The sequence below is a fragment of the Lissotriton helveticus genome, chromosome 1_1 (assembly GCF_964261635.1).
Source record: "Lissotriton helveticus chromosome 1_1, aLisHel1.1, whole genome shotgun sequence".
NCBI lineage: Eukaryota > Metazoa > Chordata > Amphibia > Caudata > Salamandridae > Lissotriton > Lissotriton helveticus.
In genome coordinates, this window is record NC_136057.1 from 1,788,981,626 (window position 1) to 1,789,125,804 (window position 144,179).

The window sequence follows — 144,179 nt, forward strand, 5'->3', positions numbered from 1 at the left end:
ATGTACAATATCGCTTTGCCAAAATGTAACGAACCTCAACTTTCGTTTTTAATTGCTTTCTCCTTTAACTTGTAACTATTCCTGGAGGTGTTGACTGTTTATTGTTTGATCGCAAGGAAAACTGATCTACATTTTTTACTTTGTCTAATATTTTAATGTAAATGAATTTTGTACTTTATATGCTCTTATGGTTATTAATTTTAACCGAATAAAGTACTTTGACTGTAATACATGAAGCTGGAATATGCTGGCATGCGTTGATCTTCACAAACCTCTAGTCTCATTTCAGAAAGAGTGAAATATTAACCAGCATCTTGTAAAAGCATCCAATGAAACACCTTTTATGACTCTAAACATTGTGTCCAGTTTAGGATTACCCCCAGTAGTAGGGTATTATAAATGTTTCAAATGTGTGGCCTGTATCTTACAAAAAACTCCAAAGAATGCATAATTAATGGCTTGACATGAACACAAAATAATTTTTTTATTGAAATACATGCAACGTCATATACTGTGTCACTTGTCCATGTGATAAGAACTACATTGACCAGGCCAGTCAACCGGTAAAGGCCAGGATTTTATAGCATAGATCGAGCAGCACAATGTAAAGATACTTTTGGGGAGGAACCAGAATGATCGGTTCTTATTATGCCAGACTTGCAGCAGAGGATTCAAGAGGCAGTTACCGCTGCATTTAAAGCAAGGGAACCTTAATCCTCCCCTAAAAAAGCTCAAGTGGAGCCCGATGACCAGGATGATCCTGATGTTGCGGAACATGTCAAGAGCAAGTGTATTCAAGGCATAGAAGTGAAAGACTTTTTACATCAGACACAATTTGACAATCTTGGATCCCGCGATGCAGGCTAAGTCTTAGGATTTCTTCTTGAACTGCCACAGGAGGTAGTCTGAATCGCTTCCTCTGCGCAATGCTCTTAAGAAAGTGTTGAACACAGAGTGGAAGGAGGTTGATAAACACAGCTTTCCACGTTTTCTAACTAAGGTAGAAAATGGGTGTTCAGGTGGGTGTTTCAAATGCATGTCCTTCCGTGGTAAAAGTTGACTCGCTGATTGCAGGTCTTTCCACAGAAGGGTCGATTATTCCTAAAGATGCCACACCATCGGATCATATTGCTAAGAGAGTGGATTTGGCATTGAAGAGAGCCTATGCTGACTCAAACTTTGCCATGTGGGCAGCAGCGTATACTAGCTATACAGTGCAATCCCTGATGAAACACTTTCTGATGCTCGCAGAGCTGTTGGGTCATGAAGCAGTGTTGTGTCATGAGAGTTAGCAATGACGGAACCCTTGGGGTTCCTGATGGAGTCCTTAGAACTGTGATGTAAGTGTTAAGAGCATAGCCAAGTGAATGCAGGCTTAGAATGTTGAGTTTTCTGTTGCACGCAGACAAATAAAGACATGTTAATCAAAGCTCTGTGTGTGGTGTAGTCATTAGCGGGTACCCAGGCAATGGAAGGCGCTATACAGAGATCACCCCGATCTTCACGATAATGGAACAGCAATGTAGAGTTATTGTTGTATATTTATACTTACATCAAAATGACTACCTGGTGTCTGTAGTCCTTTCTTAGTGTTCCTACCTTCTCTATCTCCCATGTTACCTATGTGTGTTCTATCTGGTGTGTTGAGGATTCCTGCCCTGGCAGTTGGTCTGGTCAGCTGTGGGGTTTTACTGCTCTGCTGTCTTATCCTGTCTAACTTATTAAATACATCTTAATTACCTGAAGACGTGTCCCGCTGCCTACTAAACTTATGTACAACAGTTATGCCTAACATCTCTTGACTCCCTCAGTGAAGCATCTTCCACTGGGGGCTCAACAATGGCAGCTCGCCATCAATAATGGATGAAATCATGGAAGGTAGATGTCGCTCAAAAAAATCTGCTTATGCAGATTCCTTTTTCGGATCCTTAACTATTTGGTGGTCAGCTTGATAGCATGATAAATATATCAGCTGACGATAAGAAATGATTACCCCCCGTGAAGTACACATCTAGAGGAAAATATTCAGGGTTTCGTTGAGCTTTCAGACAAGCTTTTCAGTCCAGGATGCGAAATAGCTCTTTCGAGTTTGTGGCTGCAACTGGGGGGTGGGGTTAGTCCCTTCCTCTGACTAATATCGGTCCCAGCAACCTAGACCTGCAAGTCAGAATCAGGCTGCCTCCAAATCCTAACTTTTCCAGGAGAAGCTCCTTGCTTCAAGTGGGATAAAGACTGGCATGTTTTCATGAGTTTATGGGAGAACTCAGTCTAAATAGATACTGCAGTTGGTCCATGAAGGGTACGAAATAGACTTCAGTCCTCCTCCACTGAGTATTTATTTTTATGCAAACCTTCTTCCAAGTTACTCAGTGAAGAAAGGCGCATTACAGAAGCTGTTAGACAAAAGGGCAGCTGTGCAAATGTCTTTCCATTAGAGAGGAAGAGAAACATATGTGGTTTTGTTCTTGGTAAAGAACCTTCAGGAGAATACAAACCTGATTTGTACCTGAAGTTGGTGAACTCTTTTGTCCCACACATAATATTCAAGCTACTCTTGCTGCAGTTAATTGTCCTTTTCGCGAACAAAGGAAATGTGTTTGGTATATGTAGATCTCCAGCACTGGTACCTTCAAGTGCCAGTGCATTCAGCATCTCCGAAGTACCTGGGTTTCTGCATGAGCTCAGGATCATTACCCATTCCAGGTACTGCCTTTTGGATTGTCCGTCACGCCTAGGGACCTCACTAGGGTGCTACCTTCTTTAGTGGATGGGATTCATCCATGACAAAGGGATTCAGCTATTTCCATGCCTCAGTGATTGATTTATTTGTTGTTCTTCTCTTTCTAAGGAAAAATAAAATGTAAAGGAGGTGTGCAAAGTAATACAAAAGCATGGTCAGCTCCTGAAACATGAGAACTCACAGTTGGTGCATCAACAGAAACTACAGTTTGTAGGGGGACCATTCAATACCAAGGTGAGGAAGGTGTTTCTTACTCTAGGAAAAGCTCATAGATTCAAAGTGGACTTGACAAGACTGTCATCAAGCCCGTCGGCTCACACCAAATAATGTTTGAAGGTTCAGGAGCTGATGACATCCACAATCCTGATCCTTCCACAAGCTACATTTTAGTTTAATTCTCTTATCAATCACCTTCTGTCTCATTGGGATCCTGGGTCAGAGTATTACAAGCACAAAGTTCCAAGGGATGCCTGAATTTGTTAGTAGAGGCAGTGGTGGTTTCATGAGAAGAATTTGCAGGGAGGGTTCCCCATTCAGGTCTCACCCAACCAGAGTCATTCCTACAGGTGCCAGTTTGGTGTTTTGGGGGCAGTGTTAGAGCAGAATTCAGTTCAGAGACATTGGTCAGCTCAGGAAAGGAGGGCCTCTTCCAACTGGAGGTGGCTGAAGGTGGTTTATTTAGCTGTGCTCAGCGTTGCACCAGGAATAGCACAAAATAACATTTATGTGCATACAATGACACCAAATCACACACACTGACATATCTTTCTGGTCCTTGATAAGAAAATCAAATTCAGTCGTGGATGATGAATTGTTTTATTTAAAATGTACGTGCGGACATACAAAAGAAATGTTATGAGTTACATCAATCATCAGAGGAGTTGCAGGGTTCAGGGTTCGAACCTGATGGCTAAGGAAATTTACTTGTGGGCAGAACAGAATTTGACATCTTTGAGGGCCATTTATCTACCGAGAAGAAAGAATGCAGCGGTGGATTATCTCAGCTCAGTTTTTCCGTTGATGTACACATTGTTGTTGAGGAAGCAGACATTCCAACAGTTGGTGAGTAATTTGGCCTCCCTCAGGTAGGTTTGTTAGTTTAGGAAGAGATGTTCCTTAGTCCACATGATAAGTAAGGCTCCCTGTTTTCCGTTTTTACGGATTTTTACAGATAAATACAGACAGAAAACAGGATGATATTTGTTTAAATAACTGAATGTGTCAACTGAAAAGGGGGGCCCTCGGCCCCCCCGCACGCATGGCGGCGCGGCGACCGTCGCCCCCACCGTCTCCTTTGTCGCCATTCGGCGGTGGGGGCGTGCCCTGGGGGGCGCGGCCCACCGCCGATTGGCTGGCGGCCTCCTTGACCCGGATCCTGGGAAGTGGGTCCGGGTCAGGGGGGGCGGGCTATAGGAGGGGCCACCTGGCCCCTCGGGAATAAAGAGATAAGGAGCGCCCAGGAGACCCCCTTGTCCCTAGACGCTCCCACGCCGAAACGGTGTGCCCCGCGCTCGGGGCTTCTTTGTTTTAGTGATCTTTTGTCTTTTATTCTGCAGGTCGTAGGATCCGGGAAGAAGATGGGATCGCCCGGCGCCCCGAGAAGCAGTGTCGGCGTGTTGTTTTCTCCTGTCCTGCAGGCCGTCCGATATTCAAACGAACCGGCGGGAGCGGAGGTCGTCCTGCGTTGCGCCAGCAGAATAGGCGTTGTCCAGGGGTCAAGTTTGGCGCGTCGAAAGGGTGCGGAGCTCGGGGGAAGGCTGCGCATCGGAGGAGCTGGTCGATATAGCTGAACAAAGGCAGTTGCTGAGACGTGAGGTACAGTGATGTGGATTATGTGCTCCTTCGGTGCGATGTACAATCATCGATATCAAGCCGATTATTTTATAAATACCGAGGGGTAATATACCAAAACAGAGGCAGGTTTGCTGAGATGTGAGGTACATAGATGTGGATTATGTGCTTCTTCAGTGCGATTTACAATCACCGATATGGGTATTTGTGAGCAGGCCGAAATAGCTCAGTTGGGAGAGCGTTAGACTGAAGACCTAAAGGTCCCTGGTTCAATCCCGGGTTTCGGCACAGTTGAGAGGTTCCTTGATTCTCACAAAATAAGTCTTGGAATAAGCTGTAGTACTTTTAAACAGTATAAACTCGAAAAACAAATAATGCAGTGCATACAGCATGTGAACTTTGTTACAGTAAAGAAAATAATTGGAGTCGGAATCACACGCAAAATGCCAATGGGTGAAGTAAGGAACGTTGCCTTACTAGTGCTAGATTCTGTGGAGCTTTTTGAACATGCTTTAAATAAAATAGGAGTCTTAGAGTCGGATTGATAATTTCAGGTCTAGTTGTTGCTCAAAGATCCATTAGCTTGGTGTAACACGTACGTGTTCATGCACGGTAAAGAATTGCTGGAACTAGTGCATGCTGCACGAGTAATTACTACGCAGAGAGTGGTTGTGCATACACCTTGGTTGAAAGTTTGATAGCGATTTAGATTTATTTCGAAAGTGCTGCTTCCTCCTCTCCCATTCCTTAACGCGAGGCATGGCATGCCCTCCAGGCTACTCGCTGGGTGAGTTATGTCGTCTGTGTCCTTTAATCTGCGCTCACGAAAATTGGGGGGAGTGTAGACTTGCAGGGGGTCATGGATTGGGAAGAGTGATGAGCAGGAGCTGGGTGAGCAAAAAAATTTTTAGAAACAGCATCTAGCGTTAGAAAATAGTGTTCCTATCGAAATGTGGGATAACTTAACTAGGTTAATAATTACACTTCTAAGCATCAGATTAATTAATAGGGTACACCTTTATTCATCAAGAAATCGGTATGACGCACCAATGAAGTGTTCACCCAAAAATTTGCACGTTTAACTTTTACTAAGAGCATGAATTTAGGTTTGCGTTCAACTGCTCATTCTGCAGCCTTTTTTCGGTGGATACAGTCTGCCTACATACAGCAAGCGAGGTGTAGCTAAGGATAATTTCAAGCTGATGTTTGTGTGCATATGGTGCAAAATAGGTTAATTGATGACCATGGAGTAACTGGGATTAGAATAGTGCACATGGATGATACCACTGTTTTCTTGTGCGCGGAGACAGGGCAAGTGGGTGCTTTTGAGACTGCATACATGTGTGTGTTTAATTTTGCGCTTAGGATCCAGCGTCATGCCCGATCGGCTTTCCTTCTCCGAGGAATAACAAGCTGGAAACTTTAATGTTTAGGCTGCTTTACAAACTAGCGACCCATGCAAAGGGGCAGCCCGTCGATATGTAACGAGAACTCTTAATTAGAGGCGGCGGAAATGTTGAGGTATTTCCGGCTAAATAACGCACAGTTTATCAAATGTACTTGCCGTTATTTCCTGAAAAAATTGAACATCGGGTCATTTATTGTCTTCGCCAGTCACTGAAATTTCTGCCAGGAAACTGGTCGGAGAAGAGAATACCTCTTTTTTAAACAGCTTTCAAAAAATGTTCTCTCGTACTAGTATGCCGTCCAAGAGGTGATGCAACATGTGCGTGGCATCCATGATATTAGAGTAACATAACATTTTAAATGTCATGAGCCTTAACCCATTAAAAGCATTTCACCCGGCATTAATATTAACATGCACAGATATGGGCTTAGCCAAAAAATGTTCAATTTTGACATAATTGATATGACATTTTCCTTCACTCACGCTATGAGGGTTGAGTCTCACCACCGTGGGAAATCTGCAGTTTATATTAGTGAAGGAGTACGTGAAGGTTGGTAAATAGGTGTGAATATCCACAAGGTTGCATCTATGCACACAGGCACTACGTTATAATGACTTGGGGAAAACTGGGCACAAGGGTTGGACTAGGAGATTTCACATTGTTTACTGGGTGAACATGCCAGAGGATGAGGCACTTTGAGGCGGTTCTTTCAGAAAGACAAGAGGTGACATGGTTACCAGAATTTTAAAAGGGACTAAGGTGGGTTTTCTTTTATTTCTCTATTCAAGAAAGGAATTTAATTAACAGACAAACTACTGGGTTTAAACATTGCATTTTAATTAGGTTCTTACTGCCTGTTCTATAATTCTCAGCTGAGGAGCACTCTCATTGCTTGAAAGTCCAACTGGACTCCTTCTTCTAAATTTTTGAAATGTCCCTGTGTTGGCTGTAAAAATTCTGGTCACCCTAGTTTGCAGGGACGTACAAAACCAAAATGTAGGGAGCTGCAATATCACAGGTGTGAATTCGGTACACACGCTCAAATACTGTGACACATTGGGTGTAAACAGAACATAGATGCACATGGGTAGTGGGCGCACACGGACTGTGACAAGTCCAGAATTGAGAATAGTGCACGGTAATGATTGTAGTTTACCTTTGTGGACTAATGTTCTGTAGGCTGCAGGCACCGGCCAGGAGTCTCAGTGCAAAGCAATGAGCGAGGCCACATAGGGCCCAGCTCGTTTATATCTCACAGGACCCAGCTTTTTCTCTCCACCGCTGTCACGGTGCTTTCAGTGTTTGGCGGCAGTCCTCATAAAGCGCTTCTCGACAAGATAAAAAATGTAAGGTTTCCCCGAAAAGTTTTTTGCTCTGTGCAGAAGTGCACATTATACCGTTTCCTACAACTAAGTGTTGATATTGACAAACATGCTGATCTTGAACTGTTGATACTGATAGTATTACTATGGCATTGCTTTCCCAGGTCTGTGCACAGGTTCCATCTCATTAGTCGGGCCGTAACACTTCAATATGGCAATAAGCAACAGCTAGGTCCTTTGACGGCAAGGCAACATCTATTGCTGCATTTTGTAACTTCTGAACGGTTTGAGCTAGACACAGTTTGTTTTGTAAAATTCCTGGGCTTCTTTATTGATGTCCTCCAGGCACTTGCCTGCTTATTTATCTTACGCAAGGAACAGCCATTGACGTAAGTCAAATTTTGACACTCTAGAGTTACAATGATTGGTGTCTGCTGAGGTGATAGTTAGAACAATCATGGAACCATTCACGAATAGGGTATACCCCCTTCTCTTGGGGTCCTCCTGGGGATTAACGCACAGCTAAGGATAGGGCTTGACGAGACTTTGAAAGCCAGTCTCCCAGGTTCAACATTCCTTTGCAAGCCAAAGCAGAAAGCCAGGCAAGGGACTTATTTCATTATGAGGTAACCAACCTCTGAGGCGCTGTTCACTATTCGAGGGGGAACATTGCACCAGTCTAAACGGTCCTTCATGATAGGTTAAAGTCAACCTTACTAGAAAGCTATCCTAGTGGTAGCTGTATCGCGTGCAGCCTTCAGGCTAAGTCTTGAAGGAATGTAGAGCAGCTGGTTTTTACCAGTCTAGAATTTCATGAATGAGTAAATGGAAAAAGAACAGGTGTATAACAAATGTATGTATTTGTTCTAAACACATCCCTTTAGTTCCTTTACGAGGCTAAAGGCAAGACAATACAGTGAGTAAACTTATTTAACACACAAGTAATTTGGCACAATATACGTTGAGCCTATGATGAGATTAGAGGCGAATAATTACAGTCTGTAAACCTATATAGCACACAGTAATTTAGCACCCGATACATTGAGCTCTAGGGGTGTACCAAAGCCATATATAAGTAAAGAGGTAGGGGAACCACAAATGGCATAGAGGCAGGGCCTAGAGCCTGTAGAAAGATTACTTGGGGGTACTGATAATCCGACACACCCTGCTGTCACACCTAGAAGGTGCCCAAGAACCTAGGGGCGGCATCACATAGTTCTGGTGCTGTGTGGGATCATGTACGGTTGCCGTGGATGATATTGACCTTAAGCCAAAGTGGCGAGCGTAAAAGCCCCTTTGGGTCAGCTTCCAGCCTGGCATAGTTAGGGCTGTGCTAATCCTGTTATCCCTAGATGCTGCACTGGCAAAAAGTCTGGCCTTTTCTAACATAGACCTTATGGCCTAAAGGCGTGGGTGGAAAATAAGGAATAGGAGGTGATGTCCTGGTCTACAGCAGAATTTTTTAGTAGCCATAAATGTGCCATGACATTGCCATTGGGTCACTGTACTGCATAGGGGATATTGTGGCACTGCCACTTGATCACTGTACTGCGCACGGGATATTATTCCTAATAAAGGTCTTTCTACAGGGCACTCTCCGTAACACTAATTCAGTCACACTACATGGGACACAAACTGAGGCTATGCTTAACACTTACAGTCGGAAGTGTCAATGAGTATGCAGCTGGCGCTACTCTTATCTAAAGCTTAGCAAGTGATGGCAATGTAAGACTAGCACGTGTACAGCAGTTATCGCCAGAAACACTAATGGTTTGTGTTTATCCTTTTCATTTATGTATGGCCGGGTCCATGGTGGACATCTCGAGTGCTCCACGGCACAACAGCTGCAACAGGTGGTCAGCTCAAGGGATGCTTACGTCAGTCACGGCTGGGTCCATGGCGGATATCTGAGGAGTGCTCCACACCGCAACATCATCAGCGGGTGGACGTCAAAAGGGAAGCATACGTCGAGAAAGAGGACACCAAGGGCCCAAGTATTGCTGGCAGGTGTAAGTGTTACCCATTCCCTAAGGTGGAAGTGGGAATGGTTACCCGGGTTTTCTTGGTCTTTTCCTGGTTCTTGCAGTTTCTCGAACCTGCCACGCAGGGGAGGAACTCCTCACCAGAAGTTGAGGAGCAAAAAATGTGCCAGCACAAGCAACGGGCTGGACGCAGGACAGGGAAGAGTTGGTTTGAGGGTCTGTGCCATGGTCAGTCCAGGAACTTCTTTCAGGGATTTTTTAGCTCAGCAGCCCTACCCCCTGTCAGTGGTGATACTTCACCCAGGGGGGACTGAATTGGCCAAACTGGGGAGGCGAATACTCATTGATGGGTTCATCTCCACTGTGGGTGGGTCTTCGGGACTTGCCCGGGTGGCACAGTGGTAGGGTCTCAACTGATCCCGTGGTGGCAAGGACCCGGTCAGGGCGTTGAATCACTCGATAAAGAGGATCAACACACAGTGGGACAAATTATTTCATGCCCCCCTCGGTTCCAGATAATCCAACATGGGTGTATTTGTCCTACCTGGTGAGGGGAGTCCATTTGACGGAGGAAGGAAGGGGCCTGTGGTCTGTTGATGTCAGGCCCTGGTTGGAAGGTTTTGCTAGAGTGAGAACTTTCTAGGGTAGGTCTAGGCAGGGGGAGGCCAGATCGTCGGTTAACAATGCTGGCCTGTGGCGGTAAGGTCATTATCGGTGAGCACATATTTGAGGTCTGAGGGGGCGGGCATCATCCTATGGAGGTTCCCGCCCAGGGGGAGGGGCCTGCGGGCCACTCCCAGAACTCCAGGGGCAAGGTAATGGATGCTGCAAAGCAAAGGAGCGCGGGTAGGAGTAGTTCACGCTTTCCTTAGGCTGGTAGCCACCCCGCGCGCGTGGACTCATGACGCCACCGGCGCAGAGTAAGGGCCCTCCTTTAGTGGGTAAATGGAGTTCAGGGCGTAGACCGGGCAATTCCCGGGGTAACACTGCGCATGCGCACATCCAGAGGGGAGGCGCAGCTTGTAGGACCTGACACCGGTAGTGACCCTGCCATATGGCCAGAAATGTACAAAAATTCTAGATGAGGATGTTTAGTCTAAGTTAGGAAACAACATGTATTAGAGTTTTGTTAAAGTCAGACTCTCAAACTTGTTGCTAAGAATTATGTACCTAAATGTCCTGCTGAATTTTTGTATAAATTGTTGATTATGCAATTAAAAACGTTTTTTAATTTCATACTTTAATAAATACGGCCGGGCGACTAGCGCCCGCCTTCCAAAAAGTAAAGACGTCTCGTGTCCACGTTCCTGGGTATTGGGTGCCGGATTGGGGGGGGAGGCGGCAGCTAGTCGCTGACCATGTGAAAAGGGGGGGCCCTCGGCCCCCCCGCACGCATGGCGGCGCGGCGACCGTCGCCCCCACCGTCTCCTTTGTCGCCATTCGGCGGTGGGGGCGTGCCCTGGGGGGCGCGGCCCACCGCCGATTGGCTGGCGGCCTCCTTGACCCGGATCCTGGGAAGTGGGTCCGGGTCAGGGGGGGCGGGCTATAGGAGGGGCCACCTGGCCCCTCGGGAATAAAGAGATAGGGAGCGCCCAGGAGACCCCCTTGTCCCTGGACGCTCCCTCGCCGAAACGGTGTGCCCCGCGCTTGGGGCTTCTTTGTTTTCCCACCCACCATCCCTTGGAACAAAAGTTTTGTAGCAGTTCTTATGTCTGGTTGAATGGTAAGTTTTGAAGGTACGGTCCACGGGTCTCACAGGGTAATAGAGATGGAACTGTTGGTATATTTTGTTGATGCTTTTGTCTAGGAATTTTTTCCCCTTTTAGCAAGTCATGTGTGAAGTGAATTGTATTTGATGCTAAGTGTCTTTAGGCCTTTTTTCCCTTTGTAGCAATACGTTGATACTGTTTTATTAGCCAGCGTAGCTGTCCTTTAGAATTTTTCCCATAGGTCGTCGTATTTATTAGGTATGGGGCATGCGGTAAGGTCATTATCGGTGAGCACATATTTGAGGTCTGAGGGGGCGGGCATCATCCTATGGAGGTTCCCGCCCAGGGGGAGGGGCCTGCGGGCCACTCCCAGAACTCCAGGGGCAAGGTAATGGATGCTGCAAAGCAAAGGAGCGCGGGTAGGAGTAGTTCACGCTTTCCTTAGGCTGGTAGCCACCCCGCGCGCGTGGACTCATGACGCCACCGGCGCAGAGTAAGGGCCCTCCTTTAGTGGGTAAATGGAGTTCAGGGCGTAGACCGGGCAATTCCGGGGGTAACACTGCGCATGCGCACATCCAGAGGGGAGGCGCAGCTTGTAGGACCTGACACCGGTAGTGACCCTGCCATATGGCCAGAAATGTACAAAAATTCTAGATGAGGATGTTTAGTCTAAGTTAGGAAACAACATGTATTAGAGTTTTGTTAAAGTCAGGCTCTCAAACTTGTTGCTAAGAATTATGTACCTAAATGTCCTGCTGAATTTTTGTATAAATTGTTGATTATGCAATTAAAAACGTTTTTTAATTTCATACTTTAATAAATACGGCCGGGCGACTAGCGCCCGCCTTCCAAAAAGTAAAGACGTCTCGTGTCCACGTTCCTGGGTATTGGGTGCCGGATTGGGGGGGAGGCGGCAGCTAGTCGCTGACCAGGTTACATTTGTGGTATAATGCTATTATTTGCCAGTGTATGTACTGGTATGTAATATTTGGCAACTTAAATAGCTAAAGCACGACAGACATCAAAGTATGAGTCTATTATTTAAATAAATATGGAAATGTACAGTTTTACTACTACATTTATAGGCAAAACGCAAAATAGATATGGATTGATACAGATAAATGGCCAAAATATGAATATGTATAAATACAGACGGAAATGTTAAAAAAAAATACTACAAAACCTGGAGCCCTAATTATAGGCCTGCTGGATTGTCTTCTTTTTCAGGTCTGTTCAATTCTTTCGTGCCTGTTTCTCTCTAATGTCTGTCTCATTCACCTTTACTCCGCCCCCTCTCTCTCAGGTTTGGCTCATTCTTCCTCCTATATATCTCCTCCTTTCTCTTAGGCCTGTTCAGTCTCTCCCTCACATCTGTCTCTATCTCCAGTCTGTACTGTGGTGAATGTATGATATTGTTCTGCATTCTGTCCATCAACTGTTGTTTTGCATTTGTCACCCCGAGTGGGACGGGTATGCTCAGACGTGAGTCCCGTGCTCTCCACACCACTGGAGTCAAGCTATCCTGGCTGATGACGGCTGATAGCAAGAAACCGGTCCTAGGATGCTTGGTTCCGGTCCAGGAAAGACATGGCTTGGCAGTTCGGGCTGGACTGTTCCCATGAGGCACAGGGTCAAGGCTGATTTGCATATGGCCATGTCTGTACTGGGGTGGTGTGGAGTGCAAAAAAACGATGGATTTAGGCCCAGATCTCTGTACTGGGGTGAACATATGACATTGTTCTGCATTCTGTCCATCAACTGTTGTTTTTGCATTTTTCTCCAGTCTACCTTAGTCTCGCTCAGGTGTGTCTCATTCTCACTCCAATCAGTGTCCTTTGTTTTGAGTCGTTTCAATCTCTCTAGAATCTGTCTACTCTCTCCTAGGTATGCCTCATTCCGCCTCGGTTCCAATTCCTCTCTCTCTCTCCCAGCTCTGCTTCTTTTTCTCTGAGATGTGTTTTCTCTCTGTCCCATCTCCCTCAGATCTATCTATTCTTTCTCACGGCTGTCTCATTCTGCTTCAGATCTGGCTCCTCTCGCTGAGGTCTGTCTCATGCTGTCTCTAGTCTAACTCATTCTCTCTCTCATCTGTCTCACTTGCGCTTAAGGTCTGTCTCTTTCCACGTTAGCTCATCTGTCTCTCTCTGTAGGATACGTCTCATTATCACTCCGATCAGGGTCCTTCTCTGTTCCATGTACGATCCATTCTCCCTCGGACCTGTCTCTTCTCTCCTGGGTCTGTCTCATGCGCACTCAGATCTATCTGCCTATTTTCAGGTCTGTCTCATTCTGCATCGCATCTGTCTCCTCCCTCTTTGGTCTGTCTCAGGCTGTCTCTGGTCTAGCTCGTTCTCCCACCTCAGATATGTCTCAATTTGCCATCAGCTCTGTCTATTTCCTCCATTGGTTCTGCTTCCTTCTCGCCCTCAAATCTGCCTTCTTCTGCCTGTCGGGCCTGTCTCATTGCCTCTCGGAGGTCTCTCAATCAGGACTGTCTCATTCTCCCCGAGGCTTGCATTTTTTTTTCTTAGAACAGTCCAATGCTTCCTCATTCTTCCTCTCAGTTCGTATTCGGGTTTCCCTTATTCTCTCAATCACTCTGTCCTAAAACCGAACCCTAATCTTCCCCCCTTTTCCCACGTCTCCATTTCCGAGCAGCAGCTCCCCACGTGTGCTTCCTGTTTTCAGTAAAGTGTCATTTTGCAATCCCTGATCACTGAACTCTGGAGCAATCTCAAATTCAAAGAAACATGTCGGGAACTTTTGATTCCAGAGTCACGTGAGTGACCGCCGAGGGGGCATAAAATCACTGCAGACTAGAGGACACCTGCGAGGGGCACTGCAGTGAGAACAGTGACCAAAGAAGTGTAACTGTAGTGAGATCAGCGATCAGGGCAGGCTGTAGTGAGACCAGTGACCAGAACCGTCTGTGGTCCTGAAGAGAGTGCGCCAAGCGACCACTGCAGAGAACAGGCGCCTGTCGACATGACCTCCAATCAGAGCCCCCTCCCTGACAGGTAAGTGACAAAGGAAAGAGTAGTCTGCTCTCTGTCTTCAGTCAAAACCGGCCCTCCTTTTCTCCTACCCCTCCTTTTATCGCTTTCTTTTTCACTTTTTTAGGTCTCGCCTGTCGATGCGCATGCGCATCGAGCAAGCGAGACTATAGGGGCTCATCCAGACTTTATCTAACTTTCAAGGAATCGTGGCGATTCCTTGCAGTGCCCGTGACTTTTAAGCTCAATGCGCATGTGCATTGAGCTTAAAAGCGCGTGCACAGCCGCCCGCATTCCTCCGACACCTTTGAAGTGAAACTTAGCTTCACTTCAAAGGCCCGGCTTGTTCACACCCACATGCCGCTCTGCCCCGCTCCGCCCCCTCCCCTGAGTCATCCTGCCTGCCCCTTCCCGCCGTGTCGCATTTCTCCTCCCCCCTCCCCTCTCCCCTCTCCCCTCTCTTCCCTCCGTCTTGTTTTCTTTGATGCTGGTATTGCTGGCAGCGGCATTGCGCTTGGAGGGACAGCAACAACATAAAACTGACCATGAAGTTAATCACAGGACCCTGCAGCCGAAGGCTTCGTGCACTGAGCCCTCCCGGCATACACATAATTTTATCGCTCTCTTTCTCTCGCGCTCTCCCTACATCTATAGCTCCCCCTCCCTCTCTCCTGTCTTCCTCTGTCTCACTCTAACTGTGTTCCTCCCTCTGTCTCACTCCCCCTCTCTTTTTCCTCCTCTCTCCCTCCCTCTCCGTCTCGCAGCTTAGATTCACGTTTCTGCCTGTTTCACTCTCTCTTCCAACTCTCACCCCCCTCTCCATTTACTTACACAAATCTCGCAGATACCCCAAGCAGCGGTGCACGCAGTACCAATCCTTCTGTTATGCCACATCTCGCAGCTTAGATTCTTTCGCTCTTTCTTTTAACTCTCCACGTTTCTGCCTGTTTCACTCTCTCTTTTAACTCTCACCCCCCTCTCCATTTACTTACACAAATCTCGCAGATACCCCAAGCAGCGGTGCACGCAGTACCAATCCTTCTGTTATGCCACATCTCGCAGCTTAGATTCATTCGCTCTTTCTTTTAACTCTCCACGTTTCTTCCTGTTTCACTCTCTCTTTTAACTCTCACCCCCCTCTCCATTTACTTACACATATCTCGCAGATACCCCAAGCAGCGGTGCACGCAGTACCAATCCTTCTGTTATGCCACATCTCGCAGCTTAGATTCATTCCCTCTTTCTTTTAACTCCCCACGTTTCTGCCTGTTTCACTCTCTCTTCCAACTCTCACCCCCCTCTCCATTTACTTACACAAATCTCGCAGATACCCCAAGCAGCGGTGCACGCAGTACCAATCCTTCTGTTATGCCACATCTCGCAGCTTAGATTCATTTGCTTTTTTTTTTAACTCTCCACGTTTCTGCCTGTTTCACTCTCTCTTTTAACTCTCACCCCCCTCTCCATTTACGTTTCTGCCTGTTTCACTCAGCCACGCAACGCCACTCAGGCACGCAACGCCACTCACGCACGCAACGCCACTCAGCCACGCAACGCCACTCAGCCACGCAACGCCACTCACCCACGCAACGCCACTCAGCCACGCAACGCCACTCACCCACGCAACGCCACTCACCCACGCAATGCCACTCATGCACGCCACTCACACACGCAACGCCACGCACACATGCAACGCCACTCAGCCACTCACTGCCACTCTGCCACGCAACGCCACTCAGCCACGCAACGCCACTCAGCCACGCAACGCCACTCAGCCACGCAACGCCACTCACCCACGCAACGCCACTCAGCCACGCAACGCCACTCACCCACGCAACGCCACTCACCCACGCAATGCCACTCACCCACGCAACGCCACTCACCCACGCAACGCCACTCACCCACGCAACGCCACTCAGCCACGCAACGCCACTCAGCCACGCAACGCCACTCAGCCACGCAACGCCACTCACCCATGCAACGCCACTCACCCACGCAACGCCACTCACCCACGCAACGCCACTCACCCACGCAACGCCACTCACCCACGCAACGCCACTCACCCACGCAACGCCACTCACCCACGCAACGCCACTCTGGCACGCAACGCCACTCTGGCACGCAACGCCACTCTGGCACGCAACGCCACTCTGGCACGCAACGCCACTCACCCACGCAACGCCACTCACCCACGCAACGCCACTCAGCCACGCAACGCCACTCAGCCACGCAACGCCACTCACCCACGCAACGCCACTCACCCACGCAACGCCACTCACCCACGCAACGCCACTCACCCACGCAACGCCACTCACCCACGCAACGCCACTCTGGCACGCAACGCCACTCTGGCACGCAACGCCACTCTGGCACGCAACGCCACTCTGGCACGCAACGCCACTCTGGCACGCAACGCCACTCTGGCACGCAACGCCACTCTGGCACGCAACGCCACTCACCCACGCAACGCCACTCCCCCACGCAACGCCACTCCCCCACGCAACGCCACTCACCCACGCAACGCCACTCAGCCACGCAACGCCACTCAGCCACGCAACGCCACTCAGCCATGCAACGCCACTCAGCCACGCAACGCCACTCACCCACGCAACGCCACTCACCCACTCAACGCCACTCACCCACGCAACGCCACTCTGGCACGCAACGCCACTCTGGCACGCAACGCCACTCTGGCACGCAACGCCACTCACCCACGCAACGCCACTCAGCCACGCAACGCCACTCACCCACGCAACGCCACTCACCCACGCAACGCCACTCACTCACGCAACGCCACTCACCCACGCAACGCCACTCACCCACGCAACGCCACTCAGCCACGCAACGCCACTCACACACGCAACGCCACACACGCAACGCCACACACGCAACGCCACACACGCAACGCCACACACACATGCAACGCCACACACACATGCAACGCCACACACACATGCAACGCTACACACACATGCAACGCCACTCACACATGCAACGCCACTCACACATGCAACGCCACTCACACATGCAACGCCACTCACACATGCAACGCCACTCACACATGCAACGCCACTCACACACGCAACGCCACTCACACACGCAACGCCACTCACCCACGCAACGCCACTCAGCCACGCAACGCCACTCAGCCACGCAACGCCACTCAGCCACGCAACGCCACTCAGCCACGCAACGCCACTCACCCACGCAACGCCACTCAGCCACGCAACGCCACTCAGCCACGCAACGCCACTCAGCCACGCAACGCCACTCACCCACGCAACGCCACTCACACACGCAACGCCACTCACACGCAACGCCACTCACCCACGCAACGCCACTCAGCCACGCAACGCCACTCAGCCACGCAACGCCACTCACCCACGCAACGCCACTCACCCACGCAACGCCACTCACCCACGCAACGCCACTCACCCACGCAACGCCACTCACCCACGCAACGCCACTCACCCACGCAACGCCACTCAGCCACGCAACGCCACTCAGCCACGCAACGCCACTCAGCCACGCAACGCCACTCACCCACGCAACGCCACTCACCCACGCAACGCCACTCACCCACGCAACGCCACTCACCCACGCAATGCCACTCACCCACGCAACGCCACTCAGCCACGCAACGCCACTCACACACGCCACTCACACACGCAACGACGCAGCAACAAACACGGAGGAATAACACACCTTTACCGCACGAACATTCACATCAATTTGGAAAAAGCCCCGTTGACGCATGTCAAATGCAACGCTACGTCACACAACGTAGAGCTGCGATTGGCTAAAAATTACGTAACGCTCATAATTACATCACCATCAATTAAAAAATAGAACGCTAACATCCCTTACGTAACAAACGTAAAGGGAATACATTGCGTAATACCCTTTACTAGAACAGAAAAAAAAAAACTTTTAATTACATACACTAAATAATTTTAGAAACGTATACACAAGCCAAGTGCGACCAAAAAACACGTACGGCAAAACGGAACACAATCCATGGCAACAAATACACCGAAATAGCAGCCATTGATAAAATAAAAATCAAATGCAAGAAGCCAGGCAGAAAGTACATGCGAGCAGAGAGACCTAATAAAATAATTACATTAGCTTTACAATAAGCAAATCAATAAACAAAAGTATAAAAGTCACAAAGACACGCTTCAATATTATGCAAATTAATTTGTCATTACCTGTCCATCGTAGCAGCTCATTCCCTGAAATAAAGAAAATATAAAAAAGAAAACACACAAAGAGAACATACACAGTGCATACATAAAACTTTTCACTACAACAATAAACAAACAAAAAAAAAAACTGTGCACGCACTACCAATCCTTCCGTTATGCCAGATCTCACAATCTTCCATCACACACGGAGCTGCTCCAGCACAGGCAACGGCAATGCAAGCTTCACTCAAACACGGAGCAGGTACAGCACAGGCAACAGCATTCCCTTACACATGGAACAGGTACAGCACCGAGAGCTGCAGTGCAATCTTCCCTCACACATACATCAGGTACAGCACAGCCGGCAGCAGTGCAAGCTTCCCTCACACACAGAGCAGGTACAGCACAGGCAGCAGCAGTGCAAGCTTCCCTCACACATAGATCAGGTACAGCACAGGCGGCAGCAGTGCAAGCTTCTCTTACACATGCAACAGGTACAGCACCGACAGCAGCAGTGCAAGCTTCCATCACACACGGAGCAGGTATAGCACAGGCAACGGCAATGCAAGCTTCACTCAAACACGGAGCAGGTACAGCACAGCCAACAGCAGTGCAAGCTTCCCTTACACATGGAACAGGTACAGCACCGACAGCAGCAGTGCAAGCTTCCCTCACACATACATCAGGTACAGCACAGGCAGCTGCAGTGCAAGCTTCCATCACACACGGAGCAGGTATAGCACAGGCAACGGCAATGCAAGCTTCACTCAAACACGGAGCAGGTACAGCACAGGCAACAGCAGTGCAAGCTTCCCTTACACATGGAACAGGTACAGCACCGACAGCAGCAGTGCAAGCTTCCCTCACACATAGATCAGGTACAGCACAGGCGGCAGCAGTGCAAGCTTCACTCGAAAACAAGGAGCAGGTACAGCACAGGCAACAGCAGTGCAAACTTCCCTTACACATGGAACAGGTACAGCACCGACAGCAGCAGTGCAAGCTTCCCTCACACATAGATCAGGTACAGCACAGGCGGCAGCAGTACAAGCTTCCCTCACACACAGAGCAGGTACAGCACAGGCAGCAGCAGTGCAAGCTTCCCTCACACATAGATCAGGTACAGCACAGGCGGCAGCAGTGCAAGCTTCCCTTACACATGCAACAGGTACAGCACCGACAGCAGCAGTGCAAGCTTCCATCACACACGGAGCAGGTATAGCACAGGCAACGGCAATGCAAGCTTCACTCAAACACGGAGCAGGTACAGCACAGGCAACAGCAGTGCAAGCTTCCCTTACACATGGAACAGGTACAGCACCGACAGCAGCAGTGCAAGCTTCCCTCACACATACATCAGGTACAGCACAGGCAGCTGCAGTGCAAGCTTCCATCACACACGGAGCAGGTATAGCACAGGCAACGGCAATGCAAGCTTCACTCAAACACGGAGCAGGTACAGCACAGGCAACAGCAGTGCAAGCTTCCCTTACACATGGAACAGGTACAGCACCGACAGCAGCAGTGCAAGCTTCCCTCACACATACATCAGGTACAGCACAGGCAGCTGCAGTGCAAGCTTCCATCACACACGGAGCAGGTACTGCACAGGCAACGGCAATGCAAGCTTCACTCAAACACGGAGCAGGTACAGCACAGCCAACAGCAGTGCAAGCTTCCCTTACACATGGAACAGGTACAGCACCGACAGCAGCAGTGCAAGCTTTCATCACACATACATCAGGTACAGCACAGGCGGCAACAGTGCAAGCTTCCCTCACACACGGAGCAGGTACAGCACAGCATACCCTCAGACCCTCACCCTCAACACCTCACCCTCACTAACTTCACCCTTATCACCTCACCCACAATTCCACACCCTCACTCACCCTCACCATCACTCACCCTCACTCACACTCAACACATCACCCTCATCTACACTCAACATCACCATCACTCACCCTCAACATCTCATCCTTAACACCTCACTCTTAACACCTCACTCACCCTCACTCATCCTCAACAAGTCACACTCACTCACCCTTAACACCTCACCCTCACCCTCAATACCATTCAACACCTCACCCTCACCTTCACTCAACATCACCCTCACTCACCCTCAACGACTCACCCTCAGTTACACACACTAACACTCAAAAACGCAACAGCACTCTGCCTCTCCATCATTCACACTCTATCCATCATTCACACACTATCCATCTTTCAGAAACTCTGCATCATTCACCCACTCACCATCATTCACCCAATCTCCATCATTCACCCAATCTACAGCATTCACCCAATCTACAGCATTCACCCAATAGACAGCATTCACCCAATAGACAGCATTCACCCAATAGACAGCATTCACCCAATCTGCAGCATTCACCCAATCTGCAGCATTCACCCAATCTGCAGCATTCACCCAATCTGCAGCATTCACCCAATCTGCAGCATTCACCCAATCTGCAGCATTCACCCAATCTGCAGCATTCACCCACTCTGCAGCATTCACCCACTCTGCAGCATTCACCCACTCTGCAGCATTCACCCACTCTGCAGCATTCACCCACTCTGCAGCATTCACCCACTCTGCAGCATTCACCCACTCTGCAGCATTCACCCACTCTGCAGCATTCACCCACTCTGCAGCATTCACCCACTCTGCAGCATTCACCCACTCTGCAGCATTCACCCACTCTGCAGCATACACCCACTCTGCAGCATTCACCCACTCTGCAGCATTCACCCACTCTGCAGCATTCACCCACTCTGCAGCATTCACCCACTCTGCAATTTGAGGAATGTTAGGCCATTTTCTTACACATAAAGAAATTTCTGGACGGAAAACAAGGGGGTCGACGGAGTATAGCATCAGATACGTTAGACACAAAAAAAACTTAACATCATTGACCTAAAAGGATGCAAGGATGTTAATCAGTCTTCGGGCCAAAAAGTAAATTTAATTCGTACGATATTACAACAATATTACACAAAGGAAACAAATACAAATATGTGGCAGGAAGCGAGGACGAGGAGATACAAAGACACAAGTGAAACAGGCAACTTTTTCGCCGGGCAATAAACAAGCACTATTCATCCGGAGAATGGGACGGTTTAAAGACAGTAGTCAACAGTTACACAAAAAACCGGACGCATACAACAATAGCACTTCTTCTCACGGAATTCCGTCTAATATAAAGCAAATATGACGAAATAAACAAAAATTCAGAAACAATCAAATTTTTCAGAGGGAAATAAACAAGAACGATTCATCCGGAAAATGGGACGCATTGAATACAATAGTCGAGATTTACACAAAAAAAGAAACGCTTAACACAATAGCATTTATCCAGACGGAATTAGTTCAAATACAATAAAACATATTACGAACATAGAAAGAGTCAGTCACAAAAATCTAACGAAAAATACATTAGTTCACTGTACATGTCGTTCATACATTGCTAAAAATACTACAGTCAGCAAAGACACAAAGTTTCATTTCATACTTCAAGTACGTCAATAACAAATTATCCGACTACTTCAGCATCACACAAAAAAATAATAAAAAAACAACTTACATCAATATATTACAACACATTTACCACTTCGAAATGAAACAAACCCCTTTTGTATGTCAAATTACCAAAAAAAGGACATTAATACATTACATTACAGTTTAACAAAACATATGCATTACACATCGCCAATAAAAAACACTACTTTATGTTACATTACAAACATTTACAAATATTACGAGTGAATTAAATAAATTTAGCAAGTATTTAAATTTTACATAGTATATATACTACATTACATTACATTAAAATAAACTTAGGAATACATTCTTACCTGTCAAACGACGCAGCAACACCACCGGGACAAGAACACGCCTTCCGCACACCAACATTCTCGATCAATGGGGAATTCAACGGTTGACGTATGCAAATCGGAACGCTACGTCAAAAACGTCGCGCTCCGATTGGCTAGAAAAATACGTAAACAAAAAACACACACAACTCAAAAATAAACTAGACCGCTAAACATAGCAGACGTCGACGTGACGCTATACGTCGGCCATTTTAAAAAAAAAATAAAAACGAGACTACACAAACATGTTACAAAACATACACATAGTTAGTACAATACATACACATTTAAAATTACATACTAATATACACATAAGACTGAAGTAATACAAAGGGGACACCTTTAGTTACAAACAACACATTACTTAATTATTATTAACATATACACACACTCTTAACATCACCCTCACACAACAAAACTATCACACTCTTTCACACACGCTCAGTAACGCTAAAACAACATCTCCCTCATACACCATCACACACCTTCAGCCTCACACACACTTACTCACCCTCACACTAACACACTCACACACTCTCTTACGCAAATAACTTCACTCATCCTCACCCCCTCACACCCCCTAACACTCTACGCGATTGCAGCCTGGAATCCCTGATAAATTTTCTTGTATCCGTGGCTGGCATTCAGTCATCCCAACGTAAACTGGTGCATTTGTCTTTTCTTTGCTGAAAATAATTTTCAATACTTCTATTGCATGATTGATTGAAATACTTTATCGGACAATCGTTCACATTCTAGATAGGCAACTTGTACATCACACCCCTCGATGCATTTCGGGTTCGCGCCTTGTCCTTCCTCAAATGGTAAATACTTTTAGGGATGAAAAGGCGCCGGGTCATGCTGCGTTGTTTTCATTTATATTTCAGACTCGTGCTGTCAATGTCTCAACTACGCTTAAACACACAGGACAAAAAATGACAGTTTATTAAATGTATAATTCTGTTTTTATCAGCTCTGAAGTAGCCTCCCTACCGAGCGAGTGCTATTTTATAACAATAAATACAACACATAAGCTCACAATTTTTTTTGTAAAATGTACCTATCGCATTTCATTCTTTTTCACATATAAGAAGATAATTGGGCTTTTCACGGGCAATCAGTAAGACGCTACCTCACCCTCACTGACACTCACTCACACTCAATCACTCTCACCCTCACTCACCAGCAACACCTCACCCTCAACGCCTCACCCTCAAATCCTCACTCACCCTCACTCTCACTCATCCTCAATCACCCTCAACATCACACACTCACTCACCCTCACTCACCCTCAACACCTCACCCTCACTCACCCTCAACTCCTCACTCACCCTCATTCTCACTCATCCTCACTCAACCACCCTCAACTTCAATGACCCTCAACGCCTCACCCAACACCTCACCTTCACTCACCATCAACATCTCACCCTCACTCACCCACAAAACATCAGCCTCAACACCTCACCCTCAATCACTCACCCTCAACAATTCACCCACACTCACCCTCCCTCACCCTCAATTCCTCACCCACACCCTCAACACTTCACCCTAAACACGTCACTCATCCTCAACGCCTCCCCCTCCCCCTCACTCACCCTCACCCTCACTCACCCTCAACACCTCACCATCACTAACACTCAACACCTCACCCTCACTAACTCACACTCAATCACCCTCAACACCTCACCCTCAACACCTCACCCTCAACACCTCACCTTCAAAACCTCAACCTCAACAACTCACCCTCAACACCTCACCCTCACTCACTCTCACTCACCCTCACTCACCCTCACTCACACTCACTTACACTCAGTCACCCTCACTCACCCTCACTCACCCTCACTCACCCTCACTCACCCTCAACTCCTCACTCACCCTCACTCATCCTCACTCACCCTCAACACCTCACCCTCACCATCACCCACCCTCAACCCCTCATCCTAACTCGCAATAACCCTCCCTCACCCTCACCCTCACTCACTCTCACTCTCACTCACCCTCAACACCTCACTCACCCTCAACACCTCACTCACACTCAACTCCTCACTCATCCCCACCCTCACTCACCCTCAACACCTCACCCTCACACAGTGCAATAGGTCTCGTAGGATTTTTAGTTACAGCTTTTACAATTGTTTATTGCTTTTTTGATTTGTAATTCTTTAGCATTGGCAAAAAAAAAATAAAAATGCAAAAGATTTACAACAAAAAACCCATAAACAATTCTAAATGCACTAACTCTAATGCTGCGAGACCTATTGCATTTCCAATGCTTGTTTGATGTGTTGATGTCAGTAAAAATCAGAGGCATGTTTTTGTGGAAATTATTTCATCTCCCTGGACCTCGCACTCCATCCTCTAGAAACAAAGGGGATGCTTCGGAACATTTCGAGCACTAGTATAGGCTTGTAGGCGCTACATAAAAGCCCATGATCTGTCCCACTGTTACCAGAAGTGATTGTGTGTTGAGGACAAATGCATTTTATGTATGTGTAAGGTATTATTTATTTTGACTGTATATTACATGATTTTTTTTTGTTTAAGACATTTTTATTACGTTTTCAAATACATAAGAGAAAAAATGGAAACAATAAAATGGGGAAGGGGTAGAAGCCATAATAAAATATACATAACATAATTAAAATAAACAATCAGGCAAATACCATATGATAAAATAGGAACATTATAATTAAAGAGAAGGAGAAAGGAAAGGAAAGAAGGAAAGAGAAAGAGAGAAAGAACAAAAGAGAATATATTACATTATTAAACAACTTTCCAAAGTAGATAAGCAGCGCCTCCCGGTGACAGACTGTCATTAGTGCGGGTGTTGACAAATGCCGGTGCCGAGCACTGGATACCACTGGCTCAAATTAAGCACTGGAACCTGGCGGCCAGACTGGTCCTTGGCTAAATAGTAGGCAGTCAATCACAAACCATCTCAGCCAGCTTCTCAGTCTTCTATTGACAAATGGGAGCTTTTTAATGCGGTATGTGTATGCCATAAAGCACTCCATGACACAAGAAGAGGCAATTATATGTCTTCCCTTTTTGTTCACCACACACCATCAAGAATCTGAAGATCAGCCCCAAAATATTTACTTTGTGTCACAAGATACAACAAAATGGAGGTCTGTAGGAAGATCTCTATCAGTAAATACTGCTAAGGCTTGGAATGCCCTTTTGTATAAAATTACCTCATTATTTTTTGTCATTTTTAGGGTCGAGCCTGCAAGTGCACACATCTAGTTTGCTTACTATATGTTCGCTGCAGTGTCCCTATTTTTTGCCGCCACCTTAATTGGCCAGTGCTGGCCAAACGTAATTTCCTATCCTTTCTGTGGAGCAGGGACCAAGTACAGATTAATCAAACTTAATCAGTACTCGTCAGTGGCGCAACTAGAGCCAAACTTCAGGGGGAAAGAGGGTTTATAAAGATTTCGGGTGGAGGGCTAATTCTTCCAGCAATCGGCAGAGTGGAGATGCAGGGGCTCTAAAGGGGTGCAAAAACAACAAAGCCTAGTTAACAAGTAAATGGTCTTTTGAAGACCTGTGAAGTACTTGGTACGGCTGCAATAAGACGGACGCCAGACCAGCCAGCCTACAGCAGCTCAAAAACTGTCTGTCTGTGTGCCCGGGAGGCTGTCTCAGCCCGGGCTGACACACACAATGGGGGCTGAAGCCCTTTGAACCCTATGGGTGTTGCACGTCTGGTACTCATCCACTGCTCCTGATATATTACTACAATTTCTTTCGATCCTCCACTCGCCCTACCTGCTGCTCCCTTCATAGTGTTTTAAAAAAAAACATAATAAATAATCTGAGCAGTTTAATATCCCCTCTTATAATTATATTTGCTCTCCTCCTCCTCATGATAGACTCTACCCCCACTCTACTCCACTCCACCATACCCCAACCTACCCATCCACTCTACTCTAATCAATCCCATGCCAATCTACCCCACACCAATCTACCCCATGCCAATATTCATACTCCAATCTACCCCACTCTACTTCAATCTACCCGAGCCACTCTACCCCACTTCACTATATCCCGATCTACCCCACTCCTCTATACCCCATTCTACCCCACTCCAATCTACACCACTCAAATCTATCCCACTCCCATCCACTTCAATCTACCCTAATCAACCTCATTCCAATCTGCCCCACCCCAATCTACCCCATTCTTCTTTACGCCAAATCTAAACCACTCCACTCTACCCCAATCTGCACCCCAATCTAGCTCAATCTACGCCACTCTACTCTACCCAGTCTACCCCATTCCATTCTACCCCACTCCACCCAAATCCACCCCACTCTACTTCACCAGAATACACACCACTAAACTCTACCACAATGTACCCCACTCCACTAAAATCAACCCCACAACAACCCACCCCTCTCCAAATTACCCCATTCTAATTTACCCCACCCTACACCATCTACCCCACTCCAATCTACTCCACTCCACTCCACCAAAATCTATCCATACCCACTCTACCACAATCGACCACACCCATGCTACCCCACTACACTCTACCCCAATCTACCCCACTACACTCTACCCCAATATACCACAATCGACCACACTCTATGCTACCCGACTACACTCTACCCCAATCTACCCCACTACACTCTACCCCAATGTACCCCAATCTACTCTCACCCAATTGACCCCACTCCAAATCTACCCCAATCTACCCCACTCCAACTTTACTGCACTCCAATCTACCCCTCTCAACTCTGCCACAATCTACCTCACTCTACTCTAATCTATCTCACTCCACTCCAATATACCGACATCTACCAGGCGCTGTAACAATCAATCCACTCTATCCCATTCAACCCCACTCTACCCCACTACACTCTACCTCAATCCACCCACTCCACAGTACCCGTCCTACCCCCTCCTCTCCAATCTACCCCACCCCAATCTAACCCACTCCACTCCATTACAATTTACCAAAATCGACCCCACTCTACCCACTCCACCATATCCCAATCTACCCCACTCCAATATACCCCAATCCACCCCACTCAAACTACCCCAATCAAATCCACCGCAACCTACCCTAATCTACCCCACATTATCCCTTTCTGCTCTACCCCACTGGACCCCGCACTACTCCACTTCACTCTATTCCAGTCTCCCTATCTCCACTACAGTTTACACCAATCTACCTCACTCTAGCCCACTTCACTCTACCCCATATTACCCACTCCCCTCTACCCCACCCTACTCTACTCCACTGTAATCCAATCCACCCACTCCAATCCAGCCCACTCCAATGTACCCCACTCCAGTACACTCTCTCCTAATCTACGTAACTCTACCCCTCCTCTCCAATCTACCCACCCCAATCTAACCCACTCCACTACACTACAATCTATCAAAATCTACCCCAATCTACCCTACCGCACTATACCCTGCTCCACCTTAACCCACTCCAATCCACCCCAATCCACCCACTCAGTCTACCAAATCCAATCTACCATAATCTACCGTAATCTACCCCACACTATCCCTCTATGCTCGACCCCCTTAACTCTATCCCAATCTCCATCACTCCACTACAATCTACACCAATCTACCCCACTCCACTCTACCCCAAAATACCCCACTCCCCTCTGCCCCACTCCAACATGCCCCAATCTACATAACCCCACCCAAGTCCAACCCACCCCATTAACATTTAGCCATGCTGAACAGCAGCCTCACTGGTGTACATCATGGATAAAACACATTGCCAATGCCAATAGATCTCACATAGGCACGACCTATTGGCTGTATCAATGCTTGTTACACATGTTAGCACTATCTGGACATCGGTTTCACCCCATTAGTACCAGTTTGACACTCAAATACAGCAATAAGCAACCAAAAGTTACCAGTTCAACTTTAAAGAGGCCTTATACTGCGCTTCAACATTTGCAGCTGCATTTTTAGTGACTTTCGAGCCGTTTGAGCTAGAAACCATTTATTTGTTACAATCTGCAGATTATACAGTAGGTGGTGGGTTATGTGACAAATGCGGCAAATCCAATATTTTTCGGAAATTGCAGCGCCCACAACACCGCATAATTCCAGTGGTCCTGATTAGAAAGTATAATTTATACTTGAAAGGAGTTTCTAGAATATGGTTTCTGCGTCATATGCTTGTGTGGAGTGTTTTCTGCAGTCAGTTTCGGTGCAGAGAATAGCAGTCTCAGGTAAAATTGTATTTTGTCACTGGGGAGATCAATGTTTCCTTACAACTATGTGAAACTATGCATTCTGGCGCCCCTGTGTGGACATCGGTGGTGGCGCCTCTAGCAAACTGACAACAGTAATGTTAATGTGACACCAGCCCTGGCTGGGTGGCAATATTAGTAGGTTCTTTGATAAGGTTGATGTTTGAGGACAGAGGTATAGAGTTCCTTTCCTAACTTTAATAGGAAGAGGGCAGTTCTGAAGTTGAGGTTTCACTGTTGTGGGACACAGGTAAAAAACGTCTGCCTTCAACTTTTTATTCCTTTGTAATTTTTGATCTCCAAAGTGATGAGGGGTGCCTCTTGTCTTGGAGAATCTGCTGAGGAAGGTAAGCCCTTCCTCTAAGTATGCTGACAGGCAGCTCCAGTGCAAGGATTTTCAAAGTCTAAGTGAAAATGACATTTTGCCATTTGAGTACTCTTGTTGCATTAGCAAATGACCTTTTAGGGCATTTGTTGTAATCTGACACATTAATTTGTCTGTTTCAGGTGCAACTATGTGACAGCTGCCAGCAATATCTTTATCATAGCACCGCCCTACCTGCTAGGTGTCTTGATCTCACAGAAGCGCGCAAATGTACTTTCCCCCTAGCCATGGTCTCTATAGTCATATGGGACAGTTGGTAGCCTGTTTGTGGTTTACTGCTAATCTGTGACTGAAGAAGAAGTGGCAGTGGCTGATGCCATAGAACCCAAGATACTTCTAATAAAGTTGTCAGCAAAAGGCTAAATCCTTCTCAGTCAATCGCAGACAGCTTAATTCGCTTTTCGGTGGTAGTGTCACATCCTAGGCAGCATCAAGAAATAGGTGCACTATTATTTATCGTAATATTAAATGCAACTTCACGTTGAATGTACATATACCGGGGGAGAGGTGAAGCATTGCTTAATCTGAGCCGGTGTTTGCCGGTGCTCACCACCTACACTTAATTTTTAAAGCTGGCGCTTATGACAATTCACCAGTTGGTGGTGCTGTTTGTGTATTTTTGAGATGAGCCCCTCAACAGAGTATTTCATATTTCACTATACAGTAAAAAGTCATAATACCTGCCGTCCAGGCCATTCTTATAGCTTTGGGTGGCCAGGAATAGTCTTAATTGTCACAACTGTATGGGTGTAATGGTTAGTAGTTATGTTGATACTGGCATTGGCAGCGCTTGTGGGGCAATAAGAGCTACAAGCCGTGGAGGCCTCCTGAGAAGGGCCCTGGTATTTACTTTTTTACAAATTAAAAAGTGGGGCGTAGTTTCACAAGCAGCTTCGCAGTGTACGTGTGCTAGAAGGCAGCGTATTATTACACGCGACTTCACAGTGTACACGCACTAGACAAGAGTTCAATATCACATGTATCATCACAAAACACGTACCAAAGGGCAGTGCAGTATCACACACTGCCTCACTATGCACAAGCACCAAGGGGCAGTGAAATATCACATGTACACTCAAAGTGTATTTACAGGCATCAAAAGAAAGTGTAGTATCACATACTCCCTCATAGTATATGTGCACCAGAGGCACTTTGATATCACCCTCATGCAGCCTCACAGTGCACATGCATTGGGAGAGAGCAACCTCACAGTTTATATGCACAACAGGGTAGAGTAATACCACAAACAGGCTTGCAGTATAGCTTCACCATAGAGCAGTCTAATATCACATGCAGCCTCACAGTGTATATACAGACACCTTAGCGCTATATAGTATCATGTGGCAGCCGCGAATTTCGTTGCGCGCACTGCATCCCATTTGGTGATGCAGTGCACGCAACAAAATTAGTTTTATTTATTTATATGTTTACTTACCTCTTTAACTCCGTAATCCATACATTACTACCCCCCACCCTGCCCCTCCCCCTCCCCACGTCACCGCCCGGCAGATACTCCCACCACCGGCCGCGGCGGTCATGTGCTGCCTCTATATATACATGCACAAGGGCATCAGAGAACAGTCTAATATCACATACACCCTCACAGCATAATCTTTCAACTCTTCTCTCTCCTCAGTGCTGTGGGTGACCTGTCCGAAGCCCTAAAAGAGGCGACGAAGGAGGTGCACCGGCAAGCACAGAACACAGAGTTCATGAGAAACTTCCAGAAAGGGCGGGTTTCGCTCGATGAATTTAAGGTACCTTACCAACTTCCTGCAAACACCCCCTTCCCCACTCCTAAATGAACTGCACCCAAAATGCAATAGTGCTACTTTTATTGATGACCAGTACAATGACTGAATTACACCTTGATACTATATCAATTTATGACTGCTCTTAGAGAAATTTACAATGTGTGTCCTTATTACCCCTCACACGTCCTCCTCGCCTCAGGCATTACTATTTGTGTGCCCCGCCCTCCCAAAAAAGTCCTTTCCCGTGCAAGTCCTTGGCACTTTTTAGGTCAAAGCCTGCCAGAGAACGCAGTTGTCTGGTTGCTAAAGACTTCTTGGGAACATTCTGAAAGCTGACCTAAGCATACATTCCGCCCATTGCTTTTCATTGTCTTTGTGGTCTATATAATTGCTTGTTTTCTATTTTCTGGTTTTATTTGTTTTAAAGGTTCTTCGGCATGTCTTTGTCCCTCCTGTGAAGCCTAGCCAGTTTACTGTATTCTTCCATGTGTACTCACAGTCTGTAAACAGGCCTTTACATTTTGATCTTACTTTGTCACATTTTCTGTGCATTCAAAGACAGAGGTTAAATATCCGGCTATGTCTTCTGAGGGAGCTTGGAGTTTTCTTTTCTTTCTCTGACTTCAAATTGAAAGTATTTACAATCTGGGGATGTGAAAAGAAAGACTTTTTTCTAACAAAATGTAAATGTCTGTAAACGAACTGTGCAAATATTTCAGAAAATATCGGAATTATGAAAGCACAAATAAAGCAAATTAGTTTGTAATTCTGAAGTGTGCTGGAAAGAAATATTTTAATACCAACAATATGCTAGGTGTTTTTATTTTTTTTTAAATATATTTTTATTGCAGATTCGTGGGGAATACAAGCTTACATTTCAATAACACGACATTCGGTGGTGACCATCATCAGAGGACGTAGAGAACATAACACAGCCGTTCAGCCCACAACCCGGAGGTCGGGCGGCGGTAGCCACACAATGTCTAGAAGAAACAAAAATCAGGAGAAAGAAAGCCTGGAAAATCTCCGTCCTCAGGCAGTCACTTGAACCATTATCTGCTTTTCTCCATCCCCACACTCATCCAGCCCAACAATTGTACTGCTACAAAAAAAACCAGTTTCCCACCCTCCACCCCCGTCAGTGTAGCTGCTGGTGTGGGCTTTATTTCAATATATGCATTTATGATCCAAAGAGATCCGGTCATCAGTATATCTAGTTGTGTCTCATGGAACCCTCATGTGGTTACTCATCGTCATTCTCATCCTCTAGCAAATGATCTTTCAGCGCTTGCACCAGCCCTTCCCATGCCCTCGCCATCTCCATGCTCTTCTCATTGGATGTCCTAGTGGCCTGCTGAAACCTGACTGTACTCTCTCCCTGGGCCCATTTCAGTAATTCGTTCGTCCACCTCCTACTGGATGGGCCCTCCCTCGACTTCCAGTGCCAGGTGATTTCCCTCTGTGCCAATATGAGCCCCAAGTCAATAAATTTACTAGTGATCTTTGTTTTAGCCGTGTGGGGAAACCAAAGCAGTAAACAGGTGGCCATATCAAACTCCAGTTGGCGCTCAGTGATTGCCTGAAGCAGCTCCTCCACCTTGGACCAATACGTTCCCAACTGCGGGCAGCTCCACAACATATGATTGAACTCCACAGCAGGCGCCATGCATCTAGGGCATACAGCGTCAAGGACCTGGAAGCGTCTCCTAATCTTCCCCGGGGTAAGGTAGGCTCTATGCACTACAAAAAAGTGTACCAGCTGAAACCGGGCATTTCTGCTCCCCTTCCACGTCCTCCGTAGTATGTGGCCCCACACCGCGTCTGGTATCGGCTTACCAAGGCTGTCCTCCCATTTCAACTTTAAGACCGTAAGTGGTTCCAAGCCCTCGGCAACATCCGGGAGTGGAGACAAGTGATCGCCTTATAAGTGCCCGCTGCCATCACCACATATTGGCAGGCTGTAGTCGTGCCAGGCTCCACTTGTCCCATCTGCCAGTGTTTACGGATCGCCGTCGTCACAGCCGCATGAAGGAGAAAACCACCATCCGGGACACCAAAGAGGTCCTGCACCACCCGGAAAGGCAACAATTCGCCATCGGCATAAAGGTCGCCCACCATGTGGAGACCCAGCTCCTCCCAATCCAGGAGCGGGGACCAGTCCCCACCATGCGGTAGTGCCGTCAACATACCCAACGGGATTTCAGGAGCGTATGGGTGGGCTACCCCCACTCGCCTCTGGCTCCTGTTCCAGCACAAACGTAGGGTACGTTCCTCCAGCGTCAGAGCGCGCAACTCGAGCCTCTGCTGCATCACTATATAAGATAGTACATGTCTTTGCACCCCCTCCCCTCCGGCCTGGGCAGGGCCTCTGAAAACTCTCGCCACGTTCTGAGTGAGGATCTGCAACTGCGCCGCCAAATAGTAGAGCTCAAAATTAGGTACCTCCAGGCCACCCTCTGCTCTTGGCCTCTGGAGCGTGGTCAGAGCCACACAGGAAGTCTATTGTCATGGTGCGTAACTCCCTAAAGAACCTCTGTGGGATCCACAGCGGCAGCGTGCGGAAATAATAAAGCAGCCTGGGCAAGGCCACCATCTTCAGCAGCGCCGCCCTGCCTTGTATCGAAAGGGGAAGGGTCGCCCAGAACGCCATACAGCCTCTCAAGGCCCGTATACAACGCCCCACATTCCCGTCCAGCAGGTTATTGACGCCGTGGTAAATGCGGACCCCCAGATAGGTAAAGCACGAAGGTTCCCAGATAATGTTCCGGGCCAGCTGCGGCCTGGGCGCGTCCTCCCGCAACGGAAAGAGGCAGGTGTTGCTCCAGTTCACCCGAAGGCCGGATAGCCTCCCAAAAAGCGACAACAACTCAGTCGCCCCATCCAGGGCCATAGCCGTGTCCTCTAAGAACACCAGCAAGTCATCCGCATAGAGTGAGATGTACTGTGGAGACCCTCCGCTCAGCACTCCGGCATAGGCCCTCCCTGTTCTAGCCCGGGCCGCCAAGGGTTCCATCGCCAGTGCGAACAACAGCGGGGAAAGAGAACATCCCTGCCTCGTGCCTCTCCCTACCGGATAGTTAGAAGAGATCACCGAGCCCAGCCGCACCCTGGCAGACGCCGAGGAGTAAAGGACTCTCGTCCAGCGCCCAAAGTGTTCACCCAGACCGCATTTCTCCAGCACTTCAAATCAAATCAAATATACTTTATTCGGCTTTTGAAAAACAAAACCATAAAAGTTCATGATAAATACAATTTACAATCTATATAAAAACATTTTAAATGACTAGAGAACAGTAAGGAAGGGTCCCTGACATAAAAAGTTATTTTCCACTACAAGGTTATAGCAGTATCAAAGGAGTTCGTGGTTTAAACACAAGAGTTCATGAATAGCCTTTGTTATATGTCCAGATATTCAGAGGGGAAAGCCTGGGATTATGGGGTAAAAGTCATGTAGGTCCCATATTGATATTGGGCCATCTCTTACTCGAGGCGGGCAAGTTTTCAAATAAGGTACTATGTTTCGGTCCCTAAATCTCACGAGTACCAGGTCCCCCGCAGCGTCTTTGGGAAGAGAGCCCAGCCAACCAACCCTTCTAACACTCCTTATTACTCCATATAGACTAGGAGGCAATGGTCTGTTTTTTGAGAGCCAGAATTTAGTTTTATTGACTAAATCATATTGTCTCTCAATTTTTCCCGGTGGGAGAGAAGGTACACCCGCAAGAATGCACACATATGGGGCCGCTTCCGGAGGTAAATGAATAGAATTAATTTTATTATGACCTACTCTCGGTGTGGTCAGCTGTGGGGGGGAAAGTTTAGTGGGGAATTTAGGTGTTTGTTGTCCTGAGGCAGTAGGGCCAGTGGGTTTTATTTGATGCCTTTTATCTAGCACAGATGGTATTGAGCCTAGATGTGTAGGAGAAGTCTTAGGGCGATTGGGTGTAGCACTGTGTTTGCCAGCCAACGGGTTTAAGGAAATGGCTTTCTCTATCACGGAAAGGCGTTCCCCTAACAAGTTCATTTTTTCTAGTAAGGGTGCTATCATGGAACTAAGCAGTTGTTCGATAATGGGTATAATTTGCAGTTGGGAAGAGGGTGCTATGGCTTCTGAAAACTCCACCAGCGGAGAAATCATTGGGGAGTTTGCAGTGGATGGACACAGTTTTTGAATTTTAGGATTATTACCACCTTTAATGACATCGATATTTTTCCTTATTGTGGATGGGATCTGAGGGGACTCATTGCTTTGTGGATTCGGACTGCAGGATTTATTAACAAATATGGATGAGTCTAGAAGTGTAGCCTTGTGTGAGAGTAAACTCACATTTTTGGGCAAAAGAGGAGTTTCTAATGAGGCGTATGTGGTTTTGCAAATGAGGTTCAGCTCATCTAACAGGGAGCACGTTTGCCCACTGCTGTCTTCGTAGGTAAAATGGTCCACCTTGGTGGTCATGATGGTATAGGAATGTAGGACCTTAATATGTAAAAGAGTCCACTAATAAGAACACAAAATACTTACAGGGGGTCTTTACCTAATTTATAGTATACCAAGAATGTGGCAAACCAAGGGGGGTGGCCCGTCCCGTCCTTTTCCGGCCTTTGAGGGCCGTGGAGGGCCCGCCCTTTGCCCGGGCTTAGCCCCGGGCTATGTCCCGCGCGCGTCCCGCGTCGCGGGATTGGGAGCTAGGTTTAAAACACTCCAGGCAGAGGGGCGGGAACGCCGAGGGAAGAGGCAGCAGCTGGTGAGCACAGAGACTGCTGGTCCTCGCAGTCCCTCGGCGTGTGCAGCAGTCTTTCCCCTGAAGTAGCCCCACTCGGATTTACAAGCGCTAGCAAAGCGCACAGGTCCCACGTCGTCCCTTCAGGCCAGCAACCCTCTGTGAGCGGCACCCGCGGAGCGGGGGCCGCGATAGGTAAATGAATGTCCAGGCAGGGGGGCGGGAACGCCGAGGGAAGAGGCAGCAGCTGGTGAGCACAGAGACTGCTGGTCCTTGCAGTCCCTCGGCGTGTGCAGCAGTCTTTCCCCTGAAGTAGCCCCACTCGGATTTACAAGCGCTAGCAAAGCGCACAGGTCCCACGTCGTCCCTTCAGGCCAGCAACCCTCTGTGAGCGGCACCCGCGGAGCGGGGGCCGCGATAGGTAAATGAATGTCCAGGCAGGGGGGCGGGAACGCCGAGGGAAGAGGCAGCAGCTGGTGAGCACAGAGACTGCTGGTCCTCGCAGTCCCTCGGCGTGTGCAGCAGTCTTTCCCCTGAAGTAGCCCCACTCGGATTTACAAGCGCTAGCAAAGCGCACAGGTCCCACGTCGTCCCTTCAGGCCAGCAACCCTCTGTGAGCGGCTCCCGCGGAGCGGGGGCCGCGATAGGTAAATGAATGTCCAGGCAGGGGGGCGGGAACGCCGAGGGAAGAGGCAGCAGCTGGTGAGCACAGAGACTGCTGGTCCTCGCAGTCCCTCGGCGTGTGCAGCAGTCTTTCCTCTGAAGTAGCCCCACTCGGATTTACAAGCGCTAGCAAAGCGCACAGGTCCCACGTCGTCCCTTCAGGCCAGCAACCCTCTGTGAGCGGCACCCGCGGAGCGGGGGCCGCGATAGGTAAATGAATGTCCAGGCAGGGGGGCGGGAACGCCGAGGGAAGAGGCAGCAGCTGGTGAGCACAGAGACTGCTGGTCCTCGCAGTCCCTCGGCGTGTGCAGCAGTCTTTCCCCTGAAGTAGCCCCACTCGGATTTACAAGCGCTAGCAAAGCGCACAGGTCCCACATCGTCCCTTCAGGCCAGCAACTCTCCAGCACTTTGTCGAGATAGCACCACTCTAAGCTATCAAAAGCTTTCTCGATATCCACAGACAATACTGCTGGCATCTGGTCCGGGTCCCATGAACTATCCAATACGCGCACAAGGCGGCGGATGTTGATCGATGTATTTCTGGTCGGGATAAACCCAGCCTGATCGGGATGGACCAGCGTGGTCATGTGGGGCAAGAGTCTAGTAGCCAGAATGCGGCTCAGAATTTTATAGTCCACCGTTAGCATGGACAATGGCCTATAGGAGGTCACTTCGACGTCCTCCTTACCCGGCTTTAAGAGTGGAATTATCAGAGCCTCTCTCATCGACTGAGGTAAGTATCCCAGTTCGAGCGCCTCGGCATACACCACCAGCAGTCTAGGCGCCAGAACATCAACATAGTGAGCATAAAATTCCACTGGAAGGCCATCCACACCCGGTGTTTTATTCTGGGCCATCTGCTTGATCGCACCCCTTATTTCAGGAAGCGTTATTGCGCTACCTAGATCCTTAGCACTATCCTCATCCAGTGTCGGCAGTTGGATCTCTGCAAGATAATCCTCTATCTCGGGGATCCCCACCTCCAGCTACTATAAAGAGTCGTGTAGTAATTGAGAAAGCGGGAAAGAACCGCCGTTTGGGAGTAGACCATCCCACCCGACTCATCACGTATACTCAGGATCGGGCAGCCCCTGGGAATCGGGTTGGCCAATTTCGCCAGCAGCGTTCCCACCTTATCACCCTCCACATGAGCTTTCGTCAGGTATAACCGGTAGTCATAACTCCTCAGACGTTCAGTCTCCACAGCCATTCGTTCCCTCGCCTCCAACAATTGTGGGTGCTGTTCCGGTCGCCGGCGTTCTAGGTCCCGCAGTGCCCCCTCCGCCTTGTCCACGTCAGCTAGAAGGCTCGTCCGTACACCGGAGTACTTTCCTATGCACAGTCCTCTGACCACCACCTTGAACGCGTCCCATTCTAAAGCCCTGGTGGTGGCGGTCCCATCGTTGACGGCAAAATAACCCTCGATGCCCGCTCAGAGGTCAGAACTAAAAGCCCCGTCTTCTAAAGTTTCGGGCCGCAACCTCCAAGTGGGAATCACGGTTCGAACACGTTGCCATTTGATGTGCACCAACTGGGGGTTGTGATCAGATATGGTCCTGGTCAAGTACTCCGAATGCGACACCAGGGCTGCTATTGTAGTGTTACAGAGGATCGAGTCGATCCGAACATGCAACTCGTGGAGTGCGGAAAAGTGGGAGTAGTCCCTATCAGTAGGGTGTTGACCTCTCCAAACGTCTATGAGGCCCCATTGATTCTGCCACGCCCTCCTCTGTGTAGCTAGCCTATGGACCGGGGAGGAATGTAATGGTGGGTGTGACCTATCCAGCAGTGGATCTGCAATCGAGTTAAAGTCGCCCCCTAATAGGACCTGTCCCGCCAGGAAATGTCAAACTAGGCAAGTGGGACTAGATGCACAGCGTACTTCAGATATGTTAACTTGTTTTTAGGGTGCCGCCAGGAAATGTGCCAGAGAACCGGACAATTTATCAAAGAAGCGGGCTTGTTCCGAGTTAGGGGCATAAACACTGCAAAGCACCACATCCCTACCATATAACCTGTCCTCCACCGCCACAAATCGTCCCTCCGGATCTATGACCTGGTTCGTAGCCTGGAAGGGAACTCCAGCCCGCACCCACACCAAGACCCCCCTAGCAAATGCAGAGTATGCTGTGCCAAACACTTGGCCACGCCATCTTTTCTGCAAGGCATTGCATTCCGACTTGGTGAGATGGGTCTCCTGAAGCAGGGCAATCTGGACGCCACTCGCACCAAGTATGCATGTACCTTATGGCGCCTTGCCATAGTCTGCAAGCCACATACGTTCCATGTTAGACATTTCAAATCCATATGATCATCTTTCAGCACCTCAAGCGTACCAGTCATCCCGCCCACACTCAAACAGCTCTGACCCCCAAACACAACACCCCATACAACTCCCTCAGTCCTCCCCCCCAGAACAGGACCCAATAACACATCAGTCCCCATCCAAACCCCCTTAACAACACACACAATCCTAATCTGTGGTAGTCACCACAGTAAGCCTTAAGGGCAAGAAGAGGCGGGTCTGGGCCAACGGGCGGCATGCGCCGCTTTCACTCCAAGTCCGACATCCCGTATAAAAGTGCATCACCTGAAGTCCAGCACCAATGGATACTCAGGATATCCGCTGCAGCAGGGCCAAGTCCCAGTAAATTCAGCTCCAAAAGGTTCATTCCCCGAGGATCTCGTCCGCCGTCTGAGGCGTGGCCACAGGGCCTCCCGCACTGTCCAAATCAGAAAGTTCCGGACCCGACTTCTCCTCCGCTTCCTCAGAGTCCAACCCCATTGCTGATCCACTTTTCTGGGAGCCTGTGACCACCGCTGTCGCTACCAGAGCTCCTCGCTTGTCGGCGGCCATTAGATCAGTTTGTTGTTTCAGCAGCGCCCTATTTCGCCTGCGGATTCTTTGCGATTTTCGCACCCGGACCGGCTTCGGCCGTTCCCACTCTTCCCTCCCTCTGCGGTCCATACCAGCTCTGTACGTTTCCAGCCACGTCCAGTCCTCCTCCGGAGTGAGGAAAAAATGCGTAGTTCCGTCCATGATAACCCTCAATTTGGCCGGGAAGAGCAGAGAGTACTGAATCCCTTCTTCTCGTAGTTCTTTCTTCACCGATAGGTAGGAGGCCCTTCGCCTCTGAACGTCTTGAGCATAGTCCGGGAATATCGTAACCATACTACTCTCCACCTGGAAGGGTCCCGCCGAGCGAGCTCTCTGAATCAACAGGTCCCTGTCCTTAAAATGCAACACTCTGGCCACCACCGGTCTAGGAGCTCCACCCTGCAGAGGCGGCCTGGCCGGGACCCGGTGGGCTCTTTCCAAGGTGAAGAAGGGAGAAAGGCCTTCCGGAGCGACCACAGTCTTGAACCAGTTCTCCAGGTACTCCACCATGTCCCCACCTTCTGATTTTTCTGGAAGGCCCACCACTTGGACGTTGTTGCGCCGATTGCGACTTTCGGCATCCTCTGCCTTCCGTTCCAGGATCTCCAGGCGGGTCAGCACATCCTTTAGCCTATGTTCCGCCGTGACCACAGCTGGCTTCAGGTCTTGGAGGGACAGCTCAGTGTCCTTAACCCTGTCCACCAGTTTGGCATGGTCCGCTTTCAGGAGCCCCAGTCCCGTCGCCACCTGTGCTATGTCCTGTTGTAACGACTCCTTCGTCGAGGTTATAGCCTCCAGGATATCATCGAGGCACTTATTGAGCCGCTGTTCCTGTGTTGAGCCCGTGGGAGACCCATGGGCCCCTTGGTCATCGTCCCGTCCCATCTTACGGTCGGGCTGCTGCTTCGGCTTCAGCACCCCCGCCACCGCGGCCCTCGAAGCCTTTCGCTCCTCAGTCGCGACGTCACCGTGGCCCCTTCGGGGGACCCGGGCCTCTGGGTGCCGGTACCTGCTCAGGGGTCCCTCCACTAAGGGTGTGTCATCAAATACCACGCTCGTAGCTACTCCACGGAGCAAAGCCCCCCATCGATGGCGAGGCAGACACTGTGCACCTCCAAGTGCGTCACCTCGCCGACCTCCATCTTAGGCCTCCAACACGGAGCGAACTGTCCACAGCAGCGCCGCCATCAGGGGGGTCCCCCACCATCCGCTCGCCGGTGCACACCTCCAGAAAACAAGTGCGCCACGGTCTGGATCCGAATCTCGACCTGGTGCCCCCTCTCAGTCACGGGCCATCGAGTTAGAGTTTCCCTGTGCTGCCGGGGACCGCCGCCATTTTGTCGTCACCACCGGGCTCCCAAGCAGCTCCGTCGAAAGTCGTCGCCTAGCGGACCCCTCCTCCGACTCAGAACTGGTCGCAACAGCTGCCCCAGGTGTTCCAACGTCCGGTGCTGTGTTACAGGCAACGACCAGGAGAATTATCAGGAGAATAACCGGGATCGGGCGCGGAGCTACCAGCTCACGCCGCCATCCCCGTCGGCGTCCAAGCCACGCCCCCCAACAATATGCTAGGTGATGCCATTACCACACCTTATCATTTGTGTGTTGAATAGTTTTATCAGTTAAACTGTATCTGTGAAAGTTTAATGGTCATTTCAAGTGAAAATGTGTTGTCAGTAAGGCAGTGCACTACCACACAATGCATATGCCACTCTATACCCCTCCACTCTACGATACTCTATGCCACTTCACTCCATGATGATCTACTCCACGCCACTCTACGCCACTCTACTCCGCGGCACACTACTCTACTCAACTCTACAACAATCCACTCTATGTCCCTTCACTCTACAGCACTACTCCACTCTATGCTACTTCTGCTGCGCTGTCCAACATTGTCTGAGCCCATTCTCCGTTCTTGAGCTGTGTACTCAGAATACTCGGCATGTCTGATCTTTAGACCTGCTACTTTCTTCTTGGAGAATTGAGGTTTTTTGTTTTGTTTTTCTGAACATGTTGATTGTCTTTGGACTTCACACGTTCTTCTTTGTGGTCTGACCGTCCTCTTCTTTCGGATGTCTGTGACGATATCTGAAAGGTACGAGAGGAACGTGTATCAGTATCTTGATACCTGTCAGGTTTTCTCAAATTATCCCTATTCCTGAGGTTATACCTCCTTTCAGAGGGCTCCTTTTGAGGAGACCTACCTCAGGATTGAGAATCTTTCTCTTTTGAATGTTGTTTGCTATTTTCCCACTTCTTTTTAGAAGATGTAGGATTGTTTTTAGTAAAGGACTTTTCAGGACTTTTAGACAGTTGTGGTGTAACTGTATAATTCTATAAATTTTTGTATGTTATTAAGTAATTCATTGTCCGACATTGCTTCAATGTCAGGATCAGGTGTATAGCCGTCTAAAATCGGCCATATTGCTCCTCGTCTACCTAGTGGACCAGGCCTGGTAATGTGATTTAAATGTTTTAGGGCACCTTTAAACCAGAGCTCATGTTCCTGGTATGTAAGTGGAATTTCAATATCCTCGAAAGGAATATATTCCTCAGGTGGTTCATCTTCTTTGTAGAAGTGACACACTTGTGTTACTGGATTTGATTCATTCTGGGAATACTATCCATGAGTAGAATAACTCTGGTGAGATTCATATGCCTCTGTTACAAAAACTGCTCGACCACCTCTTGGTGTTAGACAATGTCTTATAAGTTTTAGAGTGATGGCCCTCCTTAAATTAAGAGGAATGATTAAAGCATTCTCATCGGTTTCATTAAAACCTGTATAATCAGAATTTACCGCAACTTCGTCGGGTACAGTTTCACCGGTTTCGGTGCTATTGCAGTTATTAGACATTGTTTAATGAAAATTACAGAGCAAGTTTAAAGGGAACAAAGATAAGGTGCACAATATTTTGGAACACGGTATCCTTCAACATTGAACAAACCAAAAAAGCGAATACATAGGACTTTCGTCCTACTCAGCTATGGCGGATATTATCTCTACCCACTCCAGGAGTATTATGAGTAGAGGGTCTCTGAAAAAAGCACAACTGAGTTACTTCAGTATCTAGTGTTAAATTAGTGCCTTACCAAACCGTTGGGTGCCGTGTAGTGTAGTTCCTATATCCCTGATAGGCTCTGCGCATTGGAATAATATACACTATAGTTTTGACATAGGACTGAGGTCAGTATGTCTCTATTGAGTACAATAAACATAATTACTTGTGTGTGCCAGCTAACTCAGAGGTCACTAGAAACTTCTCGAATGAACAAGAAGGGATTCGTTTCTGACAACCGCATAAACATGACAACTTTTTTCCCTTTAGAATCGGAACAGTCTCAGAATCGTGAAAACAATAGCTAACAGTTTCACTCAGTCAATTGTGCATGCTTCGTTTCTACAGAGTTGCACAGAAATAGAGAGACAGGCGTTTCAATAAAAAGGGTTTATTGAACAGTCTTATTTCTCATGCAAGAGTTTTGAACTGCTACAATCGTAAGATAGAATGTGAAGTATAATACGTACAGCGTTAGCAGTAAGATAAAATAATACTGCAATAGCATGGCCTTTAGCTGTGACATATATTCATAAAAATACATACATAAATAACACAGGCTAAAATACTCATCTGGTGCTTCTAAAATAATCCTACCCCAGTGTACCTGATCTAAGTGTAGTACGAGGGAAGAAGTAGGTGCTGTTTAGCTATAGTCTAGTTTAGTCAAGAGTTGCCAAAAGTTTCTCTAGGTTCTAGTCCGCTTCATACCTTAGAATGAGTGCGGTTGGAATCTCTTTCCGGGTCTCGATCTCTAACACCCCACAAGGGTAGTCAGAAACACTGGAGCTGGGTTCTCTGCGAGGAGGATGACAGCGTCTGGTCAGTGCGTCAGGCGGGGACTTGCCTTCCTTCTAACTTGCCGTGGCGAGCCGCGTCGTGCAAGTAGGCAGCCGAACAGTAGTTTGCCATGGCAAGTGAAGGTATATTTATACCTTGAAGGTGTTTAGGTAGGCCAGTATTGACGTACAAGTCGGGCATAAGAATGTCATGAATGAACCCCTAAGGAATAGATGTTCATGCATAATAAATGAGTTTTTGGAGAAATCAATATCCAGGCAAGGGGAAGTCCTAAAGGCTTAAGAGTCTGGTTTTCCAAGAAGTCGTTTTGACGAAGATGAACAGATGTAGTTGACCATGCCTGTATTTGGTTATCATGAGCTATGCCTAAATAAGGGCTGGATTTATATGCCTAGATAAGGGCAATGTGAATTGTACCTATATCAGGGCATAAATCAAGAAATCTATATACGGTATCTAAATCGACACACAACACCTATACGAAAAGTCTTTCGATTTCAATCAAATCAAAAGGAGAAGAAGGGTTTTATGCCCAATAGAGTGGATCAACATCAGATAATTTATCACTATACAGCATTACAAGGGATATTGTTCATAAAGTGTAGAAGGATGAGAACAAAGCAGGTATGCCATGATCCCTTAATAAGAAAACTTGAAATACAAAATTTAGCAAACCCCAAAAGTAAATACATTATCGTTGTCTTCTATGTCCTTGTCATCTTCTGTAGAGTCTGAAGAGTTCACATTTCCACAGGTTGTCAATAGATACATGGAAGAAGCTCTGAAAAGATCATATGCAATATCAGGGCCAGTTCATACGCAGTGTATACTAGCAAGCGCTATTAAAAGATTTTCTAAAGCTTTACATCTGTCTCCAGGATAATGAAAACCCAAGTCCTGTGGAATTATTATCTCAGTTCCTGTCTGATGAAACATTTAATGGTCTGTGGGCGGCTTTCTCTTCTGTAAGTGGTGCTGTAACAGGCTACTGAACCTTATGGATGAAACCCTGGAAATAAGATATTAATCAAAGAGCATTAGTTCAGAAGTTGTCATTTACTGACTCAAAACTGTTTGGGGATAAATTAAACGATAAGCTAAAAAATCAGCAGAGGAGAGCCTTCCAACTGAACTAGACCAGGACATTTTTCCAGCGCTCCGTCCTCTGGTAACTCGATTAATTTGGCAAAACCGTAGTGTCTCAGTCCCCTATAGGCTGCTGCGCTTACAAAAATATTCTGGCGGGCTGGCCCTGCCTGACTTTCCACTATACTACAAGGCAGCACACCTAAGAGTGATATCCGAGTGAGCACAGAGAGAATCAGGCAGGCATTGGCTCCCTGTGGATAGGGTGGTGATCGGATGATACATATGAGATATTTTATGGAAACCGAAGGCAGACCGACCCCTTTATGCATACCTTAGCTCACCTACAAAAACGACCCTTAAAGTATGGGATGATGTGAATCGAATGACTGGGAGGGCTACCTTTCGCTCCCCTAAACTCCTATACACTTTAACCCTGCCTTCCCCCGCACTCACAACAGGCCCCTTTGACCTTTAGAGGGAAGCGGGTGCCACACCATATCTGATCTATTCCATGGCTGGGAAATCCTCACCTATGAAAATTGCCAACAAGACTTTGGACTATCGAACTCAGAAATATACCATTACACTCAACTGAAACATTGGGGTCTCCATCCAGAAGTGAGACTAGCAGCCACTTGAGACCTGTGCCAAATTAAGACATTTGTTAGGCAGCCGGGGTGGGGCTAAAGGTAGCATCTCTTTTCTCCATTCTCTTTTAATTATTGTCTACCCCAACAACCAGATCTTGCCATATAGATTCTTGGACCAATGTACTCGGAGAAACGGTACCTGATGAGCAATGGCGGAAACTTTGGAGAGATATCCCCAGATTTAACCACTCTATGGGGGGAGGGGAGGTCCATTATAAAGTATTTTTTGATTGGCATCGCTTCCTCTACCAAACTCTAAAAAAATTCTCCCAACACATCTGACTTTTGTTGGAGAGGGTACAGGTTACTTGGAGATTTCCGACACATGGTGGGAATGCCGGGTAAATTGGCGTATTTGGACTGAAATCTTAGCCCAGATTAAACCCATATTGGGTTACACACTTCCATCCATCCCAAGCTTTTCTCTCCTGGGGCTGCGGGACGAGACTCTTAAACGTCAAACTTCTAGCGACCGATTCATTATGTGGTTATGTCTTGGGGCAGCTAAAACAGCCTTGGCTACATCTAGGAACAAGACCAAAGGGCCTTCAATGTCTCAATGGCATGCCAGACTGTGGCAAGCCCTGACACTGGAGAGAATGGCTGACATTCTTTTGGATAACTGTAACAACTTTGAATACATTTGGGTTTCCCTAGTCACTTTCCCCTCGGAGGACCTTCAGTCACCGCCTGCCCCACTCGTACAAGAGCGCTTCACCTCTTTCAGAGATGACTGCCCAAGAGAGATGATGATGACCTTGGGAGTGCCCATGGCCATCATCAGGTGGATCCTCAGAGACTGCCTCGCCTCACATCCATCACTCAATATACAGCTTCACCGCACTCACTCATGGTTTGTTGTTTAGGGTTATTTGGTAGGAGGTGGAAATACGTTGGGCAAAAGATACTACTAGATGGTAAAGCTGAGCTAACCAAAGTATATAAATTCCCTTGAAACAGAATTAAACACCGGTTGCTATACCAAACCTTACAATGTCATAATAACATACATCAAAACATATAGATAGTTAAAAATTCATTTATTTTGAATAAACTTAAAAAACACACAGTTATAGGGTTAACTAATCTAAATCCCTAGTCTTAAAATACAATTAAAACAATACAAACAATTGCGGCCTGCACAATTGAAAAAATGACAGAACAGGTACAACATAAAATTATTGAATACAAATTGTATATTCTGGCTCCGTTTTAATTGCACCGGAATTGTATCGCTATCACATCAGCAAGTCAACTTTGGTGTTGGAGACTTGAATTATACCGGTTGTTGCGTCGACGCGTTTCGGTGGATTCTCCTATTAGTAACCACCTTTATCAAGACAAATGATTATCGGTCACAACCAGGGGGTGTGTAAAATTGCCCTGCAATAGATTATGTACAAACAGTTAACTTCAGAAAATATTTCATACTAAAGTGATACACTTTTAACTTGACTTGACAACAGCCACAGCATATGCACAATTGTTTGGAGGCTGGGACATTTATATTTATGACATTCAATTGACGCCCTTAAATCCACTTTTTAACGGTATCACTCTTTTGTTGTCCTAAGACATTGCTCTGTTACATAAATCTTTTTAAATTCCACCTGGCATTATAGGACCAGTACAGTAATTATAGATACAGAACATTATAAATGAATGTTTTTTTTTTATCGTACACTGTTGCTGTTGTAAAGAGAGGTACAAGGGCTGACAGAACGGGCTTAATTGCTGTTTATAATGGAGCACCCAAAAAGTGGCGGTGGTCCCTAAAGTGATGGGGAGCACACAGTGTTGTTTAAATGCCCCTCACACACCAACAGGCCCCTTGGTGTCATGCTTCATCATCGGGTCCTTCGCACCCCTCTACGGGATGCGGCGTGCTACGACTCACGAATACGCAGGAGCACTTGATAGTGAACTATGTGAGGGAGAGTGTTTCTAAGGGAAAGTGTGAGTGAAGTGAGGTGAAAAAAGTGAGTTACTTAAAAAATACCTGGCACGTAGGAGAAAAATTATTTATTATATCCTCGGCTGGTATTGTTAAAAAGGTGCAAAAGTGGGTTGTTTGAATACGAATTAGGGTATTACAACCAAAGTGTAAACATGTTTCGGAGCGCAGGGGCTCCTTCTTCAGGACAAGGATATGCACAATATCCTCACCTTACTCACATGAAATGTAAAAGTGTATAAAAACCTTTTTTTTAAAAAGAAATGTGTAATATACCTAACAATGTTAATTGTAGAGGTGAGTTCAGTTGCGCCCAATTGGCGTTGCAGAGAACCTGTGAAAAGAAGACACAATAAACATGATTGTCTACTGTACAAGAACTCAGGAAAAAATGGTTCCTTAGAGTATAAGGGTAAGTGGTAGAACCCAAATGAGGTTCAAAACACCCTGTAAACATGAAAATGACAAGAGACAAACACACACAAAAACACATACAACTACAATTAAATTGTTCTCCCTTTTAAGGTGAAAAAGAGGGAGAGGAAAAGTGGTTCAAGGCTTACTTATTGTTCTCAGTCTGATCACCTCATGAGCCTATGCGTAGTATTGGGGGGATCCTTCCATACTGCTCAGTAAAGGAACCTAGGGAGTATTCAATAATGGGCTTAAGTTGTAGAAAGTACAACGTGCCAAGAGTACCAACGTAGTCCCAGTTGCCAACCTTACTCACGGTTACTGCATAGCAAATCACCTGCCTTCCCCTCAACGCTGCTCCGAAGAAGTGAGGATGGGTTATGGCGGTTTTCTATTTATACTCCTCTAACAGACTGATTAATGTGGACAATTGAATGATTGAAAACGGAAAAGTATGCCCAAATACGAAGTAAATCCGCCCTTCTATTCCGGTACTGCGCGCCCGACCGGGTGTAGTGCCGGTTGCAGACGCGCATGCGTGTATTCAATTGTAGTACAGGGATTACTGCGCATGCACGACCCGAGATGTAAGCGCGCATGTGCAGAAGGCTCACACTGCTCGCGAGTCCACTACAGAGCGCTGAATGGAATAGGCACTTAATAAAGGAACGGAATAGTGACTAAGAGTGCTTGCATGTAGCAACTCAGATTACTGCGCAGATTTTAAAGGAAAAAACGCAAGTGAAGTGGTTTAGATCGATAATCACAAGCAAACTATTGCGATCTCCGAACACTTATACTAGAACAGTGTTGTGAGCAGGTATATGAGGCTCAATCATTGAGTACAAGGCTTTGGAGAGAAATATATTACTGAAGAGGTTATTTTTAGATTGCAGCAATGGTCGCAGGGTGTGGACACGTGACTTATGTCAGGACCAAAGCTATGCCCAAAATTACATACCGTAAACACTAAATGTTATATGAACTGGTACTCATCGCAAAAGGCTCCAAGGAATGGAGTCATTGAGGCCGATGGTGTCGGTCCCCAAACGGAACACCCACCGTTGCTCTTTTTCCAAGAGTCCAACCTCTGAAGGTAACTGTTCGATCACTGTCCACTGCAGCTCGTTGACACAGTGTTGGTGTTCCAAAAAGTGGGTTGACATTTTGGTTGTAGCCTTCTTACAGCGGATATTACTTTTGTGTTCGTTAATCCTTATTCTTACTGATCTCGTTGTCATTCCCACATATTCCTTACTGCACGGGCATGTGATCAAGTACACAACATTCTTGCTGTTGCAATTAGTAAATGCACGTTGTTCCCAGCTAGTGCATACTAGACCCTCGCCCATCAGAGAGAAACAGACTAGGCTACAAGGAATACAGGGCCATCACCCGTGTGGTAATTGCAACAACTGTCACCTCACCAAAAAAAGCCAAACCTTGACTTTTTCCAATGGCTCTAGCTGGGAACAACGTGCATTTACTAATTGCAACAGCAAAAATGTTGTGTACTTGATGATTGCTTGGAAAAAGATTAGGAGGTGCAAGAAAGATGGAGGGCTGGCCAGCCCAGACTTGGTAGAATACTGTAGAGCCTTTCAATTCAAGAACATCAAAGTATTACTAAAAAGTCACGACAATTACCCAACCTACTTGCAAGTAATTACAAAGTCAGATGATCATGCACTGTTTAAGTTTGGACACCCCAAGTACTTCAAAAAAATAAAGCTTAAGACACTAAGGGACGCAGCAAAGATGTGGGCACAAATGAGAGGCATCCTGAAAATATCTTACTACAGTAAATGGGCCCCCATTTGGGACTCCCCTGGAACCCCAGAATGCTTCAAAGATATTCTTGCATTTTCACTAAAAAGAGCCAATGTAAAGTATTGGGGACAAATACTAAACGGACCGAACCTGAAAACATGGTCAGAGCTTCAAGAGTTGACAAACAATACTACCAAATTCTAAGTTGGTCCAAGACCCTACCCAGTGCAAATGGTAATGATGATCTGGAAAACGATATGGTTAAAATAACACGAATACCAAAAGAAGTAGCGAAATGGTACTGGGCCCTGATAACGGCCAACGATATAAACCTCAACATAGAAACACAAATATGGGGGAAAGACATTCAAACAGCAAATCTAGACCTAATTTGGGAAAAATCTGTGGCAAAATGCTGGTCAACATTGAAATCCGCGGCCTTAAAAAGGAACCATTTGTATACAATTCATCGGGCTTATTGGACACCAAGAAAACTCTCCAAATTTAAAAATGCAGGAATAAAGAAATGCCCTAAATGTGGAGAAGAAAGAGCAGAAGACATCCACATGTTTAAAAGCTGCCCCCGTCTGAAAGAATTCTGGGACCAAGTTGGTAAGACTCTGAGCACTATCCTGTCCAAACAACTAACTGTAAGTATAATTCTTACCCTTTTTGGAATTGTAGATTCAGGAAATGAGGGGGGGCTCACCAAAGGGCAAGAAAATCTCCTCTTTGTACTAATAGTTCTTGCAAGGAGGGAAATTTGTATTAAATGGATAGGATCTTCTAGCCCAACTCATGCAGACTGGCTGAATTCGGCTATAAGAATTAACAAACTTGATAGGATAGGAAATGTAAGTAAGAGATTTAAGTTCTGGGAAAGTTTCGAAAGTTTCTTAAACCCAAATAAGACCTAAATATAAGTCCTATGATTAACGCGATACATCTTCTGGTGGACAAGTATGATACTTGTCGAGTAGTCAAGTTGACTAGCTCCCCTCGTTCCAAATCAGAAGTAATGGTATGTAACGAGTAAAGGAAACTCCTCAAAACCAACAAGAGGAAGAAAAGAACTCCCCAGACAAGAGAGATCGAGGGGCAGTGTCGGAAAAGAAACAGAGGCAGACACCTGAAACTCCGTAATCATACAGATATCGCAAGATGAGGACAAAAAAAAAAAAAAAAAAAAAAAGGGAATGACAACGAGATCAGTAAGAATAAGGATTAACGAACACAAAAGTAATATCCGCTGTAAGAAGGCTACAACCAAAATGTCAACCCACTTTTTGGAACACCAACACTGTGTCAACGAGCTGCAGTGGACAGTGATCGAACAGTTACCTTCAGAGGTTGGACTCGTGGGTGTTCCGTTTGGGGACCGACACCATCGGCCTCAATGACTCCATTCCTTGGAGCCTTTTGCGATGAGTACCAGTTCATATAACATTTAGTGTTTACAGTATGTAATTTTGGGCATAGCTTTGGTCCTGACATAAGTCACGTGTCCACACCCTGCGACCATTGCTGCAATCTAAAAATAACCTCTTCAGTAATATATTTCTCTCCAAAGCCTTGTACTCAATGATTGAGCCTCATATACCTGCTCACAACACTGTTCTAGTATAAGTGTTCGGAGATCGCAATAGTTTGCTTGTGATTATCGATCTAAACCACTTCACTTGCGTTTTTTCCTTTAAAATCTGCGCAGTAATCTGAGTTGCTACATGCAAGCACTCTTAGTCACTATTCCGTTCCTTTATTAAGTGCCTATTCCATTCAGCGCTCTGTAGTGGACTCGCGAGCAGTGTGAGCCTTCTGCACATGCGCGCTTACATCTCGGGTCGTGCATGCGCAGTAATCCCTGTACTACAATTGAATACACGCATGCGCGTCTGCAACCGGCACTACACCCGGTCGGGCGCGCAGTACCGGAATAGAAGGGCGGATTTACTCCGTATTTGGGCATACTTTTCCGTTTTCAATCATTCAATTGTCCACATTAATCAGTCTGTTAGAGGAGTATAAATAGAAAACCGCCATAACCCATCCTCACTTCTTCGGAGCAGCGTTGAGGGGAAGGCAGGCGATTTGCTATGCAGTAACCGTGAGTAAGGTTGGCAACTGGGACTACGTTGGTACTCTTGGCACGTTGTACTTTCTACAACTTAAGCCCATTATTGAATACTCCCTAGGTTCCTTTACTGAGCAGTATGGAAGGATCCCCCCAATACTACGCATAGGCTCATGAGGTGATCAGACTGAGAACAATAAGTAAGCCTTGAACCACTTTTCCTCTCCCTCTTTTTCACCTTAAAAGGGAGAACAATTTAATTGTAGTTGTATGTGTTTTTGTGTGTGTTTGTCTCTTGTCATTTTCATGTTTACAGGGTGTTTTGAACCTCATTTGGATTCTACCACTTACCCTTATACTCTAAGGAACCATTTTTTCCTGAGTTCTTGTACAGTAGACAATCATGTTTATTGTGTCTTCTTTTCACAGGTTCTCTGCAACGCCAATTGGGCGCAACTGAACTCACCTCTACAATTAACATTGTTAGGTATATTACACATTTCTTTTTAAAAAAAAGGTTTTTATACACTTTTACATTTCATGTGAGTAAGGTGAGGATATTGTGCATATCCTTGTCCTGAAGAAGGAGCCCCTGCGCTCCGAAACATGTTGACACTTTGGTTGCAATACCCTAATTCGTATTCAAACAACCCACTTTTGCACCTTTTTAACAATACCAGCCGAGGATATAATAAATAATATTTCTCCTACGTGCCAGGTATTTTTTAAGTAACTCACTTTTTTCACCTCACTTCACTCACACTTTCCCTTAGAAACACTCTCCCTCACATAGTTCACTATCAAGTGCTCCTGCGTATTCGTGAGTCGTAGCACGCCGCATCCCGTAGAGGGGTGCGAAGGCCCTGATGATGAAGCATGACACCAAGGGGCCTGTTGGTGTGTGAGGGGCATTTAAACAACACTGTGTGCTCCCCATCACTTTAGGGACCACCGCCACTTTTTGAGTGGATTCCACTTTGTTTGATCATATTAACTAGGGAGACCGAATCCACTGACTCTCTCTCTCCCCCTTCTGGTTATATACATATAATGGAGCACCCACATTTCATAATGGTTTGCTGGAATAAAAGAAAAAGGGGTGCCTGCTTACCCTAGGTGTCCGTGGGGATCGCTCCTTGTAGTTAAAGTAACTTCATGATCCACAATGTGGGCTTCAACTGGGGACTTGATAATGTCCTATTGCCAGCGATCGATTCTGCAGTACCAGGGTTATTAGATTAATACACTACTTGAGTATACCATGCTATTAATAGACTATCAAAACCAGGGTCTATGCCTACCTGTATTGCTATGTCCGACCTTAGCTGTTCTCCTTCATATGATTATTCCAAGTTTGGATTGGTAAATTTAAAACCTCTTTTTGTTAGTTAATTTCTAGACCCAAGATGACTAGAGAAAAAAGGAACAAAATAGGGTACAGTCAAGGATGTGAATACTTCTTGTTGCAAGTAACAAGCCAACATGTCTAAGAGGATGCAAGAAATATTTAAAAAGTGTACCATAAGTGGCATGCTCACAGTCCCTGCTTAATGCAATAATTTAGGGAGTAAGTTGCTCGTCGTGATTGTCTCTTTCTTGGCCTTTATTAGGAAAAGTGATTACCTTAAAATAGAAGAAAGGGAGATGTCATTGTATTATTGGGCATGTCCTATATATTCGTTGAGGTTAACTAATAGCCTCAGGGCAGTACCGTGTTCCTAGCTCACCTGATTGATAACGGGTGGTTCCTGTTGTCGCTTTAAGCTTCTTAAATTGCCTTCAAGCCGACTACCTTAACATAAATAAGAATAAAAAATAGCGTCATTCTGTCAATTGGAAAAAATCCTATGTACTTGTTAAATTGTCCTAGAGACAGGGTCTTATAGTTGGCTCACCTGAGTAGCAGTACGGAGATGCGCTGTCTGTGGGGGTCCGCGTCATATGAACGGATCTTGCCAGTTCCTAACCTTAAGAGCAGCTCTGTTACTTGTGATTGGTCAATGAAAAATTACATTGCACCAATCACGCACAGGTAATTCGAGGGCTGAATATGCTAATTAGAGTCATAGACTACTGCAAAGCTCATAGGGGCTTGTTGACCAATCAAAGCCCTGTGCTGGGTTAGACTGCGGGACGGCGGTGAGGTTTACTATCTGGTCCGCCTCATTGATATCTTCAATAGTGTTGCCACCGTGAGGCTGCGCACTTCATGTGGATTAAGGTGGAAAAAACGTAGAAAAAACGTTGTTTACAATCCGGTCCACCTCGAACATGCCGTCAATGGTGCAGTACCGAAGGAACTACGACCTTAGTGTGGAGCGATACGAGGGACTGGGCACCTCTGGTTGGTAGCCAAATATCCATGGTTAAGGCGAGCCATTATATTTGTAATTGATTACCAAATACTCCACGAAGAGTACGGGAGTTAAACCCCCGAGCCTACGGATCCACACTATGGTGCTAATCTGGTTAATTACTGGATGGAGCATTAAGACTGCAGTCTCTTATATGCGCCGAGTTATAAAAACACATTTTTTGACTAAAAAGGCTTTTTGTGAGATACATAACGGGAATATAGGGCGATAAACCGTGATTACCTTTTGCCGCGTTATCCTTAATGGCCTCACAGGAGCAGGTCTATATGTGCCTCAGTGTTTCTCTAGTGTACAATGGAAAACTTTATAAGACCCGAGTTACAAACTTACAATGGAAGCTAAAAACATGGTCTGAGTAGATAACACTATTAGAGACTACAGCAAGGCTCATTTAGTAAGATACATTTAAGAATGGATTTACATCGTGATAGAGACGTAAAGAGTAGGGAGAGTGGGATTCTCTCAACTATACAGTATTAAGTATTCTAAAGACATTTTGTCCAATCCTCCCTCGTGTTCAATCCTTGATAGATGGTATTTAGGTGGCAAAAATACCACTGTTCCCTTACTTTTCTTGTTTTGTCAATGTCGCCCCCTCTCCTGTTGATTCTGATTTTTTCTAAAATAAACCATCTTAATTCCACCGCTACATAGATGATATCATTTTCATCTGGAGCGGTGCCAGCAGTGATCTAGATACCTTCCTAACATGGCTGAACTTGGGCGATCCCAACCTAAAATTTACTGGACACTATAGCAACGATAGAGTTGCATTTCTTGACATCAATATAAAAGAAGAGGATGGCACACTCAAGGTGGAACTTTACACTAAACCTACAGACAAAAACTCAATACTTCATTACTCCAGTAACCACCCAAAGGCCCAGAAAGACAATGTGCCTTTCGGCGAGTTCCTTAGGTTGAGGCGTAATTGCTCCAACCTAGAAGACTTTTATAAATACGCCGAAAACACCAAAATAAAATTAAAGGCAAGAGGATACCCAAATAAACTCATAAAGCATGCACTCAAACATGCACGTTTTTACGACAGAGACAGTCTGCTTGATCAGAACAAAACCAACAAGAGACAGGACGCAACCATAGACAGAATAGTCTTCGTGACACAATATTCGCATGTCAGCAATCAAATTAAAAACATCGTCAATAGAAATTGGAAAATCCTTAACTTTAACATGGATAAGCAGCTAAATAAACCTCTCTTTTCCTTTCACAGAAACAAGACCATCAGGAATAGTCTTGTTCATACTTACAAGCCCATTAAAGACACCCAACTAACCTTAACTGGGGCTGTTGCATCCGGCAATTACAAATGTGGGACATGCCCCATATGTCCCCATTGTATCACCGGTAAAAATCTAGAATATATAACGGCAAGAAATTAACTCCTACCACTTTTAATAACTGCAGAAGCCAAAATGTGGTTTACTTGTTCCTTTGCCCCTGTAATTTGGGGTATGTTGGAGAAACAAGTAGAGAGTTACGAACTCGCGTGCTGGAGCATAAATCAGCAATACGAACAAACAAACCCAACGCCCCATTGACTGAACACTTTAAAGCGTTCAACCATACATGCGAGGAATTAAGATGGTTTATTTTAGAAAAAATCAGAATCAACAGGAGAGGGGGCGACATTGACAAAACAAGAAAAGTAAGGAAACAGTGGTATTTTTGCCACATAAATACCATCTATCAAGGATTGAACACGAGGGAGGATTGGAAAAAATGTCTTTAGAATACTTAGTACTGTATAGGTGAGAGAATCCCACTCTCCCTACTCTTTACGTCTCTATCACGATGTAAATCCATTCTTAAATGTATCTTACTAAATGAGCCTTGCTGTAGTCTCTAATAGTGATATCTACTCAGACCATGTTTTTAGCTTCCATTGTAAGTTTGTAACTCGGGTCTTATAAAGTTTTCCATTGTATACTAGAGAAACACTGAGGCACATATAGACCTGCTCCTGTGAGGCCATTAAGGATAACGCGGCAAAAGGTAATCACGGTTTATTGCCCTATATTCCCGTTATGTATCTCACAAAAAGCCTTTTTAGTCAAAAAATGTGTTTTTATAACTCGGTGCATTTAAGAGACTGCAGTCTTAATGCTCCATCCAGTAATTAACCAGATTAGCACCATAGTGTGGATCCGTAGGCTCGCGGGTTTAACTCCCGTACTCTTCGTGGAGTATTTGGTAATCAATTACAAATATAATGGCTCGCCTTAACCATGGATATTCGGCTACCAACCAGAGGTGCCCAGTCCCTCGTATCGCTCCACACTAAGGTCGTAGTTCCTTCGGTACTGCACCATTGACGGCATGTTCGAGGCGGACCGGATTGTAAACAACGTTTTTTCTACGTTTTTTCCACCTTAATCCACATGAAGTGCGCAGCCTCACGGTGGCAACACTATTGAAGATATCAATGAGGCGGACCAGATAGTAAACCTCGCCGCCGTCCCGCAGTCTAACCCAGCACAGGGCTTTGATTGGTCAACAAGCCCCTATGAGCTTTGCAGTAGTCTATGACTCTAATTAGCATATTCAGCCCTCGAATTACCTGCGCGTGATTGGTGCAATGTAATTTTTCATTGACCAATCACAAGCAACAGAGCTGCTCTTAAGGTTAGGAAATGGCAATGTCCGTTCATATGACGCGGACCCCCACAGACAGCGCATCTCCGTACTGCTACTCAGGTGAGCCAACTATAAGACCCTGTCTCTAGGACAATTTAACAAGTACATAGGATTTTTTCCAATTGACAGAATGACGCTATTTTTTATTCTTATTTATGTTAAGGTAGTCGGCTTGAAGGCAATTTAAGAAGCTTAAAGCGACAACAGGAACCACCCGTTATCAATCAGGTGAGCTAGGAACACGGTACTGCCCTGAGGCTATTAGTTAACCTCAACGAATATATAGGACATGTCCAATAATACAATGACATCTCCCTTTCTTCTATTTTAAGGTAATCACTTTTCCTTATATAGGCCAAGAAAGAGACAATCACGACAAGCAACTAACTCCCTAAATTATTGCAATAAGCAGGGACTGTGAGCATGCCACTTATGGTACACTTTTTAATTATTTCTTGCATCCTCGTAGACATGTTGGTTTGTTACTTGCAATAAGAAGTATTCACATCCTTGACTGTACCCTATTTTGTTCCTTTTTTTCTCTAGTCATCTTGGGTCTAGAAATTAACTAACAAAAAGAGGTTTTAAATTTACCAATCCAATCTTGGAATAATCATATGAAGGAGAACAACTAATGTCGGACATAGCAATACAGGTAGGCATAGACCCTGGTTTTGATAGTCTATTAATAGTATGGTATACTCAAGTAGTGTATTAATCTAATAACCCTGGTACTGCAGGATTGATCGCTGGCAATAGGACATTATCAAGTCCCCAGTTGAAGCCCACATTGTGGATCATGAAGTTACTTTAACTATAAGGAGCGATCCCCACGGACACCTAGGGTAAGCAGGCACCCCTTTTTCTTTTATTCCAGCAAACTATTATGAAATTTGGGTGCTCCATTATAAACAGCAATTAAGCCCGATCTGTCAGCCCTTGTACCTCTCTTTACAACGGCAACAGTGTATGATAAAAAAAAAAACATTCATGTACAATGTTCTGTATCTATAATTACTGTACTGGTCCTATAATGCCAGGTGGAATTTAAAAAGATTTATGTAACAGAGCAATGTCTTAGGACAACAAAAGAGTGATACCGTTAAAAAGTGGATTTAAGGGCGTCAATTGAATGTCATAAATATAAATGTCCCAGCCTCCAAACAATTGTGCATATGCTGTGGCTGTTGTCAAGTCAAGTTAAAAGTGTATCACTTTAGTATGAAATATTTTCTGAAGTTAACTGTTTGTACATAATCTATTGCAGGGTAATTTTACACACCCCCTGGTTGTGACAGATAATCATTTGTCTTGATAAAGGTGGTTACTAATAGGAGAATCCACCGAAATGCGTCGACGCAACAACCGGTATAATTCAAGTCTCCAACACCAAAGTTGATTTGCTGATGTGATAGCGATACAATTCCGGTGCAATTAAAACGGAGCCAGAATATACAATTTGTATTCAATAATTTCATGTTGTACTTGTTCTGTCATTTTTTCAATTGTGCAGGCCGCAATTGTTTGTATTGTTTTAATTGTATTTTAAGACTAGGGATTTAGATTAGTTAACCCTATAACTGTGTGTTTTTTAAGTTTATTCAAAATAAATGAATTTTTAACTATCTATATGTTTTGATGTATGTTATTATGACATTGTAAGGTTTGGTATAGCAACCGGTGTTTAATTCTGTTTCAAGGGAATTTATATACTTTGGTTGGTTAACCCCATTTCCCTTGATCCTTCCAAGGGGTACCTCTCGATCTCACACAAAGCTGAGCTAACGACAGCAGTTTACTTGGATTGTCTGATTGCAATGAAGACGTCATTTTCTGTTTGCATCTGTGTGTAACAATAGCATTCTCATACATATTTCCGATGTCTTCTTTATGTTGCACTGTCTCTCTACGGTAATGTGCCCTATAAAAACTCCAAAAAAAAAGTTTGACAAAAAATATCAGCAGAGGAGAAGAAGATTCTAAAGCCTTTTAAGTTATTCTCTGGCAAAAAATTATTTCTCCAGAAATTGGGTTCACAGTTTCATCAGTCTTGTCCAATGTCGGGAAGTAGCGTTTACGAATAAGTCCCGACGACAAACTTCTCACTCCCATGACCAAGGTCAGAAATGACTATAAGGAGGTTGTAGCAAGTTTAATACATTTTTCCCAATGGATCCACTGTATCATGGACCAATTGGTCCTGAATATAGTAAAACATTGATACAAGAAAACCTTACAAGGACTTGTTTCCAGGTCAAGTCTTCAGAACTACACCATGCCAAAAGACAAGGTAAAAAGACAAGCATTTACTCCGAGAGTACAACAACTGCCACAAAAGAAAGCAGTAATACAGGTGATGAATCACCAAAGAGAAAGGAGTTTTTACTCAGTGCTGCTTCTGGTACCAAAGGTGGAAGGAACTTTTTGCCAAATGCTAGATCTAAAAGCTCTAAACAAGTTCCATTTGGTAGAATCATTCAGAATGATCTCACTCCAATCGATCTTTCCCTTGCTGTGCAAGGAATTTTTCCTGTTGACTCTAGATTTACTGGATGCCTACTTTCGCACATCAATACATAGGGAGAGTCCAGAATTCCTGAGGTTTGTACCTTTAGGGAAGTCTGACTAACTACAGTATGAACAGACTCACTGAAACGATGTGATTCTGCTACCACTGCATTTTACGTATAGTTATTGATGTACAACCCTTGCCACATGATCCACTATCTTCAACACAAATACATTTAGTTTTTAGCTCAAAACAAAAAAAGTGTCACACATTTTGCAACATAGTGCCAGATCCTATGTAAATGATAAATGGTCACTTTTTAGTTGCTAAATGCTATATTTAAGTGTTTCACTACTAGTGAAGCTGTGAAACCTTTGACCAAAACAATACAAGACAAAATGCTGTCAATTACACAATTTAGCATGTATATTTCAGATCTAATCATCAGGGATTTTACCGCCTCCTGACTTGCATGGATAGTGCTGGTAGTCAGATACATAGACCTGTTGAACAATCACTTCCTTCCTGGACACTGCTTTCTCTCTAGTCAGACAATTGGCCTTAGCAGTTAAAGCTCACGCCAAGATCTTGCTGGTGGTTTTTATGTCCTTATAACCAGGGATCATTAAATTAATGTTGTCGTGCATGCTATTTATTGGCCCACATCTTGTTAGGGCTCTCACAGGATGCACAATTGGAAGATTATGGTTACCCAGAAAGTTCTACCTTTCTCTCATGAATCCTGGGACAGTGGCTACCGTTTTGGTTGTGGCTAAATGTTGCATTGGGTACTAAACCTATGGAGAGCTGCTGCCATTTTGGTGTGAGGTGAGAATTTGCACATTCACCTCACCGTTCTGAAAGTGAAGAAGAAAGGGGTTTCTTACCTGTAATCTTAGTTCTCTCTCAGGGGACTCTCCATTGAAATCATAAGCACTGAATTTTCCAACCCATGTGTGGGGATCCCAGAGCACTCCTCTAAAATATATCTTCTTTAGTGTAGACCTTAATCTTGCTTCAGGAAGGCCAAGACTAGAATCTGCTTTGTTAGAAACGTTGTGCAGCCCATAATGAAGGCTATTTTGGCCTATTACTTTGATTTATATTTTAAAAAGGTGAAAATATAAAAAAAAATGAGCTGAAAATTGTTTCAGATTTTCTTATAAATATCCTCATAAACATTTATTAAAAGAAATGGAAAAGGAGGACTTGGGCAAGGTAAACATACAGGCTGCAGTCCTACAGATACAAAAAATGACACTACACCTTTAAGAGCTCACAACCCTCCAGTTTCCCATCATGCCTAGCAGGTGGCAGTTGCCTCAGCTCTTTTTTACAGTGCAACTCATGAAAATAGAATGTGTTTTAATTATTTGTGTCTCTTCCACCGGGGAGGAGGGTGGGTTGCTTATGATTTTAATGGAGATTGCTCTAAGCGAGACCTAGGATTACAGGTAAGAAACCATTCCTTCTCTCTCAGGGGATCTCCACTAACAATCATAAGCACCAACTAGAATGGCAAGCCCATCCCTACCAATGGCTGTGGAAAAATAAAAGCTGACCTATCTAAGTAGCTAAGCAAAGAGTTTCCTAAGGGAAGCGTGTACTATTTGAGCATCTGTTCTAGCATCTGAATCTAAGCAGTAGTGCCTGGTAAAAGTGTGAATAGGCCTCCGTGTGGCTGCATTACAGATTTCTACAATAGGAAGATTCCTCATTAAAGCAGATGTTGCTGCTTTCCCTCGAGTAGAATGAGGCTTCCGTATACCAATCAGGGTTTTGTTCGATTTTCAATAGCACAATAGAATGCAAGAGACTATCCACCTGGATATAGATTGTTTAGATGTGGCTAGACCTGCATATAAAGGACCATAATTTAGAAACAGGTGTTTGGATTTATGAATATCTTGTGTTTTGTCTAGATAAAAGTTTAACACCTGTCTCACATCTAAAGTGTGGAGAGATCGTTCTGCTGGAATAAAAGGATTTGAAAAGAAAGTTGGCAGGGTAACGGTTTGATTAATGTGAAATTCCAAAATAACTTTGGGTAAGAATTTCAGATGAGTTGTCATAACTACTTTATTGCCATAAAATAATGTGTATGGTTCATGGGAGCATAAAACCTGAGCCTCACTAATACTACATGCTGATGTGATGGCATCCACACATTTTCAAGGAAATACGCTGTAATGAGGCTTTATGGATAGTCTGAAAGGGGCTGTCATGAGGTGGGAAAGTAGGACATTCAATTCCCAAGGAGGAGGACAGTGTATTGGGGGAAATACTTTCTTGGTTCCTTCTAGAAAGTTCTTAATAACTGAGAATTTGAAAAAAAGAGGGCTGTGAAGGACATTTTCTGTAGGCAGCAATAGCTGCCAAATGGAATTTTATAGAAGAAAATCGTAAGCCAGATGTATCCAAATGAAGAAAGTATGGCAATAAAGCTTCTTCTTGGCACGTGGTTGGATTATTTTTCTTGTCAGAGCACAAGATACAAAATAGTTTCCTTTTGAAAGAATAGGATGTTTGTGTACATGAATGTTTTGCCTCTTTCAGAATAATCATGCATTCTTGAGGTAAACACAAAGGTCTGTATTGTACGAGTTCAGAAGCAATGCTGCCAAATTCAAAGAGGAAAGACTGGAATGAAGTAACTGGCCTCCAAACTTTATGAGAAGGTCTGGTCTGCACAGGAGTCTCATGTGTGGTTGTAATGACATGTGTAGGAGATCTGTGAACCACCACTGTCAGGGCCCCTCCAGAGCTATCAAAATCATTTTGGCCTTCAAGTAGGACAGTTTTATGATTACTGCTAGAATCAGGAGTATTGGTGGAAAAGCATAGAGAAATTTGCCAGACCAATTAATCCATAGGGCATTCCCTAATGTCCCTGGTTTGTAAAACCTTGAGTCGAAGTCTGGCATCTTTGGTTTTCTGTGGTTGCCAATAGATCTACATGAGGAAAACCCCAGGTGTAAAAGACATCTTGAACAACGGAGTTATTTAGTACCCACTTATGAATTTCTTGAAGAATCCTGCTCTGCAAGTCTGCTTGTGCACTCTGGACTCTCAGCAGATGGGTTGCAGTGATCCTTAAGTTCCTGGTCAGCAATCAATGCAATATTGTTTGGGCTTCCAGTGATAAGGTTCTGGACTTCGTCCCTCCCTCTTTGTTCAGATAGTACATCAGTTGTTGTCTTGTCCATCTGAACAACGAGGGATTCCGTCTTGAAGGATGGCCGAAAGGACTTTTGGGCCAAAAGAACAGCTCTTATCTCCAGAAAGTTGACATGGTAAGTCATTTCTTTTGTGGGCCACATTATTGTATTTGAATGTGATCTATGTGGGTTCTCCATCCTGACAAAGAGGCATCAGTCACTATTGTTTGTGATGGAACCTCCTAAAGAAAGGGCATTCCTTGTAGGGAAGTTTTCGACTGGCACCACCATTCAAGAGACTGTCTCGCTTTGAGGGAAAGGGAGATCTTATCTTACTAATTGCCTGAGTATTGACTCTATTGATCTTGCTGAAACTCTTGTAGTGGTCTGATGTGGAGACAGGCATTTGGCTTGAAAAATATGCAGGATGTCATTGAGCCCAGAGTAGATGACACACTGCTGGATAAATGATTGTCATGAGAGATTGACATTTCAGACATATTGATAAAGGCTTCTCCTCCGAAGGATACATTTTGCCTTTATGGAGTCGATAGCTTGTCTTAGGTATGAAGAGACTGAACTGGTGATGTACTGATTTATGGTGACTGAGAGTAGAAACAGCAACTTGAAAATGTTATTGGCTTGTTGATGCATTGATGCCTTTATAAGCCAGTTGTCTAGATATGGATAGACAAAATTCTGAATTTCCTGAGATGTGTGGCGACCATTGCCGTGCACATCAAGAAAGTTCTGAGGGCTGATTTGAGGCAAAACTTATTGGAAATGGCTGTGTCCTACTACAAACCTCAGGAATTTATGGTGCTTTCTGGCTATCAGGATATGAAAATAAGCATCGTGATGATCTATGGAACAGAGCCAGTCTCCTTGATGGATATGAGGATACATTTGATGTAATGAGGATACATTTGATGTAATGCTTTCATTCTGAATTTTTCTCTCTGTATCCATTTGCTTTCAACTTTCAGATCTAATATGGGTCTGAATTCAATTGTTTGACCCTTCTTTGTCACCCAAACAAAATGGGAAAATGTTTTCACTGCATGATTTTGCAGAAGAATGTTCACCTCTGGTTACAGCATCTCTATATGTTGATTGGACGATTTGGGTGGAACATTTAGTGGAGGACTGGAAAGCCTGAGACAGTAATCATTTTGAACAATATTCAGCACCCAGGTGTCTTTTTGTTTAGTAGAATTCCACTCTTTTAGGCATTTGGCAATACTTCTCTCTACTTGAGTGGGTAATGCAGGAGGGGGAAGCAGACGCTCATTGCTTGGAGCTTGCAGGAGGTTTCTCTGTTTGAGCAATTTGGTAACTACCCCTTCCTTTTGGTTGACATCTTTGAAGTTGCTAGAAAGGCCTTTGTTGCTGTTGCTGTTGCTGTCGTTGGTGGTAGTGTTGATGCCACTGGGGGGGTTGAAACTCTGAGGGTAATAACTCGCATCATCAGGCTTGTAAGAATGTTTTCTCTGCTCCCTGCTTTTTTACAGACACCTGCTTTCAAGGTTTCCGTTTCTGTTTTCATGCTAGCCATTTCATCGTCTGTATGACTTCCAAATAAAGTGGTGCCAGAAAAAGGGAAGTTGAGAATTCTCTGTTGAGCTTCTTGCTTCAGAGCTATCAAACAAAGCCAAGTATGTCTCCTGGGAGCTAATCTGTGGGAATTACTATGAGCTGCTAGCATGGAATAATAGATAGCACAGCTGATTATCTGGTTGGCGATCATCATGCCCTCATTCATAATTTCTGTGAAGGCTTCTCTGAAGTCACTTGGGAGATCATCCACAGATTGTTGCAGGGAGTCCCATAAAAACCTTTCATATCTGCCGTGGTGGGCTGAAGGGCTTACAGACTTCATGTGGGTAGCTGCTATTCCACATACTTTGCACCCACCTGAGTCCAGTTTTCTGCTTTCTTTATCTGGTGGGACCATCGATAAAAGGGTTAGTTGAATGGACTTTCCTTGCAGCTCAGACTACGATTGAATCAGGAGAAACAAAATAATTGTGCACTAATCTCTGGTGTGCCGCTTGCTTTTCTTGTCTGGAGTTCTGGAGAAGTTGTTTTGGTAATTATATATTACGGCACCAGCCGCAGGCATCGACACCATTGGATGGTGAACTGCCATAGCAGCAATTGAAGTGTTTATATTATATATCAATTTAAAATTCTCAGATCTATTTGATTAGGGCAATTTGGCGACTATTTGGTCCTCAGGTGCTTACCAGTATGGCCTGTACAATCAAGGTCCGAATAATTCATATATGTCTATTTGTACGGGAGATGGATCCCTCTTCTGCTCCTCTTTTAATATTAGTTACCCAAGTTAGAACAGAAATCGCACTAAAAGTGTGCCCCTCATCATGATACACAAAAGCATTTGTTATAATTCTATATTTCAAAAATTCAAAAAAGTACTAGCTATTTGTTGTACAAGTAAATCCTCTTTGCGCTCCCTGTAGCTCTTTGGTACTCAGGTGGTATTTCTAAAGTTTTACTGCGATTGGATATTGTGTGCAATAATTTAATGCTCTCAGTTGTATTTGTGATGTCGTTAGATGTGGTCTGCTGCTTCTCTTTGTATCCGATGGCTTGTCCTCCACCCTCCGTCTCATGGTCCCACTTAATGCTGCTGCTGTTGTCCATGTATAGCAAATACTGATCTTTGTTGAGTCTGACCATTTAGTGTTTGCCTTTATCTCATGAGTCTGACCATTTGGCGTTTGTCTTTCATCTCATGCTCTCAAATGCAGCTGGTGATATTGTCCTTCTATATCAAGTATTGGTTTTTGTAGCATCTGATGGTTTAGCAACTATTGTTCGTTTCTTAATGTCAATTGCAGCTTGTGATGTCGTCCTTGTATTTTGTCTACAATGCTTTGGAGGAGGAGATTGAGCGTAACAAGAATCACCCGGGTTATGCTCCTGTCTACTTCCCTGTCGAATTGCACCGCAAAGCAGCGCTGGAGCGTGACCTGGAATACTTCTATGGGCCACAGTGGAGGCAAGAGATCCCCTGCCCCAAGGCCACCAGAAAGTATGTGGACCGACTCCATCAAGTAGGCCAGCACGAGCCTGAACTTCTGGTAGCCCATGCCTACACCCGCTACTTGGGGGACTTATCCGGTGGGCAGGTGCTCAAAAAGATTCCACAAAAAGCCCTGCAGCTGCCTACTTCTGGCGAGGGATTGGCCTTCTTCACATTTGATGGAGTGTCAAGCACCACAAAGTTCAAGCAATTGTATCGTGCTCGCATGGATGCCATTGAAATGGACGACTGCACCAAGAGAAGGGTGCTGGATGAAGTGAAGAAGGCGTTCCTGCTTAATGTGGAGGTGAGTGAGGAGTATGGATGAATATTGTGCGATGGTGAATGGTGAACATGGGCAATCTTCCTTGGCTAGCAGAGCGCTGCCATTACTACAACTTAATTGGCCATCATTTACTGACCTCAAGCTGAGATCTCCCAGCATTGTAGGATCCTTGGCTAACAGTTGACTCACACCAAGCTGGCTCTCCTAGCACTAAAGCCTCAATGGCCACTACTCACAGACACCAGCCTGAGTCCTACACCTCATGTGCCCCTATCCATTCACACCAAGCTGAGTACAACAGTCTCAGGGGCACACTCACGCTGACACCGATCTCACCTGTTTCTGTATTACTGACTCATGGGCCCCCTACATTCAAAGACACAAAGGTGAATCAATGCCAGTATTACAGCCCCGCATGGGCGATACTGACTGACTCCTAGATGAGATCTCCCAGTACTACACCTTCACGGACCCAAACTCACTAATACCAAGCTTCGCTCTTCCATTAATACAGCTTCTGGCTCCCCACTCTCACTGACACCTGTCTGAGCTCTCAGTACTACACTCTCAGATGAACTATCACCTACCTGACCTCTCGTGGTGCTGTTCTGAGCCCTCCTCACTGACAGCACATTTCAACTTCATGACCTCACATTCATTGGTAACGTTCAATGCTCTCTAGACTTTCCCTGCCCCAAATCTTGGAATCCTTTCCTGATCATGCATTGACATTTTACTAAGGGATAAGTTTGGTGAAGCGAACTCTCCACCGTCTCTGGCCCCCAGTTTTACTCCTTCGTATCCCTCCTCGCTTCCAGGTCTTCGAAGAACTCCAGGAGATGGTTTCTGACTCGACAAAGAAAAATGGCCGTCTCATCCAGGAAGAGCACGAACTGCACAAGAGAATTCCCTCTGGCATCTCTAATGGTAAGGCCCTTGCAGCAGACCTCTGGCTAATGGGTAGACATTCACACAAACAGAGCAGCCTACTGGGCCTGACTGGGAACCAAAACTGACCCTGGCAAACTGCTCAGCCGGCCCCCCTGGGGGGAGAGTGGGGGTGCGGCCGAGCTATTTGTCAGGGCCGGTGTAGGCCTATTTTGTTACAGGGGGGCGATATTGCCAGCCCCGGCAACAAAAATGGCCCCATAGGTGGCCAAAACCGGCCCGACCCTGGCGGCCCACCGGGGAAACGCCTGGTGCCCACTACGACCAGTCTGGCCCTGGCAGCCTACATAGGTAGATGGATGTGTCAATTACCGCCTTCCATGCAGCTGAAGGGAGGGTGCCCATCAACCAGAAGAAAGCTCCTTGGACATATATAGACTACGTGAACACAACGGAGTAACCAGAAAAATAAAGATACCCCTCACTTTGAGCAACGTGGAACGAAATGTCCTAGCAAAGTGAGCGATCCCGACCCTTTCTATAAAAGAGATAGTGAGCACTGTTGCCCAGACGAAAAAGCTTTAGAATGAGGCATTTTATAGCATGATTTGAAAAGAATGTGGCCGAAACTGCACATTTGCCAACGTCGACTTATTCTTTCCTTTCTTCTCTCCATATTTCTTTCCTACTTTCTATTTATTTATTTCCTATCTTTTCATTCTCCTCTCATTCTGTATTGCCATTTTTCATTTGTTCTGCCCATTCTTCTTTCAGGTGTCTTTTGAGCTCTCTGTCCTTCATTTTATTCATGTTTAATGTTTCTTCCTGTTTTACATCTTTACTTTCCTTAGTACCATTCTAACATTCTTGTTTTATGTGCTGTACTTCCTTTGCCTCTTCTTGAATTCCTTTCATTTGCTAAATCTATATTTTCTTTCCTTCCACCTGTCTCTCATTTCTTTTCTCCAGTATTGTGTTCTATTTTCAGCTTCACTTTCTTTCTCTATTCCAATGTTGTTATTTCTCTGTTTCATCCTGCCACCCCTTTTTCTAAGTTTAATTCTTTTCTTCCCGCTGCCATTCATTTCTCTTCCATTCTGTCACCATTTCTAACTTTTTTTAATTCTTCCGACCTTTCCCCATCCCACAGTTGTACCACTGTGATTTATCAGTCTTTTCTTCTGCTTTGCAATTACCTGCAAGCCAGAGATGAAAGTTAAGAAAGGACATAAAACAATTTAATTTGTTGCAGGCACACCACTTAAGCTGGCAGAGTTTTGGCTTTTCTACGCCCTTGCTGGCATCTGAGCACTCACTAACAAAACTGCTCGGAGGGAGAAATGTTTAAAACGTGTGTGAGTAGGCAGAAACAAATAACGTCGCTGCTCAGAAGAAGTTATTTTTAAATGTGACCTACCAATGGTGTCAAAAAACAAATACAAGCAGACAAGCTTACGTTTCCATATGCAGGTCTGCACACGCACAAGATCTGATGCAGGAGGGATCCAACGTAGGTCTAGGAGCAGTGGCAGCTGGCAGGAGAGATGGGGGAGCAGGGAGACAAAAAAAATCCACTTACCTCTTGCTGCCGGCTGGCCGGCCCTGCCCTTCGGTCCCTTCAGCCGCCGTCTCCTCTGCTTCCGTATCGAAGATACAGGAAGCACACAGGCTCCCTCCCCTAAGCCAATCACACTGCTACTGTAGTGTAGTTCCTATATTCCCAATAGGCTCTGCGCATTGGAATAATATAAACAATAGTTTAGACGTAGGACTGAGGTCATCTAGGTCTCTACTGAATATGTTAGACTTAATTAGGTATGCCAGCTAGCTCAGAGGTCACTAGAAACTTTCTCGAGTAAACAGGAAGGAGTTAACTTTCCTGAATAGACAAGAAGGGATTAGTTTCTGACAACCGCATAAACATGACAACTTTGCTCCCCCCAGAATAAGGAGTATATCTCCAGAGTCGCGGAAAACAATAGACAACTATTTCACTCAGTCAATCGTGCATGCTTAGTTTCACCAGGAGTGCAGAGAAATAGAGAGACTGGCGTTTTCAATAAAAGTTGTTATTTATTGAGCAGTCCTCTTTCTCGTGCAAGAGAAGTGAATTGCCACAATTGCAATACTTGTCATAAAGTAAAGTGCGTACAGTAAAAGGAGTATTATGAAATAATACTGTAAAAGCATTTATATGGTTTCTAAGCCATAAGATACTTAAAACGGATAAAATATATACATACATAAAATCATTGACTAAACGTACTCAACTGGTGCTTCTAAGATACGCCTACCCCGGTGTACCTAACCTAAGCCTAGTAAGTGGGAAGGAGTAAGTGAGCTGCAGTTTAAGTTAAGATAGTTTTTGCCAAGAATCTGAATCAAGAATTCTCTGAGGATCTAATCAGCTCCGTACCTTGGTTATAGAATGAAGGAGGTCTTGTATCTCGTTCTCAGGACTCGATCTCCCAGAAACCCGCAAGGGTGACGGGAAACACTGGAGGTGGATTTCTCGGCAGGAGAAAAGACAGCGTCTCTCTCAGTGTGTCAATGGGAGGGTCTGCTTCCTTCGGCTCTCGTTACAGCTGGGCTCCGGGTAAGTAGATAGCCGATCTGCTCCAAACCACCGTGTGTTTGCTTAAGGCAAACGCTGGTATATTTATACCTGGAAGGTGCCGAGTTTGACGTAAGGTTGGACATAAGACGTCACTAAGAACTTACAGTTCTTTCAGGACTCCAGGAGTTCTTGGACAAATCAAAACAAAAGCAGGGGGGATTTCCCGGGCTGCTGGAGGCTTGGTTTGTTTAAAGAACGTGTTGTACTTTCTAGGAGTCTATGGGAGTAGCCTTGCCGTATTTGAACTGCATTGGCTATGACTAAATATGGATATGATTCTTATGCCTTTATAAGGATATGATTTGTTATAACCACATAAGGGCATGAATCGGGAATATTTAAATAGGGTCCTAGATACGTTCACAACACCCCCTCCACGTATTAATGTCCATCATTACTAAATACTAAGCAATACTAAACATATAACGATGCATGTGTTTTTCAACCCACCCCAAAATACATAACTTGCATTTGAAATGGTATATGGTATATACACGCAAAATGAGTATTTGTACTGTACGTTTTTCAAGCAGTGGTATAATTCAGATAATGCATACATAAATATTGGCTGAATGAATTGCGAAAATTACATTTATGAAATGGCTCTTAATACAGAAGAGAAGGTCGAGACCATTTCATCACATATTTATACAAGACTGTACATGTGCTAGAGGCTGAATCAAAATATTGTCTCTAGAGTTTCAAAATAGAAATCTTGTTCTCTAAGAATAGTTCTACTTTAAGCAGAGTACCATGTGCCAAAAAAAGTAAATATTTTGGAAATGGAAAAATAATTTTGCTTTCAGTGGAAAAACATAGTTCCAATTGTTTTCAGTAGTGTTGTTTATAAAAATTGAAGGCTGAATTCAGAGTTCAGGGAACGCTGTGTGCTCGTTGTTTTAAAAGTTATTCTCGTTGTTAGGAGAGAACATCAAATCAGACAGGCTGGCGAAAAATTGGTCTACAACAGTAGGTGAAAGTTCGACTAAGTTCGAAAAAGCTGAAATAGTGCATATGTGAGAATCATTGCCATCATCGATGTCTGGATCAGCAATGCTCACAGAAGGTTGTACCTGTGTGGTGCTGCTTTCATCTCGTACTTCACCGCCACCTAATCGTAATGGTGAAGTCTCAACGAATGCCGTCATCAGAATAGGTAGCCGCTGGGGACAACACGTTGCATGAGCCGTTACCGAACCAAGCAAAGTATCGAAATCCATAGGTACTGCTGATGGTAGTGTAAGACAGACGCCCAACACGCATTCTTCTCCGCATAGCAGGCATCGAAGCACAGGTAAGATGAAATCTTGCCAGATTGGTCTGAATGAAAGAAACCAGGTAGTATTCAGATCTCTTAGCCGAGCCAATCCGAGGACCTTAGTAATCCGTTCTCGGTATCGTATTGCTAGGATCGTTTCTTCCATTGTTGCCTGGGTTTTGTCTGTGACTTGACTTGCCATATCGCAGTAGAAGGAACAAAAATAAAATTCCTGCTATGAGTCCCAAAAGAAGAGGCAGGCCACCGAACACAGAGTGCATGAAATTCGGGAAGATCTTCAGGACTGCTTCAAAGGGTGCTAATAGTCCCGAAAAAATTTTCTTAAATACATGTGCGATGCCACTGGTATCATACATGTTTAAGATTTGGCCTAACATTTCTACGAAATGCACGGGGCAATTTGTCGATAATAGTGTATGTATCTCTGCCATTGTCCTTGCAACTTGCAGATCATACGTCTGTTTGGACGAGGTTAAAGGCACAGTTGTATGTAAAAGAATAGACTTCATTCTGCTTAAAGTATCAATTCGAATAGAAGAGATATTCAGAGAAGTCCATATTTCTGCCCCCATGTCTGGTTTGCTGTTTGGATACAATACTTGCATACAGCAAATGACCCTGGAAGTAACGCTCACGAGATAGGATATTCCTGGTACAATGCCACAACAGCTGTGGTCACTTATTAGAACGTAGCTGCCGTTGGAAAGCTGTCTGAAAAAAGGCTCTATCTGTGTTGCAGGGGTGCCGTGCAGATGACATGAAAGGTTATTTGATGAACCTTCGCAGGCTCCATGCAAGTTAATACCTTGACACAGAAGTGTACCGCTTAGTGAATTTTTACAGTTGTTACCACTAAGAAATACCTCTTTTTTCCCTTCACTATAACATCTATGTGTGTAAGGTAAGTTCCAGGTTGACTTGATGTATCCTTTACCCAACCTTTCATACAGGCCTGCTGGTATATACTTTTGGCAATATTGAAACTGAAAAGTCGTTATCGGAATTGTGATTGTACCATGTATTATCCATTCAATGACAGGTCATTCTGACATTGTCAATGGTAACTTTTCAAGTTTTTCAATGCTCAGTATCGTATAGTCTGCTCCTTTTTGTGCCAAAGAGGTTTGTTTATCATTAAGGTTAATGATAGAAAATAATGACGTTTTGTTGATTAGACGCCATGGCACGTAGCCTGAACGCAGATTTTGTAACTTCCAGCCTAGGTGTACAATAGAACGTAATTGGGATTGGCCATGTTGTAACATTAGCATATCCTGTTCTATTATATCAATAGCAGATGATACAATGCTGTCCAGTGAATAAATTCTGGAGGACAGAGTCGTTAACCCATTCTCCACTACAGACAGTGATTTTTCCAAATGAATACGATCAATTTCTCGTATTTTTTTAGCAGTTTCAATTTGCATTACTTTCCAAGCTTCGTTGTAAGCAGCGTATATATCGGTGTATATGAAACGTTTTTGACGCTGTTTGCGAGGTCCCAATATGAAATCTCGCAAGTCAGCACCTTCTTTAAGTAAAGTCAAGTGTTGCTTAATTTCAGGCAGTGTGGATTTCTGTAGCCATTCAAGGCATAGTTTCCCTACACTGTATGTTGTAACTGTCCCTGGATGTTGTCTCTGGGAATATCTTGGGTCTGGCCTGGTCTGTTTGAACCCCTGTGTTTTGTTCAGGAATCTATCTTGACAGTTATTAGTGTCTGTGGGCCAGATCAACCATTTCTTCCAATCAGGATTTGTTCTGTTTTGGTGTAAAATATGGGATAGTCTATTTCCACATCTGTAGTGTTATTACTATCAGGTATGGGCTTTGGAATAGTTTGTTTGTTGAAGTCTTTTATCTTGGCTAAGCCAAGACAGGTTGTTTGGTGTCATTCAGGAATATTATCTGTTCTGGGATCATGCAGGCTCTAAATAATGATTCTAGACCTTGTACCTGCCAGTCTTTTGTACCCCAGATGGTTTTTGTCTCAATGTTGTTTTTCCAAAATTCAAAACCAAATGTAGACATTTTTTCATAACATTTTTCAGAATAAATCAATTTAGTATTTGTCAACATGTTTTTCATTCCTGTCTTATTTAGCATTTTGAAATAAAACGTTTCTGGATCAGTGTTGTTAAACCCTGAAAAGTATGGAAATTTCTCATAAAATGTTTTCGAACTGCCTTTTAGCGGTGTGGGACAATGTTCCCATTGGTTATAAGTAAAAACATTTCTTGGATTCGCAGATTTATGCAAATAGTGATGACCATAATGATTATAACAATACATTTCTTCATAATTTGATGAGCCTTCTAAATAATCATGCTCTGTGAATTTTGCTGACATTTCTAAATCTGACATCATATTATTAATATTTTCAAAGTCCCAATCATCAGAGAAAGTACTAGGTGATACAAAATCACTTAATGAAACCTTGAACTGATGTAGATATTTCAAGAGTTCAACCGGGCCATAGATTTCGCAATCAGTTGTGTCCCATGCTACACCACCAGGTATAGGAATGGCTGTGATGTTCACTGATGATAGTTCTCTTTTTTTAATGTGAGAAGATCTGTGAGGCTTTAGGACCAAGTTGATGTTCTGACTTGCTGTGTCCATTGTACTATGTTTTCCATCAATAAATCTACCCAAACTTAAAATCAAGATGAGCCACAGAAGGAGGAAAAGTACACCTAACACAATCCATAATTCAATCCATGGTGAAATCAGATATGTTTCTTTGAGTTGATGAAAGAGTTCAGTCATTTTTTCTTTGAAAGTTTTTGTTCCTGGCGTTTCTTCATGTTAACTTGGATCATCAGAAAAGTCATCGAAATTGATGAAGTAGCCAGATGCAGTTCTGTCAATTGTTGGAATTGCTTCCGGATTTTCATTAATCTTTGGATATGTATGTTCAGAGGCTACATCATTGTAGACTGGTGTTTCTTGACGAACTGTTGCAATTTGGGTTTCAAGAGGCATAAGTTCCATGGCTTTGTTGCATAGTCCTTTTTTATTCACTGCAGGTTTATCAAATGTGATTAGTCTCTCAGTTTGAACCTCTTGGATTGTAGCAAGGTTTGGTCTTCTGCTACTTCTTGGGAGTCCACTGGGCCTACTACTTATTATTTTCCACATGATTGTGGTTTTACCAGGTCGATTGATACAACTCTGTTCTCCTTTTTACCAGCAAGGGGCGGTAGTACTACTGATCTTGTTCCGCTGACAGCTAAGACAGGTACTGCTTTTCTGTAAGAAGGCCCAAATTCCTTCTTCACCGCGATCCTTTCTCTGACCAGATCCCCAATCTTTGGAATCCAGACAGGTCTTGCTGGGACAGGTGGTTTTTCTTCAGTGGCCGTTGGCTTTAGCTTTATGTTACTTAGACTTCTTCTTGTTTCATTCAAGTCCTGTAAAAGAGCCAAACGATCTTTGATATCAAAGGTTTTTTGTTTCACCACTGAAGTCTGACGATCAAGGTCATGAATGATAATTCTGGTACCAAACAAAAGTTCGTATGGAGTGATACCTCCTAGAGAATTTCTTGGCAGATTATTAAGACTACGTTGGACACTTGTTAGATGTTTGACCCATCCGTCACCCGAACCTAATCCCCTCGCTGTTATAGATTGCTTTATGTCACGTTTTTTTCTCTCCACTACCGCATTTCCCTCGGGATGGAATGGACTAGAGAACCGCAATGCAATGCCCATGCTGGTCATGGCCTCCTTGTAAGCTCGAGAGCTAAACGCAGGACCCTGGTCAGAATGTAGCATGCCAATTGCGTATGTGCCGATAAAGACTCGCAAATCTTTTATAACAGTTCTGGCGTCAGCCGAACGCTGGGGCCACATCCAAAAGAATCTCGTGCAGGAATCCACTGCGACCATGATATATTTATAGTTGCCATCCCTTTGTAAGGGACCACAGTGGTCCAGGTAAACACATGCTAATGGTTTATCCGAGATCAGAAGGGGCGTCTGTGCTGGTCGTTTCACTGTTGATATCTTCATTTTTTGGCATATTTCACATTCTAAAACATAGTTTCTAGTTTGTTTTCTCATGCGTGGCCACCAGTATCTCTGTTTTAATAACTATACTGTGGCGGAAACACCAGCATGTGCAGAAGCGAGCCCTTCATGTGCCGCTAAGATTAGTCCTAACCTGTGTTCCATGTTTGGACTTGCCCTATCCCCCACTCCAGGGATTCGAGCAAAAGGAACATTATTCGCATCAGTTTTGTATGAGTACTTTACCCTTTCGGGAGTGTTTTACCACTGTCTTTTACTGAAGCACTGACAGCTAGCATTATCTCGCTGTCTATTTTTGTTTTTGACCTGGTGATGGCAGCTACGGAAGCCGTTTGCACAGCTGCTTTCGCGGCCTCATCAGCCAATGAATTCCCTGCAACGTGAACGCCATCACGTTGATGACTCAGTGTATGTATCACGTGAGTCTTTTATAGTTCTTTCTGTAAAAGAACTACTTGTTCCCAAAGCATTTTATGCTTGATTGTGCCACATTTTGCATCTTTGAAGCCGTTTTGAACCCAGTTCTGCAAGTATTCATTGTAAGACTGAATGCAGTAATATGAATCGCACACTATTATTGTGGGGAATTCGCGATCGGTATTTTCAAGCGCCATCTTAAAAGCCTGTAGTTCAGCTCGCTGAGCTGTACTGTCTTCGAGTGTTTGTGTTTTTATGACCAGTGGTCTAAATTTTCCTTCGTGCCAACGACCTTTAACAATCGCGCACGCAGCACCATAGGCTTGTTTACCCCCAACTGCGGGTTGTGCTGAACCGTCTGTATATATTATACAGCCGTAATGTTCGAGAGGCAGGATTTCAGTCGGCAGAGGACATTCATTTTCATATTGGAGAAATTCCTGTGTTTTTAAGTTAGGATCGAATTCGTATACTACGTCTGATGCAGCAAGAGAATTAACCCATTGTATCCATCTCGGATGTAACGCTTTAGCATTCGGAATGCTTGCTCTTGTTACCGCTTCTAGGGCAGGTACCGGTGTAACGATTATTATACGTTTACCTTGTGCGAGGGCTCTTTCTTTTGCTACAGCAGTTTGAACCGCAGTCAGAATTTTTTCAGTAGAACTGAATTTCATTTCAGCTTGTGTGATTTATAAGCTATTGGTACCGTTTCTCCCTCGTTAGAGGTCAGGTACGTGAATCCGCATCTTCCTGGGATGACTCGGATTACAAGGTTGCGTTCGTTTGCGTTCGTTTGCGTGTGTTTGCAGTTTTGTTTTAGTTAACATGTCTGTTTGTAATGTTCGTAAAATTTCTGTATGTTTCTGAGTCCAATTGATTGGTTTGAAATCAGGTTTTATTAATTCGTAGAGAGGTTTAACCCTCTCTGCATAGTTTACAATGTATGTTCTCCCGAAATTCAGGAAACCTAGAATTGATTGTAAGTTCTTCAGCGTTTTTGGAGCTTGGAGTACTGCACACTTCTCTAAGAAGTTGTCTGCTAGGCTTTTGCCTTCACTTGATAATTCATATCCTAAAAACAGGACAGTTAGGTGGGCAATTCGTGACTTTTTAAAGTTGAATTTGTACCCTTCAGCTGCGAACCCAAGTATAATGGTGTTCACTCTTTTCAAGTGTGTCTCCAGGTCGTCGTCTGTAAGATAGATGTCATCGACATAAGATAATGCCTCATTATCATACATTTGTAGTAACTCTGTTACCCTTGCTGAAAATAATCCTGGGCTATTCTTGAATCCCTGTGGGAGTCGACAGAATTGGTTTTTGTGCCCCCATTGTTGAGAAAGCGGTCAAATACCTACTTTCAGGTGCAATGTTTTGACAAAAGAAACCATTTGAGATATCTAATGTTGTTTTATATTTTTTGCGCACGATGTTATTCATTAGTGCTGCACTGTGTGAGTTTTGTACTGCAAATGTTTTGCAGCATGAGTTTTGGTGTCTGTAGTCCAAAACTAGACGATATGAATCGTCTGGCTTGGAGACAGGAAACAAAGGATTGTTCATTTATGAGGTGCATGTTTCAATCACCCCCTGATATTCAAGTTGATCTAAGATCTCCCTGACTTGTTTTTTAGCTTCTTGCTTAACAGGATACTGCCTTTGTGCAGTCGGTTGATTTTTTAACTGAATTTTATGGTGAGGAGAATCCTCATCCCATCCTACATGATTTTTATATAATGCAGAGGCTTGGGCTACTGCCCATTTTCTAGCAAATGTGTATTTTTTATGAATTGGAATTTGATTTGAGAAGGCACGCATAATCATTTCTTCGCCATGTGGGCACTCCCTGACAAACTCTGGTGGCCAGTCTTTTTCTGCTAGAAGGATATCATAGCCTTTCGAAAAAGGTTATCCCAAAAGAGACCCTTTAATTTCCTAGTTTTGTCCCCCTCTATACGTAATGTTATTTCATATAATTTATGGGGTATGCTAACTCTGGTGTCTGCAGTTTCCACTTGAATGTATTCATTCGTGTCCACTGTCTCCAGAAGATTCATCAGGATCTTGCGAGCTATGGTCACTTCTGCTGCGCTGTCTAGCATTGTCTGGGCCCATTCTCCGTTTTTCAGTTGTGTCCTCAGAATCGTCGGCATGTTTTATTTTAATACTAGCTACCTTCTTCTTTGGAAATTATAATTTTTTACTTGGATGAGCAGGTTCCTTGTCTTTGGACTTGACGTGCTCTTCCTTGTGTTCTGACCGTCCTCTTCTTTCCGATTTCTGTGAGGAAGTCTGAAAAGATCGAGAGGAACGTGTATCATTATCTTGATATCTGTCAGGTTTTCTTAATTGATCCCTATCTCTAAGGTTGTATCTTTTCTCAGAGGGCTCCCTGTGGGGAGACTTATCTCCTCGTTCTGGAGATCTATCTCTCCGTTGAGGAGACCTTCCTCTGGACTGAAACTGTTTTTCTCTGGGAGTGGTTTGTTTGTTACCCTCCCACTTCTTTTTTGTAGTATTGAGATTATTCTTGATAAATGTTTTTTCGCGGTTTTCAGTTAGTTGGGGTTTTAGTGGTTTCCCACCCAAACTATCTCTACCTAATTCTTCATAGGATTTTTCAATGATTCTGGCAAGTTCAAAAGGTTGTTCTGCTATATCTGTTTCTTTCAATTTCTGGCGGCAGGTAGTACCGTCAAGTGTTAATTGAACTAATTCTCTATATGCTTTTGTTAATTCTTTTAGTCTAACAAAAAGTTCTTCGCAGGACATTTTTTCAATGTCAGGATGTGGTGTATAGCTGGCTAGAACCGGCCATGTGTCTCCTGGTCTACCTAGTGGACCGAGCCTGGTAATGTGAATTTGATGTTTTAGGGCGCCATTAAACCAGAGCAGGTGCTCTTGGTATGTTAGTGAAATTTCAACGTCCTCGAAAGGGGCATATTCCGTTGGAGGTTCCTCTATTTTGTAATAGTGGAAATCTTGTGTCACAGCATGTGCTGCCGGAAAATGTATCCATGAATAGAATACCTCTGTCTGCCGATATTCATGGGCCTCTACCACAAATATGACTGTACCACCTCTTGATGATAGTCCATTTTCTATAAGTTTAAGAGTTATAGTTCTTCTTACGTTTACCGGAATGATTATGACATTCGGGTCTTCATTTCGGAGACTTGTTTCATCCGCTAAAAGTTGAGCTGCTATTCTAGCTCTCTTCCTTTCATCGTCACTTTCCACCATTTTACTGACAGAAAGTTTTTGTTGCAGAACAAGTTTCAAGGAAACAAAGATTAGCTGCACAATATTTTGGAACACTGTATCGTTCAACGTTGACTAAACCAAAAAACTAATACATAGGATTCTCATCCCACTAAGTTTTGGCGGATATTAACCTTTTACCCACTCCAGACGTCTATTGGAGTTTTTACGGAAAAAAGGGGTCTGTGTGAAAAGCACGACTGAGTTACTCTAGTATCTAGCGTTAGATTATCGCCTTACCAAACGTTGGGCGCCATGTAGTGTAGTTCCTATATTCCCAATAGGCTCTGCGCATTGGAATAACATAAACGATAGTTTCGACGTAGGACTGAGGTGATCTAGGTCTCTACTGAATATGTTAGACTTAATTAGGTATGCCAGCTAGCTCAGAGGTCACTAGAAACTTTCTCGAGTGAACAGGAAGGAGTTAACTTTCCTGAATCGACAAGAAGGGATTAGTTTCTGACAACCGCATAAACATGACAACTTTGCTCCCCCCAAAATAAGGAGTATATCTCCAGAGTCGCGGAAAACAATCGACAACTATTTCACTCAGTCAATCGTGCATGCTTAGTTTCACCAGGAGTGCAGAGAAATAGAGAGACGGGCGTTTTCAATAAAGTTGTTATTTATTGAGCAGTCCTCTTTCCCGTGCAAGAGAAGTTAATTGACACAATTGCAATACGTGTCATAAAGTAAAGTGCATACAGTAAAAGGAGTATTATGAAATAATACTGTAAAAGCATTTATATGGTTTCTAAGCCATAAGATACTTAAAACGGATAAAATATATACATACATAAAATCATTGACTAAACGTACTCAACTGGTGCTTCTAAGATACGCCTACCCCGGTGTACCTAATCTAAGCTTAGTACGTGGGAAGGAGTAAGTGAGCTGCAGTTTAAGTTAAGATAGTTTTTGCCAAGAATCTGAATCAAGAAGTCTCTGAGGATCTAATCAGCTCCGTACCTTGGTTATAGAATGAAGGAGGTCTTTTATCTCGTTCTCAGGACTCAATCTCCCAGAAACCCGCAAGGGCGACGGGAAACACTGGAGCTGGATTTCTCGGCAGGAGAAAAGACAGCGTCTCTCAGTGCGTCAATGGGAGGGTCGGCTTCCTTCGGCTCTCGTTACAGCTGGGCTTCGGGTAAGTAGATAGCCAATCTGCTCCAAACCACCGTGTGTTTGCTTAAGGCAAACGCTGGTATATTTATACCTGGGAAGGTGCCGAGTTTGACGTAAGGTTGGACATAAGACGTCACTAAGAACTTACAGTTCTTTCAGGACTCCAGGACTTCTTGGACAAATCAAAACAAAATCAGGGGGGATTTCCCGGGCTGCTGGAGGCTTGGTATATTTAAAGAACGCATTGTACTTTCTAGGAGTCTATGGGAGTAGCCTTGCCGTATTTGGACTGCATTGGCTATGACTAAATATAGATATGATTCTTATGCCTTTATAAGGATATGATTTGTTATAACCAGATAAGGGCATGAATCGGGAATATTTAAATAGGGTCCTAGATACGTTCACAACACTACAATGCAGCATTGTGATTGGTCTGAGGTCAGTGGTTCGGCGTTCAGTTGGGGATTGTGAGGCTTTGCATGTTCTTCACAAGGCTGTACAAAGCAAGCCTAGTAGGAAGATGCAAAGTATGCAGGACTGTTAGGCCGGCCCAAGAGGGCCGGCCAAGCAGTCATGCGCATTTGGAGTAGACAAACCACTCCTCCCCCGTAACCTTAGCCCTGCCCTGCCATAACCCAGCCCGTAGTAAAAAATAAAATGATAATAACCCTGTAATTATCTTTTTATTTTTCCGCTGCACTTCTCTTAAAGCAGTGGGGTGACGCTCCTCCACCTCCTAGAAGGAGCCGCCATGGTCTAGGATTCATGCCAGATTATCAGGCTAAACATGGACTAAGTAATTGTATAAAGGAAACACAAGGAGATAATGGACGGAGCACTGAAAATTTTCAGACACACCCCCATTCACAGATCTGGGTTGAATCCATCATCGTTCTTTAGCTCACTTCGCCATCCCAGTTCAGACACAACTATATGCAAATCAGTCTTGACCCTGTGCCTCATGGGAACAGTCCAGCCCGAACTGCCAAGCCATGTCTTCCCTGGACCGGAAACAAGCATCCCGGGACCTGTTTTGGGTTAACAGCCCGCATCAGCCAGGCTAGCTTGAATCCAGTGGCAAAGTGAGCAAGGGACCCACGTCTGGGCATATCCTGCCAACTTAGGGCGAACAAAGCAAACACAAGGAGATGATGGACGGAGCGCTGCAACTTTTCAGACACTCACCCCATTCACAGATCTGGGTTGAATCCATCATCGTTCATTAGCTCACTTCGCCACCCCAGTTCAGACACAGCTATATGCAAATCAGTCTTGACCCTGTGCCTCATGGGAACAGTACAGCCCGAACTGCCAAGCCATGACTTCCCTGGACAGGAAACAAGTATCTTGGGACCGGTTTCGGGCTGACAGCCCTTATCTGACAGGCTAGCTTGAATCCAGTGGCAAAGTGAGCAAGGGACCCACGCCTGGGCATATGCTGCCAACTTAGGGCGAACAAAGCAAACACAAGGAGATGATGGACGGAGCACTGCAACTTTTCAGACACTCACCCCCAGTCACAGATCTGGGTTGAATCCATCATAGTTCTTTAGCTCACTTCACCCCCCCAGTTCAGACACAGCTCTATGACAAATCAGTCTTGACCCTGTGCCTCATGGGAACAGTCCAGCCAGAACTGCCAAGCCATGTCTCCCCTGGACCGGAAACAAACATCCGGGGACCGGTTTCGGGTAAACAGCCCTCATCAGCCAGGCTAGCTTGAATCCAGTGGCAAAGTGAGCAAGGGACCCATGTCTGGGCATACTCTGCCAACTTAGGGCGAACAAAGCAAACACTAGGAGATTATGGACGGAGCGCTGAAACTTTTCAGACACTCACCCCCAGTCACAGATCTGGGTTGAATCTACCATCGTTCTTTAGCTCACTTTGCCACCCCAGTTCAGACACAGCTATATGCAAATCAGTCTTGACCCTGTGACTCATGGGAACAGTCCTGCCCGAACTGCCAAGCCATGTCTTCCCTGGACCGGAAACAAGCATCCTGGGACCGGTTTCGGGCTAACAGCCCTCATCAGTCAGGCTAGCTTGAATCCAGTGGCAAAGTGAGCAAGGGAACTACGTCCGGGCATACCCTGCAAACTTAGGGCGAACAAAGCAAACACAAGGAGATGATGGTCGGAGCGCTGAAACTTTTCAGACACTCACCCCCAGTCACAGATCTGGGTTGAATCCATCATCGCTCTTTAGCTCACTTCGCCACCCCAGTTCAGACACAGCTCTATGACAAATCAGTCTTGACCCTGTGCCTCATGGGAACAGTCCAGTCCGAACTGCCAAGCCATGTCTTCCTCTTCCCTGGACCGGAAACAAGCATCCTGGGACCGGTTTCGGGCTAACAGCCCTCATTAGCCAGACTAGCTTGAATCCAGTGGTAAAGTGAGCAAGTGACCCACATCTGGGCATATCCTGCCAACTTAGGGCGAACAAAGCAAACACAAGGAGATGATGGACGGAGTGCTGAAACGTTTAAGACACTCACCCTCAGTCAAAGATCTGGGTTGAATCCATCATCGTTCTTTAGCTCACTTCGCCACCCCAGTTCAGACACAGCTATATGCAAATCAGTCTTTACCCTATGCATCAAAGGAACAGTCCAGCCAGAACTGCCAAGCCATGTCTTCCCTGGACCGGAAACAAGCATCATGGGACCTTTTTGCACCAACAGCAAAACTGTCCATAGAGACAAGTAACACATTTAGGCGCCCAGTTTGATAAAAGTATGATACGACTGCCAGGTATCCACTCTGCAAATCTACAGGATAGAGACACCAGGCGCCTCAGCAAAGGAAGTGCACACAGACCGAGTGGAGTGCCTCTGGACTCGAGTCAGAGGAGCCAGACCCACCGACTTATAGGACTGGTGAACTGCCAAACGCACCCATCAACTGATGGTGGAAGTAGAAACCTTCTTACTCTTAGCCACTCCTGCACAGAACACAAACAGAGCAGGGAAAACACAAAAGACAAAAGCCCGCTTGCTCAGAGCCAATAGCTGAAAAATAAAACAATATTTTATTATTATTTTATTTTTCAGCTGCTGGCTGAGCCAGCGTGTGTAGGGAGGGGTGGGACAGGGCCATGGCAGATGGGGTGGAGTGATGTGCACTGCTAAGTGTGCATGTCGCCTGACCAAACAGACATGCACAGCTAGGTTTCTCCAACCCAGCTGTATTGCACAGCTGGGATGGAGAAACAGCACAGACTCCCTGTGCCTGAGCGATCGTTAAACCAACCTGCTCAGGTTAATCCCCGCGCTGCTGTCGTATTTAATAATCTAGCATGAGAGCAGCGCGAGGATTCGATGGGGAGTCTTTGATGCTGTCCCAGGGAGACTGCTCGGAGCAGGAAGCACAGGAGCACCAAGGCATGAGGCGGCCGGCAGCATCAGGTGAGCTTTATTTATTTATTATTAACTCCCCGCGCTCCCCCCATGTCCCCTCCATCCACACCACCACTTTTTATTTATGTCGGCCACCACTGCAATGACTATGAGTGACACTTTTTCGGGAGCAAAATCAACCAATGAAGATGAGGGAAACATATAAATATCAGAAGTTACATCCATTTGAGCAAGATCTTAAAACTGCTGCAAAGCACCAGAAATTGAAAGGCACTAGGATGTGAGAGAGGCCCCAGAACGGAGCCTGCCTTACTGACGCTCAACGCAACTTTGTGCAGATAGCGACTGCATTGTAGAGCTCAGCTCAGGCACTATAACTTAACTTGAAAGCCATAGCTGCCAAGTTTTCAGATTGCTTATGTGTGACATTTTCAAGGTTTCCGTACACTTACAGGTGGCATCCACCTATCAAATGTGTGACCCTTTGAGTGATACTTTCTTGTGAGTAAAACCAGGCAAAGAGTGAATGGAAAAAGATAAATACCAGAAAGTATACACTTTTGATCAATGAGAAGCTCTAAAAATATCTTTACTGCTGCAAAACCCCTGAAATGGATGCCTGTACAGTGCAACTTCTCTTGTAAATTGTGTGTAATACAATTTTAAAACAATAACATGCATTTTCACAGTGGTTTTAGTCACAGGCTGGGACGTCATTGCACTGTAACACATACGTCATTATTCCCCCTGTACCAGGACTCTAATCTCTCTATAATTATACACAATACTTCTGCAATAATTGCATTAACCAACTGAAAATGTACAATGTAAAAGAGTGAATGTCCCCTATAATTTCCTTGTTTCTGTTGCGTGTGAGACCTAGGCTGCACTGGCTGCTCGAGCTGTCAAAGTTAATGCCCTTATGACCTCTGCAAATTGCTCCAGATATTTTTTTGAAGAGTGGCTATAGTACAGGGCACCAGAGAACATGGGTTACTGACAGCTTGGGTTTTACTTCTGAAAGGAGATGAGATTTGACACACACCATTCATCTCAAATGATTTCATGTGAGTTATTCCCTCTTTGTGGATGGAACAAGTTAACCTACATCCATGACTTTTTTGAGTGTTTCAAATGTCTGAAATATAAATTAAGAAAAATATGCCTCACTTTGATGTAAACTAATTGGAATTACGGTCTACTATTGTTAAAACATACATTTTTTCATCTAATATTAAGTTTGATGGCCCTTGATTGGTGTGCTGTATCATATTGTATTGTCAAGAATTGTAGGATATTGTTTCCCAGGAGGCATAGGGGTATTGAGCCTCAGACCCCTGAACCCTGAGAGTAAGACTAACTACAACCCAATTGTATGATAGGTGCAGTCACAATTGCCCCACACCCTGCCTTTCTTTGTGTTTGTATTGTTCAAACATATGCCTGCAGTGGTCAGAGTGAACTTGAGTGCAGAGTCAGAGAGACTTAGGGAGTGACTTCCCCAGGCTGCCAGTTCACAGGGGCCAGGGGCTGTGCCCATGCTCGGCACAGCGCTTCATTTGTGACGGTCTCAGTGGTGCTTCTGCTGGCATGCAGCTGTAGGCACTCTCAGAGGGAGCGTCTCAGTGCTGCTGCAAGTCCACCGGCTTCAGAGTCTGCTGGCTGCAGACATGAAGTCATCAGAGTTGTCACTCTGTGATCCCCTTGTGGTCTCTGGCGCTAGAAAGCAGCATGCCAGCTCCTCTCTTAACTTGACCCAGGGGCGTAACACCGGCCCCCGCAGCCTACGCAGTGAGGGGGGCCCCGAGCTGCAGGGGGGGCCCTCAGGTTGTGTGTGATCCTTCGCGCTGAGTAGAGATGTGCTGCATGAGCCTGCACCCCGGTGGCCCAGTGCCGGTCCTAGGCCTTCTGAGGCCCCGGGCGAATGGGAAGATGTGAGGCCCCTCCAAGTGACATCACAGAAAGTTACTTCGGAGGACTTTTGATCTTAGTTATTTGGCATCAGTGAAGCAAACTAATGTGGATATCAGTAACATGGACAAAAATTAGAGGGAATGGAAAACAGGTGAGCAAATATCCATGAGTGTAACACTTGCCGTCTCCTTGAATGATTAGTTGGACATGCCTCCAAAGTAACCAGAGGGTCAAGAAAACAGCAGTATACATTTCACAGCCGAATGTACTGTAGAAAAACACACCTCACACCATAACCCCCAAACTAAAGCTCCTAGGCTCACTAGGTTAGTATGAAACTATCAGCCACTTCCCCCCATCAAACAAAAAATGATTGATATCGTTAGATAAAAAACAAAAGTACAATCAACAGCTGCAGGCCCACCATTGCTTGAGACTCCTCCAAGACCCATGGACACTGAGGTCCACGAGTAACTCTGTTTCTATCTTGGCTCTGCATGCAGCACAGCACTGACCAGTAGTATGTAGAAGGTTTCATCCATATCTAAGACTACATGAACTCAGGGAAGCTCTGATCCTTGGCTTAGTTCTGAGCATGATGAACATCACACTTCATAAGGAAAGGTTTCCGACAGATCACAAGCCGTGATCTGAGGCAAAATGCTGGCATGTGTATTGCTTTTCGAGGATGCGATGAAGGACAGTGTGAGGAAGGAGAGGGAGCTGGCGCAGGAGCTACCTCACATGCAGTGGGCCTGAAGCATGAGGATGTGAGCAGTTTGTCAAACTGACATGAGCGTGAGAGCTGCCACATAATCAAGTATTAAAACAAAGTAACTCTTGGGGGCAAATGCATCACAGTGATCTCAAAGGCTGGCCCGCTGCAGCCTGAATAAGCAAACCCGGCCAATCTGTCCAAAAGAACTAGCTGATAGTGCTCAGAAAAGATTAAGTACTCTGCAGAGTGGTGTAGGGCAATACTAACTGAATAGAAGGATATACAAACCTTTCAAGATTTATCTAGAACCCCAGAAGGTATGTTGTGTGTTCAATCAACCGCATTTTAATTGCATTTATCTAGTAGATCCCGGTCCCAGTAAAGGCACCGAAGAACATTACTGGCTGACTAGCATGCTACACCACTGGGGAACGCTTGTTTGAAAGAGTCTTAAAAGGAAATATGACTATGGGAGAAGTGATTTGGTATTTTGTGCGAGAGACGGCCAGAGTGGTGCTCTCATCTTGCCTTCGGTCGCTCCACCTAGGTGGGTGAGGGTGATAGCAGGAGGGAGAATGATTGGTTTCATCACACTCTGAGGTAAATTAAAAGCTAAGCTTTTACTATACAGAGCTGTTCCTTCCTCTCCCTGCCTCCCAATTCTACATATGCTTACACAAAGGAGGAAAGGCCAGGTGCCCCATAAATCCACAGCCCGTCAGAGCTGCTCGATGCATGCCGGAGATTTACACATTGTTCTCAGCATCGATCTTTTGACATTTTAACTTAAGTATAATAATATATAATACAATTGAACTGAAGCAGGTCTCTTACCTTAACGTAGACTCAACAACGACGGACTCAACGAGGAGGCCTAGGCCGGGGCCCCGCAACGACGTCCGACTCCTGCCTGCAGCCCTGCCCACGCGGCCCGCCGCCCTATCCGAGTAGTGACTGACTGCCAGGTCACGTATGGCGTGTGCGCATGCTGAGTGCGTCACACTGAGCGGGGGCTGGCCATAAAATCATGTCCAGGGCCGTCATTGGTAGCGCTTTGGCGCGCTACCAGATTGACGGCCCTGGGACCCACTGTCACCTGCATGAGGATTCAAGGCCGGCATCACGTCACCACCAGGGCACGCACGCATGACGCACCACCACCACCAAGCTAGGTGGTGGGGGGTGCATGCAGGCGTCACGGTCAGGTTTGCGTGCGTGCGCAGACAGTGTTGTAATGTTCCCTCCTTCCCTGCCTTAGTTAGTTAGTTACTGCTGCCTGTGGGCCTGCGGCCCGGCCCCTGCGCGAGTGCTGTGCTCACTGCGCAGCGCTTTTCCAAATTACCCCCTTCATTTATTTATTCCCGCAACTGCGGGGCCGGTGGCGGGGCCCCCTGAGCGCGAGGCCCTGGGCAGCTGCCCATACCGCCCATGGCTAGGACCAGCCCTGCGGTGGCCGGCTCACCTGCGCTGCTCTAGATTTGAATTCATGTTTGCAGGAAATAAATACTGCAGTTTGCACCTCTTTCCTGGAATCTACTCTGCACCAGGAAAGTTACAGAGTTTGAATAGGCACGCACGCGCCGCAAGGCGTTAGTGACGTCCTGCTATCACAGTCACCGGCTGCAGTTAAGCTTGTGGGAGGCCGGCAAATCATGGAAGCGCTGGGCTACTCGGCAGTACATTTAAATCAATTGACCCCTCGACCTCTGTACCCAATTCCACGGACCCCCGGCGGCGGATGGAGCCCACACTGTACAGCTAGGCTGTTCCTCCTGCTGCTCCTGCGGAGTCTGATGGCCGGGAGGCTGGCGCACGTTTGCTGAGGGTGTGACAGACCAGTAAACCAGAATTGCTATGGCTCACACGTAAGTGTCAGTGAGACAGTTCCAGACTTTCTCCCTGTTTAAATGTTAATCTAATTTGCTTGTAAATTAAGTGCTACCACGATCAGCTACCTGCTGGGCAGTGTAGTTTTCCCTTGTCACTAAGCACTCGGGAATTGGGGGTTTGGCGCTGCAGTTATTTTTTTAGGTCTCGCCTGTCGATGCGCATGCGCATCGAGCTTGCGAGCCTATTGCGGCCTAACCACGCTTTAACTAACAAGCAAGGAATCGTGGCGATTCCTTGCAGTGCCCGTGACTTTTAAGCTCAATGCGCATGTGCATTGAGCTTAAAAGCGCGTGCACAGCCGCCCGCATTCCTCCGACACCTTTGAAGTGAAGCTTAGCTTCACTTCAAAGGCCCGGCTTCTTCACACCCACATGCCGCTCTCGCTCTCCCCGCTCCGCCCCCTCCCCTGCCCGCCGTGTGACCTCGGCTTACACTCACCCCTCCTTTCTCCCCTTTAGGCTGCTTTCGGATGCTTTGTTCGCAGCTTGTTCTCGATCTTATTCGTTTTGCACTTTTCACGCATCCACTTGCAGTAGGAATTCAACACTGTATGTCAATCTCTTAAGTACTGCCCATTCTTCAAATACAGCTGCAAGCGCATTTGTCTTTTTGTGTTTTTGTTGCCATCATTTTTCATATGAGCTGATCTGGTGTAGCTAATTTTGTTTTCGTATCCCTCCTGCAAGCATGAAGGACATTGGGAACCACCTTAAAGTCTATCTGATTACATTTCATGAAAATCTCCACTTAACAAATCTGTTCTTTCCTCGAGGACATTCTTCAGAAGAAAACCCTCCCGTTTTTAATTGTATTTTATTTCGGAGCAGGTGACAATTTTTTCAATGCTTTACTTTGTGAAACTTGAAAATGTTTGTTTAATGTTTTTTTGTAAACACATCAATGACTCCTCTTCGTCCATATCCCTGGCCCAGCTCACAAAGGTATACAGAATTTCATAGTTCACTTTCACAATAAAGATTGCTTCCTTTTAAAAGTTAAAACTTTAAAAAGCTTTTGTAGCATGCTGTATCGTAATTGATTTTTTATGTCTAAAACTTGTAAGTGTTGTGTGTATTCTTGGTAAATGTCACGGCTGTGCTTTGACTTTCCTGTAAAGAGAAGCTAATGTTACTGGGAAGATGAGTGGGGAGTGCCTTGTCAGCCTGAACACGTTGGCCTTAACAGGTGCCCTTCAACACACGTGCTTCATGCTCTCGTAGTGGGGAAAGTGCGCTCGTTTCATGTGCATTAGACATTTTCTTACTTGGGAAGTGAAGAGGGCCTTTTAAAACTGCTTCCAGATGAACATAGCTTAACTACTCAATATGAATTGAATCACCTTTGGAATGAGTCGACTTCACACAGGAAATGTCATTGCAGGTGGGGTCAAGTTAATGTTTAAAAACCATTACTTTGGGCCGCTTCCGTGTACTGCATGAGCAGTCCCTGTAACTTCTGCAGGCCAGCTGCTGCTGAGACGCTGACACTCTCCCGCTTTCTGCTTGGCGCCACCAGCCCTTCCTCCCCTCCTCCCCGGACGACCACCGTCTCACACCCCATCCCCATATGCTCCTTCTCTCCCACTCGCTGGCTCCCCCTCCCCCCCCCCCCACCAGGCTCTCAATGCTTGTTTTAAACCAAGGCAGCGGGGGCTCTTCAGCGTGTCCGACTCAACATTTATCCAGTGACTCAACAAAACAACATTTAATCAAGAAAACTGCACTCAAATCATCGTAGGTTCCCAGCTTGACAAAATGTGTGATCGTTGTCAAATGACTTTGCTTCACCGTGCATCGGTTTACTCGAGAGTCGAATCCGAGACCTCTTGTGGACACTACGTTTAGAATGTGTGCAATATAATAAATAACACCCACCAGGCTCTCAATGCTTGTTTTAAACCAAGGCAGCGGGGGCTCTTCAGCGTCTCCTTTGCCTAAAACTCACATGGTCGCTCTTGGATTTATTTTTATTGGCCATTAACTCTGTGGTTTGCGCACTCTGTCAATTTTTTACAAACAATTTTTTATATTCTCCCACTGGGCAAAGTAACATTTGCTGTGGGCTTAAAAATATCAGCATTCGTTAATCACTCGTGCATGGCTTACTTTTTTTGGTATCACTTGTTCTCTCTCTCTCTCTCCCTCCCATAACTCTCTCTCTCTCTCTCTCCCATAACTCTCTCTCTCTCTCTCTCTCTCTCCCTTCTCTCTCTTTCTCTCTCTCTTTCTCCCCCTTCTCTTTCTTTCTCTCTCTCTCTCCCTCCCATAACTCTCTCTCTCTCTCTCTCTCCCTCCCATAACTCTCTCTCTCTCTCCCTCCCATAACTCTCTCTCTCTCCCTTCTCTCTCTTTCTCTCTCTCTCTCTCTCCCTCCCTTAACTCTCTCTCTCTCTTTCGCTTCCCTTCATTTACTCGCCCACGCAACGCCACTCGCCCACGCAACGCCACTCGCCCACGCAACGCCACTCGCCCACGCAACGCCACTCGCCCACGCAACGCCACTCGCCCACGCAACGCCACTCATCCATGCAACGCCACTCATCCATTTGCAAAACGGAAAATGTTAAACTCTTCTATTGCGAGACCTATTGCATTTTCAATGCTTGTTTAATATATTCTGCCAACAGATCTACTGCAAGTTAGGTAAAAGGGTACTGCTTCGTTAAAACCACCCTTCGGTTGCACTCCTCGGGGCTCCACCAGATACCAACTATTTAGTACCTACACAGAGCGGGATGCCCAGGGTCGTCAGGGATCATGAGGTTTAACTACAAGACATTTGAGGACACCTAGCCTATGTATCAATCTCTGCCGACGTGACTGCCACAAAAACAAAGAGGGCTGATGGAAAAAGTACTAAAACGATCATCCAAAATTATCATTTTTATCTCTCACATGTGCTGTTTATGCTTGGCTTATTTCTTAGATATTTTTTTTAGCTAATAGTTTTTTCCAATTTTATTTGAAAGGTGAGCTTAATTTCAAAGTTCATCACTCAGTTTACGTAATCTTGCCACTTACTAAGAACTGTGCCTGCTCTATGTCTAGCAGTATTGTAGGGGGAGTGTTTCAGGGGCAATAGCAACAGTGTTAAGTTACACAATAGGTCTCGCCTTTCATTAAGTTAAAGCCATTTGCTTTGATATACATTACCATTAGCAAAGCAAATGGCTTTAACTTAATCAAAGGGTAGACCTATTGCATTTTCAATGTTTGTTTTTATGAGTCATGGAGATTCCCCGTGGCCGAACCTCAATACAATTACGTAGCAAAATACTCATGAATTGTTGAATGTCGGTGTCCATTCAACAATTTAGTAACTATATAAATCGATCATATGATATACCACAAAAAGACATGCACAGTTGCTCAAAGCTGCGCGCATACTGAAAAAACGTGAAGTGCACGATTGTCTCAACCGAATACAAACTTATTTTGACTTGTACTTCAGTGATTGTCTATTTACTTACTTATATACTATCAAGCGACCTCCTCTGATCGGTCTGTAAAACGTACCTTTTGTTTTAAATTTTTGTTCTGAATTTTGACCCTTTGTCCTGAATTTTTACACTCACCGTCCTGAATTTACACCCATGCCAGTTGGTCAACCTACTGACCGCCTGTTTGTCTCCTCTTTGTGACAGCCTTGAATTCAAAGCTGATTTGGGAGACTGAAGCAGTTTTACCAATCATAACTTCGTGATTGTAACAATTATCCCACCACAACCACCAACACAAAACAAAATCATCTTGTGACCTTGATCCAAACAATTTATTATGAAATCCTGTACTGTGAATTATCGTGACAAGAAAATATATTTTAAGAGCGGCGAAGTAAGAAGTATGTGGTTATTGGCAGTGTCAACCAATCGCCCTGCCTAGAATATCAGCCTGACATTCCCAAAAAATGTGAAAGGTGCATATGTCCTAATCCGTAGTCAATACACATTTTAATTAACTTAGATCCAACGCATTCCATAATTGTAAACCGTCATAATTAATCATGTAAAACCAATGCTTAACAAGCCAATAAAAGTATCAAATGTGATTCTGATATCACACAAACGTATTAACATTACTCACCTTCTTGCCTTTTGTTGCTTTAGGGTCTAGACCAGCCACTTACAGGAATGAGAAGGTCGGAATGTCGTCCCACGTGTCCATCTCTGACACTTCGCTGCACTGGGGTGCAGTGGCTGCTTTATTCCTTGCGGTAGTAGCTGTCTGCATGTACGCCATCTGAGCGTGCTGGTCCACCTGCCTGCCCGACCTGGAGGTGCAAAGCCAGTTAGGGAAGATCTTCCCTGGCCAAGAGCAGCGGTTCTTAACCTGTAGTCTGAGGTCCCGTGGGAGTCCGCGAGGCCTACACAGGGAGTCTGCGGCTGTTTTACAACATTTTATAATACAATTAGTACATTACAAGTAATGAAGAATATACAAATAAAGAAGTAAAATCGAAACTGTGAAAACTTTTTCTATATTTGATTGTGAATTAAACAAAATATTTCAATATTTGAGCTTTTGTAATTGTACACTTGTTTCTGTATTTTTGTGTATTGTAGAAATTGCTTAGGCCAGGGGTCCCCGGTTTCCAATAATGACTCAGTGGGAGTCCACAGAAGTCAAAAGGTTAAGAACTGCTGGGCTAGACAGTGTGAAAGGGAGAGAAACACATGCTCTGATAAACCTCAAAAACCATGTGACTGTTACAAAGCCAAGACCATGGAGTGATCTGCAGCCCTGGGGATTTGAATAATAGATCCCCCAATGCACCTGGACTGAACATTTTGTCATTCCAGCAGGCTACACCACGGGTGTGTGTGTGTATTGCTATTTCATTTTCATTGTTTGATTATTTTTTTTTTATTGTCTTTCTGACCAAATTGCGCATTTCATAAGCAATCTACGGTGTCTGATCACAGTGATTTTTTTATTACTGGTTTAAAAAAAAAAGATGAAAAACTTTTTTAATAAACCTAAACAATGTACTGCTTTTAGTCCTTCTGTGAATTGAAAAGGTTTCCTCACTTTTACAAATATCGCACTTTGTTGCACAATAAACTTCCTTTATTTTTACTTCTGCGTGCAAACATTTGAGGTTTCTAAATATACGTTGTACAAACTGTTGCTTCTTTGTACTTGTTAGCATACTCTTTATCCAGGACACATCTTGACAAAGCACACAAGAGCTTCCTGGCTGATGGTGGTGGGGTGGCTGAGAGTATACCCATATGCCCATTTGTTCTTGGTCACTGTAAGATACTATTAACTGTGTTCCTTCAGTCAAGATCGTTTACACCCTCAATAGAAATTTGGCATTCTAAAATGATTGATGGTTTATTATGTGGTCTAAAGCAAATTAAGGTCCCAGTGGGTTTACCAGATTACTTGCTAAAATGTACCTCAGTGGGAGGTGAGGGTTCTCAGCCGATGTTATAAGCAGTCTGGCGCTACTGACTAAGGCATGGGAGACTAATAGTATTATACAAATCCCATGTGTTGATCCATAGGCTCCTCCCACATATCCTTATAGGTGTGTGCACAGACCATGGCCTAAAAGTAGTTGACTAAACTGAGCGAACAGGAACTTGATTAAAATCTATTCCTTAAATGCTGGGATTTCAGCTTTTAGATTCATCATATTTTCATGCATTGACCTGTGTTCTACATGGTTGCCAAATCCTCTGCTCTGTTGCTGCTTTGTGAACGCCACAGCAATGTTTCGACGAGACTAACAGAGCAACTCTTACTCTGTGGACTAGGTATGAGGTTTTGGGGATAGATAGCACCCTTCTGCACTCATTCTATAATCTTGAACCTGTACATCTACTTAAAAAGAATGTGTCTGGAGGGCGTCCTAGTTCTGCTTTTTACTTCGCTCACACTTGGGAAACTCTGTTTTCGTGCTGATTATACTATGCCTAAAGTAGCTCTTAGAGTGAGTCAGTTGTTTAACCCACCTTAACATAAACTTCTAAGACTGAGATAGCGACTCCCAAGGTGGGGTTTAGGGCGTTCACTTCACTACATATAGGTCATTCAAGACACTGTCTCTTGAATTTTCACCTACAAATCATTGTTTTCACGTTCATTCGTCTAATTAGCTCAATGGAAGCAAAGTAAGACTAAATATGGGGATAAATATGGGGTCAGATTCGAAGAGAGATTGAAGGTCTCTCTCTCTATGGATGCTGTTCAGGGCAAACACGAGATGGAAGCTGCAACCTGCAGCCCACAAGGAGAAGGCCAGAAGTGCCACTTCCGCATGGGCTGATGATGTTATAAAGAGTTGCAAGTTATTTTATTGTTTTTAGGCTTACCAAACCTTTACAATATGTAAAACGAACCATTACCTTGAATTAAATTCATACATACTGCAATTGACACTTTATGTTAAAATGTTTGTATGACTTGTTTCTGACAGTTCAACTTTCACAACAGTATAATAAAAGTAATTATTATACGTTAATATAAGCTGTTATTTCTCATTTGGTGAGGTGCAACAAAATCCAGCAGCAAAATATTGTTATATACTACACAGTGCCTTATGTGCTCAAATACACTACATGACCGCAAAGTTTCAGGGCGTCCCATATTACAAAAACAATTTCTAATATCTCCTGCGATTTTAACATCTATCTTATTAAAGGCCGTCATGAAATATACTTGTTTCGGACTGAATGGCGCCACCTCTGGAACATTTAAACGGTTCGTAGTTATATTTGAATTTTAAGCACATACGTTCAGTGAAATATAAGAGCTTAATTTTAGGTCTCACCTGAGCCAGCGCATGCGCTACTCTGGCGAGACATTTAGTGAGTGGGCTTTAAAAAGCCGACCACAGCTTTTAGGGTGGCATAGAGCGTGCGGTTACGCGCACAGTTACGAGCAGAGGCGCCATCTGGCTTTCCTCTTGCTCTCCCAAGCGCGCGATCCTCGCTCCTCCTCTCTGTCTTGCTCGCGCTTCAACAATATAGATATCATCAGTTTCACTTTCACAGCCGCGCAGCACTCCGTCTGAGCAGACTCGCTGAGAATGGGCATCCGCTTTTAAGCAAATCTGTTTGCTTGATCTTTACTGTTCGTGTTCCGAGCTCTGCTGCTATCTCAGAGCCCCATCCATGTTGACTTTGTTCCCGTCCCCCTCTCGCCGTAGTTAGTTGCCTTTAATCTCTCTCCCACCAGCTCTCTATGTTCACTTTCTTCCCGCTCCCTCCCGTTCATGTTCACCTTCTTCCCGCCCCCCCCTTTGTTCATGTTCACTTGATCGCTATCAGTTTCACTTTCACGGCCGCACGGCTGCGTCACTTTCAATGCCGAGCGGCACTCCGTCTGAGCACACTCTGAGAATGGGCATCCGCTTTTAAGCAATGCTTGTTGTAGTAGTACTGCAAAAGCTCTACTGTACAAGGCACAGTGCCCCTTTCACAATCTTTGTGCCTCCGTGCGAGGTGCGAGCACTTTGCACTTAGGGAGGCACCCAACCTCACCTCCGCTCTAATTACAAGAAGACTTCCGTTTCTGGGTCTCCCTGCTGCTTGGAAACACCTTCTCCTCAGTGAGCATTGCAGCGTGTCCTTTGCTATGTTCTCACTGCACTCCGTGCTCACCGCATCCAACTCTTTACTTTCGTCCACATCACCAAGCAGCCGATTGAAAGGGGCGCCACATATTCACAGAAAACGTGTGCACTTCGCCCAAGACACTTGCTTAGCATCGACTGTGAAAATACGTTTTTAAAAACGCTGCAGACATGCCATATAGCTGGAAACCAACAGAGGTTAGTTGAGAGACGCTGGCAGAAGCGCCAGGTGTCCACACACTTCACAGGCAGTGGGAGCGCTATTGAAAAGAAGCCTGTAAATATTGTTTTTGGCAGTTTCCGATGCGTGTTTCCTGCTCGTGTTGCGAGCTGTGCTCCCTATCTTGGTATTTCTGGTTTAAAATGCCCCAACGTTCTCAGTCTCACCTCTGTTGCCTAAAATTTGCTTTCTGGAATATTTATGCCCTACACCGACTGGGTTCTCAACAATGTGTTTGGCATGTCAACGTGTTTTGCTTTTTTGATCCACAATAAAGTAAATGCAAGTGCAGTCTGGTCAGTAGATGAATACCTCTACCAGGTGTAATTGCTGTAGCTCTTTCTAGGAAGGTTTCACGGGAGCAAATTCTATGCACAAAATTACTTTAACGCCTGGCCAAACTGTCACATGATAGGAAGATGGCCCATTTTTGTGCCCAGTGTTTATTGCACAGGGCAGCTTTATTTGCTCTCTGTTTTCAGCCAGAAATAATTTCTCTGAAACGTGAGCCTATACTTTTGGTTGCTGCATGTGGGCACTGAACGGGCTAATGAAGAAGAGTGATGGTGACAACAAAGGAGGCCTGGGCACATTCCTCAGCCTTTATTGCTTGTAAAAGGATAAGCAGGTTATATGCATGCTCTCCAGGTTACTCTAGAACTGAGACAATGGGAAAAGGGTTTTGGTAGGGAAATCTCACTAAATGAGTGGTAAAGGGTCGCTAAAATAGCTGTACAACTAGTGAGCGCATTGAGTGATGTACAAGTAACTGAACTTTCGCACACACTCAGAACCTACGCAGTTTTAGTTGTAACGATTGCTTTTGTGTATTTTAAACCACCAGTTTTGCCAATAAACCTTTAGAAATAATAATATGGGGTCAACAGATAAAGCACACGACCTATTATATATACAGTAGAATAAACAAATATGGTTAAATGATTTGTAGAACTGCCTCTTAGTTGCCTCAACAGCTGCCAAGAGCGCCCATGCCATGGAAATCCCTTGAGAAGGTGCTTGTGTCTTGGCTAACAGCAGCTCGCATACTGGGACATGGATGTTCACTTTTCAGCATATATAAGCTTGCACCAATACATTCTGGCATGCAATGCACTGATAGATTAAAACACACAGAGAGGACATGCTGAAAGTGTTGCACTTCATAGGTCTAATGACCGTGTATCAGCACTCAGACGTCTGACTATTAAATAAAGAAAAATAAATATCCTGTGCCATTCTTGCCGAATTGTATTATCGACTTGATGACTTCAACTGTATTTTACTTATTGTTACGCAAGGAAAACGGGCATTTGTAATTGCATTTCTGGTGTATTCAGTAGCCAATTGCAGAAGATTACTGCTGAATGCCCTGAGGAGCACGGACATATCACATTCACTGTGCGCAACGCAGAAGATATGTCATTTCGGTAAAGCAGAAATAACAATGTGTTTCAAAGGATGTGGTTCCTTCCAACAGCAAACACATGCGCCATGAAAGTAACAATGCAACAAGAAATTGCAAAACCGCCAAATTAGATTGACAACTTTTTGGGTGCAGCAAAGCTTGCTTGAATGCATGCAATTTAAAAGCAGACTTCTGTCATCTACTTATGTCAGTAGTTACAAATTCTGAGGCTGCGATACAGCGGAGTATTGTTAGCAATATTTTGAAAAATATAAAAGTAAAACGCCACAGTAGTGCCAAACTGCATAGCTAGATAATTCAGTTCCACACAGAGAGAGCTCATTCAAACATTCATTAGTGCCAGTGTTTAAAACCCTTTTTAGGTCTTGCGCTTAGCGTTGCAGTGCGCAGCACTACTCGCGCAGCGAGAGACCTCTTGGAGGGGGTTTGAAAACAGCCCTGGGAATCGCACACCCTCGTGCGTGTGCTTTTCCTTTTGGGCCACCCTATTGGCCTTTGCGTGCGTTTTTTTATGAAAGATTGCACGCAATTGGCCATAGGCGGGCGCATTGCTCCGCCCACGGCCTATTGGTGTCTTACGCGCACCGCTGCCATGTCGTTTCAATTATCTTGCCCAGAAACAGGCGCGATAATTGAAACCACATGTCTCGCTGTGACATGCGCGAGCGCACCGCTCGCGGGCTTGTTGTCTCTAGGTAAAGGGAAGCTCACAAGATGTGATTTTCACCAAATTCCACCGGTAGCATCTCAGTTTCTGCCAATCTTAATTCACAACCATTAGTCGGAAGCATGATCGGAGTGCGTTTTTGGAAAAGGCGTTAATTTTATGCTAGCGCGAGAAACAATAGCAAAATACAATAGGAAAATGTCATCATGAGGATGGAATCACTAAATAAGAAATGGCGATTTTAGTATGCCTACAGCCATTGTCTAGCAAGTTTCAGGCTACCGGATACAGAAATGACTACACGGGAAGTGTTGATTTGACCATGCTTTCTCAAAATGTCCATGCATTCAAATACCGGGTTGATGTCGACAGCCAACCATTCTTCCATGCATTGAGGATGAGGTATTGTCAATGTCACGATCAAGATGAATATCTTCAAGCTACAAAGGTTTAGACTTCCACGATAGAGGAAGCATTTTCTATAGAAAACTCAAAGGGTTACATGCCAAAATCTAATGTGTAGGAATGGCGAAAACTATAAAAGCAGGCAGCATAAAATGCATTAGACAGCATGCCAAACTATTCCCCTCCTGAACTGCCCACTAAATCCGGCTATGTTGCATGAAACCCTTGAACTTGATCTGCAGAATTTTCCCTGGGCTGCAGTTTCTCCTCCATACCCGAAGGCAGAGCGTTTCAAATTCCCTGGTGAGTCCGGGGCCGCACCTCTTCCCTCCATACTGACTGACAGAGAGCTTCTCTCCCACCACTCCCTGGCCAAGACAGCAGCTGCTCGCCCTACAGCATGTAAAGTCCCCCGCTCCTCTGCCTGCACAGGGCTCGACCCCGCCTAATAGCACCCTTCCTCCCCTACGCCCGCCCTGTTTTGGGCATGGCTTCCCCTCTGCCTGTGAAAATGGCGGTTGGCCTCTCGGCGCTGACTGGAATGTCATTTCCGCTCGTGTCTTCTCACCCCAGGGGGCTGAGCGACGAGGCCCCGCTGGGCAGTATTTCAACGTTCACGCGCCCCTTCCTTTTGTCGCGGCGTTTCTCTGCCCATTGAGGCTCATACCTCTGCTAGTGACCACGGAGGAGCGTCTCGCGGGCTGAAGCACCAGCATGAACCAGCCAGCGAGTACCCGGATGCGACGCACAAACGACTTTCTGGGACGATTTAATTGAGGGATACTTTGTTTTTAAATGTTGAAAAAAACAGCACGAAAGCTTGCACTTTAAGAGGAGAAAAACAAATGCATGCCATGCCAGTAAAAGTTGTAGGGCACTCAGCCTCTCTGCGAAAATGCATTTGTTGTATGCATGACAGCGCCCTGAAAAGAAAGCTTACATTTCAAGTGCTTTACTTAATTTAGTTTTTAACAGCAGTCCGCGTGGCCCCAGAGGGCTCCGGACATGCTGAAATGCTGAGCTCATCATCACCCCACCCCGTCCTTGCATAAATGTGGCACCCCTCCGCTTTTGTTTGATACTACATGCCAGCGCTACAGCTGCCTCCTCCTCCACTGCTTGGTATTTGAAGTTATTTCAAAAAAATATTTTGCAGTTTTATTAGCGCGAACTCGACCCAAAGGTATTGAAGCGCTTTACATAAGCATCAGTTATGTTACACAAGGACACATTCGTTTTTTGGTCGGCACGGGGAGATTAAGTGATTCGCGCAGAATCACAGGTTGCTAAGCTGACACCGAGGCTTCAACTTCGTTCCCCAGCTCCAAAGTCAGCAGCTCTAGCCATGAGGACACATCCTCTCCCCTTTGCATTGTGAAAGTTAGGAGAAATGAAAACTATAATTATGCACTACTATAATTAAGACGTTCACTACTAACATCTTAATTGTAGCAGTGTATAACTATAGATGTATTTTCTCCTAACTTTCATTGGTTCCATGGTCGTGACAACATCGCAACCTGCAAGCTGCATGGGGCAGAGATCCACCATTTGCAATGCAATAGGTCTTGCATTTGCAAGAGTTGTAAGCTATTGGCATTGTAAATGACAATGCCTTTAGTTTATCTGTTTTAAAAAACAACACATAAAAAAGGGCATTGTCTTTTTCAATGCCAATAGCTGAAACCCTTGCTTAATTATCTTGCGGGTAGCACAGTCATGGCTGAGGCAGGATCTCAGATAATTAAAAGGTCCAGGGTAGCTGAGGCGATGAGCACGCCACTGTAGGCCGCCCGACTCGTCGCCGCAGGTGACCCTCATGAGAGGGCGGACACCGTAGTGCCACAAGATGGCAAGCGCTCCAGCCTTCTGGTGTCCAGCGGCCGGGGGCCGCTGCTGTGACATCACTTCCGCTAGGGGAGGGGGGGTCGGGGTATTTAGGCTTCCCCCTCCCTCCGAGCGGCCTCTTTGTGCTCTTGCTGCCCTCGATGTTGGTGCCCAGGACCTTCAGGATCAAAGGTGAAAGGCCTTTCCCCCCTTCGTGCTCGCTCCCCCCATTAGGGGGGTTGAGATGGGCTGGGCGGCCCGCTTAGTATCGGGCCGCTGAAGCTGGGACATGTACATGTCAGGAATATGCACAGTATCCCCTTTTGTGTAGTTTTGTTTTCAGGGGCTGGGCACTGGCCGGGGTCCTTGCCTTCGGGTAGCGATTTATCGATATTATGTGCCCGTTTGTGTATGTATGTATTGTATGTATTATGTATTGTTCTACGTGCATTTCGTAGTGTCTATCTTCCGACCTGCGGGTCGGGTCTCCGGAGGATTTCTCTTTGCTGGGCAGTGGGTGTGTCTCAGGCCTCTGCGCGCTCGCCTCCGGCCCTGCGGACCGGGGTGTGATTCGTGAGGGGAGGAAGCTCAGTGGTTGAGCGCTTACCTTGCATGTATGAGGCCCCGGGTTCTATCCCCGGTATCTCCAGGTGGCTTCTTTGATTCATTTTTCATTTCACCGGCTTTGGCTACCTGTATAACAGAATCAGTGGATAGTATTTTATTAGTTGAATATTTTATTTATTTGCAGCGTCTCGCTCCTATTTCTTTCCCCAAGCGAGGCAGCGTGTCGCGGCTGCCCCCTCCCTTCCCAGTTGGCGGGTGGGGGTGCACGGTGATATTCTGCCAGCCAGCGGGCACGCTAGAGGAGCGGCTTGGCTGCCCGCGATCTTGCCTAGGTGGTCTCTCCTCGGACCCTCCGGGCCTAGGAGTCCTTCCCAAGCACTTTCGTAGTTTAGCAGTGCCTCGGGACCCCCCTATAGCCACGGGTCATGGGGTCCGGCAGTGGCCATCTTTAAGGGCGCCATTGTCTGGCCGCGTGGGTCTAGGCGCCCAAGCGGCCATTTTAGGGGGCAGTCTGTCCCTTCGGTGCTACGGGGGAGGGGCGTGGGTGCGTGGCCATCTTGGGCAGCGTTCTTCCATGCCCACCAAGTATGGCTGGGGCTGGAGTGTTACGGGGCTACACCGCTTCCGCATCGGTACACTCTCTCCCTCCGTCGTGCCATGGAGCTTCTCCCTGCATTTTTCACGTTTCTTGCAGCTCCCGATATCGCCGTTTCGGCGGAGACAGTTGTGTCGTGCCTGGTCATGAGTTTCGCTGGCCATCGACCCTCCCCCCTCTTGGGGTTCAAGCGTGTTTCCATTGGGGCTTTCGCCAGGCACGCGTGTGTTCTTCGTGTATGTGTGGCCTAATTTATTGGGCGTGTTACATTCGATCAGATGGGCAGGGTTCGAGTAGCCCTAGCAGTTCTTTGCGCGGGCTGAATTAGGGAGTCCATGCAGTGTCTGCCCGCCATCTCCCTCCTCTCCTCGGGGTTCTCATTAGAGCAGTGCCTTTTGCATGGTGGTGTGCCGGTGTCTCTACAGCTTACGGCATGTGTTCGACTCCCGCCATCGGTGGCGGGATGGTTTTATATTTTATATTAAATATCTGCTTCATATTTATATCGTCCTATTTTACCCTCCGGGGAAGGTGCCGCGCGGCCTGTGGGCTGCTCCTGCCGGGCGTCCCCGGGTTTAGAGGTCTTTCCCTCGCCTTGCCCTGCAATGCACCCGTGCGGGGAGTGCCGGACGCTGTTCGCTTGGCCTTCCGGGTAAGGCCTGCTCGTTTTGGCGTGCCTGGGCATGCATTGGCACCCAGGGATTTTATTTGGCTCCTTTCATGCCGCCCAACCGGGCCGCACGTGCAACGCGGCTCATGTGGGCCTGGTCTGCGCGCTCCGGCGCTCCCCCTCGTGCTGCCGTGAGGGCGACCACTGAAAATTAAGGCCTCGGGCTACCTGTCCCAGTCCCCATGAGGCTTCCCCCCTCGGTCTGTTCTCCTCGGGTCTGCGAGGTCGCCTGGCCTCAGATCATGCCATCCGTCGGGCCTGCGGCACCTGGGAGACAGGCTGGCCTCTATTGGAGAGCTCGTCCTCAGTATGGGAGTGCTGTTTCGAGCTCCGCTCACCGCGCCCAACGCCCGGTGCTTCTGGGCATTCTCCCTTCCCCGTGTATAAGTCCCGTTTGTTTGTTCAATGCCCTGATCTGGGATTGTGGTGCGCACTCATACCCGACTCTGCCTGGGCTAGTTCGCGATCGTTTTACGCAGTGGCGGCTCCCCCCTTGTGAGTAAGGAACAGCGCCCGCGGGGCAGGCACGGGGGTAAGTCAGTGCGCTGGTTCGCATTATCGAGGCGCATGATATTCAACAAGCTTTGGCAATGCAACAGGTCTCGCAGCAAGTTAGTGTGAATGTTGTAGTGACACCATGTGCCCGGGGTGTTTTGTTTGGGTAATAACTATGAGGACAAGCAGGGTTGTTACATGTTCATTTAAGGTGGCACTAACAGGCGTGTACTTTCAGGAGAGTATGTATACAGCTGGGAAGGACTGGTTAAAGGAAGCTGGATTACGCCGGAAGCAGAAGAAGAACGACGAATTAAAGAGCTCATTGTAAATAATGGAAGGAACGTTGTGACAATTTCTTTTAATTTTTCAGAATACAAAGCAGAATAATCAACGCAAAGGACAAGGAGGCGGCACAGGTGGCAACTGTGGGGACAGAGACAGGTATATGGGAAGGACCAGTCTTTGGTGTGGACACAGAAGGGGGGAGCATACACTCTGAAAGCGAGAGGGAACACGGCAATGCGTTGGCAAAGAATTTGCCACCTGTAAGTGCGCCAACTAACGTTACCCTTTTTACCTCCATAGCCCCTTCTCACTCTCACTCACGGAGTCTCTCCGAATCGATCAAAAATTTTCGTTCCGCTTGTCGCACCACTGTGATGTAAGTATTGAGGGGTCTGGGACACGCACCTGTTGATACTCAAGACGGCCAGGTTCTTTCTCCATGTGTGTGCTGTGGCTGATCCTAATATTTATCCCCAGATCCCGTGCGACCGTACTGAAGTGAGAATGAACAGCCAAAGTTCCCCTCCCCTCTTCCAAGAAATTACCCAGGTGGAGGATTCGTTGCCGGGCAGCTCCCAGGACGCAGTGTGGGCTGACTCTATGGAACTGGCAAAGCTGAAAGGCCTTGCTTGGGCACAGAACTTGTTGAACACGCCAGAGCCGGAGGATTCTGGTTTCCCGGCTGAATCCCCTTCGTCAGACACCCAGAACAGTACCGATGCCGCTCCATCCAGGCCCAAGCGGATCAGAAAGCCCACTGTTAGGGATTTCCCCCTGGAATCTTTGCCGCTGACACAAAGCAAATCGGTGGCGAACCCCCGTGAGGTCCCGTCACACGGGGCAAGTGCTACGCCACCGCCTCCGGTCCTCTCCAAGGACATTCAGGCGGCCCAAGGTAATTTCGCCACCAGAGACGATCTGACCAAAGTATTGGACACTTTGAACAATTTTATAGGACGTTTCCAAGGGGGGTTCTCTGCTGCTAGCTCACCACAAGCTGGGGGTAGTAGTGTGGTTAGCGGGAGTCCTGTTCTGGCAGCCTCCACTGTTTGGTCCTCGGTGCAGGCTGCGAAGCAGGGGGATTCAGTACATGCTGCAACATCACCTGTGGCTCCCACAATCTCGAATGGGGCGTTGAGCGGGGCGCCGCCGGTGAGCTCCCCCGCCGCTCCTTTCGCGGCCATTGCACTGGTTCCTATCTCACCCTCTGCCGCCACAAGCGCTCCCTCGGGGGTGCCTCCTGCTACCAGCCCTTTGCTTGTTCCCGTGCCTGCACCTGTCCCCGCGATCTCCCCTGTACCGCTCCTTTCGGGGCAATGCTCATTGGCTTGGCAGGTACCCCAAGCTGCCAAAGAGGGCATTTGGAAAAGGGAGTTTATCAATATCTTTACCCTTCTCATGCCACTGGGAGGGTCCCCTGTGATCCTTGACAACATCACTCCTTTGCTCAGGCGTTATCCCTTAGAGGCAGACAGCCGCTTGCTTTTATTTGGTTTCCACGAAGGTTTTAGGATCCCTTTCACGGGTGCTCTGGGAAGCAGGGATGCTGACAACCTTAGATCTGCCAAGGAACAACCAGAAGTGGTGAGGGCGATGGTGGAAAAAGAGAGGTCGCTGAACAGGATAGGAGGTCCTTTCCTGCACCCCCCTCTAGAGAATTTTGTTGTATCCCCCCTGGGGGTCGTGCCCAAAAAAGAACCAGGTGCCTTTAGACTTATCCACCACCTTTCCTACCCTAAAGGGACTTCGGTCAACAACGGGCTAGAAGAGGGAGCATACTCTGTGTCTTATGCCACGCTGGATGTAGCATTGGATCTAGTCAGGAGAGCGGGCAGAGGGGCCTGGTTAGCCAAAGCAGACATTGAATCAGCTTTCAGGTTACTACCAGTCCACCCGAGCAGCTATCACCTGCTAGGTTTCAAGCTCGACGGCATGTTTTACTTTGACAAATACATGCCCATGGGTTGCGCTGTGTCCTGTGCGTACTTCGAAGCTTTCAGTTGTTTCCTGCAATGGGCACCCCAAGACACATATGGTGTAGAGGGGGTGACTCATTACTTTGATGACTTTTTGTTTATCGGGAGTGACGGGACACAGCTGTGCTCACAGGTCCTGGCAGATTTTGTTCTCCTTACAGACCACCTGGGGGTCCCCCTTGCCCCTGGTAAGACAGTGGGGCCTGCTCAAATTCTGACTTTCCTGGGAATAGAGATTGACACGGTTGCGGGGGAGTGCAGATTACCAGAGGAGAAGGTGCGCGACCTGTCTAACAAGATTCAAGCGCTGGTAGGGCTGGACAAAGCTTCCCTGGGTTGCATCCAGGGCATCCTGGGCCTGCTCAATTTTGCCGCCAGAATCATTCCAGCAGGCAGGGTCTTTGCCAGGAGACTAGCAAGGGCCACTGCTAACATTACTAAGAAACACCACATGGTGAAACTGAGCAAAGGTATACAACACGATCTGGCCATGTGGGCTGAGTTTCTGCGCAATTTCAATGGGGCAGTGATTTGGAGGGCCCCTTGGGCGGGTAGCCCTGACCTTGCCCTTTACACAGACTCCGCAGGCAGGCACGGCTTTGGGGCCATCTTAGTCAGGGAATGGTGCGCAGAGAAATGGCCCAACACCTGGATTAAGAAAAAGGTTACCTCTAAGATCACAGTCCTTGAGCTCTTCCCAATCGTGGTGGCCTTCCACTTATGGCCTGCTATCCTGTCCTCCACCAATTTCTATATGGAGCAGGCGTACCTACTCAGTGGCGCAATTTCAAACAATTTAAGTGAACTTGTAAACACACTCGAATATACCAAACAGAAAAGTTTTGTGTTGTTTAAAAAATAATCATAAATGATTTATTACCTCCCAATGGGGTTACAATCTAACACATTATCACAGTATTAAAAGAGTTTTAAAAAACCTCATAACTTGGTTATCAAGTCACATATAAAAAGTCAAAATTTAATCAACAAACAGTCGACGCAGCGTTTCGGTGCTTTTTTCTTTTTTTCACACCTTCTTCAGGACTTTACAACATTTTGACTCCATTATTTCTGTATTTTGTTAAAAAATGAAGCATTTCAAAGTAATCCCACACGAATTTGCAAGATGCTCAGGTTTTTCAATTTCCTTGAGCTGAACTCTTGGTCTGAGCAACTCTGTGTTGTATATGCACGGAGGAGCCACCATCAATAAGGGCGGAACTTCTTATGGTTTTGTTAGAACCTTATCGCATTTTTAGCCGATTTGAGGTGGGCGTCGGCGGCAAGTAAATAGTGCGCGGCCCCAGTGTCAGGATTTCTTTCATCAAGGGTCCAAATCTCTTGTGTTTCGTAAGTGGCCTCCCTGCTCCTCCGTAGCGGCGTCTTCCTGAAGATTAGAAATGCTTAATTTTTTAACAAAATACAGAAATAATGGAGTCAAAATGTTGTAAAGTCCTGAAGAAGGTGTGAAAAAAAGAAAAAAGCACCGAAACGCTGCGTCGACTGTTTGTTGATTAAATTTTGACTTTTTATATGTGACTTGATAACCAAGTTATGAGGTTTTTTAAAACTCTTTTAATACTGTGATAATGTGTTAGATTGTAACCCCATTGGGAGGTAATAAATCATGTATGATTATTTTTTAAACAACACAAAACTTTTCTGTTTGGTATATTCGAGTGTGTTTACAAGTTCACTTAAATCGTTTGAAATTGCGCCACTGAGTAGGTACGCCTGCTCCATATAGAAATTGGTGGAGAATAGATCCCCCCCTTACCCAGACCACTTCCCAGTAGTACTTAAACCAGCTATTTGCTGTTTTTCCAGACAGGGTTTTCTTCATCTTTCTACTGCTTGAACCCCCTTCCCTGTTGCACAAGATCTGGGGTACCTCCTATTTGTTTTTGCTGCTATCCTGTCCGCCAAAAGGGTCCTGCTGTGGTCAGACAACTTAGCAGTAGTACAGGCCATCAACTCTCATTCTGTTAGTTGCCCCCTGGTTCTATGTCTGCTGCGCGAGCTGGTGCGAACTTGCCTTTATAACAATGTTGAATGCAGGGTGCGTCACATTCAGGGTATCAAGAACATCGCTGCTGACGCTCTCTCTCGTTTTCAGTGGCAACGGTTCCGAGAAGCTTGGCCGAGAGCGAGAGAGGAAGCCACCCCCTTCCCAGCGCACCTCTAGTACCTTCTGAAGTGGTGAACAGGATGAGGGCCCTGGGGGAGATGTCACTGGCGCCGAACACTAACAATAGATACAATTCTTGTGTTAAAAAATTTGGTGCCACTGTGGGGCCTTGGGAAGACTCTAGGGAGGCAGCAGAATTGAAAGTCCAGGCCTTCATCCTGTGGGCAAAGGATAACAAAAAGAGCCACTCTTGGATTTCAGGCCACCTAGCAGCCATTAGTCAGAAGGCCAAGTTGAAAGGACAGGCGGACCCTACCAGGGCATTTGTCATTAGGGCAGCTTTAAAAGGGTGGGCTAGAGGTGAACCCAAAGTGCCCAACAGCAGATCACCTATTGATTTTAGAACTCTCCAGAGAATGATCTTGTGCTTACCTCAGGTCACTTCCTCCGCTCACGAGTCTGCCTTGTTTGCAGCCGCTTTCAGTTTAGCATTTTTTGGCGTTTTTAGGATCTCTGAGCTGGTTGCCAAATCCAAGAATGACACGTCAGGTGTAGCTTTGTCTCTGCAGGACGTTGTGGTATTGGGGGACACGCTCAAGATCACCCTGCGCCAATCCAAAACTGATCAGAGGGGAAGGGGGATAGAACTTTGGTTACAAAGCCTAGGCTCGCCCAAGTTTTGCCCCGTGAGCCTCCTGACTGCCTACCTTGCCATCCGTCCTTCCAGTGAGGGATATCTCCTCTTGCATTCAGATGGCACACCGCTTACTAAATGCCAAGTGGAACATGTCTTGCACGCTTGCTTGTTTTCGGCAGGTGTCTCAACGCTAGGCAAAAAGTACAGCACCCACTCCTTCCGCATAGGTGCAGCCACAACTGCATCCTCTGAAGGGGTACGCATAGAGGTCATCAAACAATTAGGGAGATGGTCTTCTGACTGTTACAAAAGATACATCAGACCAGACAGCAGCAGGTAGTGCTCAGCGAGCACAGGTTAGGCGTTAAGTTTTGTTCTGGGACGCGAGGCAGCAACTGTGAATTTTGGGCATTCTTGGCCCTGTCCCACGAACTGTGTTTTGCTGTGTTGTTTTGCAGTGTGGTATTTTGTACCAGTGTGTTTTATTGCATGTTTAATAAATAAGTTACATACAACACTTCTCTTTATTTACCAGGAAGAACGGTCTGGGTGCTGGGCCACGAGGGGGTTTCCAAGTTGGCCCTGTGGGCAGAAAGCAGGAAGTGGAATCATGGGTTTACAAAAACTCATTTTGTGTGGCGAGGAATTGCTGGCTTGCGGTGGAACGGGGTGCTGGGCTTGCTAACACAAGAATTACAAGGGAACGTCCACCCCCCAGACGTGCTTATCCTGCACCTGGGAGGGAATGAATTGCCTATCCTAGGTAAAAGGTTCCTCCTGAGGGACATGAAAGCGAACATCACCAAGATCAGCAATTTATTAGGACCTTGTGAACTATGGTGGTCTGAGATCACACCACGCCGGGTTTGGATAGGTGCTCACTCTGGGCAAGCAATAGAAGTGGCGCGAAGGAAGGTAAACTGCGCAATGCGGAAGTTCGCAGAGCGGATGGGATTTGGCTTCATTCGACATGGGGAACTGCACGCCAAAGCCACTGGCTGCCTTGATGATGAAGGAGTCCACCTTTCCAAAGTAGGCATGGATTTATTCCTGTTGGAAATTCAGGAAGCCCTTCTCTCAGCAGGCTGTATCTAGGAAGTTAGCTCTGGTGGGGGGCCCTGTTTGTGACGGTCACCACATCCAGGGCTGTGGAGGAGTTACAGGATGATCCAGAGGCGAAAGGTACTCAGGAGTACCCTATGCAGAAGCACAAAGGGTGCTGAGGCCCAATATCCCTGGGAGATCTGTGCGGTGGACCCAGGGGGTGCGACGGCGCCCCGTTATCCTACGGGCGGTTGGTTACCTGGACAACCGGGGGTCGCTTGGATGCTCCGCCCCTCGTGGGGGGGGGGTGAGCTAGAGGGTGGACCAATGGTTCACCGGACAGGTGAGGGGCTATCCTCTCACCACAACCGCTATGCACCGTCTGGCCAAGGCCGCGGGCTACTTGGCCTATCAGGTGGCAAGCTGCGAGGGGCGGCTTGCCTTTGGATCATCTGTAAGTTAACCCACCATGTTTTTGGCATTTTATGCTAATAAACCTGCAGCTACTTTTTCCCCAACAACAAGTAGTCTTGTCTACTTATTTATGATGCGCAACATGTATTATTGGTGGGATGGTGTGCGGGCCGATATTGGCACTATGCCGGCCGCCCGACTCGTCGCCGCAGGTGACCCTCATAAGAGGGCGGACACCGTAGTGCCACAAGATGGCAAGCGCACCAGCCTTCTGGTGTCCAGCGGCTGGGGGCCGCTGCTGTGACGTCACTTCCGCTAGGGGAGGGGGGGTCGGGGTAGTTAGGCTTCCCCCTCCCTCCGAGCGGCCTCTTTGTGCTCTTGCTGCCCTCGATGTTGCCCTTCCTGCCGCTTACACTACATCTCAGGAGGCGGGGGGGTGCGATGATTATAACTTTTGTTATTTGTGTTGCAGGAGGAGTTACAGGATGATCCAGAGGCGAAAGGTACTCAGGAGTACCCTATGCAGAAGCACAAAGGGTGCTGAGGCCCAATATCTCTGGGAGATCTGTGCGGTGGACCCTGGGGGTGCGACGGCGCCCCGTTATCCTACGGGCGGTTGGTTACCTGGACAACCGGGGGTCGCTTGAACGCTCTGCCCCTCGTAGGGGGGGGGTGAGCTAGAGGGTGGACCAATGGTTCACCGGACAGGTGAGGGGCTATCCTCTCACCACAACCACTATGCACCATCTGGCCAAGGCCGCGGGCTACTTGGCCTATCAGGTGGCAAGCTGCGAGGGGCAGCTTGCCTTTGGATCATCTGTAAGTTAACCCACCATGTTTTTGGCATTTTATGCTAATAAACCTCGCCATTATGAGCCTGCCGCCATGTAGCAGAGGATTCCAACCAGCGGCTGCCCCTGGACCAGCTGAAGCGCCTCAGCACCTCCAAGGATCTAGTGAGTTCCGCTGCACTACTTCCCTTCTCGACTGCTTCCTTCTTATGCTGTGAACATGCTGCCCGGGCTGCCATTTGCTACCCCATACCCACCTTCCCCGTGTCTGTGTCCCTAACTAGCTGGCCATCCTTCATCTCGTGTCTACAATCCTGCCCGCTCTTATCCTCGTGTCTGTGTTCCTGGCCGCTAGTATCCTCGTGTTTGAGCTCCTGTCCTCATATCTCTACCCCTGCCCGCTCCTGTCTGTGACCCCATCCGCTCCTGTCCCCCTGCCTGTCCCCATAGCCCTGCCCATAAATCCATACCCAGCTGTGCCCTATGTATGTGACCCTAACCCCATGCCATCTCCTGTCCTCGTGTCTGTGTCCCTTTAACACTACTAATATCTGTACCCCCTAATCACTACTGTCCTCCGTGTTTGTGTCCCTGCCCACTCCTGCCCCGGGTGCCTGTAGCCCTGTAAAAAACACTCTACCCACCCCTACCTGCTATAGCTGCGCCCTGTTACAACACACAATCCACTACTACCGCGGGCTCTGTATGCCTGTCCCCACCCTGTGCACACTCATGCCCCGGTGTCTTTGCCCCTTTCCCTTCGTGCCCCAGTATCTCTGCCTCAGAATTAGTGTCCACCCCCTCAGCCGCAGTGCCCACTGCCCCTTTGTCAATGCACTCGTATATGCAGCCAGTACACTGCCCCATAAGTGTGCCACCAGTGCGCGTGCCGCCTGCTTCAACGCCTCAGCCCTCATCCTAAACACCAGAGCATATAATCCATGTGCATGCAAGTCCCACGGGATGTCTGTACCACTGGCTACAGGAATGCTAACTCTACTGCCCTCTTGCCCTCAATAAACGGCCCTACTCGCTACTGATGCCACTCTAACCTTATTGCCTAGGTTCTTCTACATTATTGCCCCTAGTCACCGGCCCTAGTAATTGCTCCCTCATACCTCCGGTGGCCCAGCCCTTCTTGCCTCGGTGGTTCTGCCCTATTACTTATAATCACCACCCCTACTGCTTCCTCTTCCCGCCACTAACTCTGTACTTCTCGCATCTGTGATTCTACCCCCTTCCTCCAATAACCTCACCCAGTAACTACGCCCTCGTAACTCCAGGGATACTGCCCTTTTTGCCCCTGTGGTTCTATCCTATTACCCCCAAACACCACCCTAGTAACTGCTCCCTCCTACCTCTCATCACTCTGCTTTTCCTGCCAAAGGTAATTCTGCCCCATACCCTCAAAAACTGCCCCTAGTAACCGCGCCTTCCTGACTCCAATCATACTACCAGCGTGTAGTTGTGCAATACGCAATGTACTATTTCTCTGGTATGTGTTCCAGAAGATGCAGTATTAGTGTAGGTGGTGTGTGCAGAACTGTTTTTCACTGGCAAGTAGTTATTTCATGGTCTATATAAGAAATGTTACATTGCTACTGTCCAGTGGTATGGGGAATGTTTGTCGAATTAACTGTGAACTGCTGTAACGATTTGTGTAGGGAGCTCCTATTAGTAACATGATGAAGCCTGTGGCGTATTGACATACCGATACTCTTTAATAATTAAGGACACTCCGACCCTCTATTATGTTGTATTTTTTTTAATGTGTTGTTTCTATAGCTTACATCATAATCACATATCTTTTGTTTACCAAATACGTACTCCATTGTTCTGTCATCTGTGTGTGCATTTTGTGCCAAAGTGGCATACTTAGGTCTCGCATTACTGAAAATTACAGCTATTGGTGTTGCATTATTATTTGCAACGCAAAAAGCTCAAACTTTTACTAATTCGAGACCTATTGCATTACAAATGCTTGGTCTGAGTTTGTTTGGGGCTGTATCTGATATTAGTTTTGGCTCACTTTCATCACTATTGAACCATTATGACCGTAATCCGTGCCTCAGCTTTGCTCCAAACATGGCTCCCTGGCTGCAGCTGCTTTTTACCTCCATTTCCCATGAGATCACGGATGCCTTGATATGCTTCACACACTGGGAGTCGGTGCCCCAGGGCTATGGATGTTTGGGGACCGGGGACAGGATGAGTAACCCATTCTCCCTCTGCAGTGTTAGTGCCTCCACTTTTGGGAGTTTGCAACCCCTTATGTATTAAGTGACCCTCCCTTGCCTTGGTAGAAAATATAATTGATATATTCCTTTATAGGTTAATGTCCCCTCAGATACCTTGGGAGTGAGTCCAGCATATATTTAAACCTTTATCATAAGCCTAACTGCCAAACTTTCATATTGTTTGTGTTGTCTATGAGGTAGTACCTGGAGGTGGTCATTGGGGGGCGCCAACAAACATTGTTGCACCAGGCATCACCAGCTCTAAAGCCGGCCTTGCTTGGCTGTCTCCCAGGAGCCCGTCAATGCTAAGGCCAGCCCACCAGGATGTGCCAGAAAGAGCCATTCGGATTGGCTACCGCCCACTGACGTTGACGCCCAGTGCCAGCAGCGTGTGCGTGATCTTTCATAAGAGTGACTTTCATTTCAGAAATTAACAAGCATTGGCATGGCCAATAGGTCTTGCCTTTGGGCCTTATAAGTATTTCGTTTTGCAACACAATATCCTTGATGCAACAACATCAGCTGTTGCATGGCTAAACCTTGTACCTTATAAGTGTTTAGCCATGCAACAGTTGATGTTGTTGCCCCAAGGATATTGTGCTGCATAACTAAATACTTTTAAGGTCCCAAAAGCGAGACCTATTGGCAATGCCAATGCTTGTTTTCTATTGTGGTCACGAAGGCACTCACATTCACTTACCTTTTAACTTAAAGCAATCATAAGAGATCAATTCGCTCAAAAGCTATTCTAACAGGTTACACTCAAGCAGCATCCTCATTAACTTGTGTGACTTTGATGCATGTCGGTACAACCAAGCATCCTTTCTAATATCTATTTTGGCACTTCAGGACCTTTTATCTTGCATACATGGGCCACGTGTAATGCAAAGAAGTAATAGATTTGGAGTTAAAGGGATTGCTGGAGTAAAGCTTAGGGGGCTCCCTTACCTACTGCTGCTACTCTGCTGGAAGCACCTCTCCACTTCCATTCCTTACTCCGTTCTGGCCCAAGAAAAACAAGCACTGGCGTTGCCAATAGGTCTCGCAGTAGGAAAGTTGGAGCTATTGGTTTTGTAAATGACAAAGCCCTTTATGTTTTTAAAATGAAAACAAAAATAAAAGGCATTGTTATTTGCAATTGTAATGTAATGTAATTTTGGACCCTATAAGTATTTAGTTATGCAGCAGAATATCCTTGGTGCAACAACACCAACTGTTGCATGGCTAAACACTTATAAGGTCCCAAATGCTTGACCTATTGGCTATGCCAATGCTTGTTAATCTTGTTAACTATCCACTCCCAAGCTGCGTGGCACCACATCCAGGTTTGAATCTTTCAGTCTCTTTGCTCTGTTGCGTTTGTACACAATCTAGCGAGTTCTAAGTAGCCACCTCCCTCTCCTCTTTAAAACTTCACTCATAGTGCACCTCACTTTAATCAAATGGGTGGAATGCTGCATATTGAGGGCGACCCCTACACAAAGAGAGCCCTGGCAGAAAACAAGGAAAAAATACATTGGAAAAGTGTGCTACACAAAAGAAGGGAAGGGAGGGAACGGAAGAAGGTAGATAGATGTGATAGGAAGAAATAGAGAAGAAGGAAGAAAGAAATAGGGGACGAAGAGAAAGAAACACAAGCCAAAGAAATAGGAGTAGGAAACAAAAAAGAATGAAATAAACAGAAAAATAAAGAAACAGATGGAGGGGGAAAAAGGAAGAAGAAAAAAAGGAGAGGTGAAAAGGGAGGGAAAGGTGAAAAGGCAAGAAGATGGAAGTGTGAGAAATAGAGAGAACGCTGATGTCGTACAAGTTCTTGAGACACCCTCTCCTCAGCACCTTTCTGGTAAACTCTGTCGGAGGAATGAGGAAGCGAGCGGCGTGCTGAGTGCTGCACTCGAAGCATGCAGGGTAACAGTGTGAGGAGCAGAACTGAGGAGAGACAGACAGGCAGGCACAAATGAGAGACAGACAGGCAGAGAAGAGAGACAGGCACAGAGGAGCGGCTGCACGGAGAGAGGAGAAACGATAGGGGGGGACAGCAGTGGAGAGGAGACACAGGGGCCGAGGATAGACAGACAGGAGTGACAGATACAGTGGGGGAGAGATGGGGCAGAACGAGAAGCACACATGAGAAAGAGGCACAGAGGAGAATAGATAAGGGGGTGAGCCACAGAAGAGGGCAGCAGAGAGGCAGCCGAAGCCGAGAGTAACATGGAGAACAGACGGACACGAGGAGAAACGATAGGGGGGGACGGCAGTGGAGAGGAGACACAGGGGCCGAGGATAGACAGACAGGAGTGACAGATACAGTGGGGGAGAGATGGGGCAGAACGAGAAGCACACATGAGAAAAAGGCCCAGAGGAGAATAGATAAGGGGGTGACCCACAGAAGAGGGCAGCAGAGAGGCAGCCGAAGCCGAGAGTAACATGGAGAACAGACGGACACGAAAAGGAATAAATAACAAGCATAGCTAGAGAGCAGCGGAGTGATCGAGGATAGACAGCCACAGAAGAGGGCAGCAGAGAGGCATCCGAAGCCGAGAGTAACATGGAGAACAGACGGACACGAAAAGGAATAAATAACAAGCATAGCTAGAGAGCAGCGGAGTGATCGAGGATAGACAGACAGGAGTGACAGATACAGTGGGGGAGAGATGGGGCAGAACGAGAAGCACACATGAGAAAGAGGCACAGAGGAGAATAGATAAGGGGGTGACCCACAGAAGAGGGCAGCAGAGAGGCAGCCGAAGCCGAGAGTAACATGGAGAACAGACGGACACGAAAAGGAATAAATAACAAGCATAGCTAGAGAGCAGCGGAGTGATCGAGGATAGACAGCCACAGAAGAGGGCAGCAGAGAGGCATCCGAAGCCGAGAGTAACATGGAGAACAGACGGACACGAAAAGGAATAAATAACAAGCATAGCTAGAGAGCAGCGGAGTGGTCGAGGATAGACAGACAGGAGTGACAGATACAGTGGGGGAGAGATGGGGCAGAACGAGAAGCACAAATGAGAAAGAGGCACAGAGGAGAATAGATAAGGGGGTGACCCACAGAAGAGGGCAGCAGAGAGGCAGCCGAAGCCGAGAGTAACATGGAGAACAGACGGACACGAAAAGGAATAAATAACAAGCATAGCTAGAGAGCAGCGGAGTGATCGAGGATAGACAGCGAGATAGGCAAAAAGCTTTCAATAAAGAGCGGCCTGGAAACTGAAAGTACGGCCGGCCAGCCATGAATAATTAGGGGAGGAGAAGCCGCAGAGCACACGCTGGGAGAAGCCCTTTGATGTGGTGGCGGCCGTGAACAAAATGCAATTAGGAGGGAGGCTGATGCGCGTGCTTGTTTGGTCACGTGATTCACGTGAACTCAAAGAAAACCGCACCAAAAAGCCCTTGGTTTCACGAGGATTTTGAGCACTTGAATTCTCTCCATTTCCCATTCCTTCGGAATGGAAAAGGCGAGACCTAAAAAGCCTTTGATGCAGCAGGGGGCGGAGAGCAGAGGGTCGGAGCGGGAAGAGCTGCTGGCGTGGGAGGGTGATTGATGGGCGGGGCAGTGCTGGGGAAGCCTTTGATGTGGCCTGGCGGCCGTGGAGAAATTTGAATTTTGAATTTAAAAACATTTGTACAGCGCTCGCATACCCAACGGTTTCATGGCGCTAGTGGTGATCAGTGAATGGCGGCAGCAAAAGGGTTTAAGGGTAGGCTTGGGCGAACAAAAAGGTTTTAAGATTTTTACGGAAAAGGGGATACGAGAGGGAAGTGCGTAAAGCAATTGGGAGGGAATTCCAGAACGTTGGGGCCAGGACAGCAAATCTCACTCCGCCCGCCCTCTGCTTTTTAAAGCGGGGGATGGTAAGAAGGGCCAAATGGGTCGAGCGGAGTTCTCTGCCTGGACAGTATGGTTTAATAAGAGAGCAGATGAATTTAGGAGCAGTGCCCGCTCTGGCTTGATAGGTAAGACAGCCGAGCTTAAACAGGGCACGCTCTCTTATAGGAAGCCAGTGCAGGGTCTTGAGTAAAGGGGTGACCCGATGATATCTGGGAAGGCCATGGATCAGACGGGCCGCCTGGTTCTGCACCAGTTGTAAACGGTGGATCATGTATGCAGGGGCTCCGTTATAGACTATGTTGCCATAGTCTATACGAGATAACACCATGGCCATCATGATGATTTTTAGTGCAGGGGGGGAAAAGAAACGGGAAACCTTCCTAATCACTCTGAGGGAAAAGAAAGATGAAGAGACCACAAAATTAACTTGTGGGAGAACCGAAAGCTGGGGATTTAGAAAGATACCCAAAGTCTTCACTTTGGGAACCGGGAGTGGAGGGACACCAAGGGAGGGGGGCCAAAAGGAGGGAGACCAGGGACTGCTGCTGGCAGTGGGAAGGCTGGGCTGGGCATGCTCGTCCACGAGGAGTCACGTGACTCTCTCGTGCACTGTCCAAAATCCGCCGAATCCGCCTGTTAGGAAAGGAATTTTTTGGATTGACTACATTAGGTTCGAGTAAACTCGACCTAAAAAGAACCACCATTACTAGCTGGATTATTTTAAAGCATACACTGATAGGGCACAGCCGCTATATAATTTATTAAACATAAGCACGCCCAAGTATGACATATTCCTTTTTTTACCCTGCAAGCTTTCTTGTAGCTACCACACCAGAGCCTCTGTCATACCCGTGTAGTAATAAGAGGCCCTGCGTTATACGAGCATACTATACAGCAAGCAAGGAAAACCCTGCCTCTTCAGTTTCTTCCTAAGAGATATAATCTTCGTTCTAGAGGAATTAACAATAACATCTTCTTCGTTGTCATAATCTCCCAAATCCCGATCGATTTACTCAAGCGTTGCAGACCTGCCTTTCTGCACTCACAGATGACAGAGGCGTTCGTATGTAATAAACAAGCATTTGCAATGCAATAGGTCTCGCATTAGTTAGAGTTAGAGAATTTGGCATTGTTTATATTTAGCTGGATATGTTTGCTGGTTTGTGTACTGTGTGTGTTAGGGAATGGCAGGTTTGTATGTATCTGTGGAGTAAGTATGTGTATTATAGCGGTCCCATGCCATGTTTACATTGCCAGTGAGGCTAACAGTAGACATATACACAGAGACAAACATACAGAGAGACACATGCACCGATACACACATAGAGACAAACACACACAAACACACACAGAGACAGACATAATCATAGAAACATACACACAGAGACGCACAGTCACGCACACATAGAGACTGACACATGTATAGAGACGCACACACAGACAGAGACACACATAGAAACAAAGATGCACACACAGAGAAGAGACGTACTTACAGAGTCAAATGCACATATAGAGACCCACACACAGAGAGAGAGACACACACACAGAAAAATACAAGCAGATAGAGACACGCACACCGAGAGAGATGTGCACTGAGAGACAGAAACACGCACATAGAGATGCACACCCAGACACAGATACAGAAACGCGCAAACAGCAAAAACACACGCAGACAGAGATATGCACACAAGAGGGGATGTCACTGTTAGGGGATGCCATGACAGAGAGGTGTGGGAGGTGGGCTGGCATGTACAGAGAAGGAAACATACATCACAATTTTTTTTTAATTACAAGAGAACAATAGGAAAACACAGAGGGGGTGAACAAATACAAACAAGCATTTGCAATGCAATAGGTCTCGCATTATGAAAGTTTGAGCTATTGGTCTTGTAAGTGACACTTTTTTTATTTATGTGTTGGTTTTGAAAATAGCTAAATTAATAGCTTTGTCATTTACAATGCCAATAGTTATAACTTTCGCAAATGTGACACCTATAGCATTTGTAATGCAACATGTTTTGTATTTACGTGACTTAGATGTACTGATATTACAAATAACAACGGCGTTTAATTTTTAAAATAATTAATACTTAAATAAAAGTGATTGTAATTTATAATGGCAATAGCTTAAACTTTTGTAAATAACTTTTGTGAAGATTATGTTCAGTGTATTTTATTGTGATGAAAATCCAAGAACAGAAGTGAAATATTAACATCTTTTTGTGACATTTGTAATAAAGCTTGAAACATTGAGAGAACATAATTGAACCAGTTGTTGTTGAATGGTTGCACAGATTGATGCTGTGATGGCGCGGAGTGATGTTGTGGTGGCGCTGAGTGATGTTGTGGTGGCGCTGAGTGATGTTGTGGTGGCGCTGAGTGATGCTGTGGTCGCGCTGAGTGATGCTGTGGTGGTGCTGAGTGATGCTGTGGTGGTGCTGAGTGATGCTGTGGTGGTGCTGAGTGATGCTGTGGTGGTGCTGAGTGATGCAGTGGTGGTGCTGAGTGGTGGTGTTGTGGTGGTGCTGAGTGATAATGTGGTGGTGCTTAGTGATAATGTGGTGGTGCTGAGTGGTGCTGTGGTGGTGCTGAGCGATGTTGTGGTGGTGCTGTGGTGGTGCTGTGGTGGTGCTGAGTGATAAAGTGGTGGTGCTGATTGATAATGTGGTGGTGCTGAGTGATGCTGGGATAGCGCTCAGTGATGATGTGGTGATGCTGAGTGGTGCTGGGGTGGCGCTGAGTGGTGCTGGGGTAGTGCTGAGTGATGTTGTGGTGGTGCTGAGTGATGCTGTGGTGGTGCTGAGTGATGCTGTGGTGGTGCTGAGTGATGCTGTGGTGGTGCTGAGTGATGCTGTGGTGGTGCTGAGTGGTGCTGAGTGATAATGTGGTGGTGCTGAGTGATAATGTGGTGGTACTGAGTGGTGCTGTGGTGGTGCTGAGTGATTCTGTGGTGGTGCTGTGTGATGCTGTGGTGGTGCTGAGTGGTGCTGTGGTGTTGCTGAGTGATAATGTGGTGATGCTGAGTGATAATGTGGTGGTGCTGAGTGGTGCTGTGGTGGTGCTGAGTGATGCTGTGGTGGTGCTGAGTGGTGGTGCTGAGTGATAATGTGGTGGTGCTGAGTGATAATGTGGTGGTGCTGATTGATAATGTGGTGGTGCTGAGTGATGCTGGGGTAGCGCTGAGTGATTCTGTGGTGGCGCTGAGTGATGCTGTGGTGGCACTGAGTGATGCTGTGGTGGTGCTGAGTGGTGCTGTGGTGGTGCTGAGTGATGCTGTGGTGGTGATGAGTGGTGCTGAGAGATAATGTGGTGGTGCTGAGTGATAATGTGGTGGTGCTGAGTGATAATGTGGTGGTGCTGAGTAATGCTGTGGTGGTGCTGTTAGATGCTGTGGTGGTGCTGAGTGGTGCTGAGTGATAATGTGGTGATGCTGAGTGATAATGTGGTGGTGCTGAGTGGTGCTGTGGTGGTGCTGAGTGGTGCTGAGTGATAATGTGGTGGTGCTGAGTGATAATGTGGTGGTGCTGAGTGGTGCTGTGGTGGTGCTGAGTGGTGCTGAGTGATAATGTGGTAGTGCTGAGTGATAATGTGGTGGTGCTGAGTGGTGCTGTGGTGGTGCTGAGTGATGCTGTGGTGGTGCTGTGTGATGCTGTGGTGGTGCTGAGTGGTGCTGTGGTGGTGCTGAGTGGTGCTGTGGTGGTGCTGAGTGGTGCTGTGGTGGTGCTGAGTGATAATGTGGTGGTGCTGAGTGATGCTGGGGTAGCGCTGAGTGATGATGTGGTGATGCTGAGTGGTGCTGGGGTGGCTCTGAGTGATGCTGTGGTGGCACTGAGTGATGCTGTGGTGGTGCTGAGTGGTGCTGTGGTGGTGCTGAGTGGTGCTGTGGTGGTGCTGAGTGATGCTGTGGTGGTGCTGAGTGGTGCTGTGGTGGTGCTGAGTGATAATGTGGGGGTGCTGAGTGATAATGTGGTGGTGCTGAGTGATGCTGGGGTAGCGCTGAGTGATGATGTGGTGATGCTGAGTGGTGCTGGGGTTGCGCTGAGTGATGCCGTGGTGGCGCTGAGTGATGCTGTGGTGGTGCTGAGTGGTGCTGTGGTGGTGCTGAATGGTGCTGTGGTGGTGCTGAGTGATGCTGTGGTGGTGCTGAGTGGTGCTGTGGTGGTGCTGAGTGATAATGTGGTGGTGCTGAGTGATAATGTGGTGGTGCTGAGTGATGCTGGGGTAGCGCTGAGTGATGATGTGGTGATGATGAGTCCCTTGCTCACTTTGCCACTGAAGTCAAGCAAGCCCGGCTGAAGAAGGCTGTAATGCCAGAAACCGGTCCTGGGAAGCTTGATTCCGGTCCCGGGAAGACATGGCTTGGCAGTTCGGGCTGGACTGTTCCCACGAGGCACAGGGTCAGACTGATTTGCATATAGCCATGTCTGAACTGGGGTGGCGGAGTGAGCTAAAGAACGGTGATGGATTAAACCCAGATCAGTTGACTGGGGGTGAGTGTTTGTATTGTCAACGCTCCATCCATCACCACCTTTGGTTTTTCTTTGTTCGCCCTAAGTTGGCAGGGTATGCTCAGACGTGAGTCCCTTGCTCACTTTGCCACTGGAGTCAAGCAAGCCCGGCTGAAGAAGGCTGTAATGCCAGAAACCGGTCCTGGGAAGCTTGATCCCGGTCCAGGGAAGACATGGCTTGGCAGTTCGGGCTGGACTGTTCCCACGAGGTACAGGGTCAGACTGATTTGCATATAGCCATGTCTGAACTGGGGTGGCGGAGTGAGCTAAAGAACGGTGATGGATTAAACCCAGATCAGTTGACTGGGGGTGAGTGTTTGTATTGTCAACGCTCCGTCCATCAACACCTTTGGTTTTTTATTGTTCGCCCTAAGTTGGCAGGGTATGCTCAGACGTGAGTCCCTTGATCACTTTGCCACTGGAGTCAAGCAAGCCCGGCTGAAGAAGGCTGTAATGCCAGAAACCGGTCCTGGGAAGCTTGTTTCTGGTCCAGGGAAGACATGGCTTGGCAGTTCGGGCTGGACTGTTCCCACGAGGCACAGGGTCAGACTGATTTGCATATAGCCATGTCTGAACTGGGGTGGCGGAGTGAGCTAAAGAACGGTGATGGATTAAACCCAGATCAGTTGACTGGGGGTGAGTGTTTGTATTGTCAACGCTCCGTCCATCACCACCTTTGGTTTTTCTTTGTTCGCCCTAAGTTGGCAGGGTATGCTCAGACGTGAGTCCCTTGCTCACTTTGCCACTGGAGTCAAGCAAGCCCGGCTGAAGAAGGCTGTAATGCCAGAAACCGGTCCTGGGAAGCTTGATTTCGGTCCAGGGAAGACATGGCTTGGCAGTTCGGGCTGGACTGTTCCCACGAGGCACAGGGTCAGACTGATTTGCATATAGCCATGTCTGAACTGGGGTGGCGGAGTGAGCTAAAGAACGGTGATGGATTAAACCCAGATCAGTTGACTGGGGGTGAGTGTTTGTATTGTCAACGCTCCGTCCATCACCACCTTTGGTTTTTCTTTGTTCGCCCTAAGTTGGCAGGGTATGCTCAGACGTGAGTACCTTGCTCACTTTGCCCCTGGAGTCAAGCAAGCCCGGCTGAAGAAGGCTGTAATGCCAGAAACCGGTCCTGGGAAGCTTGATTCCGGTCCAGGGAAGACATGGCTTGGCAGTTCGGGCTGGACTGTTCCCACGAGGTACAGGGTCAGACTGATTTGCATATAGCCATGTCTGAACTGGGGTGGCGGAGTGAGCTAAAGAACGGTGATGGATTAAACCCAGATCAGTTGACTGGGGGTGAGTGTTTGTATTGTCAACGCTCCGTCCATCACCACCTTTGGTTTTTTATTGTTCGCCCTAAGTTGGCAGGGTATGCTCAGACGTGAGTCCCTTGCTCACTTTGCCACTGGAGTCAAGCAAGCCCGGCTGAAGAAGGCTGTAATGCCAGAAAACGGTCCTGGGAAGCTTGATTCCGGTCCAGGGAAGACATGGCTTGGCAGTTCGGGCTGGACTGTTCCCACAAGGCACAGGGTCAGACTGATTTGCATATAGCCATGTCTGAACTGGGGAGGCGGAGTGAGCTAAAGAACGATGATGGATTAAACCCAGATCAGTTGACTGGGGGTGAGTGTTTGTATTGTCAACGCTCCGTCCATCACCACCTTTGGTTTTTCTTTGTTCGCCCTAAGTTGGCAGGGTATGCTCAGACGTGAGTCCCTTGCTCACTTTGCCACTGGAGTCAAGCAAGCCCGGCTGAAGAAGGCTGTACTGCCAGAAACCGGTCCTGGAAAGCTTGATTCCGGTCCAGGGAAGACATGGCTTGGCAGTTCGGGCTGGACTGTTCCCACGAGGCACAGGGTCAGACTGATTTGCATATAGCCATGTCTGAACTGGGGTGGCGGAGTGAGCTAAAGAACGGTGATGGATTAAACCCAGATCAGTTGACTGGGGGTGAGTGTTTGTATTGTCAACGCTCCGTCCATCACCACCTTTGGTTTTTCTTTGTTCGCCCTAAGTTGGCAGGGTATGCTCAGACGTGAGTCCCTTGATCACTTTGCCACTGGAGTCAAGCAAGCGCGGCTGAAGAAGGCTGTAATGCCAGAAACCGGTCCTGGGAAGCTTGATTCCGGTCCAGGGAAGACATGGCTTGGCAGTTCGGGCTGGACTGTTCCCACGAGGCACAGGGTCAGACTGATTTGCATATAGCCATGTCGGAACTGGGGTGGCGGAGTGAGCTAAAGAACGGTGATGGATTAAACCCAGATCAGTTGACTGGGGGTGAGTGTTTGTATTGTCAACGCTCCGTCCATCACCACCTTTGGTTTTTTATTGTTCGCCCTAAGTTGGCAGGGTATGCTCAGACGTGAGTCCCTTGCTCACTTTGCCACTGGAGTCAAGCAAACCCGGCTGAAGAAGGCTGTAATGCCAGAAACCAGTCCTGGGAAGCTTGATTCCGGTCCAGGGAAGACATGGCTTGGCAGTTCGGGCTGGACTGTTCCCACGAGGCACAGGGTCAGACTGATTTGCATATAGCCATGTCTGAACTGGGGTGGCGGATCGAGCTAAAGAATGGTGATGGATTAAACCCAGAACAGTTGACTGGGGGTGAGTGTTTGTATTGTCAACGCTCCGTCCATCACCACCTTTGGTTTTTCTTTGTTCGCCCTAAGTTGGCAGGGTATGCTCAGACGCGAGTCCCTTGCTCACTTTGCCACTGGAGTCAAGCAAGCCCGGCTGAAGAAGGCTGTAATGCCAGAAACCGGTCCTGGGAAGCTTGATTCCGGTCCAGGGAAGACATGGCTTGGCAGTTCGGGCTGGACTGTTCCCACGAGGCACAGGGTCAGACTGATTTGCATATAGCCATGTCTGAACTGGGGTGGCGGAGTGAGCTAAAGAACGGTGATGGATTAAACCCAGATCAGTTGACTGGGGGTGAGTGTTTGTATTATCAACGCTCCGTCCACTACCACCTTTGGTTTTTCTTTGTTCGCCCTAAGTTGGCAGGGTATGCTCAGACGTGAGTCCCTTGCTCACTTTGCCACTGGAGTCAAGCAAGCCCGGCTGAAGAAGGCTGTAATGCCAGAAACCGGTCCTGGGAAGCTTGATTCCGGTCCAGGGAAGACATGGCTTGGCAGTTCGGGCTGGACTGTTCCCACGAGGCACAGGGTCAGACTGATTTGCATATAGCCATGTCTGAACTGGGGTGGCGGAGTGAGCTAAAGAACGGTGATGGATTAAACCCAGATCAGTTGACTGGGGGTGAGTGTTTGTATTGTCAACGCTCGGTCCATCACCACCTTTGGTTTTTCTTTGTTCGCCCTAAGTTGGCAGGGTATGCTCAGACGTGAGTCCCTTGCTCACTTTGCCACTGGAGTCAAGCAAGCCCGGCTGAAGAAGGCTGTAATGCCAGAAACCGGTCTTGGGAAGCTTGATTCCGGTCCAGGGAAGACATGGCTTGGCAGTTCGGGCTGGACTGTTCCCACGAGGCACAGGGTCAGACTGATTTGCATATAGCCATGTCTGAACTGGGGTGGCGGAGTGAGCTAAAGAACGGTGATGGATTAAACCCAGATCAGTTGACTGGGGGTGAGTGTTTGTATTGTCAACGCTCCGTCCATCACCACCTTTGGTTTCTCTTTGTTCGCCCTAAGTTGGCAGGGTATGCTCAGACGTGAGTCCCTTGCTCACTTTGCCACTGGAGTCAAGCAAGCCCGGCTGAAGAAGGCTGTAATGCCAGAAACCGGTCCTGGGAAGCTTGATTCCCGTCCAGGGAAGACATGGCTTGGCAGTTCGGGCTGGACTGTTCCCACGAGGCACAGGGTCAGACTGATTTGCATATAGCCATGTCTGAACTGGCGTGGCGGAGTGAGCTAAAGAACGGTGATGGATTAAACCCAGATCAGTTGACTGGGGGTGAGTGTTTGTATTGTCAACGCTCCGTCCATCACCACCTTTGGTTTTTCTTTGTTCGCCCTAAGTTGGCAGGGTATGCTCAGACGTGAGTCCCTTGCTCACTTTGCCACTGGAGTCAAGCAAGCCCGGCTGAAGAAGGCTGTAATGCCAGAAACCGGTCCTGGGAAGCTTGATTCTGGTCCAGGGAAGACATGGCTTGGCAGTTCGGGCTGGACTGTTCCCACGAGGTACAGGGTCAGACTGATTTGCATATAGCCATGTCTGAACTGGGGTGGCGGAGTGAGCTAAAGAACGGTGATGGATTAAAACCCAGATCAGTTGACTGGGGGGGAGTGTTTGTATTGTCAACGCTCCGTCCATCACCACCTTTGGTTTTTCTTTGTTCGCCCTAAGTTGGCAGGGTATGCTCAGACGTGAGTACCTTGCTCACTTTGCCCCTGGAGTCAAGCAAGCCCGGCTGAAGAAGGCTGTAATGCCAGAAACCGGTCCTGGGAAGCTTGATTCCGGTCCAGGGAAGACATGGCTTGGCAGTTCGGGCTGGACTGTTCCCACGAGGCACAGGGTCAGACTGATTTGCATATAGCCATGTCTGAACTGGGGTGGCGGAGTGAGCTAAAGAACGGTGATGGATTAAACTCAGAACAGTTGACTGGGGGTGAGTGTTTGTATTGTCAACGCTCCGTCCATCACCACCTTTGGTTTTTCTTTGTTCGCCCTAAGTTGGCAGGGTATGCTCAGACGTGAGTCCCTTGCTCACTTTGCCACTGGAGTCAAGCAAGCTCGGCTGAAGAAGGCTGTAATGCCAGAAACCGGTCCTGGGAAGCTTGATTCCGGTCCAGGGAAGACATGGCTTGGCAGTTCGGGCTGGACTGTTCCCACGAGCTACAGGGTCAGACTGATTTGCATATAGCCATGTCTGAACTGGGGTGTCGGAGTGAGCTAAAGAACGGTGATGGATTAAACCCAGATCAGTTGACTGGGGGTGAGTGTTTGTATTGTCAACGCTCCGTCCATCACCACCTTTGGTTTTTTATTGTTCGCCCTAAGTTGGCAGGGTATGCTCAGACGTGAGTCCCTTGCTCACTTTGCCACTAGAGTCAAGCAAGCCCGGCTGAAGAAGGCTGTAATGCCAGAAACCGGTCCTGGGAAGCTTGATTCCGGTCCAGGGAAGACATGGCTTGGCAGTTCGGGCTGGACTGTTCCCACAAGGCACAGGGTCAGACTGATTTGCATATAGCCATGTCTGAACTGGGGAGGCGGAGTGAGCTAAAGAACGATGATGGATTAAACCCAGATCAGTTGACTGGGGGTGAGTGTTTGTATTGTCAACGCTCCGTCCATCACCACCTTTGGTTTTTCTTTGTTCGCCCTAAGTTGGCAGGGTATGCTCAGACGTGAGTCCCTTGCTCACTTTGCCACTGGAGTCAAGCAAGCCCGGCTGAGGAAGGCTGTACTGCCAGAAACCGGTCCTGGGAAGCTTGATTCCGGTCCAGGGAAGACATGGCTTGGCAGTTCGGGCTGGACTGTTCCCACGAGGCACAGGGTCAGACTGATTTGCATATAGCCATGTCTGAACTGGGGTGGCGGAGTGAGCTAAAGAACTGTGATCGATTAAACCCAGATCAGTTGACTGGGGGTGAGTGTTTGTATTGTCAACGCTCCGTCCATCACCACCTTTGGTTTTTCTTTGTTCGCCCTAAGTTGGCAGGGTATGCTCAGACGTGAGTCCCTTGCTCACTTTGCCACTGGAGTCAAGCAAGCCCGGCGGAAGAAGGCTGTAATGCCAGAAACCGGTCCTGGGAAGCTTGATTCCGGTCCAGGGAAGACATGGCTTGGCAGTTCGGGCTGGACTGTTCCCACGAGGCACAGGGTCAGACTGATTTGCATATAGCCATGTCTGAACTGGGGTGGCGGAGTGAGCTAAAAAACGGTGATGGATTAAACCCAGATCAGTTGACTGGGGGTGAGTGTTTGTATTGTCAACGCTCCGTCCATCACCACCTTTGGTTTTTTATTGTTCGCCCTAAGTTGGCAGGGTATGCTCAGACGTGAGTCCCTTGCTCACTTTGCCACTGGAGTCAAGCAAACCCGGCTGAAGAAGGCTGTAATGCCAGAAGCCAGTCCTGGGAAGCTTGATTCCGGTCCAGGGAAGACATGGCTTGGCAGTTCGGGCTGGACTGTTCCCACGAGGCACAGGGTCAGACTGATTTGCATATAGCCATGTCTGAACTGGGGTGGCGGATCGAGCTAAAGAACGGTGATGGATTAAACCCAGAACAGTTGACTGGGGGTGAGTGTTTGTATTGTCAACGCTCCATCCATCACCACCTTTGGTTTTTCTTTGTTCGCCCTAAGTTGGCAGGGTATGCTCAGACGTGAGTCCCTTGCTCACTTTGCCACTGGAGTCAAGCAAGCCCGGCTGAAGAAGGCTGTAATGCCAGAAACCGGTCCTGGGAAGCTTGATTCCGGTCCAGGGAAGACATGGCTTGGCAGTTCGGGCTGGACTGTTCCCACGAGGCACAGGGTCAGACTGATTTGCATATAGCCATGTCTGAACTGGGGTGGCGGAGTGAGCTAAAGAACGGTGATGGATTAAACCCAGATCAGTTGACTGGGGGTGAGTGTTTGTATTATCAACGCTCCGTCCATTACCACCTTTGGTTTTTCTTTGTTCGCCCTAAGTTGGCAGGGTATGCTCAGACGTGAGTCCCTTGCTCACTTTGCCACTGGAGTCAAGCAAGCCCGGCTGAAGAAGGCTGTAATGCCAGAAACCGGTCCTGGGAAGCTTGATTCCGGTCCAGGGAAGACATGGCTTGGCAGTTCGGGCTGGACTGTTCCCACGAGGCACAGGGTCAGACTGATTTGCATATAGCCATGTCTGAACTGGGGTGGCGGAGTGAGCTAAAGAACGGTGATGGATTGAACCCATATCAGTTGACTGGGGGTGAGTGTTTGTATTGTCAACGCTTCGTCCATCACCACCTTTGGTTTTTCTTTGTTCGCCCTAAGTTGGCAGGGTATGCTCAGACGTGAGTCCCTTGCTCACTTTGCCACTGGAGTCAAGCAAGCCCGGCTGAAGAAGGCTGTAATGCCAGAAACCGGTCCTGGGAAACTTGATTCCGGTCCAGGGAAGATATGGCTTGGCAGTTCGGGCTGGACTGTTCCCACGAGGCACAGGGTCAGACGGATTTGCATATAGCCATGTCTGAACTGGGGTGGCGGAGTGAGCTAAAGAACGGTGATGGATTAAACCCAGATCAGTTGACTGGGGGTGAGTGTTTGTATTGTCAACGCTCCGTCCATCACCACCTTTGGTTTTTCTTTGTTCGCCCTAAGTTGGCAGGGTATGCTCAGACGTGAGTCCCTTGCTCACTTTGCCACTGGAGTCAAGCAAGCCCGGCTGAAGAAGGCTGTAATGCCAGAAACCGGTCCTGGGAAGCTTGATTCCCGTCCAGGGAAGACATGGCTTGGCAGTTCGGGCTGGACTGTTCCCACGAGGCACAGGGTCAGACTGATTTGCATATAGCCATGTCTGAACTGGGGTGGCGGAGTGAGCTAAAGAACGGTGATGGATTAAACCCAGATCAGTTGACTGGGGGTGAGTGTTTGTATTGTCAACGCTCCGTCCATCACCACCTTTGGTTTTTCTTTGTTCGCCCTAAGTTGGCAGGGTATGCTCAGACGTGAGTCCCTTGCTCACTTTGCCACTGGAGTCAAGCAAGCCCGGCTGAAGAAGGCTGTAATGCCAGAAACCGGTCCTGGGAAGCTTGATTCTGGTCCAGGGAAGACATGGCTTGGCAGTTCGGGCTGGACTGTTCCCACGAGGTACAGGGTCAGACTGATTTGCATATAGCCATGTCTGAACTGGGGTGGCGGAGTGAGCTAAAGAACGGTGATGGATTAAACTCAGAACAGTTGACTGGGGGTGAGTGTTTGTATTGTCAACGCTCCGTCCATCACCACCTTTGGTTTTTCTTTGTTCGCCCTAAGTTGGCAGGGTATGCTCAGACGTGAGTCCCTTGCTCACTTTGCCACTGGAGTCAAGCAAGCTCGGCTGAAGAAGGCTGTAATGCCAGAAACCGGTCCTGGGAAGCTTGATTCCGGTCCAGGGAAGACATGGCTTGGCAGTTCGGGCTGGACTGTTCCCACGAGCTACAGGGTCAGACTGATTTGCATATAGCCATGTCTGAACTGGGGTGTCGGAGTGAGCTAAAGAACGGTGATGGATTAAACCCAGATCAGTTGACTGGGGGTGAGTGTTTGTATTGTCAACGCTCCGTCCATCACCACCTTTGGTTTTTTATTGTTCGCCCTAAGTTGGCAGGGTATGCTCAGACGTGAGTCCCTTGCTCACTTTGCCACTAGAGTCAAGCAAGCCCGGCTGAAGAAGGCTGTAATGCCAGAAACCGGTCCTGGGAAGCTTGATTCCGGTCCAGGGAAGACATGGCTTGGCAGTTCGGGCTGGACTGTTCCCACAAGGCACAGGGTCAGACTGATTTGCATATAGCCATGTCTGAACTGGGGAGGCGGAGTGAGCTAAAGAACGATGATGGATTAAACCCAGATCAGTTGACTGGGGGTGAGTGTTTGTATTGTCAACGCTCCGTCCATCACCACCTTTGGTTTTTCTTTGTTCGCCCTAAGTTGGCAGGGTATGCTCAGACGTGAGTCCCTTGCTCACTTTGCCACTGGAGTCAAGCAAGCCCGGCTGAGGAAGGCTGTACTGCCAGAAACCGGTCCTGGGAAGCTTGATTCCGGTCCAGGGAAGACATGGCTTGGCAGTTCGGGCTGGACTGTTCCCACGAGGCACAGGGTCAGACTGATTTGCATATAGCCATGTCTGAACTGGGGTGGCGGAGTGAGCTAAAGAACTGTGATCGATTAAACCCAGATCAGTTGACTGGGGGTGAGTGTTTGTATTGTCAACGCTCCGTCCATCACCACCTTTGGTTTTTCTTTGTTCGCCCTAAGTTGGCAGGGTATGCTCAGACGTGAGTCCCTTGCTCACTTTGCCACTGGAGTCAAGCAAGCCCGGCGGAAGAAGGCTGTAATGCCAGAAACCGGTCCTGGGAAGCTTGATTCCGGTCCAGGGAAGACATGGCTTGGCAGTTCGGGCTGGACTGTTCCCACGAGGCACAGGGTCAGACTGATTTGCATATAGCCATGTCTGAACTGGGGTGGCGGAGTGAGCTAAAAAACGGTGATGGATTAAACCCAGATCAGTTGACTGGGGGTGAGTGTTTGTATTGTCAACGCTCCGTCCATCACCACCTTTGGTTTTTTATTGTTCGCCCTAAGTTGGCAGGGTATGCTCAGACGTGAGTCCCTTGCTCACTTTGCCACTGGAGTCAAGCAAACCCGGCTGAAGAAGGCTGTAATGCCAGAAGCCAGTCCTGGGAAGCTTGATTCCGGTCCAGGGAAGACATGGCTTGGCAGTTCGGGCTGGACTGTTCCCACGAGGCACAGGGTCAGACTGATTTGCATATAGCCATGTCTGAACTGGGGTGGCGGATCGAGCTAAAGAACGGTGATGGATTAAACCCAGAACAGTTGACTGGGGGTGAGTGTTTGTATTGTCAACGCTCCATCCATCACCACCTTTGGTTTTTCTTTGTTCGCCCTAAGTTGGCAGGGTATGCTCAGACGTGAGTCCCTTGCTCACTTTGCCACTGGAGTCAAGCAAGCCCGGCTGAAGAAGGCTGTAATGCCAGAAACCGGTCCTGGGAAGCTTGATTCCGGTCCAGGGAAGACATGGCTTGGCAGTTCGGGCTGGACTGTTCCCACGAGGCACAGGGTCAGACTGATTTGCATATAGCCATGTCTGAACTGGGGTGGCGGAGTGAGCTAAAGAACGGTGATGGATTAAACCCAGATCAGTTGACTGGGGGTGAGTGTTTGTATTATCAACGCTCCGTCCATTACCACCTTTGGTTTTTCTTTGTTCGCCCTAAGTTGGCAGGGTATGCTCAGACGTGAGTCCCTTGCTCACTTTGCCACTGGAGTCAAGCAAGCCCGGCTGAAGAAGGCTGTAATGCCAGAAACCGGTCCTGGGAAGCTTGATTCCGGTCCAGGGAAGACATGGCTTGGCAGTTCGGGCTGGACTGTTCCCACGAGGCACAGGGTCAGACTGATTTGCATATAGCCATGTCTGAACTGGGGTGGCGGAGTGAGCTAAAGAACGGTGATGGATTGAACCCATATCAGTTGACTGGGGGTGAGTGTTTGTATTGTCAACGCTTCGTCCATCACCACCTTTGGTTTTTCTTTGTTCGCCCTAAGTTGGCAGGGTATGCTCAGACGTGAGTCCCTTGCTCACTTTGCCACTGGAGTCAAGCAAGCCCGGCTGAAGAAGGCTGTAATGCCAGAAACCGGTCCTGGGAAACTTGATTCCGGTCCAGGGAAGATATGGCTTGGCAGTTCGGGCTGGACTGTTCCCACGAGGCACAGGGTCAGACGGATTTGCATATAGCCATGTCTGAACTGGGGTGGCGGAGTGAGCTAAAGAACGGTGATGGATTAAACCCAGATCAGTTGACTGGGGGTGAGTGTTTGTATTGTCAACGCTCCGTCCATCACCACCTTTGGTTTTTCTTTGTTCGCCCTAAGTTGGCAGGGTATGCTCAGACGTGAGTCCCTTGCTCACTTTGCCACTGGAGTCAAGCAAGCCCGGCTGAAGAAGGCTGTAATGCCAGAAACCGGTCCTGGGAAGCTTGATTCCCGTCCAGGGAAGACATGGCTTGGCAGTTCGGGCTGGACTGTTCCCACGAGGCACAGGGTCAGACTGATTTGCATATAGCCATGTCTGAACTGGGGTGGCGGAGTGAGCTAAAGAACGGTGATGGATTAAACCCAGATCAGTTGACTGGGGGTGAGTGTTTGTATTGTCAACGCTCCGTCCATCACCACCTTTGGTTTTTCTTTGTTCGCCCTAAGTTGGCAGGGTATGCTCAGACGTGAGTCCCTTGCTCACTTTGCCACTGGAGTCAAGCAAGCCCGGCTGAAGAAGGCTGTAATGCCAGAAACCGGTCCTGGGAAGCTTGATTCTGGTCCAGGGAAGACATGGCTTGGCAGTTCGGGCTGGACTGTTCCCACGAGGTACAGGGTCAGACTGATTTGCATATAGCCATGTCTGAACTGGGGTGGCGGAGTGAGCTAAAGAACGGTGATGGATTAAACCCAGATCAGTTGACTGGGGGTGAGTGTTTGTATTGTCAACGCTCCGTCCATCACCACCTTTGGTTTTTCTTTGTTCGCCCTAAGTTGGCAAGGTATGCTCAGACGTGAGTCCCTTGCTCACTTTGCCACTGGAGTCAAGCAAGCCCGGCTGAAGAAGGCTGTAATGCCAGAAACCGGTCCTGGGAAGCTTGATTCCGGTCCAGGGAAGACATGGCTTGGCAGTTCGGGCTGGACTGTTCCCACGAGGCACAGGGTCAGACTGATTTGCATATAGCCATGTCTGAACTGGGGTGGCGGAGTGAGCTAAAGAACGGTGATGGATTAAACCCAGATCAGTTGACTGGGGGTGAGTGTTTGTATTGTCAACGCTCCGTCCATCACCACCTTTGGTTTTTCTTTGTTCGCCCTAAGTTGGCAGGGTATGCTCAGACGTGAGTCCCTTGCTCACTTTGCCACTAGAGTCAAGCAAGCCCGGCTGAAGAAGGCTGTAATGCCAGAAACCAGTCCTGGGAAGCTTGATTCCGGTCCAGGGAAGACATGGCTTGGCAGTTCGGGCTGGACTGTTCCCACGAGGCACAGGGTCAGACTGATTTGCATATAGCCATGTCTGAACTGGGGTGGTGGAGTGAGCTAAAGAACGGTGATGGATTAAACCCAGATCAGTTGACTGGGGGTGAGTGTTTGTATTGTCAACGCTCCGTCCATCACCACCTTTGGTTTTTCTTTGTTCGCCCTAAGTTGGCAGGGTATGCTCAGACGTGAGTCCCTTGCTCACTTTGCCACTGGAGTCAAGCAAGCCCGGCTGAAGAAGGCTGTAATGCCAGAAACCGGTCCTGGGAAGCTTGATTCCGGTCCAGGGAAGACATGGCTTGGCAGTTCGGGCTGGACTGTTCCCACGAGGCACAGGGTCAGACTGATTTGCATATAGCCATGTCTGAACTGGGGTGGCGGAGTGAGCTAAAGAACGGTGATGGATTAAACCCAGATCAGTTGACTGGGGGTGAGTGTTTGTATTGTCAACGCTCCGTCCATCACCACCTTTGGTTTTTCTTTGTTCGTCCTAAGTTGGTAGGGTATGCTCAGACGTGAGTCCCTTGCTCACTTTGCCACTGGAGTCAAGCAAGCCCGGCTGAAGAAGGCTGTAATGCCAGAAACCGGTCCTGGGAAGCTTGATTCCGGTCCAGGGAAGACATGGCTTGGCAGTTCGGGCTGGACTGTTCCCACGAGGCACAGTGTCAGACTGATTTGCATATAGCCATGTCTGAACTGGGGTGGCGGAGTGAGCTAAAGAACGGTGATGGATTAAACCCAGATCAGTTGACTGGGGGTGAGTGTTTGTATTATCAACGCTCCGTCCATTACCACCTTTGGTTTTTCTTTGTTCGCCCTAAGTTGGCAGGGTATGCTCAGACGTGAGTCCCTTGCTCACTTTGCCACTGGAGTCAAGCAAGCCCGGCTGAAGAAGGCTGTAATGCCAGAAACCGGTCCTGGGAAGCTTGATTCCGGTCCAGGGAAGACATGGCTTGGCAGTTCGGGCTGGACTGTTCCCACGAGGCACAGGGTCAGACTGATTTGCATATAGCCATGTCTGAACTGGGGTGGCGGAGTGAGCTAAAGAACGGTGATGGATTGAACCCATATCAGTTGACTGGGGGTGAGTGTTTGTATTGTCAACGCTTCGTCCATCACCACCTTTGGTTTTTCTTTGTTCGCCCTAAGTTGGCAGGGTATGCTCAGACGTGAGTCCCTTGCTCACTTTGCCACTGGAGTCAAGCAAGCCCGGCTGAAGAAGGCTGTAATGCCAGAAACCGGTCCTGGGAAGCTTGATTCCCGTCCAGGGAAGACATGGCTTGGCAGTTCGGGCTGGACTGTTCCCACGAGGCACAGGGTCAGACTGATTTGCATATAGCCATGTCTGAACTGGGGTGGCGGAGTGAGCTAAAGAACGGTGATGGATTAAACCCAGATCAGTTGACTGGGGGTGAGTGTTTGTATTGTCAACGCTCCGTCCATCACCACCTTTGGTTTTTCTTTGTTCGCCCTAAGTTGGCAGGGTATGCTCAGACGTGAGTCCCTTGCTCACTTTGCCACTGGAGTCAAGCAAGCCCGGCTGAAGAAGGCTGTAATGCCAGAAACCGGTCCTGGGAAGCTTGATTCTGGTCCAGGGAAGACATGGCTTGGCAGTTCGGGCTGGACTGTTCCCACGAGGTACAGGGTCAGACTGATTTGCATATAGCCATGTCTGAACTGGGGTGGCGGAGTGAGCTAAAGAACGGTGATGGATTAAACCCAGATCAGTTGACTGGGGGTGAGTGTTTGTATTGTCAACGCTCCGTCCATCACCACCTTTGGTTTTTCTTTGTTCGCCCTAAGTTGGCAAGGTATGCTCAGACGTGAGTCCCTTGCTCACTTTGCCACTGGAGTCAAGCAAGCCCGGCTGAAGAAGGCTGTAATGCCAGAAACCGGTCCTGGGAAGCTTGATTCCGGTCCAGGGAAGACATGGCTTGGCAGTTCGGGCTGGACTGTTCCCACGAGGCACAGGGTCAGACTGATTTGCATATAGCCATGTCTGAACTGGGGTGGCGGAGTGAGCTAAAGAACGGTGATGGATTAAACCCAGATCAGTTGACTGGGGGTGAGTGTTTGTATTGTCAACGCTCCGTCCATCACCACCTTTGGTTTTTCTTTGTTCGCCCTAAGTTGGCAGGGTATGCTCAGACGTGAGTCCCTTGCTCACTTTGCCACTAGAGTCAAGCAAGCCCGGCTGAAGAAGGCTGTAATGCCAGAAACCAGTCCTGGGAAGCTTGATTCCGGTCCAGGGAAGACATGGCTTGGCAGTTCGGGCTGGACTGTTCCCACGAGGCACAGGGTCAGACTGATTTGCATATAGCCATGTCTGAACTGGGGTGGTGGAGTGAGCTAAAGAACGGTGATGGATTAAACCCAGATCAGTTGACTGGGGGTGAGTGTTTGTATTGTCAACGCTCCGTCCATCACCACCTTTGGTTTTTCTTTGTTCGCCCTAAGTTGGCAGGGTATGCTCAGACGTGAGTCCCTTGCTCACTTTGCCACTGGAGTCAAGCAAGCCCGGCTGAAGAAGGCTGTAATGCCAGAAACCGGTCCTGGGAAGCTTGATTCCGGTCCAGGGAAGACATGGCTTGGCAGTTCGGGCTGGACTGTTCCCACGAGGCACAGGGTCAGACTGATTTGCATATAGCCATGTCTGAACTGGGGTGGCGGAGTGAGCTAAAGAACGGTGATGGATTAAACCCAGATCAGTTGACTGGGGGTGAGTGTTTGTATTGTCAACGCTCCGTCCATCACCACCTTTGGTTTTTCTTTGTTCGCCCTAAGTTGGCAGGGTATGCTCAGACGTGAGTCCCTTGCTCACTTTGCCACTGGAGTCAAGCAAGCCCGGCTGAAGAAGGCTGTAATGCCAGAAACCGGTCCTGGGAAGCTTGATTCCGGTCCAGGGAAGACATGGCTTGGCAGTTCGGGCTGGACTGTTCCCACGAGGCACAGGGTCAGACTGATTTGCATATAGCCATGTCTGAACTGGGGTGGCGGAGTGAGCTAAAGAACGGTGATGGATTAAACCCAGATCAGTTGACTGGGGGTGAGTGTTTGTATTGTCAACGCTCCGTCCATCACCACCTTTGGTTTTTCTTTGTTCGTCCTAAGTTGGTAGGGTATGCTCAGACGTGAGTCCCTTGCTCACTTTGGCACTGGAGTCAAGCAAGCCCGGCTGAAGAAGGCTGTAATGCCAGAAACCAGTCCTGGGAAGCTTGATTCCGGTCCAGGGAAAACATGGCTTGGCAGTTCGGGCTGGACTGTTCCCACGAGGCACAGGGTCAGACTGATTTGCATATAGCCATGTCTGAACTGGGGTGGCGAAGTGAGCTAAAGAACGGTGATGGATTAAACCCAGATCAGTTGACTGGGGGTGAGTGTTTGTATTGTCAACGATCTGTCCATCACCACCTTTGGTTTTTCTTTGTTCGCCTTAAGTTGGCAGGGTATGCTCAGACGTGAGTCCCTTGCTCACTTTGCCACTGGAGTCAAGCAAGCCTGACTGAAGAAGGCTGTAATGCCAGAAACCGGTCCTGGGAAGCTTGATTCCGGTCCAGGGAAGACATGGCTTGGCAGTTCGGGCTGGACTGTTCCCACGAGGCACAGGGTCAGACTGATTTGCATATAGCCATGTCTGAACTGGGGTGGCGGAGTGAGCTAAAGAACGGTGATGGATTAAACCCAGATCAGTTGACTGGGGGTGAGTGTTTGTATTGTCAACGCTCCGTCCATCACCACCTTTGGTTTTTCTTCGTGGTGATGCAGAGGGCAGAAAGGCACAAAAAGCGAGTCTAACAGAGGGCAGAAGGGCAGAAAAACAAGGGAAAAACGAGTCTAACAGAGGGCAGAAGGGCACAAAAAACGAGTCTAACAGGGGGCAGAAAGGCACAAACAAGCACCGGAAGAGACAAGAAATCCCACAGAAGCTGATGAATAAGAAGCAAGAACATGTGAGTGACAAAGAGCCAACCAATGATAAGCAACGCAACGGGCTGTCGGTAAATCCACTGTAAGCTAAAAATCTCATCTAATAAACTAACATGCTGTCACCTAACAGACCGCTCATGCGCTCTTAAACGAGGACCTAAAAATCGGGACTTCAGTCTCATGGCAACTGCGTTTTCACGAACAAACTTGAAATCTGCCCTTGAAAAGCAGTTTCCACTTCCAAGGAGAGTTTGCTGTAATAGGGAACTGTAAAGAGTGAATAATCCTGCCTTGCTGCATTTGATTAGTCACATCCCACTTGGGCAAGTCTGGGCGTCAAAGACTCCCAATGGCACACTAACAGCCTTCATCCTTTTAGCAACAGCAGAGACTGCGAGCTCTAAAAACTTTAATGCTGGCGACGACCCTATGAATCTGAAAGGCTGAATTCTTTGTGCCTCAGTCTTGCGCTGATGTTTCTCTTTTGCAGTGACGGGCCCCTAATATTTTGGTTCGAGATTCCATGTAGTAGCCTTCCGCAAGGTAAAATTGCAGGTCTACGGACCCCCGTTGCAGATCCGAGACTGCTGGAGGTCGGCCCAAGCCTTCGATCAACCACAGCTGCTCGGAATATATTTGAACAGCGAGCTGTATCTATTCCTAAATAATGGGCGCCCAAAACAGCCTGGCCTGACAAGCGGCAACACAGCACACAGAGAAGCGAGCGTGGCTGACACCCGTGATCGTATTCTAGAAGGCATCAGATTAAATCTATGCATTAATTAGTCAGCTTTTTAGCATTTCCGGGTCTATATTCGCGTACTGCTACAAAGAGTAAAAGTAACACGTGATTTGGAGCGTTTTGTAACGAGTCAACTTTAGTGGTTATATTTTAGAACTCGTGGTGAAAATCTGAATGAACCATCCAGGATCTAATCTAATATAAAGCCAAGTGGCAAACATTATTTGCAGTTTCTAAACTAAAGTGATTGCAGGTCACAATAAGCGCCTCGTCCTCCGAGAATAATTCAGTGCTAGCAATTAAGGGTGCAAACCACTTTAAAGAGACACTGGCATTGCGGGGGCGGGGTGCGGATCCCTTTGAAGTGAAGCAGGGCCTCGCTGCCGTGAAAGTGAAAGGAAACAGCAGGGATGTAATTAGGGGGGAGGAGAAGTGAGGCCGAGCGCGAGCTGGGGTGAATGCCTGAGGCCGAGCGCACTCTGGGGAAGCTTCAGATGCCTGTGGGAGGGAGGCTGATGGCTTTGATGTGGACGCGCGTTCGGCACCAGTGCACCACATGAACTGGACGAAATCTGCGATGGTTTGAACCTTGGTTTGGCCTCTATATTCTCGCCTATTATCCCTTATGGGATTAATAGGCGAGACCTAAAAAGTAAGTGAGGGAGATAGATAAAAACTAGACCTATTGGCAATGCCAATGCTTGTTTTACTAGTAGGTGTTGTTTATTGGCACCCGGCAGTTAGGGTTTCTTCACTGAACTGCGCATGTCAGGGTGACTGGTATTTTGCTTATGGCCTGCCCGACATGCACAGTTCAGGTTTACCCAGTCATAGCTGTCAGGGAGGTGGGGAAGCAAATACACAGCTCCATCGTTCTCAAATGGAGCACTGTGGTTGCCCGTCCCAGCCAATCCTCGCACTGCACTTATGCTGTTTACTATTATAAACACCATGAAAGCAGTGCTATCATTGGCTGGGATGCATGGGGTTTAGTTTCACTTTACCCGCCTGGCATGCATTGCTCAGCTCTTCTATTCAGCGCGTAAAGCAGGTGGATTTCAGACTCGGCCCGCACGCGTGCAAAGAAGGTCAACTGCTGAGGTAAGTTGAATGTTTATTTATTATGTTTATTTATTATTAATATTATTATATAACTTCTTGTGGTGTGTTTTATGTAATGTAATGGTGCTCATGCAAAGCGCTCCAATACTGTTCGGCGAGTTCGCATTATGTAAAAACTGCACAAAAAAATAAACAATGTTAAGGTAGCGGCAGGAGAAAGTACCCTATAAACGCCCCACTATTTTCGAGAGTCACCAGCCGCCACTGCCATAGAGGAATAGCCACATTTTCGAGAGCCACTGGATGCTGATTTTTGAAGGTCGGTCACCACAACCTTCAGCCCCACAGGTTTTATGGTAGCAGTCAACACAGATAACATATATAGGCCAAGTAAGATAAGATGTATACTTTGGGTTGAAGCAGAGTGGGGCCAAGGCTGCGTGTTTGCCATGTACAACGTCCTGTGGATGGAGCGGTTAGGGCAGAAGGAATGGAAAGTTTGAACACGGAATGGGTGAAAAGTGAGATGACTGTAAATCATGCTCGAAGAAGGGGGTGGTTTTGGATCGGAGTAAAGCGGTGTAATCATAGAAATAAAAGAGCCTTGGAACACGACAGGATTGATGAAAAGAAGTGGACAGTTTGATAATAGGTGTAATACCGTCAGCTGTGCTCTCCATGGTGTGAGAAATGTATTGTAAGGTGATTTTAATTTCGGACACACTTTCCCCAGTTTATTTCTGAAGATTGTTGGGTTGTTTTAACAGCAGCTGGTATTTAGGGCAGAACCCAGGCTATGGCATCGCCTCTCTCCAGCTATACCTCCCCCCTGCTTTTCTTCTTACTGTATTAATCCATTTCTTTCTTTTTGTCAGTACACTTCTTGCCTGCTGAACTTCCTAAAGTACTTTGCTTCAACTCCTGACCAAGCAAGGCTATGTCCGGTCAAAACACTTTAACTTCATGACCTATCTGAATTCTTAAAGACAGACGAGGGAGATTCTCTTGCCAATGTATGCTCATTTTAGGATTGAAAGTTTCTTGCCAGGAGATTGATTTACAAGCAGTTGTCTTGTTAATACCAACTGATAAGTCCTTGAATACTTTGGCTATTTCTGGGTCTTTTAAAGGCAGAAAGATTGCTGTCTTTGGCCCCCCACCTACAATATTCGACTAAGTCTGCCCCCTAACATATACTGAAGAATCATCTAGTGTCAAATTCAATGTTCTCCCCTCAACACAAACTAACAGAATAACTGAAGTACCCATCATATGCATTCCACCCAGCTGGTAAAATTGCTTCTCCTTTAGTTACCCAGGACTGGAGGGCCCATGGAAGGTGGGGCCCTGGGCAATTGCCCACATTGCCAATTCCTTATAACATCTCTGTTGCATGTTCTCTATTTAGTCCCTGGCAGCGCTTCGATCTAAGTAAAAAATAACATTAAAAACATGCTTACTATTTAACGATCGCAGAATGGGATCTAGTGCATCTGCTCGCCTACAAGGCAAGGAGCTTCTCTATCACTAACAAACTATAGGGGGTGGGGTGCGGGGGGGAGCTAGCCGCCCAACATGGTGGATGGGCTTCTGTAGAACTCTGGTGCCTGGCCACCATGGTTGCTGCTTCTGGCGTTGGGCAGCCCGACACCTGAGTGTACCTGGTGTGGCTCGACCTCTCAAGCATGCTGGGAGCTGATCTAATGGTGTCGCGAAGAGAAGTCTGCTTAGGTCACCATATAACAAGCTCTGAGGGAGAGGACCATTTCTTTCTCTGTACCATCAGGAACAGACTATTGTGTCGTGTCGTGGAAGGCAGCAGAAGTAGGCTTGCTTGATTTTTGCAGACCCATGCGTCAATCCCATATAGACCAAAGTCTAATTTACGGTGCATGACCTCAGTTAGCTGCTTGTGCCAGCCCTGATAGTAGAAACAGAATCAAAGAACCTCTGGGGGGCTCTGGTGGGTGTCTGGCAAGCAGGTTAAACTGGAGGTGTGGAATCCAGTATAGACCCAGCACATACTGCCCATAGTATATATTTAAAGCCTAATGGGCAGGCTACACACCTGCAGGAGCATGTTAAAAAACAGATAAAAAGTCAAAAGGCACCACAGCTCTGCAGGATAGCTTCCAGCCCGGCCGGCACTGGCATTATAAGCATCACTGGATAGTGTGGATCTTGATAAACTTGACCAGATCCTGGCAGAATTAGGGCACACAATGGAAACTAGAAACTAAGATTGACACAATAGCCATTGACCTTATCCTACGCAGAGAAGATCAGTGCAAACTAATGAAAAGAGACAAACAGAATGAAATATCGTTGAGTGACCTTCCATATGGCGAAGCAACGGCAAGACACAGACCACAAACCTTCCAGGCTAGCTGGGGAAAGGGTAGGTGACTACACCTGACACCGCACAGAAAAATATTTCATGCCACGAGCTAGATGCGAGCACCTCTGCTGATAAGGGGCACAATCCTAACAATAGGAGGGTTGGATTTTTTTAGGAAAACAACTGCAAAAAGTTTATCCTCTACCATTTCTATCATTCTCACTATTAGGAGTGTAAAGGTCGGTAATCTATTGATAACTGCACCCCTATTCTCCCAGCCCTTAATCTAGATAGGGATTAGATATTCTTTTTTACTAAACTACCACCCGGTCCTGATGAAACGACATGGATTTCCCCATCCGAGTATCTAGTTGGAATTTCCTTCCTGTATTTTGTTACTTCTTTAGGAACAGCTAACCCTCTGTGTGCTAAAAAGCAACTGCAAGAACTTGCAGGCAGAAGATTCTGAATGTCGGTCTAGGCGCAGTATCCTGCGCATAATTGGCATGGCAGAAAACATAGAAGATTCCAATGTGACACTATATATCAAAACCTGTGTAACTGCAACAAATGATGGACGGAATGCTGAGTGATTCAAATGTTCTCCCCCAGTCAAGAGATCTGGGTTAAAATCCATTGTACTTTTGCCCACTACGCCACCTCAGTTTGGACCCGGCCATATGCAAATCAGTCTTGACCCTGTAACTCATGGGAACATTCCAGACCGAACTGCCAGGCCAGGTCCTCCCTGGACCGGAAACAAGCATCCTAGGACCGGTTTCAGGGTATGTCACCCTTGATCAGCCAGGCTAGCTCGAATCCAGTGGCACCGTGAGCAAGGGACCCACGCCTGGGCATACCCGTCCCACTTAGGGTGAAAAGTGTAACTGCAACAAATGATGAACGGAATGCTGAATGATTCAAACATTCTCCCCCAGGCAAGAGATCTGGGTTAAATCCATCATTCTTTTGCCCACTACGTGCCCCAGTTTGTACCCAGCCATATGCAAATCAGTCTTGACCTTATGCCTCATGGGAACAGTCCAGACCAAACTGCCAAGCCAGGTCCTCCCTGGACTGGAAACAAGCATCCTGGGACCGGTTTAAGGGTATGGCACCCTTCATCAGCCTGGCTAGCTTGAAAACAGTAGCACAGTGAGAAAGGGACCCACGTCTGGGCATACCCGTTCCACTTAGGGCAAAAAGTGTAACTGCAACAAATGATGGATGGAACGCTGAATGATACATACATTCTTCCCCAGTCAAGAGAGCTGGGTTAAATCCATTGTTCTTTGGCCCACTACGCCACCCCAGTTTGGACCCAGCCATATGCAAATTAGTCTTGACCCTGTGCCTCATGGGAACTGTCCAGACCAAACTGCCAAGCCAGGTCTCCCTGGACAGGAAACAGGCATCCTGGGACCGGTTTCTGGGTATGTCACCCTTCATCAGCCAGGCTAGCTTGAATCTAGTTCGAGCTGGACTGTTCCCACTGGCCACAGAGTAAAGACTGATTTGCATATGGCTGGGTCCAAACTGGAATTGCATGGGGAGCAAAAAAACGATGGATTTAGGTTCAGATCTCTGCACTGGTGTGATTGTATGACATTGTACTGCATTCTGTCCATCAATTGTTCTTTTTGCATATATCAAAACCTGGCTTCAAAGGGAGAGAGTCCAGCAAGACCACTAACCGTTCTTTATCATTCTTTATTGTTGAAAGAGCTCAAACAGTCTCTGCCAAAAGCCCCCCTCTGGGTGCTTCAATAGGACAATAATTGTGAGAATTCTAAATGTCTATGTCCGGGACACAATTCTGCAAAAAGCCAGATCTCGGGGACCAGTGACTCTAAACTTCTCTAAAGTCATAATGTTCCCAGATTCCACACTGGCTGCCCAACATCATAGATAGCCCTTTTTGAGTGTGAAGAAAAAATCAGTGCACTTGGCTTAAGATTTGCTCTTCTTTTCCCTACCAGGCTGAGGTTTGTAACAGATCAACACACCTTCTTTTCCACTGAGCCGGATATTGGTCAGAACTGGATAGCACAGTACCAAAGAGGGAAAGATGGCTAATCTATGACTGACAGAATGAAAGGGTCCTAGCAGAGTAAAGACTATTGATGCAGCCAAAGAAAGTCATGGTGCTTATCTCTGCAATGCATTCCCTCCAACTCACAGGCCAGTGAGGGGTGGAGGGAGGCAATCATGACCGCTGCAGCCATGAGAGTAGTAAGTTGTAGTCCCTATGATGACACCTCAGAAGAGCAAGGTGCAGAGTCGGAATCCATTAGCAGTTCACACCTGTGACCATTAGCAACTCTGCAAATGGCTGAAGACTTATTGTGATGCTAATACAAATGCACTGCTTGTATATATCACTATGCCTTGCTTCACAGGTTAATTCTGACACAGTCATGACACATGAACGGAGAGTAGATATCATCCACGGCTCCTCCATTAGAGCGGAGGAGCGTTGATCAACTGCTGAGAGTGCAGCAAAGGTGAACAATAAAATGGTAATAAAATGATTTTATTACTATTTTATTTTCCACTACTCCCAGCCAAAGCAGCGTGTCTGGGCAGGGTGGGCCATTACTGCTGATTGGATGCAGGGGAGGAGTGGTGCCCACTCACTCCAGTTTAAGGTGTTCATGTCACTTTGGCCAGCTGTCTTCCAATGGCCAGGCCGGCATGCGCACTTTGAATCTCTCCAACACAAGCTGTCTTATACAGCTGGGTGGAAGGCCCCCAGTGCCTGAGCGAGCGTCAAGCCAGTCGCTCCAACCAATCCTGGTGCTTCTTTATTCTGCTTAACATTATTAACAGCAGTGAAGCAGCAACTGGATTGTATGGGGAGATGCTCTGAATAGACGTGCTCCGACGGACTGGAAGAACACCAAGGATCAGAGCAGGCGAGCCAGTAGGTAAGTACACATTTTATTTTTAATTTTATGCCCCACTGATAGGCACTATGAGAGACTCACACTGATTTCAGTCTCAACTCCAGAGTTCTCAGTCGTGCTCTAATATAAACACTGTTTATAACAAGCCACCATTGAGAGATTTGGCATTGACCCTTAAGGCGTTGCTGGTTTCTCACAGTGCCTGTCAGTTGGTTGAAATAATTGATTTGCTTGTGCCACCACTCATGCCTGTTACCAGCCACCACTGGTAGACATTGAAGTTTGCATAACCAGTGCACTGGGCCATTGTAAGGTACAAATGAGTATTGTCTTGGAGAAAATGGTGAGTTAACTCCCACACCACCAGGTGTCTTACCTCAGTTATTACAAGGCAACATATATTTATTTGGTCCACAAAGTGTATGTTGAACCATGCCGTTTTGTTGTAGGTTCATTTTGAAAGGACCAAGAGCTTACATGCAGAGCATAGATTATGATGATGCTTGAGCATTTAGTGCAAAGACCAGGGGTGGATTCTCCATTAGGGCTCCTGGGCTGGGCCCCTGACATTCTTTCCTTCACATTCTTGTACAAATATTACATATAGATTTATTTACTTAGTGATACGATCGTATCTCTATACAAATCAATGTATTTCAGTTTGGGCTATCTGTCCCAGGCTGCCTGCCCCACCTTCCTTGGAGTCAGGAGACAGAAGCCAGGTGGTAAATCAACTTTCTGAACTGCGACATGTGACGTAGCGCTTACTGTTCTAAAGCCCTTCATAATTAATCAGTACCATTGTAGTCTATGGTATTCTCTATAGGCCAGCGACGCTGTCAGCATCATGGTCTGGGGTGTTGGAATCTCCCTCCCTGTGTGAGAGAACTCGTCCATCATTCAAAGGCATAGATCCTATCCTTTCCCATTCGTCACACGTAGGACCGTGCGTTTTGGTGCCTTGTCCTCGGCAATGGTTAGTGTTAGAATGCTAATCTTCTATTATGTATTTTGTTCTGAGACCCCTCGCCATCCTAACCTCCCCCACTGTAAGACCCCAGGCCCTGGTTGCACAATGCTGGCTCCGTTAGAAGTGGAGCTGCAGCATTTGTTCCCCATGAAATGGATGCAGAAGACAAGCAGGCCAGTGTTCTTTTACCCTTGTGAAGTTGATACAAATATCCCAGTCACGGGCAAAGACGAGATATGTGCTTACAATAGACAGTTATCTGCTAAATTACATTAAAACTGGCCAGATCTTCATGCCCTTAACAACATAAGGCCAAAAACATGGATTGATTTATGAACAATGAGTGTTAAAAAAGTTGAGGCAATGCAGGTTACATCCTCTCTTATTTCAAGTTTTTCTTAATCTTGCCTCCCTGGAGAGCTGGCTATTTCATCATGTCGTGTTTCTGTCTGTCTGTATTTTTATGTGCATACTTTGAGCTGTGCAGGTGTTTATGAGCGGCTTTGATTGAGAGCTCTGACGCTGAAGCCAAAGCCAAGTGCCTGCCACTGGGTTGGCCTCTCTGCAGAGCACACAGAGCAATGGTAATTTATTCCAGTTGTAATTTCAATTTTGTGAAAATGTATGTGAAGGGGGTGCACGGTGGCAAAATATTTACAAGACCAAAGCAAAATAAATTTCTTGAATGTCAGTGAGTGGGGTGTATGTTTGGAGGTGGTGAAGTGAGGGAGATGCAAGGAAGTGCATTCGGGGAAGAGTGAAAAGAGGGTGCTGAAGAGGAAAGTGAGGTGGTTGAAGATGTGCAGATCTTTATTTCAGTTTTTTCTTCTGGACGAGGATCCAGCTTGAACCCCACATTTGTCCATTTAGTTTGCCAGCGTTGCTCATTACATAAAAGTCATACCAAACGTTTACGCCCCACCACTTTCAAATGTCACCCGTCACCACTGACTAAGACTAATTGTATTGACTAACTTAGCCCCACTGTAGTGGCGATGGTGGGTTAGCTGTCACGCTGATAAGTATATCGCCTCCGTTGCTCCAAAATATCCTGTGTTTGTACAGGATAACACTGAAGCCAGTGTGTAGGTCGCAGTGGTTTGGATAGAGCGGGCTCTCCTTCAGGGGTGGTTCCTCCATTATGGAGGAGGAGCATCGCCCCCCCCTGCAGAAAGCCAGCAGAGTCAACCAACAAAAATAAAATAGTAATAAAACATTTTTATTATCATTTTACTTGTTGTCCTACTGGCTCGGCTCAAGGGAGGGGTGGGGCCAATAACCCTGGCGCTGCAGCTGCAGCACCAGGGAGGAGGGGAGTGGTGGGCACTGCCAAGTGGGCATGACGGTTTGGCCTGCTCTCTGGGGCCGACCAAACCCCCATGCGCATTTAGCCTTACTCCACCTAGCGGTGTTGTACAGCTGGGTGGAGAAACCAACACAGGTTTCCAGTCCAAGTCTGAGCGCCGAACCGAGGTGCTCAGACCAATCCCAGCACTGCACACATGCAATAGCATGTGAGCAGCGCTGGTATTGGAAGCTGGGAGCCTGCGCAGTAGTTCCTGCACATTCGGGAGGCGAGGACTGAGAGGAAGGCGGCTGTCGGAGCAGGTAAGTGTTTACATCCCCCGCTCCGCCACTTTACAATACCAGCGACCGTTACTGCTCCCCTTCAAAGCTATATATTTCAAAGTCACATTATGGAACAAGCACTGGCCTATCCTCAGAACACATGATCTCTTTTTCCCCTAAAATACACTTCAACTACACAGTTAAAAATACACACTTACATAGAGCACCCAGTTCTTTAGTTATAGGTTGTTGGTCGGATGTATGATTCATATTTGACTGGTAGTTTTGGGAGAGGGTTCTTTCCACTTAGAATGAATTTCACAGATGCATTTGGACGAGACTGAATAACAGAGGCCTACACTGATATCATCCGTGCAGGTTTCATCCGCCTCGTTAGTATAACTCACACACTTCCCTATACAGCAAATGGGTTCACAGGATAAATTCACAGCTATGACTTGGATTGTGTGTGGCATGAGACCAGTACAGAAACCCTAGAAAAGTCATGTCCAATTGAAGCAGACGTATCCAAATAGGAAACTCACCTGGAGGCAAACCCCAAAGTAAGTGCAGGGGACACCTGTATTACACTGCATACTTGGCCTATGCTAGGGGCACAGCCCTCTGGCTGAGATCGGATGTACCGTTTGAGACCCAGAAGCAGGGATGCAACCCAGAAGGGCGATGTGTCCTGGCTAAAGGTCACCTG

General features: G+C 46.8%; 1 protein-coding gene across 1 annotated transcript; it reads left to right on the forward strand.

Annotated features, from left to right (window-relative positions):
* Window positions 1–13,662: 13,662 nt before the first annotated feature.
* LOC144774577 (heme oxygenase 1-like) lies at window positions 13,663–91,082 on the forward strand. Its single transcript, XM_078659189.1, has 5 exons — window positions 13,663–13,970; window positions 30,255–30,375; window positions 64,010–64,501; window positions 65,299–65,407; window positions 90,099–91,082. The coding sequence occupies exons 1-5, from the start codon at window positions 13,939–13,941 to the stop codon at window positions 90,233–90,235; spliced, it is 891 nt and encodes a 296-aa protein (XP_078515315.1). The 5' UTR covers window positions 13,663–13,938; the 3' UTR covers window positions 90,236–91,082.
* The last annotated feature ends 53,097 nt before the right edge of the window (window positions 91,083–144,179 follow it).

What these genes read in the sequence shown, in the direction of transcription:
- LOC144774577 (XM_078659189.1), top strand. Translation starts at nt 13,939, where the DNA reads ATGACCTCCAATCAGAGCCCCCTCCCTGACAG. An exon ending in CGTTCCTGCTTAATGTGGAG is followed by an intron (nt 64,502 to 65,298) that starts GTGAGTGAGGAG and finishes CCTCGCTTCCAG; the next exon opens with GTCTTCGAAGAACTCCAGGA. An exon ending in TCCCTCTGGCATCTCTAATG is followed by an intron (nt 65,408 to 90,098) that starts GTAAGGCCCTTG and finishes TTGTTGCTTTAG; the next exon opens with GGTCTAGACCAGCCACTTAC.